We start from the raw sequence: 144179 nt of genomic DNA on the forward strand, positions 1-144179 counted from the left end.
AAGAGGAAAAGCTTTCATTATTTTCTTGAGTTTTTCCCGATAGCTTCAAAACCAATAGAGAAAGATAGGCCCTGCCTCCTAAATTGTCTCCTGAATTCAAATTATCTCTGGTCTGGGATTGAAAGGACTCTTCACGTCTTTATGAACCAGATTGAAAAATACAGACTCCCCCAATCTTAACCCTTTCTTCTCTTTTTAAAATGGCCTAAGGAAAAGCAATGAGAAGATTTCAATCACATATCCGCTAAGAAAGAGATGTCTGGTTTTTTAAAATCAGACCATCAAAATTAATAAAAAGTTCATTCTTTGATGTTGAATTGAGAAAATTTATTGGGAAAGGGTGCTGACCCTTCTGTGATGCCTAAAATCTGACTACCACCCTCACACTTTATTCAAAGATTCCCGCAGCACTTTGCTTTTCTGGACAGCACAGCATCTCCATCATGTGGGATTTTACTGAGCTGGGTGGTGGGCAAATCTCTGGTGTACATTGAACGTGTAGATCCAACTCATTCACTGTGAACTCCTCAAGATGTCATGCTCATCTTGATATTCAGGGTCTCACTCATAGTAAGCACTCAAAGGAGCCTGGCTAGCCCAATGCACAAATGAATGAATAATCATGTCTAAACCACTCGGATTTTCTCCCTCCCTCCCTCTCCCCAGCCTCTATGTCAGTATCTCCCTGAGAATCACTCCTTGCCCATTTTCTCCCCCCAAGACATTTTAGGAAAAGGAATGTACCATATTCTGAGAGTCCTACACATTCTGTTTCTTATTTCATCTGGGAAAGAATGTACTGAAGAGTCCTCCCCACCACATGTGGATTGAATTTCCATTCTCTTCTCCCCATTTCCACCTTTCTTTTATTTGTCTCCATCAGAGCACAGCACTCAATATGCTGCAGAAATAATTTTCTGCTGAATGAAGTTCGGCCATAAGTCAAGGGCAGATTTATTAAGGCCCCTGCATAGCCAGTTCCCCGGCTTACTGTCGACAAGACAGTTTAAATCTTTGATCACTCTTATGTGTAACCCCTTCCCTCCTGGACAGTCCAGACCTGAGATGAGAAGCCCCTCCTGGCACATGAACCGTGTCGAACACGGTTCAGAGCCCATGTAGACAGGGTATCTCCACCAAGACCCAGGAGCATCCCGTGTTTTCAGAGATGGCCAAGGTATTTCTCAATACACACTGCTTTTTACCACCTGCCTCTTCCCCCAGAAGACATCACTGCCATACCCTGTCCTCCGCTTCTTCCTTAGAGATGCAGAAAAACACCACTGCTCTTGGTGGCAGCAACCAGCTGTTTCATTCAGTGGGTTAGCCGGCTGTTCTGTGAGAGACTGCTATGATTTCTGTTTGGTTTTGGTTTCTGTTTTTAATGATTTTTACCTTTCTGGGACAGTTTACTAAACATCTGGCACCACACACGACAGTCTTCAGAAACCCCTCATATCAGTCTGCTAGTGGGGTTATATGGGTGCCTTGATGATGACTTTTAAATGTAGCTCAATGTCACTGCGTATTACACGTGGGCTCTTCGGTTGCTAAAACACACACTTACACACACACACACACACACACACACACACACCCCTCCCCTTCACAAAACAATGCTGGAGACTGGCACTAAGAATATTAAACTGTTGGCACAAGTTGGAAGGCTCCCGGGAAGCGTTCTTCCATTCACGTTAACAAAAATGAAATATTGTGTGTTTCAGGTCACCACGGTGCTCATTCTCTCATCGCAGATTCCTTGGTCAACATTTGGCCCATCGATTGCTCACAAATGATTGCTATTGCTAGCCCTCCTGTATGGGTAGCGCTTCACATATATCAAAGCCTTCCCCATTCATTATGTCCTTAGATTCACATAATTTCTACAAGTGGATGACATTGTCCTCATCTTACATGAGAAAACATGACTTATTCAAAGTGATGCACAAATGGAGGTAGCAGACTCAGTCTTTATACTCAGATCCTCTTTGGAGGCGCAATCATTTTACAAGTAACCCCTTAAGAATCACCACAACGCTGAATAGCTTGTGGAAAGGGCTGTTAGCAAAATACCCTACCCTTTTTTGGTGTAGGTACAAACTCACAACATACAGAATGATATAAAAAAGATAAAAATGACCCCAAATCCCCTGAAGATAACCATGCTACCATTTGGGTATATATCCTTCCAGGCATGTTCCTCTAAACCGGGAGCAGAGTACATTCCTTTAAAGTTGCAATTACTTCTAGAAAGATAGAAGATTCTTAGAAACTAGCCGTAGAGTGCCATCATCAGAGAAGAGTTTGCCGGAAGTGCTAAGAGAGGCCATACATCTTCTGTCCTTGTTTAGATAAACACAAGTTTCTGCCCACGCCCAGTTGTTGCCAGAAACACTTGAAGAGAAATAAGAATATATTTTTCTTTCAGCAGAAGGTGAACCAGGCATCGGCCGATTGGAGTGTCGGCGTGGTCCTCAGGGCCTCGCAAACTCTACTCTGAAGAAGAGAAAGAAAACAATACAGAAAGTACACAAAGAGCTGAAGAGAGCAAAATCTGCAGGAGCTGGCTCAGTGCTGTCAGGAGAAATAACGAAACATTAGTCAAATTTCCAAGAAGTTGGGTGTTTGCTAAAGACCCTAAGTGCTTCTTACTTGGGGTGACCCACATAAGGCAATGTGTTCCTGCTGGGATTTCATATTAGCCCTACAGAACAGCCAAGATCCTGCACTATCTCCCCCTACAAACACTTAGATTTGTCAAAGGGACTGCCTTTTTTTTTTCCTGGCAAGTTTTCAGTTGTCACTTAACACCTGCCAATTGTGCAAGGTCATCTACTCGGGATATTTCCATTATCTGCGAGATAACCTGGGGGAGCTCTTACTTGCAAAAAAAATAAATAAATAAATAAATATATATATATATATATATATATATATATATATATATATATAGTCCCCCCTGATAACATCCATCCATCTCCTGCTTGGATCCTTCTACTTGGGCATAGCCATGATTTCAGACAGGTATTCATCTTGGGGTTTATGAGATATTTGGCCATATCTGCTAATACTGCAAGCATTTTTTTTTAATTTACGTGCTTTAATGTGTAGTTGTAATAATATAAGTGTGCCATTCTTTAAGTATTTTTATTTTTAAGCATTTCAAAATAAATTTTGTGATCAAATGTGGTGCCCCAAATTCTTATTCATGAAAAAAAATGGCTACAAATGATATGTTTAAAAAACCACTTTCTCAACATTTGCCCCAAAACATTTTAAACACCACAGGCAGAGTATGACAGCCACATCGCAACAATGGGGATAACTGACAGGTTTTGTGCGTGTGTATTTTTTCCCTGTGCCCCAAAGTTTCTGAGCCTTTGGGAGCTTCCAGAGACAATGACTCTGGTTTAATAACTGTGAAATGCTATTGAACTAGCAATAAAATATATTCTCCACCACGGAACAATATGATACTTACAACAGCCAGCATTCCTGCCAATCACAGGACATTCACGAAAAAGTGACATGAGTTCCTTTAGCAACGGGAATGGCCCTTGTAGCATGTGTGTACACAAGCGTGAGGGTTTCCAGTGCCAGAAGAGCTCTGCGGCCACATACCACAGCTTGGATTACACTAAACTGTTGTGTTTGTGTACAAGTAGAAGAAAAACATCTCTGTTGTTTACAAAGGATAAATTCAAACATCAGGGTTGCATGCTAGTGACTACGGCCTTTCCCACACGCATTTTTACTCGGTCAGCCCACTGCACGTAAATTAGAGCCCTTGTTCTATAGGCCAGCTAAGGCATTCCCAAGTTTCTTCTGTTGATGGACAGATTTGGCAAGAGAGTAAGTTATTTCACATAAAGGTGATATTTTTTCTTTAAGTAAAAGGAGGGAGCCGGACCTAAAATAGAGAAGAGAGGAAAAGAATGCTGTTTATTCAAAGCTGAGAAGCACCCCTTCCTGGGAAGAAGTCATGGGGCCCCTGCAAGTCGGCAAAGGAAAGCTAACCACATGGCCACTCAAAGAAGGTTAAGAGCCATGTCCTTGATGGGTGATTCTTTTTCTATCAGCAGCCAGCTTGATTTAGGCAAATTGCAAGGCTCTGTTTTAAGTACATCTTACTTGTCGGAGAACTGGAGGACAAACACCCTGAAACTGGGATATTTAGAATCAGCCATCACAGCAGATTGCTGTACCACACCTAGAAATCTAAACCAAAAAATATGGACATAAACGGGCATCTCGAACACCACAGCTACACATGGGGAGTGAAAGTCATAGCAAAATTTGCATTATTCTTGAGCTCTGTCCCATTATTATTCCCCAGCCTCGGCTTGACGTAAATTGGGGATTTGATGCAGCACAGATAAGATTTGAAGTTGGTTCTCTCCCAGACAAAAGGGACAAAAGGGGAAAATTCTCAGGCCGACAGGGCAAATAGGCACAGAGATGACTGAAAAGGCGTCTTGTGTTGAGCATTTTCCTTGATCCTTGACTCTTGGGGCTGAAGTGTGACAGTTCCAAAAAGATTCAAAGAGAGAAGTTGCAAAAGGAGGGGTTCTAGGAAGTGTGGTGTCAGAGCTCTTCTTTGAATTTGACACTATCTTGATCCTTCTTAGATTGCATGAGGCACATTTCATTGATAAAGACAAAATCTTTAAAAAAAAAAAAAAAAAGAAAAGAAAGCACTGTTCTTTTTCATTAGTTTATAGAGTGAGGCCAGCACTATAGCAATGGTTTCTTAGTGAGCTGTGTGTCCTTCACTGGCTGTGGTCTCCCTGAGAACAGGGACCTTGGATTCTCCGTCTTTAATTCTCTCACGGTATCTAGAGCAAAGCCTGTGCGTAATAAGCCCTCAATAAATGTTAACTGACAATGTGGCTCTACTTTCTCAGTAAACTAGAAATGCTATTAGTTTAACCACACAAAACTGCTTCTTTTGTAGGGCAAAAATGATCAAATATTGGCCATCGCATAGGGTGAAACCCAATACCATCCATAGGGATGGATGGTTAGCTACTTTCCACCTACGTTATTCCTGTTATTCCACATACATTTCCTAAGAGGTGCTGTGTGCCCACCACTTAGCCACGCTTAACCCCACTTACAAGCGAAGAAAGAGATATGTAGGTTTGTAAGGAGATTCCCAAAGCCAAGTAGTTAGTCGACGAGTGGCCAACCATTGTTGTATTGGTTCCTAAACCCTATATGTTAGTCACCTTTCCATCATAAGTGAAAGAAACCCAGTGTAAACAACCTTAATAGAAAAGTAGATTTAGTGGCTGGTAAACTGGGAAGTTAAAAGATGGGTTTCTTCAGGCACAAGGACTCCAATAATGGCAATATTCTTTTTTGCTTTGTCTCTTTCCATCTCTTTATTCTACTTATCTCTCTTCTTTTATATCCTGGCCTCATTCTCTTATATCCCAGGCTTTCCCTACATATAAAAGCAAGAGGCCCTAAATCTGCCCCAGTGCCCTATACTGGCCTCCATGGAAGGATATGATTGACCTACTTAGGCCATATGCCCAAGCCTCGGTCCAATCCCTGTGGAGGGGAAGATTGGATTTGGCCAAGCCGAGGTCATGGGCTACCCCCATGGGCCAGCATTATGGACTGAATATCCGTGTACTCCCAAAACTCTTATCTTGAAACCCTACTTCCCAGGGTGATGGTATTAGTAGATGGAGCCTTTGGGAGATAATTAGGCCAAGATGAGGTCGTGAGGGCAGAGCCTTCAGGCATGAGGTGAGTGCCCTTATAAAAGTCATGAGAGAACTTGCTTGCTTCTGTTATCTGCCACATGAGGGTCCAAGAAACCGGCAGTCTACAAAGTAGAAGATGGTTCTCATCAGAACCCAATCATGCTGGCATCCTGATCTCAGACTTCCAGCCTCCAGTACTGTCAGAAATAAATCTCTGTTGCTTGTAAGCCATTCAGTCTATAGTACTTTGTTATAGCAGCCTGAACAAACTTAAGATAGCCAGGGATGAGGCTCTATTATCAATAATCCCGCAGAACCGTCTAGGACAGAGAAGAAGAAATTTCCCAATGGAAGGAGAAGGGAAGCAGAAAAACCACAGATGTCCAGTGTTGCCTTGCCCATCCATCTTCACGTGCCAACCATCCTACCAATACAGCAAATGTATTTGCTGATGAACTATGTCCTTACTACAAAGTTGGTATTCATGAGGCTGAAAAACCAACTCACTACTTACTCTAATGAGGACAATGCCACCCTCCCCTCCTCCACCCTTCATCCCACCCCCCACCCTCACCTCCCTAAGGACAGGAGGGTTCCACAGCTTGCTTCTTGTCAGGGCCAAGGGGCTGCAGACTATACTGCGGCCAGGTCAGACCTGGTCAAGGTTCAAAATCAAGTGCCCCTTACTTTACACTAAACCAAAGTTGTGAGTGGGCATCCATACAAACCTATCACGCCTCGGCAAACCTGCAAGAGGGGAGAACCAGAGAGCAAGCTACGTGGCATTTCTAGAAGAAGGCAAACATCATAGGCATTTCACAATTAATTTGGGGACGGCCAAGGTTATCCAGGAAATGGAGCTAAAGTAGTTTGTGCAGATTTTCTCATTTCATGACAATATGTACCTAGAGATTTATTGGTAGGAAAGAAAACAAATATTAAAGGCATGTATAAGTGTTTAATGGATATTTATTAAATTACACTGGATTAAACTAGGCATTGTCTGGTCTTTCAATCGCATAAGCAAGCATGCCATGACTGGTGGATGTAGTGGTATTCCCAGAAGGAAAGTGGCCAATCTGGGAGCAGCCAAGAAGCAGCGGGCAGGCCGTCCCACAGTTGGTGGCAGCCCAAAGGGTGTGACTTGATCCACTGGCGGAGATGGCCTGAGGACACCCCGGGTGGGCCAAGGGAGGAGGTGTTGGTTTTCAAGAATACCCTTACTAGGCAGTCCTGCTCCGCTGTGTGCCCTGTGATGAGGTCTTCTCTGGTTTCAACGTATCTTCTTACCAGAGGCTGCTGCTTCAATATCCTTCTCAGTGCGGATCAAGAGCAGCCTGGGGCAGAACCACGACAGGTTTAATGAGACGAGGGTCAAACATCTTGAAAGAATATGGGCTCCTGGGCCGGGCCAGCACTTCTGAGACTGCACGGGGACAAGAATGCACAGGGGCCTGGAGGACAAGGTGCCACCCAGTGGCCCCCTCAGGAGTTTTCAGCCACTCCTGGGGCACGCTGCCTGGCCTGGGGATTAATTCAGCATTGCTCTGGGGCGGCCAGCCCGTCGGGGTCATCTACTCACCAGGGAGCTTTCCCCAGAAGCTTCTTCATAAACCACTTCTTCCCCAGAAATTCACGGCCACCAGTGTCAGGCCATTTTATACACCAGCAGAACAACGAGTGGCTTATTGTTGTTGATAAAGAATGCTGTTTCTCATCGGTAGAAGCCACCCCTTGAATGATTGATGTGGGCTGCACACAGTGGGGGGAAATGAGAGCAAGCACTAACACTTGCAAAGCACTGATGATGCGCCAGGCACAGTGCTAAAGGCTTTCCACACATGAACTCATTTAGCCCCACAACCGCCCTGTGAAGTGCATGCTATTATCACCCCTGTTTTATAGATGAGGATCACATGCAGTAAGTGGCACTACCAGCATTTGAAAGCACACGCTTTGTTACCAGAGGCCATACTCTTAACTGCTATAAACACTGCCCCAAACCCGGGGGGTGGGGGGGGGCGGGGGGAATGTGGTTTGCCTTGTAAGTAAGATCATGTATATAGAATGGAAGCGGGCACCCATTGTTCCACCAATGATATGTAATGTCTGGTCAACATATTATAATTAATAATCATTTACTAAAATTATTGTTTCAAATAACTGACAGTAAAATTGATCTCATTTGACCAAAAATCACATAAGAAACCGGACAAAGGAACTGGACCAGCGGTGGCCAAGGTGCCGAAGTCTGTTTCCATTGCCGACGTCCCTGACGTACTGACTTACACACTTGCAGCTCCTGTCCCCAGGCCCTGCCTATACAGACAACCCCTCAGGCTCCCTGGTAATCTGGTTTGGGCATCTTTAGATGAAACTCCAAGAGTACGTTTTTGCACAATCGACACTAAAGTTGCTGAATGTTAAAATAACAAGACTTCTAAAAAAGAATTTTGAAACTAAATCAATCCCCCCAAAAAAGTGAATAGAGAGTTATCAACCACTTTCAAATGTGGCTTCTAGTTGCTTCCATGAACAACTGGAGGAAGGAAACTGTCATTATGGCATTCATCCGAGACAAGATTTAGCAGCCAACCAAATGAAAACGTAACTGGACATATGTTTAATAAGAATCATTTAAGGACAGTCCGGATGGCTCAGGGGTTCAGCGCCTGACTTCAGCCCAGGGCGTGATCCTGGAGACCCCGGATCGAGTCCCGTGTCGGGCTCCCTGCATGGAGCCTGCTTCTCCCTCTGCCTGTGTCTCTGCCTCTCTCTCTCTTTCTGTGTCTCTCGTGAATAAATAAATAAAATCTTAAAAAAAAAAAAAAAAAGAATCATTTAAGTGTGAAGACTGAGAGATGTTATGGCCAGCATGGGAATGTTCTTTCCACCAACAAACCACAGGACTCACTATACTTACAAGTGAGAGGATGGGAGGTTTTGCTCACATGTGGGCACAGCCAGACAGTGCTGAGAAGGTCAGCACTCTGCGGCAGAGCAGGACGGGTCAGCAGGCCCTGTCTGCCGCTCCCCACCGATAGCCATAGAAATGGCCCAGGAAGGATGAAAAACTGCTCCTAATTGGGCTTTGATTGAATTTGGGGACCTTCAGAGAAATGAGTAGGATATGGGTTTATTTTTGTTTGCTGGTTCCTCTGTGTGTTTATTTGAGTTTTAACCAGAGCATGGTTCTGAGTGCCACCTCCAGAGAATTTGCAGGAATGAGGGCTTTATGGAAAGATTTTTCCTTCCCACTGTCGTACACACTGCCATTTTCAGGAGCACTTCTATCAGCCATGCGTGCAAGGTTTTGTGTCACCATCAATGTTAAAAACAGAAGCCCTGGCATCCACTCGCATTTCGGGCATAAAGGAAAACTGTTCCCCTTGTTCAGAAGGCTCCTGTGTCTGCAGCAGGGCCCCAGATGCAATGTTTGTTTTAGGCGGAGGGAAAGGAAGGCAGGCGGAAAGTGAGCCGAGAAATGGCTTTTTTTTCTAAGTGTGGCAGATCATTAATAATCAGTGAAGGATGGACTCAAGAAGCCTCAGCGCACGTATTTCTAGGGCTGAAGTTGAAGCCTTCATTAATATTCTGGAGGAAGATCACTCCCGTGAAGTTTCTCTGGGCCTCCGATCTAACTCGGCTCTGTAAACAATGGAGGAGTCGTAGATTCTAGGATAGCCCCAGAACTTTCTCAGTGGAGGAAAGAGAAGCACAGTTCTCTACCCTGATGCAGGAAATCAGTGGGTCTGCTTTGTTCCTAATCAGTTCAGGTTTTGCCTACTTTGACTCTCTAGTCTGATGTAACATTGTGAAATGCTGAAAATCCATTTCATTTCTTTTTTTTTTCTAAGATTTTATTTATTTATTCATGAGAGACACACAGAGAGAGCAGAGACATAGGCAGAGGGAGAAGAAGCAGGCTCCCCGTAGGACTCGATCCTAGGACCCTGAGATCGTGACCTGAGCTCAACCACTGAGCCACCCAGGCCCCCTGAAGATCCATTTCTTTGGAAAACATTTAGCTCTAGTAACATAGAGTGTGCTGTCTTTATTTTAACCATGTCTAGAACTACTTCAGGCTGACAGAGTTTATCAGCTATGCCAGAGGCCTTTCCAACCTCATTTTTAGTCTGCCTAAAACTAGCTTAGCCCTAGAACTCTGAACACGTGGATAGAAAGAAGCCAGAATCTCCATTTTGGCCATGGAGGGATGGAAGGAGAGAAGAGAGGAGAAGTTCTCATTGCTCACTGTAGCCAAGTATCAAAAGCGGTCCCAGGGTCGGCTAGGAGATGGACACCTCCGTACCTGGATCTGGGCACAGGGTGAAAAGGAGGAAAAGAGGGGAGATGGAATCTTTTGCTCATTCTGCCTATCTGGGGTGTAGTACATTGGAAGCTGGAAGAGAGCATATCAGAGGAAAGAAAACTGGGGGTGGCTAATTCCTTTGTTTTATGCAAAATCTCTCAAGGAGAGGGAAACAAGGAAGCAAGTAATGAATCACATGCCCACATGTACCCCTGAGCCAAAACAACGCTCGCTGGATCTCCTCTCCCACCAGCCCTGCCACCGTTAGCAAGCCACCCCTTCGTGGGCAGTGAGTGCCTTTCCTGCCCCAACCCCAAGCCTTGCCCCCTGGGTAAAGACATGCTCCTTGCTACTTCATACCACTCCAATAAGAACAAGCCCTTCACCAAGGAGGGCACTTGATGGCATGAGCACTATGTCGGCAAACTGAATTTAAATAAAATATTAGGGCAGCCAGAGTGGCTCAGTGGTTTAGTGCCGCCTTCAGTCCAGGGCCTGATCCTGGAGACCCGGGATCGAGTCCCGCATCGGGCTCCCTGCATGGAGCCTGCTTCTCCCTCTGCCTGTGTCTCTGCTTCTCTCCCTCTCTGTGTGTGTGTGTCTCTCATGAATAAATGAATAAATCTTTAAAAAAAAAAAACAAAAAATAAAATATTTTTAAAAAAGAACAAACCCTGGTTGTTTCAATATTAACTTCGCTCCCCCATCCTTCTCCAATCTTTTTTTTAAGCCCTTAAAGGAAATGTCACTAAAACATAAGGAATAGATCATTAGTCTGTCCAACGGTGGACATTTTTTATTATATAAAGCTCCGAATCCATACTGAACAAAAGCAACTGTTCAAAACTCTCCCCCCACCAAAAAAAAAAAACAAAAAAAAATTGCCCAGCAATTTTAAGTTAATGGGCAAGATTAATGGATTGTCATATAATGTAAAGGGAAAGTACTAGAAAAAAAAATGAAAGTGGCTCTACAAAATTGGTTTGGAGCTGGAGTCTCCGGGAAGGCCCTTCAGCCGGAGGATTACTGTCTGCGGGGCTCGCAGCTAAGCGGTGTATTAATTTGAAAGCCATGCCTTGTACCGATACCCAGCACTTAGTGGTTGGTTTTATGTTAAAAATGCTCCGTCTGAAACCTGTGCTGAAAGTTTGCCCAAACATCTCATAGTTGATTGCAAACCCGAGTGCCTGGGGGCTCTGAGCCCACACCTCAAGAATGTTGGTGATTGGGTGACATTTTGGCTCTACACCTGGATTTGTCAAGGCCTCTTAACGGCTGCTGGGAATGTGCCCTGCCTGGGGCCCGCTGCCCTCCCCCATCACCCCTCTGACAGATGAAAACACAACAGGGTCTGTTGCCTGACTGACACATTCCTCTCCTGTCTGCCTCTGAAAGGACTTTATTTAACAGTCCTGGAGTCGGGCTTTTGACTGACAGATTGTGAAGGGTAAAAGTCATTCGGTTCCATTAAGCTCTGTAACTGCTGTGGAACAAAACACCTTTAAAAAAAAAAAAGTGTCGGGGTTGGGGGAGGGAGAAGTAGAGCTGCGGAGAGTGGGGGCATGAGCTTTAGGGAGAAAAAAAGGGGATTCTTTTCAGGTTCAAAAACAATCCTTCTCTTTGCCTTCTGTCTATCAATTAGGGCGGCATTCCCAGAGGGAATACGGGCCCGGCCTCATTGGTGTCATTCAGCTGCCAATCTCCTGACAGGGACACCAAAGGGCCTCATGTAGCGCTGCGGAAACTGTCTGTCAGGCCATCAGCAGCTGCTATGACGACATCACCTCTGTTTTTCCAGGACTATTATAGAGAAAGAGGGTTGGGGGGGGGGGGCGCTCACCCAACAGAGTCGAAGAGTCTCAGCTCCAAATCTCTGTTCGTATTTTCGTTTCACAACCCCTCACATCTCTTCAACCCCGGGGTGAATTTCTTCACAAAAACATCATTTCCTTGCCTGGCTGGGCTACGGGGTACATAATAACTCGCCAGCCAAGGACATGGTCTTGGGTGTCAGAAAGGGGTTCTGCTTCAGGGAAAACTGAAGTCCTGACTGAACACATTCAATGAGTGGTTCACACGAGCCCAGAGAAATGCTATTTATGGTGAAAGGTGGCTCAACCACCCGAAGGCCTGCAGAGGCAGAGCTGTGTGAAAAGCTGTGTGGCCCCACAAACGGCTTCCTGCCAAGCCTTAACCTTGTTTGGGTTCCTGTGGCTTTCATTCCCCCCTGAGTTTTGCTTGGAGCCCAGAGGCTCAAATGGAGCTCAAAACTCTAAGCCAAACTCAGCACCAAGCAACCACTTCCCACTTTTCTGTTTTTCTGCCTTGCCCTCTCCGTTCCCCAAGGCCAGACGCACACAGGCTAACTTGGGTTTGCCCCAGACACTCCTCGGCCTCAGTGGATCACCCCAAAAGACCCTGAAGACTCAAAACTACAAAGGAGGGGTACATTTACCTGAGCTTCCTGGCTTGGCTGGAAAATACTGCCTTACTGGGTCCTACCTCCTCCTCTTCTCTGTCTCCCCTCTCTGGACTCTGCCTGAGACAAGAGAGGTACATGGGAGCCATGATGGCAACCTGCAAAGCTACATGGTTGCCCTTCCGTGTCCTGTGATAGCTGTGTTTGTGATTGCTAGCGCTTCCCTGGTAGCCTTTTCACATTACAGGGAGCTACTTCCAAATGGCAATGACAGCACTTTGTACCAAACTGAGTGCTGGAGAGCACCACTGCCAAGCCCCATGGCCAGCCTTTGTGTTGCAATACTTCTGCTTCGCTTCAGGGAGGGGGATTACGGTGCTTCACACTTTCATATGAACTGTACAAAATGTTTAGCCAAACCCTGTAAGAACATGAACATAAAGCTCTCTCCCTGCTGCCAGGACCACGACGACGTCGATCTCTTTTGTATCGCTTATTTCTTCCCTCATTCTGAAAGCTCTGCAGGGGTCCTACACTTCCTGAACATAATCCCCATCTGGAGTGGCTGAAATCTGTCCACACAGCAATACACTGGTCTCAGGCATCCAGATGCTGGGTCTCGGATACGTACCACCTACATGAAGACTGTGCCTGGGGAAATGCGGAATTAGCCAGATTTTTGGCACTGGGGTTATATGCAGAGGAGCAAGTGGACAGCATAATTAGAATGAAAGAGGTAACTTGATTGTCAACTTCCTGCCCCACAGCCTCAGGAAGACACACTCAAGAGCCAGCCCTTTGCCATCTGCACCAACAGAAATTGTAGCAGTCATGGGACATACTAAGAGTTCGCTAACGAAGGAACGTTTCCAAATTGCTTTACATGTCTTTAGATGAGATCGCTGCACATTCTTCATTACTCAGGCCAAGAGGAAACCAACCTAAGGGATCGGGCAGGTAGGCAGGGACATGCGCAAGGAGCTCTAAGTTCCTGGGGGCCCTGCTGCAAAAGAACTGTGGTTACTGGATAAAAAAGATGCTGGGAGCATTTCACTCAGGAAGGATTACCTCAAAAACGTTACTTGGTAGGTAGCCCCATGTGAGCAGATGCTTGGAGCTCCTGGTGCTGAATGGTGACATGGGTTCCCATCCTGGGGCTCCCCATCACCCACCAAAGCCCTAGGATCCAATCCCTTCTCATCATGATTTTTCACAAGGATTTCAGATCCAGGATTGTGAGACGCTCACATGTCTGGCCTTACCATAGACAATGGCTTCCAAATGTTTCTCAGAGGAAGGCCCAGTAGTATAAGATCTGAATATTATCTGTGCGGGAAAGACAACCATCTTGGCTTCCTTGTTTGCCTGCGATATCCATGGGGTACCACCTTCTTTGAATTGTATATTTTTATAGTCTTTTCCACTGACTGGTTACAATGGGAATGACCTTAAACCAAACCTGTCACAGTTCAAATTTGATGGAATAAGTGGTTGCTACTATTTAGTCTATACATAAGTTTAGACAAGTCACTCTTACTTATGTGAGAGGATACCCCCACTGTGAAGCAGCCCACTCCTCTCAGGTTCTTATAAAAGAGCAATAAAACCTATCATAAACACCACTCTTCCATCTTTCTTTTTTTTTTTCTCTCTTCCATCTTTCATTTTCACTCCCATGCAAACCTTGAGGTTCAGTACGAGACACCCAACAAAAAAATACCTAACTTCTTCCCCACTTTCCAACTCGGGATAATGCTGAACCAGGAATATACATGCTTAGCATGTTGCCTTGTGCTAAGAGTTCTATCTTTCTATCTCTCTCCACAATGGAATAGAAAGTAGGGATTTGAATGACTGCCTCTGATCCCCACTGGGACAAATCCCATGAGAATGACTCTAAGATGTTCCTTGGAACATTGTGAATTCCTTGGAATATGTGAATCATATGTACCCATATGGAAAAGTATATAAAGTCTCCTCTTTTAAAAAATTATCCACATTTTCTATTAGCCACACTCACAGCTTTCATGAAAAAATAGCAATAACTTTAAAGGAATTGGGATACAGAATGAGTCAGGAAAAAAACAAAAATAATTGACAAATTTGGGAAAAAAATCCAATATACCAGCCTTAAATCTAAATATAAGAAGTATATTCTTGGCACCACACAGAAGCATTTTGGAAAAGCTAATTTGAAAAAATGAGTGGAATTGATCTATTAAAAGTACAGAAACAGCAGTCAGATCCTCAAACAGTAATTAGGCTAAATTTTTCCGCGTTAAGACCTAAACCTCAACAATGATCTCAGACCAGGGATTAAAGATACACAGGCACATTAATCTTAGCTTCACCTTCCTAGACCCCATGGATTATAATGACTTTACTAGAATAATCATTATATAGGAGAAGACTGGCTTTTTAAAAGGGAACTTACTAAGAAAAGTCACTCTAAAGGTAAAATTAACTCTGATTGGAAGTATTGTGTATTGAGCATTGAGTGCCCTCTTAATAGCAGTGGACTATACATTTAATCCCAATAGTTAAGACTTCTCTTGTTCCTTTTATGCAATTGACTGGCTTTGAGAAATATTGTGTCCTTTAACTTTCAAACATTTGTTTTGTTCTTAAATACAGAAAGCGAAGAAAAGGAGATAAGAGAACTAGTGAAGAGGTAAGAAAGTAATATGGCTCAGCTTGTTACGAAGGTTAATAACGATTCACCCCTGAAATGTGCATTTATTATTAGCTCAGTAGAGGGCTGAAAAAGCCACGGAGCCCAAAAGATGAATTGGAGCTGCACAAAAATGAACCAGCCACAGATGATGGTTCTCAAGAAGTCGATGTTCAATTAATGACCAAACTAAGCAATGAGAGAGGTTAACTTGTTCCAAAAGGAAGTTGAGTAACATGATGCTTTTCCATAGCCTAAAGGAGCTAATAGCCAAACAAATTCTATCCCATTACCTTTTTTTCCCCTAACTTTTAACATTTATTACGTTTTATGCATTTAGAAACTGAAGCGGTTTATATGAAAGTGCTATTTGACCTTTTGTGAAAAAACAAATTTTCACAAATCACAACACCCTGGGAAAACGTGCCTTTCGTTGGGACTGAAAGCCTAGCATTGTTTATATATTGAAAATGAGCGTGTTTCATTGAATTTCATGGTATATTTGTTATAATTTTAGAAGGAGTAATAGACATTAAGGAATCTTTGGCAGAAGACCTTTGTTTTAAAATGTTCCAAGGTCTGAGGCTCAGTTTTCTTGCCTTGTACAATTTGTTTCTCTGTCGAGTGTTGACAAGTTCACAAGACTAAATAGCCAATTCTTATTCCTTTCTGGAACCTCCTTATCTTTCTTGGGAAATAGGGAGCTTTTTGAAATCTCCAAGTTTCTTCTGAGACTGGAGATGAAAGAATCAAGAAAGAAAAAACTCTGGCTCATCTTGATTTTCATTTGTTCCATATACTCGATCAGAACATTTTAAATTCTCCGTTTTCCATAAGAATCAATCAACACCTGACCCATTTCCTAGTCATCTCTTAGGTGAATATGTGAACGTGGAACTTGAGCTGAGGTTGACAAGGGAGAATGGTGTAAGCCACACATTCATGTCACATGTGACAACGATGTCACTTTCTCTCTAACAGTCTCTCCCACGAGGACACCATGGCCAAGCCACTGGTCCCTCTCTAATTCCCAATTACATAACATGAATAGTATTTCATATGGGTCTTGCCAGGACAGTGTATACTTATGGCCTTTCTTTGCATGCCTGATTAAGATTTTCTATGAAATAAAAAAAAAAAAAAAGATTTTCTAGAAAATCTTGATCTTTCTCCCTGTTTGTTTTGTGGCCCAAGCGAAAGGGAAAATCAAAACCAAGCTGGGAGCCAAACAAACACCTAAAACAAGTCTTTTTCAAACTGATGTGTTTGTAAACAGCAAGCAAATTAAAACTTTTCTAAGGTTCTTTTAGATGCACATTCATTAAAACTGGGAGTTTACTTTAGGTACTTGAAATGTTTAGCTAATTGGATATTCTGCTAGAACAGTAACCACTCATGCACTTTCAAAAAGGTGTCAGAAAACACTATGGTGCTCTTAGTGTTGGTTTGGACATTCATGATTCGGGCTCCTCATGAGCAGGAGCGGCTTTCCTGCTCTATTGATGCGTTCTCTTTCATAGGTAAACTACACTGTGGTGTCTGCCTGCCGTAGGATGAAGCCACTGCATTCTGAGCACCAGTTCCTCAATAGTACTTTAAAAATGCTTGAAAGAGAGTAGGATCCCCAACATTAACACAGTTATGAATTTAATAAATTTCTATATAAACTAGGGCAATTCACGCTCCCACTCTCCACCCTAAATATCAACCACCACACAGAGAAAAGGCCAGAAACACTACATTTTCCTTTTAAGTTTGGATTGGAGCTTATTCTATCACCAGAATTTTTTTGTAATAGATTCCTCTTTATTACCGGTTTCTTTTTTTAAGATTTTATTTATTTATTGAGAGAGAGAGCATGTGTATGAGTGGGGGAGGGGCAGAGGGAGAGGAAGAGAGAGAATCTCAAGCAGGCCAATGCAGAGCCCAATGTGGAGCTCAATTTCACAACCCTGAGATCATGACCTGAGCCAAAATCAAGAGTCGGACAGACACTTAACCGACTAAGCCACCCAGGCCGCCCCTATTACTGGTTTTCTATAAGTATTTGAATATACTTTCAATCATTCAAAAAAAACCAACTTATTTTTAGCAAATACAACAATGGCAAGGAGTCACTTTGAAATCACTATGACATCAGAGCACAAAATACATACTTACTAATTAACCTTACCTACATGTTTATAGTACGCCTCCAGGCAAGTCTGAAATGTTTTGTTTATAATTATGACATTTCCCCTCCTGTCAAGAGTCTATTATCTTTGCTGGAACTTTATTTTTGTCTCCATTAGGTAAAAAGCAGAGAAATTTGGCCCATAATACAAAATACTTCAAGAAATGGAACCAACCGTTTAAAAAATATATACCCACCATCATCAGTAGCACTTACAACAACACAATGGCAAGGTTTGGGTAGCATGTCTTTGGCTGTTTCCAGAGATCCAGTGTGAAGTGGAGACATTGAGATCAGTTATGTAGCTATTTTAGGTTTGGTTGCCTGGCTTGAATGATTGGGATAATTCTCCCAATTATTCTCTACACTTTGTAGGTGCAGATCCAGGTTTAAATTGTGATTGAGTGCAGAACATTCAGTGGGAAGACAGGAAACTCAGATTCTGTGTTTAAGTGGCCCAAGGATTAAGCCTATAATGTTCAACAAGTTACATCCACTGTGTGTTTCAGTTTATCTTACAAATAGGGAAAGAAACAGAAACCCCATTTTATTAAAAACCAATCAAGACGATTGAACTTAAAAACGTTTTCTGCAGCCTTGAGAAAAAAAATAATAAGTTACATAAAAACAAAATAATGTGTTAGACCAGGTTTCTTAGAAAAAGGAGCCTGAAGCAAGAATTAAGTTCTGATGCTTTCTATGGCAGGTGAAATCTCAGGGCAACAAAAGTGCAAGGAAAGAGAAGCAAGGCAGGGAAGGATAAAAGCCACGCAAAGTGATACTTTACTATATTGGCCTTCGCTTCACAGTGGGCCTCAAAGACTCCACAGAGGGAGGCGGGAGGGGAAATTATCCGATTGGTTCCTACCTATCTCCTTTTTGCCATTGGCAAAGAACACACCGTCGGGAGTGAACATCCCGCCCGTATTTCTGAGTTGTACCATCCAATGCCTATGACACAGCCCATGGCCTGCAGGGCAGCATTCCATCAGAGTTGGGATGTCATGGAGATCCCAGAGAGGTGGGTGTGTGACAGGATGGCATCAGGCTGCAGCATGGAGTCAGCCCTCAAGGAGTGAAAATCCCAGCATGGAGGGAGAGGAGAGACAGCTGAGAGCCTGGAGGCAATGCTGGGAGAATCTGAGAACCCCTATGAGATGTGTCCAGTACAAATGCATTTAGCCAACTTCAATCCCTGCTGTAACTACAGGTTGTCGTACCCATAAGTTCCCAAGAACTACCAGAGCGCCAATCAATTTGCCAAAATATATTGTGTTGGCGAAAACAACGGCTATTGATGTTTCTGACTTTGAACAGCAAAGTTAGAATATTTTCTTAAGGGGTGCCTGGCTGGTTTAGTTGATTAAGCATCTGCCTTCAGCTAAGGTCATGATCCCAGAGTCCTGGAATCAAGTCCCACATCAGGCATTTTGCTTCCAGGACACCCCTTCCCCAGCTCTAGAACACATGCCCCAGGCCTGGCCACTTAGAGCTCCGTGATTTGTTCAGGAGTGTGGTTCACAGCCAATGTGAGCCAATTTAGCAAACAGAAGTATATTCTTTTTCCTTCTGGATTTGGAGTCAGGGAGATCAATTTGTAGGGTTGCTGGCAGCCATTGTCCTCCCCAGGCAAAGCATGCCTGAATAATGGAGCTAGCTGGAAGGAAGACTGAGAAATGGAGTGACTAGATCTCAAGAGCATTGTTAAAGCCTCTGGATCCAGCTGAACTCTTAGGTGACTGAGACAATAAAGTCCCCTGGTTGCTTAAAGTAGTTTGAGTTGAGTTTTCTGTTATTGCAGCTGAAAGAGTCTGAGCTGATGGAGGGAGACAGGCACGTAAGCAATCACAATGCAACGTGACAAATCCTTAGGTGAGGAGAGAAACTAAATGTTTGGGGAGCTCTGGATAGGAAGTGTTGCTTCTTTGGCTCTCTATCAGTAAAATGCCTGGGTCTGCATAGATAATCTTTACAGTCCACCCACCCTGACCTCATCCCGGACATTCCATGGTTCAGGGAAGTGTTCACTCCTAAAGGCCTCCCTTCGGTGTCTAGGGCTGCTACACAGGGCACAAGCGTGCCCCTGACCATCCATTTACTAGTAAAGCAGTGTACCTTTCTCTGCATCCTAGAAGATTCCATCAGATTATTAACACAGTAGGTCACAGCTTGTAAACGCAAGCCCATGGCCAATTAGTAGAAGAGGTGAGCCTGCCAATGGATAATCACCACACCACCACAGACACTTCCAAAACTTACCTCACAACATTCCTGGGTCCTTAGGTAAATCCTTAGACTTGAGGCTTAGCAAAATGAATCACACATGTGTCTTCCTCTCTGATGTGATGTGCATCGGTCTGGGTGAAGCATTGTAGCTGTTCCCTACAAATACAAAAAGCATTTGAATACCTAAGATGATGGGTAAGATAGGAGGGGTAATAAGAATTAGAGAAAGTTGCTGGAGTTGTCATCACTCTGGCAGTGGATAACTTTCTGGGGCTCCTTTCCTATAGAGCCTACAATTAGGTTATTACAAATAAGCACAGAGTTAATCCAGAAAATGGCTTAGTCTCCTTCCCTCAACATGCAGATCCTTCAGCCAGAGATAATGGGTCTTCCTCCACACATCAAGTGTTATCTGGACAAAGGGGGGGTTCTGACCTCCTCCCTCTCCAGGCTAACTACACATTTCAGATTGCGTGGAAATAAAAACCCATCATCCATTACTGCTGCAGCCGCCAGCACGGCTCTCAACAGAGGTGACTGTGTGTAAGGGACAGTCAGAGCTGGGTAAGGGGCTACGGGATCAGGCTCACAGAAGTCCCCAAAATGCTGAGGTGTTAGGAAACCAGAAATAAGGGAACAAACCAGACTGCCCTGCCCTAGGTGTGGGTGGCGAGAGTGTCTTTTTTATGACAGTCACCTGTAACCAGAAAAGAATAACCAGACTCTAAAAAGAAGTAAGCCATTAAAGATGTTATCACCAGTCCTTACTCAAATCAAGACATCACAAAACTGAGAAGGCCACAGGCTCCCTGATCAGTTCTAACTAAAAGACTGGGTCCTTGGAGGCCCATGTTGGCAACCCTGTCAGGACCCCTCTCATTCCTGAGAGCTTTTTCTGTATCCTTGCTTAATAAACTTCTATGGCTTTACTCATTCTCCTTTGTCCACAAGATACATTCTTTGACTCCATGAGACAAGAACCTCGCTCTCCTGCTTCAACAGGCTTCTGGCCATCCACATATTCCTGCCTGTCAGAGCATCCATCATTCTGGTCATTAGATAGTGACAGTATTAGCCAGATAACCACAATCAGAACAAAGAGAGAGCATCCTTTAATGCATTCCCTTACTGACCTGCCCAACGTGCTGGTCACCCCGAAGAAAAATCATGCAATTATTTGCACCACAGTCTGTGTGTGTGTGTGTGTGTGTGTGTGTGTGTGTTGGGGGATGACAGAGGCGGCACCTACTAGAAGCCAGGTGCTATTTTAGGTGCTCTGCATGCATTATCTTTTGTTGTTTTCACAATCAGCCTGCCACGTGAAAACTCTATTTTCTCTATTTTACAAAGAAACTGAGGCTCAGAGATATTAACTTGCCCAAGATCGCACAGCTAACAAGTAGTGGGACCTGGCCTCAAACCTGGAGGCTTCATTCTTACCCTTTATGCCCAGCTACCTCTCCTAGCTTTTGCTCTTTTCCCAGAGATGATGCGATTCAATCCCATAACACATCCAGGGTTTTTTGGCTTGAAAGAATTTTTTCCATGACCCCATTCCCAGCTCATGCTGCTCCCTAATCCCGAGAAAGAAAAGTCACCAGATAAGACAGTATACTTGTAACTAAAATAACAATATCATCCCCAGAGGGCTGCTGGGAATATACAAAAGTGCTGTGTGTGGTTAAGCAGATATTACAGACATGGACTCGCTCTGACAGTGTATGCACTTGTGTATTTGGGTAGATCCAATACGTAAGATCCTCTCAAAAAAGATCTTGAGAGAACATTTATCCATCCAACAGATTTTTATTGCACATCTCCCATGTGACACTGGAAGAATACTAAATAGTTAGGTTAAGCTTTGCATTTCTGGGGCAGATGGAAGCAGGTGCAATGAGAGGAAAAAATAATGAACTCCATAAACGTGCCATCAGCCAAATCCTTTGACTGCAGTGTGGAAGGAGTGGACATATAGGGGAAAGTTTTGAAGGAAGCAACATTTTAATTAATCCTTGAAGACTGAGAAGAATTTTGACAAGTGTAGAAGGGGAAGAAAAAAGTCCAGGGAACACCGAGGGTAAAGACATAGAAGTGTTAAGCTGAAGTCAGATTTTCACCAAAGGAAATAGTCCAATATGATTGGTAAGTAAGAGCCTACAATCCTAGGAGGGGCTGGACAGACAGAAGGGGCCCAACCATTTATAGAAATATGAGGTGTTGTCTGCCCACCACCTATAGTGGCTTTAGACAGTTGCTCCCAGTAGTGCTGTCATCACTGTGTCCAGGCACCCACAGTTGTGGGGCAGGCACATGGCCCAGGGCGAGCTAATCAGAGCCCATATTAATGAGTGCTCCAGGGCTGGACATAAGATCCAAGCACGGTTAACCAGGGCTTCCCTGGATTCATGCAACGATACCAGAAGAAATAAGTGCCTCTTCTTCCTAGGATGAAAAGATATCAGTTTGGATGTGGGTAGCCATCTCGCAGGAAAGAGCAGAGCTTGCCTGTAGAGTGAAGCCAGGATGACGTGGGACAGGAAGCCAGGAGATGCTAGAGCTCAGAAGGCATTGTTTGGGCCCCCAGGTCCACCTCTGTCTGAAGCTCTAGATCCATCCTTGGACTTCTCAGTTGCACGAGTCATTAACTGATTTCCCTTGAGCCAGTGTGAGCTAAGAGTCCTGACTCATACAGCGATGAGGGTTATGCTAAGGAGTTTGGACTTAAGAGGCAGGCTGGAAAGCCACTGGAAAGCCTCTCTTCCATGCTTAGAGAGCAGACTTCTACTGCAGACGGAAAGTCTGTGGGAAGACTAAACAACCTTTCAGGGGCAGAGGCAAAATCCACAGAACCTTCTAATTCATTATGCAAATGAAAGAAGTTAAACCCATTCTACAGCTGCTGCAGAATGACATATTTGGCCGTTGAAACCTACCCAAAGAGCCACACTAAATGATAACATGAGTTAGACCTACATGTTATTCCCAATATTGTCAGCAAAATCTGGATAGTAGAGGCCTCACCCCACAGGGTGACAATATCTCAAGAGGAGCAGGTGACTTGTAAGGTCAAGGAATAAGGCCTGAAACAGCATTACTGTAACAAATGTGAAGGGTCTGGTTACCTCCCTCTCTGAAACCTAAGATGTTTGAAGGAAAAGAGGTGCTGAAGCATCTGCAGTTGGCGGTGACACCTGAGAACATGGGTGACCACCCCCACCCCACACATGCAAAGGCAGGGACTGTGCCTTTTGCTACAAATAGCTTTGAACTTTTCTGCTCACCTCCAGCCCTCACTTCTGTCTTAGGGAGAAAAGAAAACCACTTGCTCTTAGGCCCAGGGCTAGTGCATCAGGTTACTCATCACTTTGGCAGGTCTCTCTCACAAGATGAATCCTTACCAAATAGGAGCCACTCAGGACTGGGAAAAACTTCAAGTGGGCATTTGATCCTCTAGTGCTTCTAGATAAGAGAACATATAAGCCCAGCGATGTGCCTCTTCTGAACTGGAAGGGTCTGTGGCTGAGGCAACTTCTTACCATATTGATTTAACATAGCAACAAGGGGACCGAGAAGGTGGCATTGCCTCTCCTCAACCTCTGCCCACACCAGCTCCTCCTCCCACCACAAAACAGAAAGCCTAGGAGAAGTGGGAGTTCAGCCAGTTGCAACTTACCATAGGAGTGCTTAGCAACATGAATCTGCAAAGGAGGCTGGGGTGGGGGTGGGGGGACAGGGAGATCCCAGGACCCACTATGTCTGGAGCTTAGAGGACTCAGACCAGACTCTTGTAGCAATGGTCCCACTGTATGTGACTAAATCCCAGACTCATTTTTCACATTTCAACAACTCTGGAATAGGAATGCATCTGTAATCAATGGTGTGTCATACTTGAAAATTGTTAGCTTTTCCTTTCTTGGGGATTTTTGAAATAATGGTGCATTTTACAATCGATTTTTTTTTTTAGATTCAACAAAGTACTATATTCAGGACCACTTGCTCAGTACATTAAACTGAAACTCCCTATCCATTCCCCAGAGACATCTCATACTCCAAAAGACTTATTGTAGCAGTGGGAGCAGGAGAAACAAAAACTGGACGAGATCCCGGTGCCATAAGAGTGGTAAATGGCTTACCCCACTCAGTTTCCTCAGAAGTTGCAACTTACAGAAGAAGGTATGGCCTGTGAACCATTCACATTTGGAAAATGGCAGACTGCTCCATCCTATACGAAGTCACCAGCTACAATGGCATTTCTCATCTTGATGCCTGAGTTGAGGGCACATGGTGGCAGAGGTGAAAAAATGATGGAGATGTTAGTAATATGATGATGACAATGATGAGACCTAACATTTAGATAGAACTTTATAGTTCTCAGAACTCTTTCCTGAGCATTGCATGACCTCTGGCCCAGCTGGCATCATCCCCCTTTCTACATGTGAGGACACTGAAGCACAGGCAGTGGGTGCCTCACGCAAGGTGGCAGAGTTAGTTAGTGGTGGGGAAGTGTCTAGACTCCTGAGAAATGCAACCTTTCCTTATGACCCTTCAACTGTTCCACAAAGGACAAGGGAAAGGTTTAGCCCTAAGTAGACCTTTCTTCAATCCTTTCAAGCTCACAAAGTAGAATAACAAATGGGATAAGTCTACTTTTTTACTAACATTCCAGGGGGGAAAAATGTTAGTAAATAGAGGTCAAAGGGCAAATTCATGTTTAAATGTCCTTGTTTAAAATGGTGCATACATTAATATTGATATTTGAAATTTTAGTATGAGAAATGTTAGCATGACTATCTAGTAAATAATGTGTACCTCAGAGCCCTATTTGTTAAAGTGGTACAAATTGAGAAAATAATAAGAGTTTCAAAATGTTGAAAGTAGTTACACAATCAATTAGCCCACTGCTCATGAGTGCCTTCAGCAAGCGATACACACACACACACACACACACACACACACACACGGAACCTATGACAGAATTTTTCCCTCATGGGAGCAGACAATGCAATCACCATGTGATTAGGGGGACAAGATAAACATGAAAACATATAACAATACAAAATAGTAAGGGACTAGCTCACATAGGGAGAAGGGGACTGGACTGGGATTGTCGAGGCAGGCTACTTGGAGAAAGAGGGATGGGAGATAGGCCTGAAAGCCCTGTTAGGACTTAGCTGAGCTGGGAGGAGGGAGAGGCAGCATTCCAGCAAACAGGTGAAGACACAGACGAAATGTTACCCAGAGTTTGGTATGTGGCAGGGTGCTCAGTGAGGGTCACTGGGGGGGAAACAGAGATGAACAGCTGTTTCTCTAGAAGTTAGTCCAAGTGTGGCTGGAAGAAGGGGCTTCTAAATAGAGTCCTATGAGAGAGTTCCAAGGGCAGGTGATAAAGTTCCTTGAAAACAAGACTAAGACATTTGAATTTTAACCTGTAAATGTTGAGGAGCCACGGAAAGGTTTTGAGCAGGAGAAGCAGTGGCAAGACTAGGCTTCACACAGATAATCTGCAACATGTCAGTGAGGAAGCCCATAGAAAATTCCCATGTAAAATAGTGGGAGAGGATCACTGAGATAGAGACCCTAGCTAAGGTGCATCCCGAGAAGGATACAGCTGACCTCAATGGTGGCCCATCTGCTCAGTCCTCAAGGACAAAGTACAGAGTCCAGGCTGTCGATGGGCAGACAAAGCAGGAATGTCCAACAGCAGTTGCACTACGGGTCTTCCACTCAGGAGAAAGGCACAGACTATATTTACATAGAAATAGACGGAGATAGAAATAGACTGGAGGAGGTAAACTTTTCCACACTAATAACTGTCAACAGCCAGTTTCATGTATCCTTGGGTAAATGCATCAACAGATGCCACATGGACGGATGATACACAGACAGACAGGGACCTGTGGCATTTGTGCTTCTGATTCTCTCTCCTCGGCTTCTCTACAATTTGTCTCCTCCTTCTCCTCCAATCTAGCACCTGATGTCACCGAGATAAGTTCTGACACTGACTTTTTTGGATAATGGCCATGTGCCATTCCGGCAACCAAGGACGCCTTGCTTCCGCTCTGCTAGAGTCCTGAAGATAGAAGCACCGGCTAAAACTGTGATTTACATCATTCATTCATTTATTCACTCCTCTCACAAATCTTTATTGAGTGCTTCCCATGGGCTGGCATGGTGCTTGGTGCTGGAGATACGGCTGTAGACAGAGCATTCTTCATTCATCCATTTATCAAATGTCTCTCGAACACATTCTAGTATAAAGCTCTGAGCAAAGAGCTGTGCTAGTCGTGGTTCCTGACTTCAAAGGATCACAGCCTCACAAGAAAGAAAATAAACCCCTACTGGCAGTATCAATATACATGAAGTCATCACCTTGCAGGGAGTCCGTTCACGACTCCAGTCTCAAATAAAGCGTTCCACTCCATGCACCCGGGGGGGAGGAGGGGTAGCAAAGGTCTGGGGAGGAAATGCAACCTTTATAACTGTCCTGAGCATGTGGGATTAACAAGTGCTCTTGTAAAAGTAAGTGCCAGCTGCGAAGCTGCCTATTGGCCCATTGCCTCCTCAAAGGCATTTATGTTTATTTATTTATTTGTTTATTTATTTGCTAGATTTATCACATTTGCAGGCTGTGCCATTTGGCCTCGGGGTCAAATAAATCTCTTTTAAAACTTTAACATCTTTCTTAAGCATTGTGTACCCCTGCGTGCCCCTGACAGACCTTTCTCAAGGCTTTATAAGAACAGAATTAAATCCATTTCACAAATAAATACACTGGGAACGATAGAGTTTAAATGCACCACAGAAAGCAAAAATAAATTCCAGGAAAAATTTGGAGGTAAGATGAAAGTGCCCCACATTTCTTTTAGAATCCTCAAAATTAAAAAAGAAAATATGGCAGGGGGTAGAATTATACTTCTCTTCTTCTTGGCACATGTCCCGATGGTAGAAGGTATTTGCTCCATGAGGATTTGTCACAAGGTGGAGGAAGCCGGCCAAGGCTCATAACAAAGTATGCAATGGAATGGAGTAGAATCCATTCTTGAGAAAGCTGCCCGTGTCATTTGAAAAATCAGCCGAAGCAGATTCATCTCCCAAGGCCTAAGGCTGCCTCTGGGAGACACTTAAACACAAAAGAAAAGCTGACTCTTTTGGCCACCGATTCAGGTTATTTATTCTACTAACATAACTAATATTGTGTTAAATCATCCCTTCATTCAGTCATCAAACATTTATCCAGCACTAGGTACTCAGCACAGAATTAGCTGCCACAGAATACAAAAAATAAGGCAGGGTCTCTGGTTTTTAGGAGTATTCGTGCAAATTAAACATCACAGAATAATAAATCCTGGAAAAGTTGCCATCACAGCCCAAGGAAGATACTCAATATTAGGAAGTGACTGTTTCATGCCACATACTCCCAGCCTACCATTTTCTTGGGTTTTTTTTCCTCCTGTCCTCCGGAAATGGCAAGATACATTCATTCTACTATAAACCAACTTGCTTTTTCTATTACCTTTTTCAAAGGCTGGTTTGGGATAAACAGGTTTATTTAGAAAGACACAGCAATATTTGTTATGGAAAACATGTAATTTTTTGTTCTCGTGTTTACCTTAAGCCATGATTTTGATTTTGGATTAACCAACAGACTCCCAGTCCCAACTGCATTGGATAAGGGATCTTCTACTCTACAATTTTTACCACAATAACTAATAAAGACCAGCAGCTGTGCCTTAAATACCCGTGATTCGGGATCCCTGGGTGGCGCAGCGGTTTGCACCTGCCTTTGGCCCAGGGCGTGATCCTGGAGACCCGGGATCGAATCCCACGTCGGGCTCCCGGTGCATGGAGCCTGCTTCTCCCTCTGCCTGTGTCTCTGCCTCTCTCTCTCTCTCTCTCTCTTTCTCTGTGTGTGTGTGTGTGACTATCATAAATAAATAAAAATTAAAAAAAAATACCCGTGATTCTCTACCATTCCCCCTGCCTCCTGCCAAAAAACAGAACTGATTAGTAGGGGTTCAATAAATATTTACTAGATTAGCTAGTTAAGTAGTTGCAAGCTCATATCATCTTATAACCAACATCTCCTCCAAAATCTCTAATCAAAATATGGCAAGATTTCTATGCAATTGACATTGTGAAGCTAACTCTACTTCATCATTCATTTATATTGTACCTTCATTTTCTAAAAAGAGTTTTGACAAAATTTGTATGCTCTCGGGCAAGCCAGTTTGCCTCTCTGAACTGCAATTTCCTTATCCCCACCGACCTCACCAGCTGGTTTTGAGGTTTTAATTAGATGTTTCCAAAGATGACTTGTAAACTGTCAGGGATAGGATAGACTAGCAATCCAGGAAGGCTGATATATGTTTTAAACATAATAGAAATTTAAAGTTTCTATTCAACACTACTGTCTTTCTATTTTTTCAAAACAAAAGTTGTTATTATTGCAATTGTGCTGTCGGCTTAATAAATGTTAGCTACGAGTCAGTTCCAGTTTGTGTTAACTAAGTCTGGCAAACTTGTCTGAAGACCTACCAACAAATTGTACGGTCATTTCTGTGGAACTATGCAATCTGTGGTCCAAACAACGGACTTAAAAATAAATTTTTAGAACATTGCCCATTTATAAGTAGGGGTTATGCAGTAAATAGAGTTAAATGGACAAATAGAAAAACTGATGAGAATAATTTCAAGAGCAGAATGACACTTTTTGCCAAAGTCAAAAACCACATATTCCATGGACGTATCAAATTCTAACAGTGATTTTAACAATTTAGCAGGTTTAAGAGCAAACTGAGACATTTTCTTTCTGATCCTGACAGAATCATTTTAACCAGAATGGCAAATTCCCCACTGGTGTCCAGGACAGGGCGAGGGGCTGGGGGTGGGGGGTCACCAGAGCAGCCACCAATGAGAGATCTAATGTCAACCCCAAGACAGGACTATTTAGCTATGGAATGAGCTTTCTCCAAAGCTATTTGAAATACTCTATCCAAGAAAAAACCTAGACAAGAATGATTGAATTCTGTAAAGCTCACAGAACTCCTAATTTAATGGAACAATCTTGCCTTGCCAAAATGAACAGTCCTGTCCCTGCTTGCCCCCTGTGACCTCCCAGCCTCATACCTCACCAGTCTGCCCCATAAATCCTTGGCCTCACCCCCTGGTAAATGCCCACTAATCCCTGGAGACGCTATAGGCTTGCAAGACCTGCTTTCAGGCATGCCATTCCTGACTCCTGCCTATGAGGCCTCTTGTGAATCTTTCGAGATCCAAATTCACCCTCTCTGTGAAGCCTTCCCCACATATTCCTCCAGAGACAACTGCTTCCTCCTTAGGCCTTTCACCATGTCAGAGCACTAACAGCTTGTGTGATGATTGTCTTCTGTCTGCTTGTCTACTCACTCTACGACCTGAAGAGCAGAAATCTCCTCAGGTACTCGTCTAAACGCTTTAACATGTATCAATCAACTTGACACTCACAATGGTCCTACAATGATGATAGCTACTTTCATTACTCCCACTTTAGAGGGGAGGAAACTGAGGCGTGGAAGGGTTAGATGGCTTGCTCACAGTTACACCCCTATAAATGGCAGTGCTGAGATTTGAAAGGAAGAGCGCCGACTCCAAGGTGTATGCCCTAACTCGCTATGCTCTCCCCGCCCACAGTAATTTTGCAGAGCAGAAACATAAAATCTGGAAGCTGGCTTGAAACTTGACAAGAACTGCCTTTTCCCACAAGGAAGTCCATATCCAAGGGCAGCCCAGGACTTCCTCGGGGGCAGTCTATCTTCAGCGCTGCTCCAAACAGAAGGGATAGGAAAATTCTCATTTTGTGGCTAATTGAATTAGTGCCTCCCTCTCAAACGTAATGAAATTCAAAGCCATTTTATGAGTCCTCTTGGGACTCTTTTTAAAAATTCTTCCTCTGCTGTATTAGATTAGACGCCCTGTGTAAAATAAGGTCATATTCTCCAGAATATTTCTTTGTGGCTCCCACGTACACCAGGGCACATGCTGATCACACTCTAGTCTTCCAGGATCCCTTCCGGACATCCCAGGAGGAGATCAGAGTGTCTTCTAAAAAAAAAAAAAAAAAAAAAGAGTGTCTTCTAAACACAACAACCAAACTGACCCTCATGCACCGCATGCTCTCAGAAATGCTATGCATTTCTGGATGTATCATTGAAACCATTAGCTAACACAACTCGGGGAGACAGAGGTGGCCCATTTTAAAAGAAATTACCTTTGTCCCTGACCAGTGCCACCACATGCATATGAACAGTCTTTGAAAAACTTGGCTGTGCTGTAGGGTGTCTGGGTGGCTCAGTCACTTAAGCATCCAACTCTTGGTTTTGGCTCAGGTCATGATCTCAGGGTCGTGAGATCGAGCCCCACTTAGGGCTCTGCACTTAGCAGAGAGTCTGCTTAGATTTTCTCCCTCTGTTTGTCCTCCTTCTCTCTCTCTCTCTCTCTCTTCAAATAAATAAATAAATCTTTATTTAAGAATTTCTTAAAAAACGAAAAACTGGGCTGTGCCCTAAAAGATCTTTTGAGGACTACATAGTATCCCCTTTTATTAAACATATCACTTGGATAGAAAGTCAAAGCTGCCTTCCCTCCCATAAATTGGTCTACACATCCTGAACTGGAGAGAAACCAAAGAAGGGCATTTCATAATTGTGTATTGATCTTCTCAAAACAACATTCCTCACGCTAACTACTATGGATGACGAGCTTATTCTCTGTGCCTGACCCTCCCTCCAGGGAGCGAATGCTGACTGCTGATTTTAAGTGTAGCGTAGTAAAACTGTGGGTTCTAGAACCAGGCTGCATGGGTTTGAACCTCGTTCCCCTGCTGCTACCCGTGTGACATTGTTCAAGTTACTTAACTTCTTTGCTAGTTTTCTCTTCTGGAGAATGGGTTTAATAAAGGTGCCTGACTCATATGGTTGATGCAAAAGTTACACGTGTTAATATATGAAAAGTTCTTAAATCAATGCCTGGCATTTGCTAAACCCTATAGAAGGGTTTGTGGTTTGTCTTTCTCCCCAACGTTAGTTTCTCCTGTGTCCCAGTGAGCTGGTGAAAGGAAGAGCCCCAGCCGTGGTCATTCACTCTGATGAGTCTAGGCTGATGCTCTTCAACCTTTTCCACATGCTGAGCCCATGAAAAATCTTTCTATTTAACCAAGTACATGCACAAATACATATAAAACCTAAGCAAATGTCTCATGAATCACTGCCTTTATCAGTTGCCATATGCTCTGAGATTCTCTATTCACCACCGTTCTGTTTTATTTCTTTTCTTTGTGGTTTCAGGATGGGCACAGTCCACTAAATTTATTTCATGATTTACCAGTAGGTTGCTGCATATGGTCTGGGGGGTAAAATATAGAACACTGATCTAAGATAACCATCATTCTTTAAAATCTAACACCACCCTATGGGGTGAGTACTATCAGCAAGTCCATTTGATGGGATAAGGGAATTCAGGCACGGAGGGATTGAATGACTGATGCAAGGTCTCACAACTTTCCAGCAGTTCACACAGGAGCCTATGCTGACTGTCCCTGCTTTAGAAGTGGGCACTGACCTACACTGGCCAACTGAAGTGAATATGGACGAAGTATGTGGACATTGGCATCTGTGCTATGGCGTAAGTAGAGCGGATCTGGGGAGAGCTGCCCCTGTGGGTGGCAGGCTAGATGCTGAACGAGTCTGCCCCTTGATAGGAAGTTTCCACTCGAGGCTCTCCACTCCAAAGTGCCTCTGTTCCAAGCTACGAAGTTCATTTGGCCAGTTTGCATTGGGTTTTCTGCCACTGGCGGACAAAGTTATCCGCATATCCTAACTGATATGTTGCCTGGTTGTGCCCCAATGTGAAGTAAGCAATATCATTACCATTTTGTAGAAAATGAAGCTCAAAAACTTTACCAGGGAGTTTTAGCTAGTGAAAGATGGAACCAAGATTCAAACCAAGGTCTAACTTCAAGACTCTATCAAACAGCCCACAATAGAGGGTATATTACATTATAAAGGACAAAATAGGGGGGAGGGGTCTTTGTCCAAAGAAGAGTCGTCATCACCTGCACCCCCACCACCCAAGCACACTGTCTGCACTCTGTCCAATGCTCTTACCTCCTTTTCACCTAATCTTATGGCTATTTATGCTCATGTCTTAGTCTTGTGTCCTCCACGAGACTCTAAGCTCTTTGAGGACATGGTGCATGTGACACAGCTTTATAGCTCTGTGCCTGCGTGTTGAAATCAAGCAAGGCATACACAAGGAATCTATTGTCCTTAAATCACTCTTTGTCCCAGTTAGAAGTAATAAGGAGTAGGAAGAAAATGCTACAACACTTAGTGGCAAGTTTTGCACAAATTTCACCCAGCCTGGCTCACTGTCAGATGTGTGCTGTGTGCTGGTGCTCGGAGCTGTTCCTTACAACAGTCTCTGTCAGAGGGCGAAAGGTGAAAGCAAGGTGGCACGGATCATTTTAAAAACAAATAAAATATTGGCACTGCAACTGATGCCGGGGCCAGACCAGCGAAATCTGGTCCATGTGAGTTTTCAGGACTGATTTAATCCTATCCTTAAAGCCAAACTCACATCCACTTTGAACTGTGGCCTGGCTCTGAGTTGGTTTTAAATCTTGGGACCCATGGCTTTGCCAATATTTTATGTGTTCCCTCGGAAACTCTTGGAGCACCACTGTGTTCAGGACGCAAACAGCTCTGACCATGGTCTTCACCACTTACAATCCTTTAGTGGCTTCTCTGTCTACCAAGATTTGGTGTAAACTGACAGACAGTTGCCCCAGATGTGTCCTGCACTGGTTTGCTTCCTGGTCGCTGTGTGGGTCATGTCCATGCCGGTGCCCCTGCTTACATGCTTTTGTGGCCACGATGTCTGTCATGATCACATCTTTTCTGGAAAGCCCAGTTCCAAGACCACCTCGCTCATGGAGTCTCTACTCATCCTAGATGTGCTCTCTCCCAATTCTGAACCCTGAAAGCATTTTGCTTATACCTGTCTTAGAGCAACTATAACAATTATCTGGGGACTGGCTTCTAGCAACCAATTATAATGTAATACTTATTGTTATTGCTAACATTTATTGCAGTTTGCAAATGTTAGGCATTGTCTTCAGTGCTCTAAATACATTAACTCCTTTAATCCTCGCTTTATCCTATGAAGGAAATGCAAATGGAAATAATAGCCAGCCTACTCTGTCAGGTTGTTGAGAGGACTAAATAAGGAATACGTGAAAAACTCTTATAACCCAGCTCCTCATGAGCCTGGCACCCAGTCAGTGCTCAATACATGTTTGTTACAACCATAGTCAGCATCAGCATCATCCCCACTTATCAAACCCATTACAGGAATTTGCATGTAACCGCTCCACTAGTGAAATCTGGAACTTGTGTACAGGTTAACCACTGCATTTTACTCTAAGTCCCTTTAAGGCTGACATTAGATGAATTCATCTTTTTTCCTGTTCGGGGGTTAGCACAGAACCTTACCCAGAGGCGGCCTATTAAGTATATGCTGAAATGAATCGATTACACCCCAAACCAGCAAGAATTTCACGATCTTAATAGGTGGTTTCCACTAGCAGCCGCTGAACAGCTTATTTTTCTGAATAAGGCAAAAATTCACACACCTACTGTATGCCTTCCTGAATGTGGGCCGAATTGCTCTTCTCCGATCCTTGCCAATGAAGCACTTTCCTGCAGCTATTAAAAATACCCTGTTCCAATGCGGGAAGTAAACAAATCCATCTATTTCTACAATTTCGGTGTGAGCAGAGCATGGTGCAAGTGGCCCAAGCGCCAAAGCCATCCCTCCCAGAGCCCCGCCGCATGAGGCAAAAGGACTTTAACCGCATTATCCACGCCCACGCTTCTCCCCTATCCCCCTCATCTCTGACTTTCAGTCCAGGCTGCTCAGGTTTGTTTATGTTGCCATAAATTAAAGGACACGCTTTTTACAGGCCCTCCATCCGCTTCACTCAAGATGATAGAGTCAGGGAAAGACGGTTTCCCGTAACCCTCTCAAATGTCCTGGTATGAAATTGCAGTAAGGAGCGTGCTTCCCAGCCAGGCCGTCTGATGCCTGAACGGGAGCGTGGCCACCTGCAAGTGACACGCCAGCGCCAGCAGGCCGCCCATTGGGCCAGAGCCGGAGGAGGATCGGTTTCAGCCACGCATGAGCCAAGGCCTCTCACCCCAGGCGATCCTGCGCCTCTCGGCTAACCATGAAAATCCTTCAGATGTGTCTCCTGATCTCTTACATGGCTCGATTTGACCACAATATCTCAATTTGTCTCACCGACATTTGGGAAGCCACCTAGGCTTTCACCCAAAGCCCCAGAGAGTCCCCCTGTGCAGAGCGCCCCCGCCACAAAGATCCCAAGTCCACTAGGGCTGCTGAATCTGGAGTGTCCAGGGTCCCACCCATCCTGACATGGCCCCTACTGCACTGAAACCGGGTCAGAGCCAGGGCTCTCGGCCACACTAGGCAAATGGCAGACACTGAGCTGCCTGTCTGAGAGGAGAGGCCAAAGGTTAGCACTTGAGAATGAAAAAATTTAAAAAAAAAGAGAGCCCCACCATTACTTACAGAGCCTTGTGTTTTGTTACACATGGGGATTACAAAAGTAATAGGCCTAGGACACGCACACATTCACTCTCACCCACCTTTCCATACCTCATTTCATTTGATATCCCAGCACTCTGGTGTCCCTGATAAATAAGTACACTGAGCCTCAAAAAGGTTTAGAATTAGGTGTCTAAGGTTGTTCAGCCAGTTAGTAGCAGAGTCAGGACTCAAACGACAGTGATATGTTTGGACCAGGACCTAGCTCATGTGTAAGGGGAAGAGAGTAGCCCTGACGGTAGTCCTCAACACTGGTCATGTGGGCCTCCCCAGAGATCTTTCAAAAATTACAGTCCTCTGGCCTACCACATGACAACCACAACCACAACAGAATGACCAGGGAAAGGGCTTAGATATGGATGTTATACTCATCAGTATTCTCCACAGAAACCATTAGGATGTGTTTATACAAAGAGAGATTTATTTTAAGGAATTGTTACACACATGTGATTATGGAGGCCAACAAGTTCACTTATCTGCAGGGGGAGCCATCAGGTGGGAAACCCAGAAAGCCACGGTTGCACTTGAAGTCCAAAGGTTGTCTGCTAGCAGAATTCCCTCTTACTGGAGAGAGTTCAGTCTTTTGTTTTATTCAGGCTACCACCCATCACCTGATTGGGTAAGGCCCACCCACATTATGGAGAACAGTCTGCTCTGATCAAAGTCCACCAACTTCAATGTCATACTCATCCAGAAACACCTTCACAGAAACATCTAGGATAATATTCAACCAAATACCGAGGCAGAACCAATATGACACAGAAAATTAACTATCATGGGTCATTTTACAGCCTCACAGATGCTTCTTCTGTATAGCCAGGGTGAGGAGCCACTAATTTGCCATTCCGCATACTCACAACCTCCTGCAACCTCTTCAAAACCAAAGACTGCCTAGCCATTAAAAAATTGCCCAGGACAGAGACACATGATGTATTTGTCTAAACCAGGTACTATTTTTTTTTCCCCAGGGAAAGTAGCGTGGTGGCTTCTGTAGGTACAGTTGTAGGTGTAGCCAAGAGGTGCAGTCAGACATTTTCTAGAAGGTAAGTACAACAATCACATCTTACACAGACCACTTGGCTTCAGGCTCCAAGTGGTTTCTGGTGAATGGCCAACATTTGTTCTATTTATTCTCTTCCCAAACCCCCTCAAAGCAGAATTCCCTACCTTACAGGAAAGGCTGAATCTTCAAAACTTGGGAAAACCCAGAATGAAATGGTTCATTTGCACCTGACCTATGGCTTGATGGGAGATACCAGAGGCTTGTGTTAAAAGGCAATAAGTCTCACCAAGATGGCAGGGAAATTTGTAGCCAGAGCTGGGCAAGGCATTTTCTATATTTCTAGTGAATTCAGAAAAGCTGATAGTACTGGTTGATCATATATTTGCAAAACTTAAAAGCCTGCCCGCCCCCCCTACTTCTTGGCTGAAAGATTTGAAACCATGAAGCATGATGAAGTTGAAGCATCAAGAGGCAGTGTGCCTGTCTAGTCTGACTTAGGTTTAAATATCAAAACTTCAGTATTTTTATGGCATGTTGTTTTGAAAATATTGAGATGCATTTTATGTGTTTAATTAACAAAGTCAGCAGTAGGTGAGTACTTACCTGCATAGTTCAGACCAGAAAAATCATTTGCTGGAGGTTGGGACTACAGGGTCAGGACCCTTGGGAAATACAGGAGTGTCTCCTGGGAACCTGGGCCTGCATTCTAGGTGCCATAGCCCTCTTGGCTGGTCTCCAGGAATTTGAGGGTTGCCACTAAGTCCAGGCCCTGGGATAACTGCTAAGTGGGCAAAAGCGGTCTTTGACTTGTCCCCTCCCTGCAGATTTTCTTTTCTTTCCGTTCCTCCTTCTGACTCAGTCTTCTTTTTGTTCACTTCAGCTTTTAACAAAGATGATCTTCGTTGAAATCTCGAGATCCTCTTCTTAGCTACAGGTTGACCAGTTGCCTCTGCCAATAATGGTGGTTTTCCTGCTGTGGGTCTGAGTGTTGGTTCTCTGCTGGCTAACGTAGGTCAGCTTTACCTGGGATAACTTGGCTTTCTTCACTTACCCTATTTCCCAGCAGGTAGCCCCAACATGTTCTCAAGGCAATAACAACAGTACAAGAGCACAAATGGGAATAAGCAAAAGCAAGTACCTTTTCAAGCCCTTGTTTGTATCATGTGTGCTAATATCCAATTATCTCAAAAAAGTCATATGGCTGGGCCCTTTATAGGGCATTTTAAGTTTACAGGACAAGGACAACTAATGCAATCAACCTACCATAGCACTGGTTCCAGTTTGGAAGCAGGGCATCAAAGGTCACCTGGGAAAGCCCCTATAATTTGTTCTGGTCCATTCAGAAGTCCATCTTGTTCAAACATAACCTATCCATCCATCTATTCAAACTTTTATGGGGATTGACTCTAGGCCAAGAGCTTTACAGGACACAGAAATAAGAAAGAATGGGATCCTACCAAAAGGAGCTTAGGATAAAATAGGCATGAACCTAAAATATGCCAGCATAATGGGGACCTTGAGAAAAGCCAAAAAAGAACCAATAAATGGTTACAGGGTCAAGATTATCAAATATCATGGTCTGCAGGGGTATATAAGACCACAGTGAATTTTTTAGAAATCAAAGGTGAAATGAGGCAGAAAAAAAAAAAAAAAAAAAGGACAACACAACATATTTACATGTAAGGTTAAATTTGTTGTATTTCAAAAAGCATTGTTTATTCTGGAGACATGTCCTTTTTATCTTTGAAATCAAAATGTTGACTTTTATAAAATTAAAAGAAAATAGTTTTAGGGCACCTGGTTGGCTCAGTGGGCATCTGCCTTTGGCTCCAGTCATGATCCCAGGGTCCTGGGATTGAGTCCCACATCAGGCTCCCCACAGGGAGCCTGCTTCTCCCTCTGCCTATGTCTCTGCCTCTCTCTCTGTGTCTCTCATGAATAAATAAATAAAATCTTTTTTTAAAAAATAGGAAAAAATAGTTTTGTTTATACATTTTTAAACTTCCTTACTTAGTAAACTAAAAGTTGCCAATCCAAAATCCACCTTTCCCAAATCCTCACATTGTTTCCATTTTTGTTTTTATTTTGCTTTCACCCCAGTGATCCCAGCACCACAGCTGGAGAGGAAAGAAAGCACTTTCAGTTGTGTCACTCCATGGAGAAGGAGTCATCTGAGATGGGCTCAAAGGATGGGCTGGAGTCCAACAGATGGCAATGACTGTGAGGTGGGTAGAACCTGGTGAGGGTACAAGAAGAGAAGGAAGACTGGGGCATTGTATCCCTGGCCTAGAGTAAGGTTCATCTGAGCACCCCTAAGCAGTCTGCATTGCTGGCAGACCAGGCTCCTGAAGAACAAGAGGCATCACCTTGAAGCCCACCTTTCCATTCTTCCATAGGCCTGGTCTGGGTCTAGCTGCAGCTGGCTCCTGGAGACTCTTTTCCCAGCCACACATTTTGAAGGATTTTTTTTTCCTTTGCCTGATGGTTATGGGACAATTCTCCTCTACTCCTCTTCCATCTGCCAGTAGACCAACTGAGAATCAGTCTTCTACCTCTACTTCCCAGGTGGTTCTTCTTCTCCAGGAGAGTCAAGCTAATAGGATGAGGTCAAAGCTCATTCTTCCTGTCCTAAATCATCCTCCCTCAAGCAACCTCCTGGGTTTGTCTTAATCTGAGCCAGCCAGGTAGGCATTTTTGTTGCAAAGACCACATTTTCATCTCAATGTAGCTAGGATATTATATTCATTATTAATATTAGGATTGTTAATTCAATAATTATTAAACCAAAGTCATAGGTAAAGAGCTCTTTAAACCCACGGTAATCTAACTCTAAAACAAATGCACTCCTGCACCCTCCCTACACACACACACATACACACACACACACACACACACATTGTCTCTCTCTCTCTCTCTCTCCCTCTCTAAGAACCTCCATGATGTTTTCAATACCAAAAATATGATTTAAAAAATAAAAAGGCCCCACCTTACATCCCACTTGACATCTAGCCCCCTCATAGCCCAGGCTGAAATATGACATAAGAGTCAGAATTGGATGGTTTTCTGACCTTGAATTTTGAAGTTGGGTTTAGGTGCCATCACCTCTGTCCATCTGCAATAAGGCTTTTAATACGTTGTGGTAGTTCATTCTTTGGGGTGCTGTGGCTCAGAGTTACCATCACGGGGCGCCTGTGTGAAGTCCAGAGCATCTAATGGAGCCCAGGGATAGAGAATGCCATTGTCTCCATTCCACCTGTGCTGCCTCAGGGCCCAAATTTCAGGACCGCACAGTGAATGGGAATAATGACACTAGCCAAAAATAACAGCTATACTGCACATGGGAAATTGAGTGCTAATGCATCAAACGATTTTGAACACAAATCCAGGATAAGGTTAACATAACATTCTTTTTTAAAAGTCACTCAAAGAAAGCATTTTCAGTACAAAGACTTTCATCTGCATAACATTTTACACTTCTCAGCATGCTTTCATCTCATCTGATATAAACAAAGCAATATCATCTCCATTTTACAGATGAGAAAGCCAGGGGTTGGGGAGCATTAACTGGTTTATGCTGGTATAAGGCCTGTCAGTAATGTATATGAGACTGGAATTCAAGACAAGTATTTCTGTGGCCAAGTCTACACAGACTTACACAATTAAACTCGTTTTGTTTTGTTGGAGAATCCTAATTAACTAACTAAGGTATCTGGAACTCAAGGTGTTTTCTAAATGGAACAGTTGCTGACTGCAATGTAACCATGTAGGTGGACTCACCCAGTTGACTTAATCAGTACAGAGGCCCAGGCTGAGGAAATGGAAAAGAAAACCTAACCTACTCATTCAAATATTTGGATATTCTTTCATGACCGTGAAACCTTGTGACCACATGTGTTCTGACCCCCATAAGATGGAAAAATATCCCAGCTGGTGTCATGATGAAAGCCTATTAGCAGTGGGAACTCCAGAATTCTGTACAGGATGGGCTTCGTTAGGACTGCCTCCCACTACGCTCTTACACTGTTGGTGGGAATGTGAACTGGTGCAGCCACTCTGGAAAACTGTGTGGAGGTTCCTCAAAGAGTTAAAAATAGACCTGCCCTACGACCCAGCAATTGCACTGTTGGGGATTTACCCCAAAGATACAGATGCAATGAAACGCCGGGACACCTGCACCCCGATGTTTATAGCAGCAATGTCCACAATAGCCAAACTGTGGAAGGAGCCTCGGTGTCCATCAAAAGATGAATGGATAAAGAAGATGTGGTTTATGTATACAATGGAATATTACTCAGCCATTAGAAACGACAAATACCCACCATTTGCTTCAACGTGGATGGAACTGGAGGGTATTATGCTGAGTGAAGTAAGTCAATCGGAGAAGGACAAACAGTGTATGTTCTCATTCATTTGGGGGAATATAAATAATAGTGAAAGGGAATATAAGGGAAGGGAGAAGAAATGTGTGGGAAATATCAAAAAGGGAGACAGAGCATAGAGACTCCTAACTCTGGGAGGCGAACTAGGGGTGGTGGAAGGGGAGGAAGGCGGGGGGTGGGGGTGAATGGGTGATGGGCACTGGGGGGGCACTTGACGGGATGAGCACTGGGTGTTATTCTGTATGTTGGTAAATTGAACACCAATAAAAAATAAATTTATTAAAAAAAAAAAAAGGACTTCCTCCCACTGAAAGGTGTTAGGGGATAGGCATAGGTTTTTTTTTCTTGGATTATATGTTACAGATTTAAAAAAAAAACTTTTCTAAAGTAGCTTTCAGTTACTTTTGCATAAAATCGAGACAACTTAAATTGTACATAACAGAGAGCCCTAGAAGCTACAGTAATGATGGTGGTGATCGTTGCAGTGGTTAATAGTGGTAATAAGGTGACAAACTCATCCCCATATGCCCAGGACTCTCACCAGTTTAAAAGTGAGAGTCCCAGGCTCTCCTCAAAACCCAATCCAGGGCAAGCTGGGACAGTTGATAACTCTTAAATAATAAAATTGTCATTATCATCATCATCATCATCATCATCATCATCATCATAGGAAATGGCTAGAGAGGAATCTGATGGGATTGTTGGGTATTTAAACTTTAAAGCTACCCACTTGGTGTCACCATTGACTGTCTGAAATAGGTTATACGATGCCAAGACGTTGGCACTGAAATAGTCCTCAATGTTGGCATCCATCTCCAATGGCCATGTTCCTTGTCCCCATCTGAATTTCTGGAATCAGTTTACTCAGGTGATCACCAGGCATCATCTCTAACCTTAAAAAAAGTTTCATTGGATCTAGTCTTCTCTCAGCAACATCTGGGCCCCAAGAGCCCAAGGGCTGTCCCCAAGAACTCAAGATCTCCCTGCTCTCAGATTGCCCTAACCATACCTAGAGTTCCATTGGCCCAAATAGTGCAAGGCAGACAATAAACATCACCTGTGTTAGGAAAGAAAAAAATATGAGTTGGGAACTCTGAAGAAGATGGAACTGGAAACATATCTAAAGATGGGGAAGGATTTATACTGGAATAAGCAAAAAGAAAGACATCAAGGGAGGAGGACACATGAACAAGAATCAATAGTGAACAAAGTATGTATCATGGTGACTGGAAACAAATGTACCTTAAGGAGAGGGTGAAGAGGGTGGGGATCAATCTTTTGGTGGTGAAGAAAGAAATACCTATACCCTTTACTTGATAGACTAGTGGTTTTCAGCTGGAGGCAGTTTTGCACCCCCACCCCATGGAAAAACATTTGGCAACGTCTGAAGACATTTTTGATTGTTACAACCAAGAGTGGGGATGCTACTGGCAGCTAGTGGGTAAAGGCCAGGGACACTGTTAAACATCCTACAACGCCCAGGCTAGCTACCCACCACAAAGAATTGTCCAGCCCTAGTATCAAGAATGCCAAGGCTGGGCAGCCCAGGGGGCTCAGTGGTTTAGCACCGCCTTCAGCCCAGGGCGTGATCCTGGAGACCCGGGATTGAGTCCCACATCAGGCTCCCTGCGTGGAACCTGCTTCTCCCTCTGCCTGTGTCTCTGCCTCTGTGTGTGTGTGTGTGTGCGTGTGTGTCTCTCATGAATAAATAAATAAAATCTTAAAAAAAGAAAAAAGAATGCCAAGGCTTAGGAAGCTTGCAGTAGACAAAGGGGATACACTGGAGGTTACGAGCAGGGATGTGACAAAATAATGTTGGAGCTGATACCCTTATAAATCTGAGAGGAAGTTAGTAAGCACAAGAACATCTCGCTTTATGCAGTAAAGAGAGTCCTAAAAAAAAATTCTGCCAATCAAAGGTCTAGATTAGAGGGAGATAAACCATGAGAGACTCCTAACTCTGGGAAACAAAGAGTTGCAGAAGGGGATGTGGGGAGGTGATGGATAACTGGGTAATGGGCAATGAGGAGGGCACTTGATGGGATGAGCACTGGGTATTATACTATATACATATTATACATATACATATTATACTATATGTTGGCAAATTGAATTTAAATTTTAAAAAATGTAAAAGAAAAGAAAACATAGATTTCCTTCACTCATCAAAAAAAAAATCTAGAAATTAAATCTTATTTTAAATGCACTGAAGCAATTTACTAGATAAATCTGGAGGTAAATACTCTTATGAAGTGAAGAATCCTTTCCTGATGCAAGCACCATTTCTACCCAGCATCTTTTCTGACATTTGCAAATAGTTGTGCTTTAGAGTCTCTTAACATAATGTACACCTAGTTGTCTCTTTCAGCCACAGGAGGGCAAAGCAGGCTTCTCCCAGGAATGGAAGACAAGAAGCTAGATTCTCTGACTCATGCCCACTGTCTGACCCCAGAGCAGTTCCATATTAGATCACTGATTAGTTCCAGGACCCGTTTCTTTTCCTTCATGATTCATTGACTCTTAAAAGCAACTATTTCTTCACCCTGTCATTGGGACACTTAATCCAAAAATATTGAAATCAAGAGATATTTTCCTTTCTGTTAAGTTGGGAGCAGAATATGATTCCTTTGAAAACTTCAAAAGTTCATTTTTGTTTCTTGATGACTGCTCTCAAGTCTTCAAACAATAAAGGATTTCATTTACCTCTAGATAAAGCTTGTTTTTACCCAGTCTTGGTTTTCTTTCCTTCCCTTTAAAACCCCTCAACGCATTTAAGTACACCAAATATTTATGAATGTAATTTATGAGACTTGGCTGTTTACTTCTTGCCAAAACTAAAATGTATGTCTGTGTGTGGCCTGAAAAATCTCAGCTATGACAAAAGCAAAATAGAGAAATGAGCAGCTATTTCATGTTTTAAAGGGGGAAGAAGGGTCGAACTTCAAAAAATTCCAGAAGTTACTCATTCAACATACTCAGACTGCACAAAGGAAAATGAATACATCCTTTCCCCCAAGCACCTCGTCCTATCTGTCCTTCCTCAGATGGCCATTGATAAAAGTTTATTGAGAGCATCAGGAGGGAAGCTAGGCCAGGCATCTGAAGTTGGAGAACTGGTGCTTGCTCAACAGACAGGGGTCAACATGCTGCTCACCTTGACCTGTCCCTTAAAGCCTTTTCAGCTGCCTGCCTTGAACTCTTAACTGTGAATGTGTCAGGGGGTTGGGGAGGCGAGCAATTCTCTAACTAGTTCCTGACATGCCTGCAATTTCTCCCTTGCGCACATTGCTTTGGAGAATGAAAACCCAACATCTGGAATTTGGCTTTTCACTGTCACAGGATGCCTCAAATGCTGGCTGGTGTTTCTAGAGTTACATAATTTCTCCTAAGGAGCTTTTTTCTCTCTGAAAAAAAAAACAGAGAAATTGTGGAGGAAATGCCTATGATATTAAAAAGTCCTAAGTACTCATCTGTGATAAAGAAAAAGCAGCGGCACTGGACGTACATAGATTCTGATAGTTAACTATGAACTCGGGGGAATGGAGCTTGGTAGAACTCACCAGAAATGGGCAGAAATGAAGAGTGTGAGGAAAGGAGGTAAATGCCTCGTGATGTGCAAACAACGTGGTGATGATTTAAGCATCTCAGGGAAGAATGAAAGAATCAGCAGTATGAGGTGCATCTGGTTATCTCGGACCATCTCACCAAGATAATCTTACCAACTTTCAATCAATGGTTGGCTTAACGTCTTCAAGTCTCACCACTAACAGCTCTTTCTACTGTTGGAGGGCCACCCTGGAAGCACACACTGGGCTGTTCAAGGAAGAATCTGTGTGAAGTGTGGGGCCTGTCTGCAGCAGCCAGACCCCAGGCTAGCCCACAGCGACTCGTTGGGCAGACTCTGGCTCTTCACCCAAGATTCCACTGGCCCTGCTGAGTAGAAATGAGCTCTGAAAACCACTGCTTGGCCTCTTAAAAGAGGTAATTGACCTAATGGTTGATTATTTTCTCAAAATGGTCCATTGACTTGGATTTCCATTCTCCCTATTAAAGGAGGGCAGGGATAGCTACAATCCAAGGATCATTATAAGCAAGAGTTCACTACCCTCCCCGGCTAAAACTTTTACTGAAGCTTTTAAGCATCCTAGTGCAGAAGATCCCAGGAAAAAACAGATCGATTCTTCAATTGTCAAATATTTTTAATCTTAAAAGATGTGTAGATCCTCGGGCCAATGCAGGAATCTGAGCTGACAATTGCTCTGTGTGTGTGTGTGTGTGGTGGCATTATTCTCACTAGAGTAGATGACCACTGAGGATTTCATCCTCTTCAAGGAGACCAGTAATGGGAAACAGACTGGGTTGAGCTTCTCTGTAATGCCAAGACCTCTCTCCATTCAAGGGGATCAAAAATAAGAAAGCTGTCCAAAGCTGTCAAAAAATTATAAAATTTAAAACTGAAAACTATGTGCCTGGTGCTCGGAGTTCGAGAACTAACCGATATTGCCCTTACCCTTAAGAAGTCTATGTTCTAATGGGAGATATGGAGGATGAAATAGGCAATGATAGTCCAGGACAATTAGTGTCTCAACAGGAAGTTCAAGACTCTCTGACAATATATAGGAGGGTCATCTAGCTCAGGTTTGGGAAGTCAGACAAGACATCATGGGAAAAAATCTAAGCTGAGAATGACAAGGTAAAAGTTAGCAAAGAGAAGGTATAGACCATCAAAAGAGAAACAACACCATTTACAAAACTCTAGAAATTGAAGTACATGGCATTTGTCTGAAATATGAGTGATGAGAAACAAAAATAGATTTTGTAAACCAGGATCAGCAAACTTTTCTGTAAAGGACAGATGGTAAGTATTTTAGGCTTTGCTGTTGATACAGTCTTGGTCAAAACTACTCAACTCTGCCTCTGTTTCAAGGAAATACCTACAGACAATATGTAAATGAATGCATTCAACAAAACTTTATAAGAACGGGTGGCAGACTGGATATTGATCATGGCCTTATTTAGCTGGAATCTTCACTGTTCTGAGTGTGGTTCCCAGACCAGTAGCCCTCAGCATCACCCAGGAGCTTGTTAGAAATGTAGAGTCTCAGAACCAGCCCATGACCTGCTCACATCAAATCTGCATTTTACATTCAAGAGCTGCCCAGATGGTTTATAGGCACATCAATATGGGAGAAGCACCTCTGTAAGCCTTGAGGCCTTTGGACTCCATCTTCCAGGCATTCATACTTGCATGATTGTAAGATCCCTCTAGCTGTGATATTGATATTGAAGTACCTGAGAGTGAATGTCCCCTTAAATTCTGTGCCCTAAATACTTTCCTTGCCTCCCTAGGGTCCCAGCCCTGGTAAGGACAATGGACAATAGAAAGCAAGACTACAGGATGGTTTCTGTCCTCCTAGCCTGGCCAAACCTACTTCCCACCAAAACAGGCTTATCTTCAAAAGCTTTCAGGGTTTATTTTCATTAAGTCTCCTAAAGGTTAACCCTTGGGGTGTATTTTGAAGCCATTTTTCTAGAGACTTTTTTTCATACCAGAGCTGGACATCATGTTTGTCTGCTATCCGTTATGTCATCATCTGTTCTTGTATCGGTTCCAGTCTTCCGTACCTGCTCCACCTCTAGAGGCATTTCCAATCCCACGGGTGTGATGTCAGCTTCCAGACCAGCACACAGAAAGCAGCTCTGAGCGTGAGCAGAATAAGGCCCCTTAATTAGGCAAGAAAGGGACTCTGGACCAGCTGTGCACACTCTGAGGGAAGACATCGATCAAAGAATGCATCTCCCTCCCGTTCCTTTTATTTATGCGTTGGAAAATCCAATTAAAGCAGAGCCTGGCACTCTCCTAATTTTTCAGCCACTTAACACGTACAACAGAGTTGCTGGCCATGAATTTAAATACTTGCACACACTCTCATGCATGCACACAAAATAAACACACACATCCTTTTTCTTCCTTATCAATGTCAAGGACTTGGGGACTTGGGGTGTACCTGTGGCCCCTGTAGCCAAAAAGATGATGGAAAATTGGTTAGAATATGTCTGATAGTTGGCTTCATCAACTTCTTGTGCCTTTTCCCTTGCCTCTGATGATCGTATGTCATTTACATGCCTTTCCTTGCTCATTTTGGCTTGTCCTTGGGGTTGGTTCACTCAGATTATGCTGATGTGAGCAAACTGAATATTTTTGCCTTGCTGTTTCACTGCCTTAAGGTTGGACTGATACTTTGTAGTTCAACCTTCCCTTTCTTAGCAGACCCTTGATAATGTATGGCTCCAGGAAAGACACCCATGCAAATTACTGCAATGATCCAGCTTGGACAAAAATGGAGCCTGGGCGTTTCTTGGCCTCAATCTCACTGAACTACTCATGCCTGCAAATGTCCCTTGCCAGGTCAACTGCTCTGCCACGTGGGTGAAGGTGGTGGAACTCAGCACACACTTGTGCACCAGACGCCCAAGGGTATTTCTCCACAGCTAGAGCCAAATGGATGCTTTATCAGTCCTATCAGCATACTTGATACCTGATAGAGTTCACTATTTTGTTAAAAGAATTTTTCTAATGGGGTATATCTAAGGGCATAGTGGTTAGGAATTGGGGCTCTACAACCAGCCAACTTCAGCATGAATGCCAACTGTGTGACCTCGAATACATTTCCTAACCTTCTCTATGACTTAGTTTCTTCATATTTGAAAATGAGGATAATGACAATACCTGCCTCAAAGGGCCATCCTGTGTGAAGATTATATAAGAGAGCACATGAAGGCGTCAGCAGATTGCCCAGTACATGGCAGCACGAATAAATGTCAGCCATGATACCTATTGCTTATTATGAGCAAGGCTTCACTTTTCACTTTAGCTAATCCATATATGTTCTACCCTTGCAGCTCAACTGGAAACAAGCTTTTTATGTGGATAATAATTATAATATATTGACTGTGCTAGCATAACCAATAACCAATTGACAAATAAACTATGTAAATGATACAATTATTTTTCTTAAACAGTATCCTTACATGGTATCAACTCTCTGCTTCTCCTCTGGAGAATCACCTCTTTCCTTCCATGTGGTCCTGCTGTCTATCCTGGCAACCACCCCTGTCCCCATGCTGTGCTCTCACCATCTGAGTGAGCACATGACCAAAGCAAGCCAACATGAGTCTTTTCCCTGAGCGATTTGCAGATCCTGGGAAAGAAGAGTTCCTCTTCCTCTGGTACTGAGGGCCGTGAGGAAAACACAGCTAGAGATGCTAGTTGGCTACCCTGAACATCGGAACCTTAGAAAATTGGAAGAAACTACAGAATGATGCCAAGGCATAGAGCTGAAAGACAGCAGAAGAAAGAGGAAAATCTAACAATGCTTGATTGATGAGCCCCTGGACCATGGCCTAACTAGAAACAACTCCATCTCTAGATTTCCCACATTTGTGAGCAAGTAAAATTCCTCTTTGCTTAAGCAAGTTGGTGCCATCTTTCTGTCTCTTGCAAGCAGAGGAGCCCTGAATGAGCCACTTTTAACTATGTGAGTCACATGGCTATTAAAGCAAGGCCAGCCAAAAGAAAAGAATTTACATTCAATGAGTTAGCATTATGTGAAAGTAATAAGGTTTTTTTTGAAAGATTTATTTATTTATTTATGATAGACATATTGAGAGAGAGAGGCAGAGACACAGGAGAGGGAGAAGCAGGTTCCACGCTGGGAGCCCGATGCAGGACTGATCCCAGGACTCCAGGATCGTGCCCTGGGCCAAAAGCAGGCACTAAACTGCTGAGCCACCCAGGGATACCCAGTTATTTTTTTTTTAATTCTATCATTTGGATCCTTAATTTGAATTGAGGACATTTTACTAAAAGGAATTTTTTATATTTTTTTTATTTTAGGCAGTCATAAGTAGAGATTTAAATAGAAAGGCTAGATAGTTTTTTAATAAACACAATGGTAAATATGCAAAATAAAATTGAGTTGGATTTGTTGTCCATCTATCTCTAAAAAGTCAAATATTATATTTGGAAATATATATATTTACACACACACACATATATGAGCATCTATGTGCCTATATCGAGAGACAGAGGACATGTGAATTTATTGAGTCCCTACTATGTGCTAGGTATTATTCCAGTGTGTTGTGTGTGTTGTTTTGTTGAGTCCTTACGACTTCCCTAGGACGTAAGCATTGTGATCCTTGTATCATGCATACGAAAACTGAGACACAAAGAGGTTATGTTATTTTTCCAAGGTCACATAGCTGCTAGGTGACAGAGCATGGACTTAAACCCCAGATCTCTAGTTCCAAAGCCCAGAATATCTTTCCATTACACCACACTGGCTACCTCAGAAACAATTGGCATTGTCACTGCCACTTTCCCGGTGTCCAGAATGAATGAATGTGATTATGTAAGTGCACTTTACAACACTGGTCTCCAACACTGTGTTCTCATTCACAAAGTTAAAACACAAAGCCACACATTAGCTAATCTCAGGGCACAGCTGCTTGGAATGCCAGCGTCTACAGCAAAAGCCACAGGGGAGAAGACCCCAGCTGGGAAACCATCAGGACTCACCTGCAGCCACTTTTACGCCCTTCGGTGATTTGCAGACTTATTCTAAAATAGATGGGGATCCCTATAGATGGGAGAGTACCCATGCTATCGGATTTGAAAATAAGTGGCTCAAATATAAGCATATTATTTAAAAATTGTGAGGCAAAGTATCTTTTAAAAATGATAAGATCAAAAAAAATAAGATCAGGGGTGCCCGGTGGCTCACTCAGTTAAGTGTCTGCCTTTGGCTCAGGTTATGATCCCGGGGTCCTGGGATCCAACCCCACATTGGTCTCCCTGTTCAGCGAGGAGCCTGCTTCTCCCTCTTCCTCTGCCCCTGCCCCCTGCTTGTGCTGTCACTCTCTCTCTGTCAGATAAATAAATAAAATCTTTTAAAAAATGATAAGATCATCAAATACTTTAGAACATCAGATATTTGATGATGTTAAGGCATGATGGTATATGTTTATATTAAAAACAAGATTCCTTTTTGTAGAGTCATAGTAAATTATTTAGAGATGAAATGACTCATCTGGGAGTGCAGAGAGAGAAATGAAACAAGACTGGCCATGTGATGATAACGGTTGGAGCCAAGTGATGGGACCAGGGGTTTCTCATACTATCCTCTCAACTTTCCTATTTGAATTCTTCCTTAAGAAAAGAAGAAGAAAAAAAGAAAAGAAAAGAAAAGAAGAAAAGAAATATGGACATAAGAATCTAGCTTATAGGGGACACCTGGGTGGGTCAACAGTTGAGTGTCTGCCTTCTGCTCAGAGCATGATCCCAGGGTTCTGGAATCAAGTCCCGCATCAGGCTTCCTGCAGGGAGCCTGCTTCTCCCTCTGCCTATGTCTCTATCTCTCCTCTGTGTCTCTCATGAAAAAATAAATAAAATCTTTAAAAAAAAAAAAAAGAATCTATAGCTTGTAAAAGGTAGTAGTGGTTTGCCTCTGGAGAGGGGGCTATGGGGGTAGAGGCAAGACTCAGGTATGGGGAGAGGTGAGATCATGGACCCCTGTTCTCCTGAAAGCCCTATAGTATCGTTGCCTTTTCCCATTATGTAAATATATTCCTTTGAGAAAAATTAAAATTAAATTCTAAAAAAAAAATCAATAAAGAAAGAGCCCATGGGGTCAACCAGGTTCTCCCCTGTTCCACGGCAGATATCACTAATCAGCTGCTACTTAATCTCCCACCAAGCTCCCTCCAGGAGCCTCTGGAATCTTCAAAGCAGCCTGTCCCAGGACTAAACCTTACACAACGTGTACCTGCCTCATGCTTTGCCTGTAATTTATTCTCACAATTTAGGCAGGCTCATAGCTACCCAGGATGCTTGTTCTCCATTACCCCAGGTCAACCTAGATACCCTACCAGAAACGCTAAGGCTAACAGAATCTCCCACACAAGCCCTCAAAGTGAGTCTTCGTGCCTGACTTGCCCTCCACCAGCCTGAGCCATTGCTTCCACTTCTGTTGGAGTTCCTGCTGAGCCCAAACTACCAGGCCGCCTTCAGTCGCTGGCAAGAACATTTTCCTCTGAAGTGCTTTACTGCAGCTCTCAGAACTCGATGAGTGCTAACAGATCCCAGTCCTGTGCAAAAGTAAAACAGTAGAATTATATTTGGGTCGAGTTCTTATGTGTGAGGGCCTTTTCTACATTTGGGCAGAAGTTGGAGTACCAGTCAGGTCTTTCCTGGCGGGCTCACAATTCTCCTGAGGCAAGTAACTACATTGGCATCAATGAAGGTAACGGGCTCATTCCTTCTGTGAGAAATATTGCTGTGAACCAGTCCTCATTCCTTCTGTGAGAAAACTTGGGTATGGTTTAATAGGCCTCAGTCCTGGGCACCCCAATCCTCTCAACTCCCTGCCTTATTCCAGTACTGGGCTCCTCAGCCAACCTTGTACTCTTATCTTTCACACTAAACCCCCAAAAAAATAGTCATTCTTCAGTTCTTTCACTTGAGACACTGAAAGGAGGAGGAGGAATTACTATACGCTAGTTTTCTCTACAGCCAGGCACCATGCTAGAAGCTTCCTAATTCATCCTAACCACAAATCCTATGAATCAGATTTTACAGATACAAACACTGAGGCTTGGATAGCTTGGGATTCTTGTCCTTGCCACAGAGCAAGAAAGTGCAAAACAGCATTCAATTCTAGATCTTTCTGAATTCAAAAGCCTTTGTTCTTCCCCATCCAGATGCTCCAAAGAAATCTACGCTTAAGACAGCCCCTCACCAGTACCAAGCCCAGAGCCACAGTTTGGAGTCAGCACATATGCCCACTTGGAAATGTTCACCACTTAGAAATAAGTTTAGGGGAGATGTTGGAACCCATGAACTCAGCCACTTCCCAAATCACAAATTACAAAGGAGGTAAATCTCCATAGGTAAAAAGCAATTACTTTATAGTTCCCAGGATCTGTGTTATGCTTATTCACATTCACATTCCTCAGGGTCTTCACATAGACTTTGGTCAGGACCTTCCTGTGTGCTCTGTAGCCTGGGAAAAGCTGGTGTTTTTATGGTCTTACTTAAAGAAGAAACAGCAGAGCAAAGAAATAAAAAATCCAACCAGAAGCCAATTATATAAATAACAGAGTTTGACTTGTCATTCAAATATGGCACTAAATGTTTAACCCAGGCCTCTGGCTCATCTTGACACTGCCTAGCCTATCGAGGCCCAAGACCTAAAGTTGACATCCATTTCCAGCCTAAGTCCCAACCCACACCTCCAGGTAGTGCCATTCACATATTCCATGCAGGGCTAGCCTCTGCCGCTGCACAGCCCACATTCTCCAAAGCCAGACTGGCACCAGCTTGCAACAACTCTCTAAGTAACTGATGGAGCATGCAGGTAAAAGATCAGTAAAAAACATAGACAATTTGAAACCTGATTAACCAACTTGACTTGACCTAATGGGTGTATTTAAAACCATCTGGAGAATACACATTCTTTTTAAGAGCATATGAAACATTAACAAAATAAGCCATCAAATGGACCAAAAGAAGTCTCAACAAATTTCGAAAGATTGAAATAAAAATATTTTCTTTGATCACGGTAGCATCAAGTAAGAAATAAGTATCAGACAGAGAAATAGAGAATCACCAAATACTTGGAGATTAAGCAACATACTTTTGAAGAACTCATAGATCATCAAAGAAATCAAAATGGAAATTAAAAAACATTTTGAGTCAAGTGAAAATACAGCATATCAAAACCATTGGAAAGCTGCTAGAGCAGTGCTTAAAGTAATATTTATAGACTTAAGTGCATATATTAAAACATAAATGAGTATATTAAGCATCTGCATAAATTTTAAGAGAAGAAACACTGAAAGTTGATAAATCTCCATCTTGGGGCACCTGGGTGGCTCAGCAGTTGAGCGTCTGCCTTCAGCTCAGGGCGTGATCCCGGTCCAGGAATGGAGTCCTGCATCAGGCTTCCTGAAGAGAGCCTGCTTCTCCCTCTTCCTATGTCTCTGCCTCTCTCTGTGTGTCTCTCATGAATAAATAAATAAAAATCTTTAAAAAAAAATAAGTTTCCATCTTAAGAAACTTGAAGGAAAACCAGCAAATTAAATCCAAGATAAATAGAAGGAAAGCTATGATAAAGGTAAGTGCATAAATCAATAATAAAATAAATATACAATAGAGAAAAATCAACAAACCAAAAACCTGGTATTCTGTAAAGATTAATAAAATTCATAAACACCTAGCTAGACTGATTTTTAAAAAGAGAGAAAGCACACGTAATCAGTTCCAAGGATTAAAAAGAGGATATCCCCAGAAATCCTACAGATATTTAAAAAATAATAACACAATATTATGAAGAACCTTATAACAATAAATTTGAAAATATAGTGAAATAAACAAATTTCAGGAAACACAATTTACCAAAACAGACATAAGAATAATAGAAAATTTGAATATTCTCACATCTATTCAAGACATAGATCCCTAAAGACTCTCCACAAAACAAATCACATGCTCAAAGGGCTTCAATTGTGAATTCTTCACAAAACTTTTCTGACGAAATAAAAAGGACTTTTCCCAACTTTTTGTTGAGGACCATAATATTGATATCAGAACCTGGTATAAGAAAACTACAGATGCAGAAATCCTAAGCAAGATATGAATCATATCTAACATATCTGATAAAAGATATCAGATCATGACCAAATGGGATTTACTCTAGGAATGCAAAGTTGATTTAACATTCTAAAATAAAGTAATTAATCATATGAATAGAATAAATGAGAAATAAATACGCTCATCTCAAATATACTCATAGACACAGCATTTGATAAAATTTGATAACTTCATGACTTAAAGAAAATAAAAAGCTCTCAGCAAACTAGAAATGGCAGAGAAAGTCCTTAATCTGATAAAGGATATCTGCAAAACTCTACAACCAACACTCTTATAGTCCTTCTATTCAATATTATACTAGAGCTCTTACCTAGTATAATAAGGTAAGAAAAAGAATTAAGTGGTAAAATGATTGAAAAAGAGAAAGGAAAACATCAGTATTCAGAGGACTTGATTAAGTATACAGAAAGAGTCCAAATGAAACTACAAACTGTTAATTTAGCAAGGTTGTTGGATACAAAATATAATTGTATGTTTATGTACACTAAAAACGATTAGAAATAAATTTTTAAAATGCCAGATACAAAGCACCAAAAATCATAAAATACTTAGGAATAAAATCTAACCAAAGATGTGTAAGATCTATACACCAAAAATTACAAAGCATTGATGAAACTACTGAAAGATTGAAATAGACTAAGGGATAGAACATTTTCATGGATTAGAAGACTCAGTATCATTAGAATGTTGATTTTTCCTAATGGACTTGTAAATCCAATGTGATCCCAATCAAAATCCCAGTAGGCTTTTTGTGGAAACTAACAGGTTAATTTTAAAATGTATATGAAAATTCAAAGGACAAGCCATGGAAATCTTAAAGATCAAATCTGGAAGGCTGTAATTGGATAACAAAAGCAGTAAAGATAGTAATGGAAACACAGTCATCAAGAAATGGGCCAATGGAAAAAATAGAGAACCCAAAAATAGACCTATGCATACACAGTCATCTGATTTACAAAGATGATACATTATAATTCAGTGAGGAATCTTTTTAATAAATGATGCTGGGTCAAATGGATCTGCGTATCGAAAAATGAATTCTGATCCCTTGTCTCACATTATGTACAAAAATTAATTCAATACAGATCATAGATCTAAATGTGAAGGTCAAAATAATTATGCTTCTAGAAGAAAACATGAGAGAATATTATAACTTGGGGTGGGCAAAGATTTCTTAAACAGAACACAAAAAAACATGGCTTAAAAAGTTTGAGGGGGTCCCTGGGTGGTGCAGCGGTTTGGCGCCTGCCTTTGGCCCAGGGCACGATCCTGGAGACCCGGGATCGAGTCCCACGTCGGGTTCCCGGTGCATGGAGCCTGCTTCTCCCTCTGCCTATGTCTCTGCCTCTCTCTCTCTCTCTCTGTGTGACTATCATGAATTAAAAAAAAAAAAAAAAAAAAAAAAAAGTTTGAAAAAGGAACTTTCTTAATATAAAGAAATTCTGTTTATCATAACCCAACATTAAAAAACTATATAGACTTGGGGATGTCTGGATGTCTCAGCGGTTGAGTGTCTGTCTTTGGCTCAGGGTGTGATCCCAGAGTCCTGGAATCGAGTCCCACATCAGGGCCTTGCAGGGAGCCTGCTTCTCCCTCTGCCTATGTCTTTGCCTTTGTCTCTGTGTCTCTCATGAACAAATTAATAGAATCTTATAAATAAATAAATAAATAAATAAATAAATAAATAAATAAATAAATAACTATAGACTTAAAGAAAATTATTTATAATTCACAAATCTGACAAATGACTAATACCCAGAATATATAAAGAGCTCCTACAAATCAATAAGGAAAATGACAACCCAGTGTTTTGTAAAAGTGAGCAAAAATCTTGAGCTTTACAAAAGGAAGCCAAGTGGCCAATAAGGATATAAAAGTTGCTCAACATTACTAGTCTTCAGAGAAATGCAAATGAAAACCACAATGAGATATCAGTACAAAACCATCAACAGAACTAAAATTAGAAGGGCTTACAATACCAAGTGTTGATGAAGATATGGAATATTTTTGACAGGTGTAGTGTATTTTATTTAGTACAATCGCTTTGGAAAACTGTTTAGCAGTATCTACCAAATCTAAACATATGCCTGTGCTATGACCCAACAATTCCACTCTTGGGTATATTAACAAAGAGAAAAGATACATGTGTCCACCCAAAATATATACAAGAGTGGCACCTGGCTGGCTCAGTTGCTGAAGCATATGACTCATGATCTTAGAGTTGTGGGCTCAAGCCCCACATTGATCATTGATTACATATATATATATATATATATATATATATATATATATATATATTCTTAGCACTTTAACATGTAATAGCTCCAAACGTTAAAAACCCAAATTTTCATAAGTAACAAAATCGTTAAATAAATCATGGTATACTCATAAAATGGAATATTCCACAACAAAAACAAAAACAAAACACGCACACACACACACACACACGACAAAGAAACAAACAAAAATAGGGACACCTTGGTGGCTCAGTTGGTTAAGTGACCAGTTGTCAGTTTTAGCTCAGGTCGTGGTCTCAGGTCAGGAGATCAAGCCCCACATCTCTGCTTGAGATTCTTTCTCCCTCACTCACTCCCCTCTCTGTTTCTCTCCCGGGTTCACACACGAGCACTTTCTTTGTCTCAATAGCTAATATAAATAAATAAAATATTTTTTAAAAAACAAGCCAAAAAAAACAATAATTCTGCATTCAACAACATGGATGATTCTCACAGATATATTGAGTGAGAAAAGCGAAACCTCAAAGAGTACATGGCATTTGATTCCGGGTATATGAAACTTAAGAACAGGCAAAACTAATGTGCGGTGAAGGATGCAGAATAGTGGTTATCTTTGGTGGGAATATTTATGGTGAGGGAGGTGAGGGACCATTATGGAGTGCTAGAAATATTACAAATCTTGATTTGAGTGGTGATCCCACATCAAAATTCATTAAGTAAACTGTATACTTCAGATTGAGAACTTTGCTGTTTGTAAGTTCTAAACAGTCTAAAGGATGTCTTATGTCTTGACTACTAGAAATTAAAAGGATTGACGTTTTCTTCCACAAATTTGTCTCTACTGTTGGCTTGGTTGCACAGCTATTTCCCAGAGTCAAGAAGATACTTGAAAATATACTATTTATCAAGAGTGTTACGGACTGCCTCATACAAAACTGGTGTATCAAATGGAATCTTTTTCCTTGAAATGTATAGTTTGTTTGTGAACACGGATTATATTCATTTCCAGTTTTCCACTTGGCTTTCTGTCACAGAGCTTCTGTTTCACTTTATCAGAGGAGGCCAATTATATGGTTCTAGGAATCCAAATCTCCGAGGATTCCCTTATGTAATAAAAGCACCCTTAAAAGAAATGCTCGATCCTCCTATAGTGGCTTAAACCCCTGTAGAAGTTTTATTCTTTGTTCTTTTTATTATTTATTCTTTTTTGTGAAAGGTAGCTGTGTCTCAAAACAGCAACCTTTCTTGCAGACTGAGAGAGAGGAGTAGATAGGATTGTATGTGTGTGTCCTATGAGTGTGTGCACATAAACTCATAGAGTTCTGGATACAATTATACACTTCTTCCTAAAAAGATACTGAAAGTTACCTTTCACTTCTCTTAGGAGCATAATGAGTGTCAGAGGAATATAGCAGGCACCCGTGTTGCTAAAAAGAAACAGATTTTATATGAAGATATAGATTTTATATACAACCTGACATTCGAAGACAGATACTTTTGCCAATGATATGGTTAAAAAAATAACAGGATTGTTTGGTTTGGGGTGTCAGATATTCAACTAGAAATTGGTCAAGCAAAATCAGGGCCTGGGGAGGTATTGCTGTGGTTCACAGAGCCAGGGAGGGCTGCAGGGATCAGAGCTGATCTGGGCATCGACAGAGGAAAGCCAGGCACCAGAACATTTTCTGTTATCTCTCTGGGTCTGTATGCTGTTGGCTATTTTCTCTACTGCCAAGGGGCCTTCTTTGTTATAGAGAGCATGGTCACTCTATACAAAAACACCCTCACTGCCAGAACCGTGTTCTAACTCTGTGGGGAAGACTTCCGATTGACCTGGTGGGGACATGGGACAATCCTGCCCCAGTTGCTATGGCTCACAGAACAGGCATGGGCAGACCAAAGTAATAACAGTCTCTGACAGATGAGTTCTGAACCCCAGAAAAGCTTCACAGCCTAATTCAGCTTTAACACCCCATTTATTCACTTCTTCACACATCCCAGACCATGTCATCTTCTTCACTTTCTATAAAGTGTCAGCTTTCCATTTTTTAGCCTCTGCCTGAGACCTTTCCCACAGCCTGTCAACACTCTGAGCCGGTCCCAGACCCTGATCTCCCCCAGCACGTATGCAGGAAAGCTTGGACAACCTAAGAGATTGACAGGAGAAAAGACCATATAAAAACATTACTGATTTTGAAAATAAGTAGCTTGCACATACTTCAGATTTCTTATATCTTGATTCATTTTAACGTCCATAAATAGCATTGGTCAGCTCTCCATGGGCACATCCTTACACATGCACTTGCTACTCCCACAAGGCAGAGCAATCACTGGCTGTCTAGGTTTACACAACTTCAAGAACGAAGATCCACAGGGAGTATCTAAGGGAAGCTGTCTGGGTGAGGAATCTGGCATCTGGGAGCCAGAAGTTAGAGATTCTAGCCTCACATGATTGGCTGGGTGATCCTGAGTGATTTGCTGCATCTCACTGGGTCCATTTGCTCATCAGTAAAATGAGGACATGGGACTAAATCCGGGATTGGCAACCACAGCCCCCCAGCCAAATCCAGTCCACTGCTTCTTTTTATAAATAACGTTTTATGGGGACCCCTGGGTGGCGCAGCGGTTTAGCGCCTGCCTTTGGCCCAGGGCGCGATCCTGGAGACCCAGGATCGAATCCCACGTCGGGCTCCCGGTGCATGGAGCCTGCTTCTCCCTCTGCCTATGTCTCTGCCTCTCTCTCTCTCTCTGTGACTATCATAAATAAATAAAAATTTAAAAAAATTTAAATAAAAAAAAATAACGTTTTATGGAATACAGACATGCTTAGCCCTTTTAAGTGTTCTCTGTGGCTGTTTCACCGCTGCTTCAGCAACAGTCTATTGCAATGGAGTCTATTGTGGTCTGCAAAGTCTAAAATAGTTACTATTTTGCCCTTTCCAGAAAGTTTGCTAGATTCTGATCTTAAAAAGTCCTCACAAATAAGATAAAAATTAAAAAATTTAAAAATGCCCACAAAACCATTTCCCTTTGAAAATATTTCAAGGGCAAGTAGTTTTTACCCGAATTAAGCAGGTTATTGTCACACCTCTCATTTTCTTTGCCAGAATGATTGCTGTTTACCCAAGCCACAGAGACCTATGTCTTCACAGGTAGAGACTAGCAGGAAATGTATCAGTCAACTGCATTTAGGCAAAATAATTGTCCGCCTATTTTTCCCTCGAGCGGTGGCAACTGTGATATGGAAAATTCGAACACTCGTCTCAGGGCTCTTCACCCACGTCTCTTTGGTGGCAGAAATAGACAAGGATTAGGAAGATAAGGATGTCTGTTCAGGTCAAGGTGATGCGGAGTCGTGAACACTACTGAACCCCGCGCAGGTGGCGATGGCTGGTAAAACAAACAAGGAAATCTACTGGTGAGGGGCAGGTTTGAATGTTCTATTTGCCTATTAAAATAACAACAGTTGCTGAAAATGCCATTTGATTTTATATTGGGTAGGGCTGCAAAACTGCACTCATAAAACACTACCCACATTTTTCCATTTCCCCCTTTGTTGATGCATAAAAACGTGAAAAACACCAATGTGTCCATCCTGGGAAGCCTCCACCTCTCAAAGATTGCTTTTATAACATCATGCTGATACAGCAGAAAAATCAGAAGAGAGTGAGCAGGGGACCCTCTACACACACCACACACACACACACACACATACACATGCACATGCACACACACACATGCACATGCACACGTGCACACACACACACACATACACCTCTGACAAAAAAAAAAAAAAAAGGAATCCAAAAGCAATAACCAATTCCAAAATGCCAGGAAGCAGGGTTATAAATTTAACACACACAGCTCCCTCTTCAAATTCCCAGTCCGTTTATCAAATTTTAAAAACGAAATGACAAGTTAAGATTATTAGTCAAAATATATAAATAAATCACCTTACATCTGTTATTTCCAAGGTCTGTGAATGATTTCACAGCGGTTAGTTGTAATAAGCGAACACAGAGGCAACCTGGCTGGGCCCGGGAGCAGAGCTGGCTCAGGTAGAGCTGGCCGCCCGCCAGGCCTCAGACAGCGCAATTAGCCGGAGGCAGGCCCGGGCCCGGGCTGCACAGAGAGGCCTTCCCGAAGCCGTTCGCTGAGACTTCTGCCACCGGCAGCCCTGACATCTCAGCCACCGCCCGCTCTATGGTCCGCTACACATAATTCCGTTGTTTGGAGAAAGACCTTTTTTTAGAAGTCTCTGAAAAGCGAGGATTAAGTCAACTCATCATAAATTCCTCCCGCTAAGGCACCAACTCACGGAAAACTTTTTTTTTAAAAAAAAATATATATAGTTTGTCAAATGCTTTGGGTTTGAACGAAATGCCAGGATGTGGGAGTCATAAATTATGTGGTGGAGCGGGAGGCCTCACAGAGCATGAGGGATGCTGGAGTCCTGTGTTCAGGATGAATTGCTGGACGATTCTCTGTCTTCGAGATCGGTTCTGTTCTTCGCCTGTTTAGATTTAGACAACAGCCGATGTTAACAGCCCTTCTGTGGCCGCCAAATGCCAAGTGTAAACAGAAAGACAAGGGGGGGAAAAGGTCTTTGGGCCTATTCGCCTCGGCTGGCCCAGATCCACGTCTGCCACGCAGGCCTCCCCCTGCCCTCCTGGCATCATTCCGCCACTGCTGTTAATGGTATTATTGGTGTTGGACCAAAGCCAGCTGTCTTCCTTTTCAAACCAATTTGTCCGATAGCGTGGATTACTGTGTTAGGTAATCTGTCACTTCTCAAAAAGACCAATCTTTAATGCCCCTCCTATGCACAGTACTCTCTGAGTATTTGAAGGCACCACGATAGTATCCTATGCCCTGCTTACTTGCCTCAGAGTAAACCACCCTCACGTGGCACCGTCCCAGCTAAACAACAAAAGCATTTTAAAATACAGAGCGACACAAATCTAACTCTCTTGGATTATTTATGCAGTACTCCTAGACAGTGAAAGCAGATCTACACCCGCCAAGGAAAAAAATGATCCCATAAAGTGCCTAAAAATCATCTGTGACTTGACCTCATGAGTAGTTCCTGTGATGAACCCGAGAAGTCAGTGCTCTCCAGGCAATTTCCTCAGTTCTCTACTTCACTTTGTCAGTACAGATTGGGAATAAGAGGGGTTTTATTCCTTTTTTTTTAAAGAACATTTCCAGCATGTCCTCCATAGAAAATATGGATTATTTTCAAGAAGGATATTCACTGCTTGGAAGGCTGAGTGCCTGTCTCAGGTTTCTCTGAGAAGGTTTCTCTAACTCAAGAGACGCTACCAGAAGTCATGGTCATATTTCCTATGTGCGGGTGTCCGTTTGAAATTGCATTTCTACACATGCAACAGAAACCTGACTCTACCAACTTAATCAAATGATAATTAGGGCAAATGATAATTAGCCACCTGGTGGCTTAGCGGTTTAGCACCCTCTTCAGCTCAAGGCATGATCCTGGAGTCCCAGGATCGAGTCCCACGTCAGGCTCCCTGCATGGAGCCTGCTTCTCCCTCTGCCTGTGTCTCTGCCTCTCTCTCTCTCTCTGTGTCTCTAATAAATAAATAAAATCTTTTTTAAAAATGATAATTATTTCCCAAACATAATAAGAAGTCCTGAAGTGACTGATCTGGGCAAGTGCAGGAATTCCTCAACGTGAGCCAGGTCCCCAACTTGCTCACCTCATCCTCATGCTTCTTACCATGGTCCCCAGATGGCAGTCTACCCCCAGGCTCCTGTTCTAGACAGAAAGGGGAATGGAAGAAAGTGACACCAGCCTGCAGCAGAAAAGCAAAATCTTTCCTTCCAATCTCCAGCAAATTTTACTAATCATCTCACTGGGGAGGTAGGGACACTTTGCAGCTGGGTACATCACCTCCCCAAGTAGAGTTAGGTTTCTCTCAGTGAGACAGAGGGAAGGGGGATGCTGGGAGGGTCTCCAGCAGAGTTTACCACAGTGCATTCCTAGTTACCGAACTCTATCCAGAGGAGAGGGCCACTTCCGTGAAACAGGCTGTCTTCCCCAAGACTCCTGCAAGAACCTGAGGCATTCACTCCCTAAGAGGGATCATTTTGACCTAAACTCCTAGGGGGTTAAATCCTGACTTACATCATGCCTTGAGCAGAATGAGCAACGATGGGATCCAGGTGTGAATTCTGCAAGCAAGTAGTTTCAAGGTTTCTTCATTCAAGACTGGCCATAAAACAGGAACCGAACATGTAGTTATTAAATAACAACGCCACCACAAACCTCTTGATTACACCCTTCACTGTCTCATTAGAGTTATCAGAGGACACGATCCTGTGGAGAAGGACAACCTCCTGGCCCAGCATATGGCAAAAAGTTGTCCCTATTGAATCAAAAAGGCAAAGAGGAAGGGAAGAAGGGAAGAGAGAAGACGCACACTCTGCTTACAATACAAAGTAAGGGGATGATTATTCACTTTAACAAATGGGTTTCCCTAAACGATTTTTTTTAAAGATTTTATTTATTCATGAGAGACACAGAGAGAGAGAGAGAGAGAGAGAGAGAGGCAGAGACACAGGCAGAGGGAGAAGCAGGCCCCATGCAGGGAGCCCGATGTGGGACTCAATCCCGGGTCTCCAGGATCACGCCCTGGGCCGAAGGCAGTGCCAAACCACTGAGTCACCCAGGCCGCCCTCCTTAAATGATTTTTAAGAGAAGATTCCCAATATCTTTACAGCAGCTCAATCAATATGCTTCTTCACAGGAATGCGTCTAATTGCACAAATGTCACCAGACACTTGTACTTTATAAAGACAGTGGGACAAGCTTGGTGAAACGGCAGTGACTGTTAAAGCCACGGAGTGCATACACAGCGGTTCTGAACCATCTGCTCTCTCCTATTGTTTTTTATTTGAAAATGTACGTAACTTTTAAAAGCTCTGCCACTAGGAAACTAAAATAAAAGTTCTGGTTTCCTTTTTTTTTTTTTTTTTTTAAAGTCTATTACTCCCTCTTCTGACTTAAAAGGAGAGTGTGCTGTGTAAAGAGCATATCCAGGTCGGCCGGGAAATACAGAACGGGGACTCATTAATTCATAAAGCCCATTTCCAAATGCAGCAAAAATGGTTTCTACTGTGAAAAAGGAGCACTCTTTTGAGAATATGTAAAAGCTAAAGACGTGTTACTGTGGTCAGAGATGGCATGTGATGTGAGAGAAGATTCTCTTTGGAAATTATGTCCCCAGAGACCCTCTCTCCGCCTGGCAGCAGGGCCATAGCACTTGATGTTCAAGGCACATGACAAATGCTGTGCTCTTTTCCCCAACATCACTCCTCGATAATAAGTAGAAGGAATTCCTCCTCTTGATTTTCTAGAACAAACTTCTTAGAGGAAGGCCATGACTTAGACACAGCTGACTTTGTGAAGGAACCATACTTCGTATCTATTACTATGCACAAGAGCATTCCTCATTCTTGGTTTAGTAATAAACCCAACAATTCATAAATAATTCCAACAATCTAATGCATAAATGTTATTTTATTTCCTTTCAGGTTATTATTTTTCTTCCCAGGTTATTTCCCTTCACCCTGCCATCCACACAACCAATTCTTTCTCAGTTACGCCTCTATCATTGTAGGAATTCTGGAGATGAAATCATTTCCACACCATTTGCCCAGAGATATCCCTTGTCTTGTAGGGTGCTTCTACTCACCTCCCTATCTTCCCAAACCCTCAGTATGTTTCCTCAAGTTCAGAGGCACATTAAACGTTTTCATATTCATTCACTTATTCATTTGCAATGGGAACCAACTCATCGCAGTTTCCCACATCACCAATAGAAAGATCTATTTCCAGGGTGCCTGGGTGCTCAGTCGGATAAGCATCTGCCTTCAGCCCAGGTCATGATCCCAGGGTCGTAGGATCAAGCCTTGCATTGGGCTCCCTGCTCGGCAGGGAGCCTGCTTCTCCCTCTCCCTCTGCCTCCCTCTACCTCTGCCTGCCACTCCCCCTGGTTGTGTGCTCACTCTCTCTCTCTCTCTCTCTCGAATAAATAAACAAATCATAAAAAAACATATCTCTTTCCAAAAGATGTCATAGTGCATACACAAACCATTTCTATTTTCTATTTCCAAATAATAAATGTAGGACAAAACAACTAAAACCAAATGACCCTGAGATGAAAAACAAGTTGGTAACATCAATTTAATTACTATCTTGGAACTGAAGGCCCATGATAATCCTTAACAGTTGCAATTTTTTTCCTGATAGTTCTATTTGGAGCACTACGAAAACACTTCAATTTTGTATTATTGTAAGGCCAAAATTGCATTGACAAATGAAAACAAAGCGTTAGCTTGAAAATAGAACTTTGCACATCAAGGTGGCTTGCAAAGCAAAACAGACCTATGAGCTGCTACAGCATTTGTACTGTGTATATTACCAAATTTGTGGTGAGAAATGTCAGATGGCTTAGTTCTGGTTAACTCTTCTTGTCCATGTATGTGTGAGAGGTAAATATAATACACATGGTTAGGGCCAGTTCTGCTCTTTTGAAGATAAAAGCACCAAAAAAGAAAATGTTGGCAGTTCTCCGTATACCACCAGGGCAGTTTAATTTGTACCATATTTTGCCACGACAGCGGAAATGGGGACCCCCTGGAGCTATTTGTGATGCATGATGAAGGTGATATTGGGAGAAGGGAAGTGAGCAAAATCTTGCAAAACTACAGAAGGTTCTGGTCGCCAGGCTGATGCAGTATTGTAAATCCATGAAAACCTGTTTCAAAAACAAATTTTCAGAACTATAAAGCAGAATGGTTCTTCCAGCCATGAAAGCTTCCCCCTGTACAGTACTGCCATTTGAAATACGAATCCTCCAGGGACCCTGGCAAAGGGTAGGTCTGTTTAAAGAATGCCTCCAGTATTAACAGCCTATTTTTATGCTTTAAAAAAATCATTAGATAGCCACCAAAGAGGATTTTGATGAAAATACTCTTTAAGAATGTCATACTTTATTAAAAGCTTTATGGGGAAAAAAAGGAGAGCTCCACCACAGGGCACATGTAATAGATATAAAATGCAGAAATGCCCAAGAGAAAGGGCCACACATTACAACATCCTTGGAAGGAGGGCTTGCCTTCAAGAGATGCTAACCAGGGTGATGTTAGTGCCTCGAATTTATTACCATCAGGGCACTCTGGCAGGAAAAGAAGTGCTAGGACTTGCCTCATACCCTAATGAAAGCTCAGTGTTGTTATGTGTACAAGCCAGACACGTGCAGTGTGTGCAGAGCAGCACCAAATTTGTGCCAACATGGCATCAACACCTATTTGATGTGGTGTAGTAATGCTGGGCACAGCTTGGGCTCACTGGAATGATGTGCTGAAAAACTGGAAGAACCTATTCCAAAGAATCTCTTTAGGAAACTCTAAAGAGGATGGGTACAGAAATGCAAAGAAGGAAGGATCTTATGGCAACATTTCAGGGAGGCCACATCCCTGGCAGCCCTTCGAGATGGTACAGCTAAGTCATTGATCCAACCAACGGTAAACATCCCTCAAAATCCATCAGCTGTCAGATGCACAAGACTGGAGGGGGCTGCAGGAGGTCTCATAGCCCGTGTCTGGACCCGTCAAGCAGGCTCTCAGGAGAGTTGGCAGTGTATCTTCTAGCATTATCTATTACTCACCTGGGGACTGTGGGTACGTTAGTTACTTTGCTTTGTTTTGTTTTTTAATTTCCTTCACATTTGCTTCCAGGCTCTCTGCATGAAATCTGTAAGAGATAGAGCATAGTAAGTATAGTTCTACAAGGCTATCCCAGGAAGGAGCCCTACTGAGATTTCAGAGCTTGGTCTGCAAATATTTCACTGGGATCTTGATGCTCTCGATGTTTTTGTGAGGCAAAAGAGCATCATAGAAAAGACATGGAATTTGGGGTTACGCTGGGTTTGAATACTGAATCTTCTCAAGTCCTGAAGAGCTGCAGCCCTTGAATTCTCTTGTCCAGAACCCACCTCACCTCTTCTTTATCATGTCACATTGGTAGATCTCTTTGATGTCTTTTGCAGCCCATAGACTACAGGGACAAGAGAAGGCCCTCACCTTAAGTTCTCTCAGGAGGGACAATTTGCTGTAAGTCAGTAACAGAGAATCAGTTCGTCAAAAACTAATTTGCTCAAAATCAATAGCCAAAGAGCCCAATTATCTGAATTTTTCAAATTCACTGAATTTTCCAAATTTACTAATTCATTAAAACTAGTTTCTTGCAACTATTTGTAGAGTTTACAGATACTTGTATTGAGCAAAATGATCTTCAACAGCTGTTGAAACAAGACTTTTTCAAAGTTGTAGTTAAAAGCTTCATCTTCTCTTCATAATGCGTGTTAAGGAATATTGCATTGTTCAAAAGGAAAGAATCACCAGGTTTGGTCTCCTTATGAATATATTTAATATTAACAAAATATATTTCATCATTAATAACCAAATTTCATCATTTTACAAGGTAATCTTTTGGTTTATACTGATTTCTTTGTCATGTTGTTTTACGTAATTTTGTCTTGTTCTGAGTACAAATTGAGACCCTGCCACTTAGTCTCAATAGCCCTTGCCAACTGGCTTCATCTCCCCATGCTTTATTTCCCTCAACTGGAAAATGGAAATAATTATAGCCTCTCCTTCGCAGGGTTGTTGGAAGGATTAATCTAGTTTATTCATAATATAGAGTGCTTAGAAGAGCAATTGATACATAGTAAGGCTCAAATGAATGTAAACTACTATTGTAACTTTTTAAAAAATATTGTATTAAAGCATATCTTTCAATACTTAGGTCACCTTCAATGGATTTTGAAAACTCCTTACATTGATTCATGCTACACTCACCCCCAAACCCAGGAAATGTCCTTCCTTGCCTCTCTTGTACTGTGATAGCACCTTGAACAGACCTCTATGAAAACATGTGTTCATATCTACATCCCCACTGGACTGTGTGCAGAGACCACTGCCTGTTCATCACTGTATGTCACGGTGCCACCATGCTTGCCAGCGTGGTGCTCAGTGCTTGACACTTGGTAATCTTCCCATAAACCTTTGCCAAATGAACAGGTAAATGATACAAATGGACCTAGCACCTCTTCAGGGATGGGTCCGTAGTGTCGGGGCTCGTCCCTTTTGTGTTGGCTCTTACTGCTTTCTGTTTCAAAGGGTGGCCTCTTCGTGAACTCTTGCCCTCATTCTAGAACACACTGTCTTGTGAACAAACAGTTCCCACTTAACACCAACCCCTTCCTTTGGAGCCAAGGAACAGTATTACCTTACCAGGCATTCTCATTCTCAGAGGTGCCTTCCTGAGATGAGGTGTAAATTAATGCCAGCCTGACCACTCTGGGTCATTAAAGACCAGATGGTAATTTTTGCAAGAGGAGCAACTGAACCTTACTGGCCTGGCCCAAGTCCAACCTGGATAATTGCCTCCTGCCTACACAATATCCCCCCTCTCATTTCAGGCACAGAAATGATTTTCATTTCATCCTCTGAAAGCTAGCCAGGAAGGGCTGTGCTGGCTTTTCACCCCATTGCTGTGGAGTGGGCGCAGTGCAGCAAAGCAGTCAGTGTTCCTCTGGGGGATCTGAAAAGTGCTTTAGGGTGAGAAGGGTGGGCAACAGAAATCTAAATGTTTTAATAATATATTTGGAAAAATAAGACTTAGTCATCTTAAGTGAAAACACTTCATCTCCATTGTTTTTGTTTGTTTGTTTGTTTGTTTTTTGTTGTTTTTTTTTTAAGCTGCAGGAGGGAGCAGAAAAGAGAAATTCCTAATTTGGATATGAATGATCTTTTATTGGAATTCTAGAAGTATGGCTCATCCCCAGTCTAGGTAGCCCCCTGGAGTGGGTCCACTTTTGACATTAAGGCTACCTAAAACAGTCGCAGGTGAAATTTGGCTGGAATAAATTCCTTTCCTCATTACTATCGGGGGAAGCCGAGGGGTATGGCAAGAACCTGGGATGCTTGCTCAGCATGCAACTGCGTACATACTAAAAGACCTAATTGGCAGGATGAATGGAAAAGATCAATCTGACCAGGAAACATCCAGGGCCAAGCACCAAGGTCCAGAGCACCCAGAGTTGACGGATTGGCATAAAGATAAACAGACCAAGCACTAGGCATAAACGAGCAAGAGCTGATTGGGAACACCATCCCTAGGTGCCCTGCACGTCCTTACCCTTTTGCACAATCCAGAGCATGCTGGGTTCACTTGAAGGGGGGAGGAAATGTGCTTGAAGTGTTTTACAGTTGTGTATCGGTTTGCCACTCTCAGGAAAACCTGAGGCTCAGAATTCTCTACGCTTCCTTTTGTGTCCTTGGCCCAAGATATAGTTTGTAAGGAATGGGCATATTCTTTCCACCCAGAAAAATGTCATCAGGCCTCGGAGGACCACTGCACAGCTATTGCAGGACCTTAGGGGAGCCCTGACTTGCCCACAAACACATTCTCTTCCCCCATGGCCTTGGCTCAAACCTGGCTTGGAGAAGCTATGTCTTGAGTCGAGCTAATACTTAGTAATAAAGCTTCCTGGGAAAGCAAGACTGCCAAAGTTTAAGTGGTGGGTTTTTATGACCAGGATTATGGTCCATTAAGGGACAAGGATGAAAACACAGCTCGTTTCATTTTGATCTCTTGTCTAGGCTGAACTACCATCCTATTTCCAATTAAAGTTCCACAAGAAAAATGCTGATGTTTCTCCTCCAGAAACAAGCTTTTTTGGCACTTTCCCAAAAAACTCACCATGGTCTGAAGTCACAGGCTCACAGCATTGAGATTCTGTGGCTTTGTTTTCTCCAAGAGGATAAAAGGCCTATAAATGACAGAAGTTTTCAATCGCAATTTGCTGCATTCAGAAAGAGAATATATGAAATATATTCTCTCCAACTGCGACATGGGAATAGGCCATTTAATAATAGGGACATGAAGGTTCTTCCCATTGATGATCTTCCTGGCTTTGCTTTGTGAAGGGAGACATGGACAACCAGTCATCATGGTGAAGCCACCATGACCATGAAATATAATTCAGCTTCGACCTTAAATTGTCCCATGGCTCAGGAAAGGGGCATGAACAACCTAGTTTTTCCCTTCTCCTCATGCTAGAAAATTCTAACTGCAACTGCCATACATGGCAAAGAAAAGTTCGTTCTATTCTAAACATGATGTGGTCATTTTGGGGAGCAAGGTGCACAGGCATCTTGAGGACATTCTGGACAAATCTCAATGGGTATGAACATTGGCAAGGAGAAAATTGGAATTTCTATTAAATAACTGAGGCTTGGGTCTTTCCCACCCTTCAGGGGGTGTTGATATAGTAAGCTACTCTTTAGATTTTTCCAGTAATGAGTAAAAAGTAGCTTTGTATCATATACTAAAATAAATTTCAATCTAACCAAAGAAATTTCATATCTACATAAGAAACCTCTCAATGGCTATTTGAAATGAAATAAATAAAAAACCAATAAACTTTTTATAAGAAATATTGAAGAACGATATCAAGAAAGAAATACAATCAGTTGCAAAATAAAGGTATCTTCAGATAAACACGAGAAGGTCCAACTTTTCTCAAGAAAGTTAAGCAATCTTTTTCTGAGAATATTTTGTCAAGCAACAAGATTTTAAGTAAATTTGAATTGAAAAACCAAACAAACCACAAGTCTCAACATTACCTAGCTCATTTATGTCCTGTTATGTCAATGTATATCAGAAAATACATTCACCTGTTTCTAAACGTAAGAAGAAAAATATCCCCCATGGACAACTAGAACCAATTACTTTTAATTAAAAAAAAAATAAGCACAAATACAAATCTCTGCAACAACTATGGCCTGAAGCAAATTGTTTTTCTGTCTCTCCCCTTCTGTTTCCATGGCCCATTCCAGAATACACTGTCCAAAATGATTGTTTGGTTTTTCTCCAGACAAAAGAGACAGTGAGATACACTATCCATGGGGAAGATTTTCTTTTTTTTTTTCCTACCCAAGCTTTAAGATCTTGAGGATGAGGGGAAAAAAAAGAAAGATGTCTGAACTGTGGCCTTGGCTTATCCCTTGGCTGGTAAAAATGTTGCTGAGCGGGATTTCTTTCTACCCAAGGCTATTCAGAGGAGGCAGAGGTGGCCCCTTGGATACGCAGAACCTAGAAAGTTGATGCTATTGAAATTTGAATGTGAAATCTGCTTTTATGTTATTGCTTATGGGCAGATAAACTGCCAATGGCCACCAAACACACAACACACACACACACACACATTCACTCACAATCTTCTTTCAAGCTATTATACCCTAAAGATAACTAAATGCACTGATGGAATTTCCAAGGAGAATCAATATTTGTTAGGAGGATTTTTAGTCAGCCAGGGCTGCCATAACAAAATACCACAGACCAGGTGGCTTAAATAACAGAACTTCGATTCTCACAGCTCTGGAAGGTAGAAGTTCAAGATCAAGGTGCCAAGGATCAGTGTTTGGTGAGAGCTCTTTCCATGGGTTGCAGGCAGCCACCTTCCAGCTATGTCTTTGCATGATGGAAAGAGAGAGACAGAAAGAGAAATCTCTGGTTTCTCTTCTTATAAGGACACTAATTTTATTAGATCAGGACTCCACCCCCATGACTTCATTTAACCTGAATTACTTCTATAAAGACCTGGTCTCTAAATAGAGCCACTCTAGAGAGTCAGGTCTTCAACATATAAATGGGGAGAGAAGAAACAATTCAGTCCATAGCAAGAGGGGCAATATTTAAGATATTTAAGTATTGTGCACAGGCATCAACCAATTTAACAGATGCTTGCCAAATCTGATCAGATTGCAGCTGGACTGGTGCATATCAGCAGCACATCAACCTTACCCTTCAGATCTAGAAGAAATAAAAGAAGCAAAAGTCCTCCTCTTGGCCTCCTCTGGGGGATAAATCTTCCACTGTGCTTATAAGAGATGGCTTCCCTTATATAGTACAATTCCAGAAGATGTAAGAATAGGTCTTATCCATTTATGCATGGAAATAAATGTGTTGCTTTATCAATAGAAACGTTTTCATTCATCAACCTATTTTTTTAAGATTGTATTTATTTATTCATGAAAGACAGACAGAGAGAGAGAGAAAGAGAAGAAGAAGAAGAAGAAGAAGAAGAAGAAGAAGAAGAAGAAGAAGAAGGAGGAGGAGGAGGAGGGGGAGGAGGAGGAGGGGGAGGAGGAGGAGGGGGAGGAGGAGGAGGGGGAGGAGGAGGAGGGGGAGGAGGAGGAGGGGGAGGAGGAGGAGGAGAAGGAGAAGAAAAGACACAGGCAGAGGGAGAAGCAGGCTCCATGCAGGGAGCCCAGTGTGGGACTCGATCTCAGGACCCCAGGATCACACCCTGGGCCAAAGAAAGATGCTCAGCCGCTGAGCCACCCAGGTGTCCCTCATCAACCTATTAATAGTGTTTATCTGGAAGGAAGGAAATTGTAAAGAACTTTCACTTTATTGACTGTGTTGTTTTACCAGGTGCACATATTATTTTGTAATCATAAAAATAAACAAATATTTCAACTTTTTTCCATATTTTGTAAATGTAAAAAAAATATTATATTTTACATTTATAAATATGCCCACTCTTTAGTCCTTAAAATTCTAAAGGAATGAGCTATGTTACCTACAGGGTTTAGCCTGGGGTTTCCTATTAGAATTCATCTACTACACAGAGAGTGGATCTGTTCTAAGCATAAGAACAGCCTTTAATTCACAGGGATTTTTAATTCCTTGTTCCTAGGTTGTTGTCTTTTAATGATAAGAATGACAAATTTCTGAATGAGGGCCTTGGCCTTAAACACTCAAAGTGTTTAAGAAGACAATTCTAATGATATTCGGAAGAGTGGCTGTCAGGAGGCCCCCACCTCTTACTCTTTACGCATGGTTATAGTCTCTCACTCTAAGAAATGAAATCACCTCTTCCCTCTCAATATTTGAAGAAAAGAAGCTTTCTTGTCTCTATGGGATATGCTATATCAACAAGGTAGACAATCAAGATCTAATTTCCACCCAGGTTTCCTGCTTGATGCTTGTATTCATTTCACAACCCTCACACTACCGGATAGTTAGCAACCCAACCACTAAATGCTAGAGTCACCTCCTGGACGTTGGGATATTCCCAAATTCTCCCTGGGGTTAGTCCTGCTGAGAGCCATTGCATTTAACTAAAGCTAGACTACTACTCATAGCCTCTAAAACACTCCATACAATACTGTGCCTCTGGATCACTGCATATTCTAGTCCTTATAACTGAAATGTTCATCTAACCTTTCTTCCTTACCTGATTCATCCTCCCTAACTGAAAAGGCTTCCTCCATTTTCACCCTGCCACACTCCACTTTGAATGTTGCCTTAGGTAGCCAATAGATTCATGTGCAAATAACTGAAAATCTATCTAATGGGATATTTGAGCCAAAGCCCAAATATGAAGTCTGGAAGTAAGTGAATTCAACTCTTGCAGCAGCTCAATTTCATTATTGAAAAATCATACTTATTCCTTCCTTCAGCTCAACCGTCTTCAGCATCTTGACATTTCTTGCTAATTGCTTCATGGTTGCAAGATGGCTGCTAGAGCTCTAACATTATGTTTTCACATAACTGTTGCAATTAACAAAGAAGGGGATGGTCAGAAGGCTTTTCTCCCAAACATGTTTTATGTTTTTTGTCAGGAAGTAAATCTGTCCCCAAATACATCCTCCATGTCTCATTAGCCTGAATAATATTTATATGGTTTATCATAGGTTAAGTTACTATTGTTTAAGAAATAAAATTTCTCCTTAGCATACAGAGACACTTATATAATATCTTTGTAATTAAGATTGCCTTGTGATGGGAGCAAGCAAGGGTGTTAAAACCATCAAACTCCCTGTCATTCAAAGTTGTGTGCCTATTATTTATCCCTCAAGGATGCTGGGCCACTCTATAACTACATGATGATAATAAAATAACTGTTTCCATTTTACATACCAATTTGTGAAATCATTTAGTCTGAACATCTACCCTGGAGGTAAGTAATACTATCCTTAATTCACAAGGGAGAACAGAGGTTCAAAGAGGGGAAGTCCCTTGCCTGAGTCCACACAGCTTAAGTAGCCCAAATGAGGCTGTCCCTCAGGCCTACCCCACTATATACCTGCTCCAATCTTGCCCTGTTCTCATTCCCCCTGGGGCCATTCTCAGCTAGAAATACCCAAATTTATGGTAAAACTCCATGAAATCCCCTAGTCACACCAGTCTGAAAAAGGTAAATAAGCTCCCCCACCCAAACACCCTCCCCCTCCCCCTGCACCAATCTAGATTGCAAGAAGGAGCCAGGAAATAGTCTGTCTTCCTGCTCTAAAGCTGAAGGCCTGCACTTTGCAAGAGAACATTTCAGGATTTCGTGGGGCCAAGAGGACCCCACTTCTTTTAAAAGTAGAAAAATTATAAGTATTTAGCTAGTATAATGAGATCCAGCATGTATCAAGTAAGAGTGTTCATTAAGATTCCCAAATCGGTTGGCTCCTCAACAAAACACAACGTCGGACCTAGCTGTCTACAAAAAATTTAGCCGCTTCACTGACTAGTTAATGAAATAGTACAAAAATAGACTCATATGTTCTTCCAAGTAAAGATAACAGATGCAGGTCCTTTTTAGACTTAAACTCATATGCCCTATTATTAAGAGCATTAATAGAAGTATTCCCTAAATGTTTATAGGGTGTTTACTCAGTTTCCATACTGAAAATCAGGGCATCTTGGTATTGAAAATATTTCATGCCCAACAGTTACACAAAACTACTATTTCTTCAGTTTATAGCCTCACTTAATCTCTTTGTGGAAATCTCCAGACCTCAACTACATTCCTTGAAATTTTACAGGGCACAAGAGGAACAGAAATCAGCTCAAAATGAATATGTGTATTCAGAAATGCACTGAGATTTTTCCAACTTTTCAGGTTCCTCATACAAATTAATCTTCTTAAGGGCCCTGGTGGTCTCTGAATCACTGCTTCACTTCCCCACCTTGTAGCGCCCCCATTGTATTCTCTTGATAGGAATAACTGCTAGATCATTAGGGAAGAAAAAGTTCATTGAGTCAAATCCAGGAGGACCTGCACAAGGTCAAGAGCAAGTACCACCAGCTTTACATAATTTTTGCATCTGCACCAACTTGATTTAAGTCTATAAGTGGAATTTATTGGTGAGCATCGTATTATAAAAAGTGGTTTATACCACATTGTCTCATATTTATTATGATTCAGTCAAAAGTGAATTGTACACAGGCCATCTGCAGTGAGCTGATACAATGGAAGGGAAAAACAGCTCTTGAAAAGCACATTTGTTCTCCTTTCCATTGTCTTTAATGGTTTACTTAGGTGGAAGAAAAATCACTTTAATGTCAAAGCTGTGTCTTTTCCTATGGCACTGATTACCAAATGAAAATCATTAGAACAGAAACAAAGGAAAGAAAAGAAAAAGGAAGTTGAACTTGATGCATTGGGAGGTAGTAATACAGAAGAATAGAATTGTTTGAGCAAAATATGTAAAAGAAATAAATTGTTTAGGATCTCCAAGGGGAAAAAAATGTGTAGAACTGCTGGCTATAACATTCTAGAACTTCAAGTTCCTAACAACAAAAAAGTTATTCGTTTCACATTCCTCATTTAGATGGTATCTCTATCAGGAGTAGGCAACATTTCAAAAATGATCTAAGTGGCTTGTCCCCATGCATCTGGCATGCTCAGGGAGGGAAGGGAATGGGCATCCACCACACTCCCCACCAAGATGACAATGAAAAGCAACTGAGAGGCCACTGAAATCTTCTCTGGGTTCCTTTTCGGAAATCAAATTGGGCCTTATTATTTTTTCCTATACCAATTTTGCCATTTTTCCTCAGAAGTGTAAAAGTCCCTGGTCGATATATCTGAGAATCAATAACATACTCCCTAAGTTGATAGGAATGCCAGGGTCCCCTCTCAGACTCCAACCAGGTTCTCAGATTCTAGCTTATTCCTTTATTAATATGTTCTTTGTCGTGGTGTTTTGGTCAAGTACAATCAAATGGTGAAAGCATAAAACTTACTTCTTAGTCCATTGCTGCTGTGAAAGAGTTGAAGACTCATGGCCAGATGAGTCCCTAGTAGCTGCCTTAGAGTTGGCACAGGGAGTACAGTTTGCACGTTTCTTCACCCAATTTTTTTATAGAGGCTTCCCATGAGTTCACAGGTACCCTAGATGCTTTTAGTTAGTTTTGGTTTTGTTTTCTCTGGTTCAATATCCTAAACGGTCTTCTTTTTTTTTTTTTTTTTTTTTTTAATGTGTGGGGATGAAGTGATAAGATGTCTGAGATTTGCCTCAAAATATTCCAAGGCATGGGGGGAATCAGGGAGCTGTAAATGAAAGACTAATTGCTAATTTTGGAACCCCAGTGATGGGTACAAAGGCAGTTTATTATACTTTAATCTCTACTTTTGTGTATATTCAAAATTTCTCATAATAAAAGGCATTTAATTACTATTGTTAAGAAGTGGTGTTGTCTTGGGTTTTGTTTGTCTTAGTTTCCTTTCGGAGAATTGGCATGTAGCTCTCTACTGGACAGCTAGGCTAATGGTCTGGTCCACTCTGAACGGCTGTAGCAGGTTGGCCCTTTGCAAACAGAGTCAGGGCACAGACACTCCATTTTATTATTAACAGATGCTGCTACTGATCCATGAGCCAAAGCCAACACTAAGTCCTATAAAACTCATGCTGTAGGATTCCCTTCAAGGCAGAAATCCATCTATTGCTCATAGAAGGCCACTTGGAGAGAACCCTCAGCGTCTCCACCCCACATCTGCAAGTGACTCATAAAGGATTAACTGGTGGAGGAGGAAAGGCTGTTCAGGTCCATGGGGAGAGGAAGAGAAGGGGGAGGGAGAGGAAGGGACGTGAGGGATGCCTAGCTCCTAAGGGAACTCTTCTTTTCAGCTCAAAAATGGAGAGCTAAGTTCATGCCTAGTGTCTGTCACGAGCCTGGCAAACAATGGGTTAAGTAGGGCTGTTTCAACATGAAACACTGAGAATGGAAGCACTGAGAACTGGAGATCCAAGAAAATGGAAGTATCTGGAAAATATATCTTGAATCAAAATGAATCTCACTTTCTTTCTTTGTTCTTCCCCCAACACTTCAAAAAAACATTCCTAGTTGAAGGGTCTCCAAGGTCTTCTTGATTTTCAAAACTAATCTCTCTTTGGATCTGTTGCTAAAGTATGCAATTATTCCAGAACAATGTGCCTTTACAGGGCTCTTAAGACTAGAACATCCTTATGTTCTCAAGACAGGCGTCTCTCTGTAGAGACGCCTCAGAAAGTAGATCTATAATTGGAAAGCAACCAGGTACTCTTCTGGGGCTTTGGTCCTTTATATCTCAAATGTTTTCTTTCTAGTGTTGATACAAAAGCCTGCTCCACTTTTATAAAAATATAGCCAACTAGCAAATGGTGTCCTTATAAAAGTTAATGTCACAGTTGTTAGAAAAATGGTGTTCATCATCTCAAGGAGTGATCTCCAATTTTTTTAATCGTCCACCCCACCATTGAATAAAATGTAGGACAAATACCTAATATTTTCATCTTTAGTTACTAATAAATTGTCATCTTGTAATAACAGGAAAATAGAAACAAGCTAGTATAGAACAGTATGCCATGCCCCCATCCAAGAACTTTATATACGTTCATGCTTCTGATTTTCACAACCAAAGCAGGTGGGTAATATTTTTTCATTTTGCCAATCAGGAAGCTAAAGCACCAAGAGGGTAAGAAATTTGCCCAAAGGAAAACAGTTGGGAAGCGGCAGGGCCAGGATTGGAATCCTGGTTATCTGATTCCAAAATCCATCTCTGAACTAATAAATTAGTACAAGAAGTATAGGATAAAACTCAGGAGGTAGAGTTGAGGGAACTGGCAAAGGATGAGATCTTTAAAACTGAAATTACAATTCTTACCATCTTCTTCCAGCCTCCCCGCGGAGTGTCATCTTGCACACTCTTGGGGGATTCCTACCATCGAAATAAAATAAGATGGAGACCAGGCTTGAAAATTCCTCAGGCAGACAAAACCATTCAAACCACATAAGCAAAACTAAACCGACCTTACTTACTTCATGAATGTAAGAGAAATTTAGGTTATTTCTTGTAAACGCCTCTGATAATTAAAAAAAAAAAAAACCTTAAAGTCATCTTTCTAAAATGGTATAATATGGTCACTTTTCACCAACCCCGTGCCATCTGAAAACCCTGGTTGTAGTAACTAATCCTTGTCAAGTTAAACAACTTCCTCATCTTCACTGTACAAGCCATCCTGTAATACCGTGTCTTTGAGCTTCGTATCGGTTCTGGATTTGAAGATTCCCAGTTTGTGAACTGTTCTTTGTGCACAATGAGCTCTTACGAAATAGTACTTTACTGACCTGGTTTTAATTTTTACGATTTCTGGAGTTTTGACATTACCCTTCCCACCCAATACCAGTTTGGAAACCATCGACCTAAATATTACTCCTTTGGAAGCTGGCAGGAAGCCCTCTGGGAAGGCCTGGGAGCTAAGGACTCTGCAGATGACATCTGGTGTTCGGTGCAACAGGAAGATTCAGGACCTTTGACAAAACAAATATGTTTTTATATCATAACTGGTGGCCTAGGTGTGGACCAATGTTCTCGCTAGCTTCCTAGCTACACTACTCGGTCCAGTAGCACTCTCGTTATGCTCCTATTATGGCTTGGTCTCTGAAGAGCTTTGTCATGCAGTGTCAGAAAAAAAAAAAAAAACCAACAGGTGCTGAGGGGTAAAGTGAACACTCACAACAGTGTCTTGGAATCACAGCAAGAAGCTGAAGAGATCGTAGGGCACCCAGGCCTCTTCTCTGGCTTCATGAAACACCACCTGTTTCTTCGTCCTCTGGGCACCACATACAATGACCAACTATAAATGCGGTCCCTGCCGGCTAGGCAAGGAAAGCTTGGGTCCCATGGCATACATCTTCCGTTTCCTTTCTCCACCACGATCAGAGTCAATACCCAGGAGATCTAGTGATATTCAAGAGTAGAGATAAACCAAATTTTTTAAATGCCCAATCCAAGCAAAACTAAAGGATGACACTCCTGGTGAACTGACCAAGTCTCATGACGATGCAGGAACAAATGTTCCTGTTGCCATCCTGGGAGGGGAGAACCATAACTGGCACTTCCTAAGTACCTCCTACATCCAGTGTACATCCCTCTACATCCTATGATCTCAAATGGCATAAAATAAGGAAACTGAGGCAGGGACTGGACTCACATCAGGGCTCATACTTCTGCAAGGCCCATGTGATGGAGTCCTTGGCTGCCCCGCAACTCCTCTGCTCCCCACACTGCATTTTGCCTCATGCCAGCTACATTGTACATTTTGCTGCTCCTCTAGCATGCCAAGCAAGCGCCATCCTCAGGACATTTGCACCTGCCGCCTCCTCAGCCTGGAATATAAATCCCTAGGGCAGCTCCGGGGGGCTCAGCAGTTTAGCGCCGCCTTCAGCCCAGGGCCTGATCCTGGAGACCTGGGATCGAGTCCCACGTCGGGCTTCCTGCATGGAGCCTGCTTCTCCCCCTGCCTGTGTTTCTGGCTCCCTCTTTCTGTCTCTCATGAATAAATAAATAAAATCTTTTAAATAAATAAATAAATAAATAAATAAATAAATAAATAAATAAATATCCCTAGAATTTCATCAGCTCACTCTCTGGCTCCTTTCAGATCCCTGCTAAGCATCACCTCCTTGAAAAACTCTCCCCCAACCTCTGTCTGTGATAGCACCCTCCCTCCACATTCCTTATTTGCTTTATTTTTCTTTAAAAGCCTTGTGTCTACCTGAATCATATTATACCTGCATATATGATCATCTGATTTCCACCTCCCCACCAAAAAACAAGAAAACCATAAAGATAGAAAAACGCTGTCTAATTTGTCCTGCAACCTATCTTGAATGCCCATAATGCTACCCGGTGTATAGTAAGCACTCCGGAAGTGTCTGTTGAATAAACCCCCTAAGTGCTGTGTCCCAAACGCCCCTGATAACAAAAGAGCTGCCAGCTTCCACCTTCACGGGAACCTTCCATGTGACTTATTCCCAGGGCCTGCTGCCTGAGAAAGCTAGCCCCACCCACTCTCCCAGCACACACACACACACACACACACACACACACAGCAGCCATCTGGACTGCCCTCTGGCGCCTCCAGGTGAGGCTGAGACAGATGGTCCGAAGGACTCTGCACAGCACCGCCGGCACTCTGCTCCCAGTACCCGCGGCTGTGTGGGAAGGCCAAGAGTGCCCTCAGAGGGGCGCCAGCTCCTGTCCACCTCGCTCTGGGGCACAGCTTCTACTCTCTGAACCCCTCCTGCACAACCCTAGGTTAGCAGACACCCAGGGAAAATGCCAGGGACATTTCAGACACAGAGCAGGGAGACACAGCCAGGTCAGCGTGAAATGTCACAGACGAGGGCAAGACAACGATCAACAGCACAGCCTGCCTCCATCACCCAGAAGATTCCAGAATTCAGGTCCAGCCAAAGGTGGCTTTTTTGCTGAACATTAAATCAATTCCTCTATTCAGTATCCTAAGGTCCTTGCAGGGCAGAGAGCGCACCCCCTGTCTTCCACCTGGGGATTTGCACACCTATCACTTATTTTCTCATTTAAAAGCATGAAAGGAGATGGTTTTTTTTTCAAAATATAACACTAGGGGCACCTGGGTGGCTCAGTAGTTTGGGCGCCTGCCTTCGGCTCTGTTCATGATCCCAGGATCCTGGGATCGAGCCCCACATCAGGCTCCCTGCTCAGCGGGGGGCCTGCTGCTCCCCCTGCTTGTGCTCGCTCCCCCTCTCTCTGTCAAATGGGTGAATAAAATCTTTTTTAAAAAATGATAACAGTGGGGCACCTGGGTGGCTCAGGGGTTGAGCGTCTGCCTTTGGCTCAAGGCAGGATCCTGGAGTCCCAGGATCGAGTCCCCCAACAGGCTCCTAGCATGGAGCCTGCTTCTCCCTCTGCCTATGTCTCTGCCTCTGTCTTGGAGTCTCTCATGAATAAATAAATAAAATTTTTTTAAAAATGATAACACTAACCCTAAAAGAAGCTCACATTGCAACGTAGTAGTTGGTCTTTGTGATTTTGGTGAGACCGTGAAACTTAAAAAAGCAAGTTTAAAGAACTAGAGGTAAATAAATAAATAAATAAATAAATAAATAAATAAATATTAAAAAAAAAAAAACTAGAGGTGATAAAATTCAATTGGGAGAAACGTCCTCCTGCAGAAGGGGTTTCAGCAGAAATCTTGCAGGCAGCAGAAGGTCTCCTTCCTGCCAGCTGGCTCCGGGCCGTGGGCTGCCTGCTGGCCAGGACAGGGTGTCCCAGAGAGCTCTTCCTGGGGCCCGACACACGGATGGACACATGCACTGCTCCTACCCTTGTCCCGGCTGCCCAGCCCCAGGGGAGGATCAAGGGCTTGGTGGCCCTCATTTCCAGCAGCAGCAGCCCTTGCCCACATCCCCAGCCAGGCCTCCCGACCACCGTGGGAGGACAGGAGGACACGGGCAGGCTGGCCAGTGAGGACTGCGAGCTGAGGAGGGTGCCCAGGAGGTGTTCTTACCAGTCTGGGGGGCTGGGGCTCCAGCACCCCATCTTTTCAGATGCCACCGAGTAGCTAACCCAGGGAGACCTGAACGGCAACGGTGGGCAGCCTGTGTAAAGGAGAATGAAATGCCTCCAAGGGACACACTCGACGAGGTATAACCGCATCCGCTGGAACATTATTCAGCCATAAAAAGCGATGGAGTCCTGACACAGAGACGACAGGAATGAACCTTGACAACACGACACTAAGAGATAGGAGCCGGTCACGAAAGGCCACGTGTTCTCTGACTCCGTTCGTGTGAAATGTCCACAATAGGCAAATCTAAGAGACAGAAGGGGGATCTCTGGGTGGCTCAGTGGTTTAGCGCCGCCTTCAGCCCAAGGCGTGATCCTGGAGTCCCGGGATCAAGTCCCACGTCGGGCTCCCTGCATGGAGCCTGCTTCTCCCTCCTGCTGTGTCTCTGCCTCTCTCTCTCTCTCTCTCTCTCTCTCTCTCTGTCTATCATGAATAAATTAATTAATTAATTAATTTAAGAAAAAGAGAGAGACAAAAGGTAGATGAGCGGTGGCCTGGGCTGGGAGCCGGGGAAACGAAGGCATGGGGGGTGATGGCAAAAGAATATGGGGTTCCTTTCAGAGGCAATGAAGATACTCTAAAATTGCAGAGTCAGTTGCCCTTCTCCGTGAATATGCTAAAAACCACTGAACTGCCTGCTTTAAATGTGTGAATTGTGCAGCACACAAAGTACATCTCAATAAACTATTTTTTTTTCAATCAAAATGAAACATAATACTTGATGCACACATGCCCCAAACTGTCCCACTTCAAACATAGCCTTCGGCATTGTTTGCAGATGGCGGATTTGTCATGAAATCAACGTTTAGTGCATTGCACTGAGCATTTTTATTTATTCACTTTTTTTAAAAGATCTTATTTATTTATGCATGAGAGACACACAGAGAGAGGCAGAGACATAGGCAGAGGGAGAAGCAGGCTCCCTGCAGGGAGCCTGATGCTGGACTCGATCCCCGGACCAAGATCACGCCCTGAGCTGAAGGCAGACGCTCAACCACTGAGCCACCAGGCGTCCTGCACTGAGCATTTTTAAATAATGAAATAAAAATAAAACTGAATTATCATAAAGTATCGGGGTACACTGCACAGAGTAAAAGCAAGTTTTGTCTCATAAAACTGTAATTGTCACTGGGTGAGTATGCACAGGGTCACGGTGTGCTATTTCAAAGACTTGTGACATGTTTTATAAGAGTCCTCAAGTAACCTACTTCCTCCACATGTCCGATCAAAGTGATTCTGTTGCACAACCTAGATGGTTCGAGGTTGGCCACTTGACTCATCAATATCCAGAGTCAGAGCTGTCATCCGATTTTCCTTGTATTGCCTCCAGAAGTATGACATTTGATGTGTATGTCTGTGAAATACCAAGCCAAATTTTGTCGTCAGTGCTAACGACAGAAATATTTGATTCTCCCAAATAGTCACTCTGTCCGTCTGTCTTCCAGCATGCTGGGGAGCTGCCCTCCTCTGTATGAAATTCAGGCTGGTTGATCGCATGGGGTTCCAAGCCGCAGAACTGAGCAAGCCACAGCCTCAAAATCAGATTGCTCCTAGGAACTTCCTGATTTCTATTCATCCTTTCATTTATTAAGTCAACAAATGGCTCTTGACTGCTGGCTAGGTGCCAGGCATACGGACACACAATCGTGAGCAAGATAGGCATGGTCATCGCCCTCCCAACGCCCTCAGCCTTATTGGATGTCGGAGTCTAGTTGTCAGAAAAGAGAGACAGTCGTTGCATGGCCTTTGGCAAATGATTCCACTGTGTCCCTCTATGCTTTGTTTGCTCAGAAGCTGGATTTCCTGGCCCACTGAGAATCATACGATTTCAGAGCTGGAAAGTTCCTTAAGGAACAACTCCCTCATTTCACATAAGAAAACAGGCCCCAAGAGGTGATACCCTTGCCTACTGACATATGCATGACCAACCAGAAACATGCCTTCCAGCACCCGCCCCACCCCCACCACCACCCTGTAGTGAAGCTGAATATGGCCTATTCTTGGTGAAGGACCGAGAGGCTTTCAAAAGAAGCACCTTACACCTTGGACTTTTCAGAGAAACGGTAGTGCAAGATGTTCAAGCAACAACTCAGACCAGAAGAGCCAAAGCCATATCTGGATCTTATAGGAGGGTTTTCAACAACACGCAGGCCTAAGAATGAGAACATCGGGGGTCCCAGTTACAGGAACATTCCCCTCAACCCTCCTAGTAAATCCCCCGCTTCCTTTTGAAGTTTAAGTGCTCCCTCGTTGAGTGGTCTTCTGATACTCAGGACCCCCTTTGGAAACAATGGCCATGTTCCCAGGGCCTGGGCACTCAGCTTGTTTGGTCAGTGGGCTGGTTGTTTGGATGGTTGGGGGATGGGCGGGTGATTTCCCCCTCCCTCTAGCCTCTTAAAAATCCAGCCAGCATGCTAGGAGCCCTTGGTTTAGCTTCCCCAAATCCCAGCAGTTTCCCTAGAAGTCTGTCCCATTAAAGGTGAAATCCACAGAACACACACAAAGCTACTTTTTTCTCTCCCCTAATAAATCAGGCAAATTACCTCCTTTGTTTTTAAGACCATTTCAAGTTCACTTTTAACATTCTTCGTTAAGGTATTATTTATGTTGTGATTTAATTGAGATTTAATCCACTTTTCAGCACACAATCATATCACAAGATCCCTGAATTTTTCACTCCTATTACTAAAGTTGAGGAGAAAGGTAGCTTTCCTCAGACACGACAGTGATCATTTCCAGATTGTGTATGTCTCTCTGGCATTTTAACCCACCTGAGTTTATAAGGTCCACCAAAATAAATCACAGTTTGGTCTGCAAAGGACTGAGCTGTGTTAATATATGCATAGAGAGATCTATGTTTATCTCTACTTTCTAGAAACTTAAGAGTCTTGGGCAAGTATGTTTATTCACAGCAGAAACCATGTGAATCTCCTGGTAAATGTTTGCCTTCACACTACTGGAGTATATTGTACACCAGATGGTTTGGTCAAAACAAAATTATACGCGGGCACACGCGTGCGCACACACACACACACACATGTTTGAGCACTATGCCTCCTCATTCTTTTGAAATTTTTTTCTCCTTTGATGCATGAGAAAGAATGTAGAAATACTAGGAATAATGACCAATATGTTCTGTGTTTACTGCCGCTTTCCCTCACTGGAGATTAACTCATAAAACTTTACTCCAAATTAAACAAACTCGGGCTCTCCTGACAGCCAGTCAAAAGCTACCACTTACACCGAAGGAAATGCTGACTTCCATCGCTGAGAAGTCAAATGGCCGCCCCTGTGCAAAGATAACAGGGCCTCTTTCTCTCCCTATGTTCTGCTAATCCTTGGAGATACCAAAATCCTCATCTGGACTCTGGCACCCCCAGTACTTCATCTGGAATGAGAATGGAAGCTACAAGATGGCAGATAGACTCTATTTTAAAACATTATCATCCCGCCTGCTGTTTTAAAAAAATCATTTGATTGCTCCAAGAACACTTAGTATTTGGAGAAATCAGGCAGTCAAGAATTTTCTCGACAGGTGGGCAAGAAACACCTTTGGCAGTGGCAGGAAACTTCCAGAGAAACTCATGTCTAGAATGGATCTAGGGACTCTCACCATCCCATCTTTTCAGCCATGACTTCTCTGGGGATAATTAGGTGTTGTCTTTGAAGGACCCGAAGCGTCTTGTTCCGTGCCTAGAGCACAGTAAATTCTCAATGGATACTCAATTCCACTGGGATCCCAGACTTGAGATTGTAATCCAATGATGCATGTGAAAGACCTTGAGAAAGAAAACAAAAAAATCTCAAGGTCATGTCACTCCAGTCCTGATCTCAGCAGTCTATTTGTCTTCCTCTCCACAGCGCTTGGGTTTCACAGCCTCCAGCCACCACCACCACCACCACCACCACCACCACCACCAGCCCCCACCCTCCACCCCCAGACAACATTTTTACCTGGAAGAAGCTTAGAGAGGGTTTTAATTTTAGAGGGGCATTTATAAAGATCATTTGATGCAAGCCCCCTGCTTCCTACTCCTCAAGGTCTGCTTATTTTCAAACATGCCCGCTTGGAGCCATGGGTGTGTTTTTGTGTGGTCCAGTTCCCGTTTTATGGATTGTTCCTGTACTCTGGAATCCCTGGAATACTTCAATTACGAAAATTACCATGTGCTGGGTCCTTTCGGGTTGACAAGACGGCTTTCCTTTCTCTCTAAACTGGGCTGTGTTTGTTTACATAGGAAATGTACTCTTTCTGAACATTCAGACTGTTTCAACATCCACTTAGATAGCCCCATTAAAAATAGGAGGTTAAGAAAATTAAGAAGGGAGGCAAGAGAAGGACAAAGAAAATACATCCTTAGATTCTAACCCAGAATTTGGTTCAGAGCAAAATTAGAAAATCAGAGGGTGTTTTCTTTTCATGGTTGAGACAATGCTCTGCTTGTTCTCAGAGGCGGTGAGGACTACCCCACTTTGGATCACTGGTTACTTTGTGCAAAGTGATTTTCCTGTTTAAACCCTGTGCTTTCTTATATGTTATCTTTTCAAAGGCAAATTAGATAAACCTGTGTCCCCAGACTATATCCTATTTGTTTGAATAGGAAATGCTAATATTTTCCTACATGTTTTGCTCGGTGTCAGTGGTAACTCAGATTGGTAGTTAAGACAGGCCCCTTTCAGCTCTGGGACTTTCATTGGCTGTCTTCCAGGAGCCAGAAGGTTCATGGTGATTTTGAATAACGATCTCCATAGCTGTGTGAATTATCTGCATTACTTAACAAGAGGGAAAGAAAGTCAGATTTACCTTTTTTCTGTATGTAATTAATGTGTCTTTAAATATGTCATTTCATGAGGGTTTCTCTTCTTAATTTCTCTTTATACCTCCCCCTCCCCCGTGTGACTTTTGCTTTCCACTCAGCTCACTGCCAAACCAACTTTCCAAACTCCTCCTCAACCCTTACTTAAAGACTCATGCTTAAGTAATCATTACCCCTAAGGATCCCTGCCTGGTTCATCCGTTTCTACACTCTCATTGGCCTAAGGCAATGCCTGTCACAGCATGGTCCTACCCCTTCCCATAAGTCCCTAATTGTGTTCAGGCCCCTGTATCTGACAGGGAAGGAAGCAGAAATGGCAGCAGAAACACATTTCTAAGACAATGAATTCTCCATGCAGAAAGCTCTGTACTAGGACACAACAACCATGTCCTCCACAGCCAGCACTGGCCCAATTTAACACTTTTTTCTATAGTTTTCAGAGTATAGATCTTTCACCTCCTTGGTTAAGTTTATTCCTAGACATTTTATTATTTGGGGCGAAATTGTAAATGAAAGTGTTTTCTTAACTTCTCTTTTTGCTACTTCATTATAGAAGTACAACTGGTTCTACGTATTAATTTTGTACCCTGCAACTTTATGGGATTTATCTATCAGTTCTAGCAGTTTTTTTCTGGAATCTTCAGGGTTTCCTGTATATAGTATCATGACATCTGCCAATAGTGAAAGTGTTACGTGCAACATTTTTAAGAGTGAAGCTTGTCATTAGCACCCCAAATTCTCTTTTTGAATACCTTCTTCTCAAGAAATGCTATCTCGTTTTCCCTTATGAAAACCAACTCCTAGAAAACCTAGCATAAGGCATTTATATCTTAATATAAACTTATGTTGGTGTGTTCCCTCTCTCCAGGGAACTTAGGTTCTGAGCCCCATGTCTAATTAAAGAATGAAAATTGGTTCCCTCTCAACCATGTTTCGGTCATGTGCTCAGATGGCAGAGGTCAAATACTTGATACAGTAAGACACACTCATTGTCACCCAACAAACACACTGCCTAAGTGGTTTGCTGCTCTACTGGAGCAAGTAAGGCCTCCCCTAAAAACCTTACCATGTCTTTTAAACCCAAAGCTTCAAACCTGAGAACCTTCCACACTAAATGGTAACACTCCTCTCCTGCCACTTTTTATTCAAAACCAATATCCTTAGCTGTATCCCTGGCAGATATATACAAATTTGGGGGGAATACAATTTAGTCCGTGACAGAGTGGGTCTAGGTTTAGTGGGGCCCTCTTGAAAAAGAATATAAAGTCACAAATATAAAATTGCTAGGTGCCCTTCCTGGTCTTGGAAGGACACTGAGGCTTAGGCCTTGGGCATAGCACAATTAAGCTGGCCTCTACTTGCTGTTGTTTTGCCCTACAGCTACTAGTGGACCTAAATGCACCCAAAATTTGTATGTTGAAACCCCAACCCCCAGTGCATGTGCATGTGGACACAGAGCCTTTAATGAGATCATCAGGGTTCACCGAGGTCCTAAAAGTGGGGCCTTCATCCAACATGATGTTCTTGTAAGAAAAGGAAGAGCCATCAGGAATGTACTCAAACAAAGAAAAGGCCATGCAAGGACACAGCAAGAAGGCAGCCACCTGCACATCTAGGAGAGGGGCCTCAGGAGAAACCCAGCATGCCCACATCTTGATCTTGGACTTCTAACCACTGAACTGTGAGGGAATAAATTTTTGTTGTTTAACCAGCCACTGTGTGGCATTCTGGTACAGCTGCCCCAGAAGACTAATAAACACCCATAGAAGTTAGGAACCACTTTTTAGCTTTTCACTAGCAAATTCTAATAATGATAACATTCAGGGCTAACCAAAGTGTGGCAAAACAGGTAATCTTGTGCATAATCAAACATACGTTGCTGACAGCACATGATTCAACACCACTTTTTGAAAAATGAGCTGGAAATAAGTATTCAGAGACATAAAAATGCTCATTCTCATTGACCTAGTAATTCCTCTTCTGGGAGTCGATCCTAACCAAATAACTCAAAATAGTTTTAAAAATATATACACAAAGACAGTATTAAAGTAGTATTTACAATACCTGCCCGTGGCTAGAAGATCCCCCTCCTCATAAATCACAAATGGTGTGGCCCTTGGATTTCTGCCAGACTTTTTGCAGATTCCCAAATGTGATCACACATCTACGTGTGAAACTGTGTCAGTTTACTTGCAAACAATATCTTTGCTAGTTCAGTATGTTTGCCTATTTGAAATGTTGATGTTGCTTCTCTGTCCCTCAAAGGTAAAGTCTATTAGTGGACTTCGATTTGGGCGTGGCCATATGGCTTGCTTCCTCCTATGGAACATTAGCAAATATGATGCAAGTACATTGAAAAATGATTGAGAAATGCTTGCATGTGAATTTTACTTTCTCTTTCTGCACTTGAAACTATGGGACCACCAGCAGTTCAACCTAGAGAGGTCATGTGCTGAAAAGGCCAAGCCACTCTGGCCAACAGCCCACCAACCCCAGATACGTGACTGAGTACATTCTAGGCCACCCGGCCCCTGCCGGTCATCCCAGGCCAGAATTCTCCCAGCTTTTCCAGCCAACCTTAGCATCAGGAGCTAAATAATAAATGTTTGTTGTCTTAAGCATTTAAGTTCTTAGTGGTTTATTATGCAGCAAAAACTAATACAATAATTTCCCATAAAATGCATATGGGACAAACAGAAAATACAAAAACTACGTTAATATCCTGATACCGGGCAATCAGTTCATGGACTGGCAGGCTAGTTCCTGGACTCTGATCTTATGATTCAAATTCTCCCAAATGCTTTGATAAAATTACTAATTATTACATGCCTTGGGCCTTTGGAATTGCTTGAGAAGAGCTGAAATCTTGAATGATAAATCTGCAAATGCCCTTGGTCTAGTTTACTATAAAATTGGAAGTGAGGTAAATGCTCTGCATTCCTTGCTTTCCCTCAATGAAGCCATTTAAAATTATGGCTAAGAAGACAATATAGAAACATGGGAAATGTTTCAGTGCAATATTAAATGAAAAGAATAAGATACAAATTTGTCCTTAAATTATGATGACAGATATATAAAGAAAAAAAGATAAATAGTTATGCTGAGGGAAAAGACTATAAAGAATTATACCAAAATACATTAGAGGCTGCTTAAGGGTATTGTCTTATGAGTAATTTTTTTCTTTTCTATGTTTTCTGTAAGATAATTATATTACCTTCATAATTTTTCTAAAAAATTAATATACAATCATTTTTAAAAATTGAAATCTAGTTAGGGGTAGAACTCATCTGTTTGCTTTATAATTTTTAACCTTACTAGCATACAAACTCTCTCTGCTGGTTTGTAATATCCTAGAAGATGAAAATGCCTATAGTTTTCTGATTTATTTGGATCTTACTAATATTGTACTGGAGTTTTGCATAAATCTGTGGAAACTCAATTTAAACTACCTTTGGAGACCAACATAAGCCTAACCTCACTAAATTATAAATTGTTGAAACCTCCTGGCTGAGGCCTAGTTTGATTCAGATCTAAGCTGAGTGCAGAGGCAAAAATCACGTTGCCACCTTCTGAGGCCATAGCCACTCTGAAAAATGGCTCCCCACCCAGTTATCTAGCTTAGAATGAGTAGACTTTAGGTATTCTCCAAAGAAAAGCCTAAAGCTTCTGCTAACTAATATGTATTTATACCTCCAGCCAGGAAAGCCTTGTGAAAGAAAAGATAATAAAATCAGACTATTCACATGCATTTCTGTGCCCTCCCTGCATTGGACGAGCTCTTTACAGAGCAGTCCCTTGGCCTTCGGCCTCTGCAAGTACCCATTCTTGAGCCAGTCTTCCCTCATCTCACATCCAATCATCCCACAAAGTGTCCAAATGAATGAAAACGTGGACTTAGTCTCCAAGACATTTTCTTGGGAAACTGAAACAGAAAAGACTCTGGTCAGGTTGTACTCCAGCCTCCCCCAGCCGATCACTGTGCATTTCCCACATCACTCACTCAGCGGGCTTCACATAAATTCTTCCTAGAACCGTGTCAGTCTCCATTAATAAACACAGTTCCAACATACAAATTCAATCACATTATGAAATCTCATATGTCAAATGGCAAAACTGTAACACAGAAAGTTTATGTAATTAGAATATTAAACAACTGTCACTCAGCTATAATACTTTCAATCCCACAACACCAAATGGCCCCATTAATATGGAAAGGAGTGGGATTTGGTCAGCTTTATTGCTGTGTCCATCAGCCACCCATGGAGTGGTTCTAAGAGCTGAACTTGATTCCAGGAAAAGGTCTGCCCCGAGGAAAAAAAGGGAAGAGGGCTGAGCTTATAAAACTTCAAGCCAGAACTTTAACCATTTGCCTGCTGCCAGTTGTCCTCTTCTACTTTTTAGACACCGAACCTCCCCCGCAACTGAGTGCCAGGACTTCAAGGCTGCAGAGGAGGACAAATACCCTCCAGAAGAGGCTTGCCTTGCACACCATGGATCATAACAATGTTATTCCCAATAGTCAAAAGACAGAAACAATTCAGGTGTCTGTCAACAGACGGATGAGCGAAATGTGTTATATACAGAAAATTGAATACTATTTGAACATAAAAATAAAGGAAATTATTTTTTGTGTGTATTTTTTATTGGAATTAGATTTGCCAACATATAGTATAACACCCAGTGCTCATCCCGTCAAGTGCCCCCCTCAGTGCCTGTCACCCAGTCACTTCATCCCCCCGCCCACCTCCTCTTCCACTACTCCTTGTTCGTTTCCCAGAGTTAGGACTCTTTCATGTTTTGTCCCCCTCTCTGATATTTCCCACTCATTTTCTCTCCTTTCCCCTTTAATCCCTTTCACTATTTAAAAATAAAGGAAATTCTGATGTATGTGACATGGATGAACCTCAAAGACATTATACTGAAAGAAACAGACCGACACAATAGGACAAATATCGTGTGATTCCACTCCTAGGACAGACCTAGAATATCAAATTCACAGAGACAAAAGGTAGAACAGAGGCTTAGGGGAGGGAAGATGGGGATTTTTTTGTTTAGTGGGTAGATGTGGTGTTTGGGATGATAAAAAAGTTCTGGAAGTGGAGCATGGTGATGGTAGCAACGATGTGAATGTACCTAATGCCTCTGAATTCTAAGCTTCAAATTATTAAAATGATACATTTCATGTTACATATTTTTTACCATAATGAAAACATTAGGGAAAAAAACCTTGAAAGACACATCTTGGGGATAAAAAGAAAATAAACTCCACTGACCCAGTATTGTATGGCACATTTCCACAACTCCTGCAATACCTTTCTCATCTTTTCAAGCTTTATTAACAGAATTTCTTCCAAGCCTCATGTGGTATATCTTATGTGGCACATGAGAAGACGAAAGAAGAGTAAATTGCCCAAGGTAACCACCAAGTTGGGTATGTGAATGAGGACACCCTCGTTTCCATTCTCTTTTAGCCCAATGACCTGAATCTCATCACTCCAAGGTTATGAGACACTTACCTTATGCTATAAAAAAAAAGAATATGTGTTCCTAATTTAAGTTTTATGTCTCTGTTTTCCATATAGCCAAAGCCCACAGAGCAAAGATACCCTGCCATGTGCACATCACATGCTCAGTCGGCAATTTTTCATCACTCAATGCAATTTATTATTCATATATCAGATACCATGCTAAGAGCTATAGTTAGTGAGCTCAACAATCTAGTTCTGGCTGATGTGGGAATCTGGAAAAGACACCATTCACACTGAATGACACAATAAGATGGAGACTCTTGGTTTTCTTATTTGAAGAAACACAAATGAGAATTCCTTAATAACTGATTATTTGAGGGGAAAAAAAGATCGTTGTGGGAGGGGATGGTTCCTAACAAGATCACTGATAGCCATAAGGATAAAAAAGCATGAGATCTCTAGGATTATGTTCCAAATCTACTTTTTATAGGACTTTAGGGCTAAAGAAGTGTTAGCTAATAAAGAGGCATTGGACTTGCTGACATGAGAAGGTTTTAAAGTCTGGCTCTCACTCATTGAAACATGAGTTTTGGAGCTCCGTATACTCCACTTACCCAGACTTCCAAAGAAATAACTTTTCGAAGGTTACTTCTAACACCTCAAGATGGAGCAGAGCAGCATTTCCCAAAGTATTCTCTGGGGAATTTGAGATGTACCTTAAGGAAAGGGTTCTGTGGCCAATTAATTTTGGTAAATCTATTTAATAAAATCTCCCACTTGAAGATTTACTATGCACGTGAGCATTTTAACATCCCCCTTCCCTGTAAGAGTATAATCCACTCCTCATTTTTGCTATGCTTGCATATGGGAGGAGTACACCTCCTGGCCTCACTGGGAGGGGTGGCCATGGGACCTGCCTTTGTCAATGGAATATGCACAAATGTTATATACATCATATCTAAGCAAAAGTTCCAAATGTATTTGAATAATTTGAGTCAACCTCTTTGTTCCTGCCCTCTGCTATAAAAACAATGTGGCTCAATAGGGCCCTCAATCTAGGTTCTGGAATGAAAATGCAAAACTCACCAGTGCCAAGTCAAGCCAGATCTAGAGGCAAGAAGTAATGTCAGGAGAAAATTTCAGGTCTGAAGGTAAAAGAGAAAGTCTCAGAAAGAATAAGTCCAACACTAACTGCCCAAATATTAAGCTGTGCTCCCCTGACCACTACCTGACTTGGCAGTTCAGGGAATCTGATACCGGGAAGGGACTTGAAAGTTAGCAGGCAGTGGCAGAAAAATCACTGTCTGGGGGGAAAAATCAGAAAAACAGGCAAGAAATGGTGTTGCTGGGATGTGCAGCAACAAGGGCCAAGAAGGAAGTAGGAAACTAAAAATAAGAAACCTGAAGAAACAAAAAAGTAAGACATCGTGGCCACGCTCAGTCTACCCCATCTCCATCATCATCATTACCCATTAAAGATACTGAACTTTATTAGAGTGATGGAAAATGGTGCTTTTGATTTAGAAAACTCACCTACAAAATGCCTAGGAATAAAAAAATCTAACCAATTGCATATAATTCTACTGTCAGATCAGAAGAAAATAAAAGTGTAAAAGATATTTCAACTAATAAAAACTATCCCACAAAATCCTACCATGAAGCAGAAAATGCCTACAACACAATATTATAAATTGGATTATTTTCAAACAAACATGTAATTACATATATCCAAAAACTGAGAATAAAAATGGACAAGAAAAAAAAATGGACAAGAGACAGGAAGAAACACAATGAGAGTTCATTTTACCAAAGAAAGAAATAAAAAGAAAAGACAGAACTATTTCAGAAACTGCAAGATGCCCAAGAGAGAACAAATTCAAATGGAAATTAAACGCTTTATTAAATTGTTTAAAAGCATAGATGGAATGTACTGTTTAGAGCCAGGGTTCTATGTACAAAGAAAAGAAATAAAAAAATGGAATGAGGACAGCAAGGAAGAACCTATGGGTTTAGATTGGAATTGAAAGCATCAATCTCGACTCATGGTATCATTAATAATCTTAGAAATTCTTTTAAATTCTAAAAGCAATTACACTCCAGTTAACTGTGAGCACACCTAGTACCCTGGTCTTGGTTTCTAAATATCATCCCCAACTAAAAGGAACCAAGGCTTCTTGCAGAAGTGGCCGAATCCAGGGCTGGGGCAGGGAAAGGTAAAGATGAATCTGGAACATAGTGTTGTGCAGAAAGGAAGGAAGTACATGCCAAACATTATAGAGATATGTCAAAAGAACAAAGGAACCGGCTCAAAAGGGTTCCTATTGGCCAAATCTGGGCCAATGTGAGCATGAAAACAAATGGATTATATTCATTTAATAAAATAAGAATCCATACATAAAGATAAAAAAGAGAGAAACGGAGACAGGAAATAGAATGCCGGCAAATAAATGTGAAAAGGGGCAGGGTGCACACTGGCCTTAAGCCTCCATCCTCACTCTCTGCCCAGGCAACCTTGTCCAGGTCACAGTCTGCCCACCTATAAACAGTGACCTTGGGGAGCAGAAAGAAGCACCTGATTGACAGGATGTGTCTAAAAGACACACTTCTCAAGAGAAGTTGTTATAGTCAGAGGAGCCAAGAAAAATAGATGAATATAAGAAAGGGAGAAAAGAAGCGAAGTACCCAGAGAAACAGAATATGAGGGGAGGGTAAGACCCAGGAACAGAAACATTGAGTCTCAGACCTGCTAACAGCAAAATAGAGAGCTGATAACAAAGAAACAAAATCCAACTCTGCAGTTCAGAAGCCCTCGAAGCCACAGAGCAAGAATCAGAATTCTGGAGCAGAAGATACCTAACCTCCTCTCTGGAATCATCACACGTCAATCGGGGACCATGGAGCTCTTTTCTGTGGCCCCCAAGATGCATCCTCAGAATCATTCTCAACACATCAGCCCACTGGCTTTCATTCAGGGCAAAAGATATCTTCTCTATGTATGTGAGGCTTCATGAGGCTGGAGGCAGAAAGAGGAAGAAAGCCTCCAGTGGGGGGCTCAGTCCATTGCCCATGTTGGTGACAGATCTAAACTAGGGACTTTCATACTAGGAGTATATAGTATTTTAGAGAGCTTATGACCCAAATGACTACTAAATTTTTAACAAGCATGGCAATCTGGTGACTTAGAAGTTAATTCTTTCTCAACTATGAAAAAGTATTCTTTCCCTAAGCAGTCCAGAAATTCGAATTTAACTACGGGATGCCAGAGCAATCATGCCTAACTTTTGCTGTATCAACGTGTGACACTGGAAATCTTTGTAGTCATCCAAACCAAATGCAGATCAAAGGCTTGTGTTGAGCTTTCATATTTCCGTTTCAGAAATCAGCCATTTAGACCTTGACGGCTCCACGGGCCATCCGACTCTACCAATTGTGCCACGTTCCCTACATCACGGGAGGCTATACTATTAGCTACAGATACTAGTGTCCTAGGGAACTAGAACCAGAATAACGCTGAAGAGTTTGAAAGCTTCTTAATAAGGCTAGCCTGTGGCCTCAGAGTCTCAGGTCCAGAGCTCGAGACTTCAAAGCACAATTAATTGCAAGGCTTCTCTAAGATTACAGAACCTCCTATTGAGAGCTCAGTTCAGTGACTCTGTATGAAAAATGCCATCAGGCCATGAGCAAACTTTCTCTGTAAAAGGCTAGATGGGAAAGATTTTTCAGCTTTGAGGGTCATACAATCTGTCTCTGCCCGCTCCACGCTGCTCTTACAGAGCCAAAGAGCCATAAACATTCCATAAACAAACGGGTGTGGCTGTGTTCCAGTAAGACTTTATTTACAACAAGCGTTGGGCTGCATTTGGCCCAAGGCCACAGTTTGCTGAGCCCTCATGACAGTTTGCTGAGCGTGAATCCTGACGAATTGCAAAGCAGATTTTCAGATGCGAGCTACCAACTTTCATCCCCCACCCTTGGTGTGAGACCTTTCCTTCCGATGGTCCCTAACACACCCAGGTGCTATTGGATACCACTGTCTGACCCCCCCCCCCATTTTTCTCGTTTCTGAAAAGTTAGGGGGCTACTTAAGAGTTATCTTCCCAGCAACCTCTCCGCTCGAGCAGAACCCAGAGGCTTCACTGGAAAGGCTCCTAATGCACAATTAAATGTCATCACCGGAGAAGTGGTGTTGTACCCTGAACTTCATAGAGTTTGCTGCAAAAGTTGATACTTACCTTTTCATTTTTCACCCTGCGTTTTGATGGCTTTGGGCCTTTAGCATGGGCCATAGTTAAATTGTCAAGAGATGTCAACAAGTTGTGAGGGACAGCCTCACACTGGCAGCAATTATGAGAGGGCAATGATCAATGGGGGTCTTTTGTTAGCATTGCGAGATCCCCATTGACTCAGGAAGTAAGTGTCCCAGTGGTTTAGGCGAAAGCTGAAATGGACAAGCAGTTTCACCCTGGCTGCTCACAAGCCACAAACCTACACTTACTCCATTAATTATGCCTGCCCAAAAGACAGAGGCTGTTACCATCCACCGTCTGCAGTCTCCTGAGAAGAGGGGGTGGCCAGACTCACAGAGGTTCTATTTACAGCGCCAGGAAATGCAACCTTCTTGCTTTCCGGGAAAGGGTGATTGCCCTATTCCACTGTGATTTCTTCTGTAAACAGATAAAGGCCATGTGATAGCCATTTGGAAATTGAGGACTTTGAAACCTTGGTCCTGTTTCTCAACTCAAAATTATATTTATCCGGCACGAGGACCTGACGAATTATTCCAGTGTGGAAGAGATGCTCTCTATGGTCCATAACGCTCATGTCAACTTGCTCTTTTTCTTTGCATTTTTTATTTGTACACTTGCTTGCTTTAAAGTCACACGACATGTACAAAAGAATCAAAGGTTGGGGACTGAAAGAAAGGCACCTTCTGGTCATCGTTAACCCTAATTTCCATAAAGAATATAAGTACCTGGAATTATTCTTTAAAGGAACAGAAAGTCAAAATCCCATTCCCACTTTATGTCACCTTCTCTGGATCTGCCCACAGTATTCCCCTAGTTAAATGCCACCTCCCTCGAGAAGCCTTGCCCCCACCTAAAAGCTAGAAACAATCTCTCTTGATTCTGACCTTCCATGGGAATTCTTCTGCACCTCTGCTTTGATATGCACATGCCTCATCCTCCCCTCCTTGTCTACATCCTGGGAAGCAGAATCCAGGTCCCATCCGTCGTATAAGCTCCACAGCACCCATAGCGGTGCCTTAAATGAAGTAGGGACTGAACAAGCATGTCATGAATGAAGAAAGCAGTTCTAGCCTCTGGACTCTGACATAAGCACAAATATTTGGCATTATAAGTCGTGATGTTATTGCATGGAACTTCCCTTCCAGTGAAGATTAGAGGAGCACAAAAGCCCTCTCTTCCTTTTTTTAGTATTTTTGATACTAACAAAAATTCAGACAAGATCAACGTGAGGCTTCTCTATGGGGCTAATGAAGAGCTGTGGAAACGAGGAAGTCTTGATGAACTGAATTCCAGAAAGAAACAGCTTATTGCAAATGGGGAAAGCGAATGGCATTTGCAAACTGATCCCAAATTAGCATCTTGCTTGTACACAATAGGTTGCCACATCAGAACAATGGTAGGTCCCAAAGTCAGCTAGAAGATAGAGGAAGACAAAGTAAGCTGGCTAAACAGAGATCTCTCTGGTCTCCTCCTTGGGAACTCTGGCAGAGACCTCTCCGCACACTGGGTCAGTTTCTCACCCCCTGCAACATCCTTCTCAGAGGAGGATCCCGCCAAATTCCATAGGATGGGAAGCTGGCGTGTGGCCTTGAGATGAGAACAGATAATGATGAATGAGGCCAGTTTCTAGGGAGGCTTTCATTGAGGAAGTTTGCTTCTGACCACTGACACTTTCTCCCCAATCACTGAGTGGTGCTATTCCACTGGGGCCCCAAGAAATGGAAAGAACATCCAGCCAGAGGAATGTTTCCCATTTAGAAATTGGCTTTGTGGAGAGGTAATTATGTCCTAAGGTAAATTTTAAATATAAGAAAGGACAGCCATTTCCATACACGAAATTACGCCATTTAACTTTATAACCATATCTTTCCTCAAGCAGTTAAGTTAATTTTTAGATGAAGGGCTTGACTGTCTATTTTTACTACATGTAATTTGGTATCCTGTAACTTTCACAGCTATTGGTCTTCATTTCTATGTGAAAAATCATGGAGATTATCAGGAGTGTAGTTTCAACCATTCAGCCATAGCAAAGGGTCTGCAGATTTATGACAGGAGAGAGACACTTCCTCCCCAACAGAGTTTGTGGTAACTGGATTCCTGAGGCCACTGCATTAGAGGAAGTCCCCTTTGTGATATTTTACTTGGCACATGGGTTTGGCATAACCTGAATTGAGGGTAACTATTTCTGACTCTGTACATACATAATAAATATGCTGTCCTCTGGCTCGGTTTGCAAACCTGTAAAGTGGAAATAGCCACATTTACTTATGTCACAAGAAAAGCTGCCATGTACAGTTGGAACTTTTATTTTGTAATTAGGAAATTAAATGCTAAAAGGCTCTCATTTTAATACGAGCCAAGACACCAAAAGAATGCAAGGGGAAACAGGATTTGTGTATGTGCAGAAGAGAGGGCCATGCCCTGTGGACTTTCTTCAGAAACAAACAAACCAAAAAAAAAAAAAAGTAGGAAGAGTAAGGAAAAAGAAACTTTTTTTTTAACTAATAGAAAGTAGAAGAAAAAACAGGAGTGACATAAAACTTTGCCGAGTCTTCCCGCTTCCCGGGGACCATAGGAATTTCACTAGATCGCTCAACCTCACAAATCACATGCCTTCCTCTCCCGTTTCTGACAAAGTGACTTAGACTCTGTAAAAGATTTATTCTCTGGTAGCCATATCAAAGACAAGCGGTTCTTTCCCTGTTTGGTCCAAAGCTCCCTCTGAAAATCTCATAAAAACCTATGGCTTTTTATAGCCATTTAAAATTCACATAGGCAGGTCATAATAACAACAATAGTTATAATAACAGCGTCTAATATTTAGGGAACACTTTGGGTCCAGGCATCGTGTTAAGTGTTTTCCATGTGTTTTCTTATATAGCCTCACGCGGACCCGATGAGGTGGGTACTATTTTCCCCCACCTTACAAATACCTAAAAGAGCTTGGAGAGGCTGCATAACTTAGTCTCCCATGCAAATCACGATTGAACGGATTCCCAGACCTTGCTGAGGCCCACCCATGGACCACTGAGCATACAGCCCAGGTTAGGAACCTTCACAGGCAGAACAGGAGCACACAAGGGCTCTTCAACATGTGACAGAGGATGTCCTAAATTCATCAAAACATCAAAAGGATGTGTGTGTATATACAAGCACATATATATGTATGTATATATATATATATACATATAGATATAGATGTCACTATGTATGTACACGTAGATCACCATGTCTGAGAATCAACAATTTTTTTTAAGATTTTATTTATTTTATTCATGAGAGACAGAGAGAGAGAGGTAGAGGGAGAAGCAGACTTCCTGCGGGGAGCCCAATGTGGGACTCGATCCCAGGACCCCGGGATCACAACCTGAGACCAAGGCAGACGCTCAACCACTAAGCCACCGTAACCATGATTATTCTTGATGCAGCTTTCAAAAGTTGATTAAGACCGATGAACTGTTTCATCACTCTCCAGCTCTGTTACCTGATAAGATACTAATATCCAGCGTTTACACATACACACACACCCCACACACACTCCTCAAACAAAAACTGCATTCCAGCAGCCTGGAGCTTCAGCATTGACCCTGGGGAGGTGTCAGATAAAGTGCTACCAAACAACAGACAGATTCACAGTTCCTCAGCCGACACTGATAATGAATAAAATATTACCCTGGGCCTTGAAACCCCTCTCAGACCCATTACTGATGACCCTTCCTGTCACTGGGCCGCTCTTTAAGCTGGTATTTAATCATAGGCGTGCAATGACATCAGAGGTCTGGCACAGGGCTTTGCAGCAGGTTCTGGGGGAGGGGTGCTTGATGTGAAAGTGTCACTGAGGAATCCCTTGAGCAGACACCAGGAGTCCAGCAGCCCGCCATCCCTCAGGGGTCAGCATCCAGGTGAGTAGGCCCCTTCCGAGAGAATCCCCAGCTGGCCTGAAGCCGCACCGCCACGCAGGCTGGCTGGAGACTCCTTCAGCATCTCATCTGTCCTCCATAGGAAGGTTCAACCTGAAGAAGCCAGCATGACCTCCAGGCTTCCTAGGGCATCTGCTCAATGGCAAAACAGCTTTAGGGTACTGACTCTCGGGGTGGAATTTTCCTTCCTCCGTGCTAACAGGAGACTTTGAAGTACAGGTGATAAGCCAAGACTCCTCTCTGATTATTAGAAGTTGTCCAATGGTATCCAGTCCTCCGATTGTGGGTATCAGTGACGAGCTGGCTGCAGCCCTAAAAAGATGAGTTTTCCAGCTAACAGGGAGCCGAGCTCTGTGTCATACAGGTGTGTTGATCCCCTACTAAATTTAGCAGCCGACACCCAGCCAAGAGAAAGAAGCGAACATAAAGAAAAGTCGATTTGAAAATACCAAAGAGATGTAGCATCACAGAGTCTCTTTAAACTACAGTGAATGAAAGGTGTTTTGGTGTCCACCATGCCAGGCAGCATGAAAAATAGAGTATCTACATAAAGCCAAGATCCTTTTTCAAAACACCATCCCGGAGTTATTTACCACTCTCCAACCTTCCAAACAGATCAGCTGTTGATTTGTTTATTTGTTACAGAACCAGATACATATGGCTGCTGGAAGCAATCAGACAGTGGTGGGGGTGAAGAGACAATTCAAAAACAAATTGATCTAAAGAGCACAACATACTGCAAAAAAGCTCAGGACCCAGGCACACCTTCCAACTCGTGTTATTCTATGCTATTCATACCACTTTCCTTATTTATGTAAAACAATTTTTATTTTCTTTTCCAGAAAGAATGCTGCCAATCGCCAGAGGCAGACATGTTTATCAAGCTGTGCATCTTGAAGTCTGACATAAAATCTGTGGCCTTTGGTACAGCTGAAAAACACTCTGTCAACACCATGGAGAGAGCAAGCCCGTGGCGCTGGCCTCGACCCAAGGCGTGCAGGGGAATGGACAAAAACTTGACACGGAGCCAAAAATTACAAGATGAGGGAAAGTCAAACTTGAAGCGAACAAACCTTTTCCATCGAGTCTGTTTAATATCTGGTGTAAGCATCCAAACCACAAATCGGTCAGTGCTTAGGTGAAAAGACAAGTTTTTCTCCCCTTTGCGAAGCTATTTTGCTTAAGCTCCTATGAATACATCAATTATATTAGCCCTGAAAGCGTCTGTCAGTGCAATGTTAAAAGGTCCACTATTTTACAGACTGCCCACTTTAGAAACAAAATACCCTTCAAACTCCCTGCCCTGAATTGCTTGGGCCGAAGAGAGCTCCAGAGGGGGAAGAAAAGTATAAACTCTGCTGGACCAAGAAAGAGAAGGCCCACCAGTTTTCAGTAAACTTGTATTCATATTGGCCAACTTAATAAAATCCACGGCCACCCGCTAGCACTTGTGTGCTTGCAAATTCCTCAACAAGGCAGGAAAAAATGCTCTTTTGTGATAGAAGGTACGAGACCAAAGAGAAGGTTGTCAGAGGCCCCACCCCCTCTGGCCCAACTGTGCTTAGAGCCATAATTGGGAAGAGAATAGACATGCTGCAGAAATACCCGGTCCTGGGGTTTTCCTTCAGGGCAGCTCTCTGGCCTCCCAGTTGAGAAGTCTGTAGCACCCGGACACACACCGAATCAGGTTTGCATCAAGAGAAGCAAAATATGGTTGGAGACAGCCCACAGGCCTTTGCATATATGGGGAAAAAAGTAATCATGGCAGTTCATAATGGTGCCGTTCCTAGTGGACTTTATTATTACCTGGTGATCGTCAAGTCAACTGCAGTCACCCTTGGCTAAACTTCCAGAAGTGGAGTGAGCTCAAAGCTGTTGTTGTCATATATCATATGTTCTTTCCAGAGTCCCTCTACCCCTGCCTCTTCCAGTCATCTCTGTCCCCAATCCCCACCACCCTCTATTGCTTACCTTGGCTAACCCTCCTGAAATGGGAGAGTTTGAAGCCTTCATGCTATGTGCATAGCCAACATTCCACAAGATTTATGTCACAAAAGCCTGCGGAAAGGACAAATGGTGGGAAAGAGGGCCAAAAGGGGAAGCAAAAATAAATCCAACTATGATTCAACCAAAGGTGGTCCAGTACCTGTTACCTGGGGAGCATCCTGTGATACCTTAGGGGACATGGATTCAACAAGACAGAAAGAAAATGCAAATAAGTATCTTTATAACATTCTTGTTTTCAATTCAAAATCTCTTCCGAAAAACTGACTTTTTACCCTTAGATCATAATCCAAATGTGTCAAATTTGGGTGGGTGACTAGGCACAAGAAAGGGTGATTCTTTTCTAAGATGTTTACATCCATTCTCTAAAAAATAAGCACGGAGGGGGGAGTGCCTGGGTGGTGCAGTCACTTAAGTGACTGACTCTTGGGTTCTTGAAGTCATGATCTCAGGGTCATGAGATCGAGCCCCATGTCAGGCTCCATGCTCAGTGGCAAGCCTGCTTAAGATTCTCTTTGCTCCTCCCCCTGCTTGTTTTCTCTCTCTCTCTCTCTCTCTCTCTCAAATAAGTAAGTCTTGGGATGCCTGGGTGGCGTAGTGGTTGGGTGCCTGCCTTCCGCTCAGGTCGTGATCCCGGGATCCAGGATCAAGTCCTGCATCGGGCTCCCTGTGAGGAGCCTGCTTCTCTCTCTGCCTATGTCTCTGCCTCTCTCTCAGTCTGTGCCTCTCATGAATAAATAAATAAATCTTTAAAAAAAAGAAAATAAAGAAAATAAAATAAGTAAGTCTTATAAAAAATAAACATGGGTATAGAAGGCATTCGGTTGTTTGTGGTGAGACAGTCATGGAAGGCAAGCCCCCTGTATGAGGGATGAGGACTGCTACCCTAGGGTAACTTTTCCATAAAGTAGTCTGTTTGTCCTGCTCATTATATAATGAGCACACTGCAACCTTTACTCTGCCAAAAGGCACAGCTTTAGTGAACTATAGCCCACCCACCCTGACTAAAAATTATTCTTATAAAGAGCTTTTAACAACACATGGAGATGCCTCTGATATAACAGTAAATGAATCAAAGTAAGACCGATAAGTACATTTTCAGTATAATCACAGCTAGGGAAACAATCGGCATATAAGGACACCAATATTTCAAAACTTTGAATGATAGTTATCTATAGCTGATAGCTGGTAAGATTACAGATGATTTTTATTATTTTTCTCTATTTTATATTGTCTAGGTATTCTACAACAGGTAGGGACTTATTTTTTTTTTAAGTTTTTTTTTTTAATTTATTCATGATAGAGAGAGAGAGAGAGAGAGAGGCAGAGACACAGACAGAGGGAGAAGCAGGCTCCATGCAGGGAGCCCAAAGCAGGACACGATCCCGGGTCTCCAGGATAACGCCCTGGGGTGAAGGCCGCGCTAAACCGCTGAGCCACCGGGCTGCCCGGGACTTATTTTATAATTAAAAATAAACATTTTTAAATAGAATAAAGTCCCTGAAAGACATCACCTACTTCTTTGAAACACTTCTTTGATTAAAGTCAGTTCTTTAATTCATGGATTGGGGCTTAGGACCCTCCTTTTCAAACCTAAAAGGACATTGTTAGAAGTTTCCAAACCTATTTTCTTAATGTGTTTTCTCTGATACTTAAAAGCTCTGTTGACTCTAACAGAACTGTGAGAGGAAATCCGCTATTAACTTTGTCTATGTATCCAGACTTTCTAGAGCTAGAATTCTCTAGAACTACATTGTCCAATACTATAACCACTGGCCACACATGGCTCCTGAGCACCTAAAATGTGAATTGAGATGTGCTCTGAGTCTAAAGTACCTACCAGATACTGAAGACACGGGGGAAGGAAGAGAATGTAAAAATTTCATCACTAACTTCATATTGATTATACATTGAAAAAGTACTTTGGAGATATCGAGTTAAATAAAAAACATTACAATAATTTTACCTGGGTTTTTTTTTTTTTTTTCAGATGTGGCCTCTAGAAAATGTAAAATTACCTATGTGGCCACATCATATTTCTCTTTGAACTAAAATGGACTAGAATAAAGTTCTGCAGGACTGGATCCAATTATCCATCTACCATTTTTTAGAAAGACACAGGATCCCAAGATGCATAGACTGCTTGCATCAGCCGTGTCTACAGCCCCCATAAAACAAACTCGCCTACCCCCGCTCTCAGTTTTATCACACTTTCAGCGGTCAGGTAACTTCAGTCATTGGCCAGTGTGGATGAACTGAGGCCAATTCTAGGGCAGCAACACTTACCAGCTGCACCTAAAGGGAGCCTCTCTTCTTCAGACTCACACAGCCTACATGGCTCAGAGTTCTCTCACTCCCCAGCATCTGCCATGGGCAGCCCCTGTTCCCATGGATTCGCACTCGCACTTCCATGTGACACTTCATTCGAAGGGTGCGGTCCCCACTGGGGACAGCCTCAGCTATTGCCAGCTACCAAAAGACCACGCCTAAGGGACTCCCTTGATGTAGTTCTAGGCCATCTCTTAAAGTGCCCCCAGTGCAAAGCAAACTGGAAACCATTGCTCTTCAAAAGAGCAGGGAAAATATGAAAGGAAGGATTAGATGTGCCCGAACTGCCAAACCAAACTCTGAGAAGCAGGTCCTCCAGAGAGTGACTCAGATCCACATGATGTTTTCCAGGGACGATGTGTGCATGGGAGGGGGCGGTGTACATTCTGCTTTCTGGACAAAGCTACTTCAACTTTAACAGCCAGCCCACCCCACTGTGATCGAGTACCTGTGGGTCCCTTTTCCTCCCCACTTAGCACTGCTTTCTTTCCCTGCAGCAGTCACTGGAATAAATATTAGATCAACAGGAGGAGCAGAGGACACATTATCTTTGTAATACAGGGTGGGGAGATGTGGGGCGTGAGTAAAGGGATGATGGAAAGAAAAAAAGAAAAGCCTGCCCGGTGCTCAGTTCCCATCACTCAGAAGCAATGAGTTATAGTCTCTCAGAAAAGGCAAATCTGGGATCCCAGTCCCCTCTAGGACAGAAGGAGACTGCTTAACTCTGGATTTGCCACTCAGCATAGCCTTCTCCCTTTAGTGTTTATTGTTTAAAAGAAGGAAAGGAAGAAAGGAGAGAATGTCTCTAGAAATAGGGCAGACCTGGGCTCCCACAGGAGCCAGCCTACTTCCACCCAGCCCCAGCCCATGGAGACACCCAGAAGCCACAGATGGCAGCTACCGTGTCAAGGCTCATCAGGCTGCACTGAGTTAATGACTCCCGATTCGCCCCTCAAAGATGACTAACACACAGCCCTAGTCTAGCAGTTTTCATACTTTAAAATAATTTTCCATAGCGTTCTCTTTAATCAACCTCAGCGGACTCCATGTCCCTTTCATGACGGAGGAGTAGCTTCAATCCAAATTTTCCTTTGGGGATGAGGATCCAAAATCCTAACTCTGTGTGTGCCATATTTCTGAACTGTCTTCATTGTTCTCTCTGAAATTTTTTGGCATGGCTTACAAATCAAAACATTAAAAGAAGTGAAAGCATAAACATAAGGAGAACAATGAAGATCCCGATTTGTTTGATTTTTACATTCTTGTTCTCAGGATAGAATTTAGGAAGCAAAACCTACACTCAACTACTTTAAATATACCTCCGAAATCAAGCACATTAAGGGGTGTTATAAAGGGTGACATTGTAAGAACATTTAATTGACGTGATTTGGGGGAGAGGGCTGACAGCATACAAGAAAGAATCGAATTTGAAAGAGAATTTGTTAATTTTTAAATGTCATCCAAGTAATTACGGTCATTATACCTCCCCATGTGCAGCAAAGAAGTAAAAATACCAAGCTGTACCGCACATTTTCACATATATATAATATATATATGCTGTTATAACACACACATGTGAACACAAACACATACAGTGAAAACAGATTTTAGACTTTAGCTCTTGCTTGCCAAGGTTCAGCCTAGAACAAATATTTACTGCGAGTTACAAAGTTTTCCTAAAGGAGGACCAAAATGGAAGCGTTTACATATGCTGTGAGTACTTTATATGTGCAGGGGCCACAAGAAAGATATAGTTTAATAAAAACATTTATGGACTTTGAAAGCAAACACAGTCCAAGAGGCTTGCACATGTGGGAAAAGATGATATTTCAGTCTAACACGTTTTCTCCTGAAGATCCTTTGGCTGTTGGCAGAGAACAAGCCCCAGTTTCCACTGAGGCCCTGCTAATCCTTATTGTAAAACATTCGCAGGAAACAAATAAAAAGAACAATGTGACGCTGCCATTGGAGACAGGGGCAGGGATGTGGTTCTTCTCTCTCAGGCACAGATAGAATCTTTCTAGAACTTATAAAGGTCGAAGGTCGTTGTATTGTGGCTCCCCAAACTAAACCATCCCCATCTCGGGACACCTGGGTGGCACACTGGTTGAGCGTCTGCCTTGGGCCCAGGGCGCGATCCTGGGGTCCTGAGATCGAGTCCCACATCAGGCTCCCCATAGGGAGCCTACTTCTCCCTCTGCCTATGTCTCTGCCTTTCTCTGTGTCTCTCATGAATAAATGAATAAAATCTTAAAAAAATAAAACAAACCATCCCCATCTCCTCCCCCACCCTGAGAGTATCTTTCTGTTTTCCTCTGCCTTCTCCCACCCCTCAGCCTACCCCCCTCCATTCGTGATGGCGAAATAAACCCAATATTTGCAAAGGATCAGATTTTTAAAACACATTGGTGTGCATCCTCGCTGTTTCGATGCCTTTGGCCCTTGTCTCCACTTCTTGCTCCGAGCCGGAGAGCCCACTTCGTGTGCGTGGCTTCAGAACCAAAGTTTTGCACATCAAGTTAGCATTTTGCACTCACTCCACTTGGCTTGGTCTTGGGGGGGGGGGGGGGGGGGTGCTAGCCCGTGCATCATTAATGCTTCCGTACTCCATGCCCCATGAACCCCAGGCTGCATCCATCCACCTCAGCGCTGACCAACTGAGATCTTAAAAGAAAAACTCTGAGCCATTCACAAGTCACACAACAGAAAAAGGAAGCAAAGAGGAGTTGGACCAACTTTTGTGAACATCTCGCGGCTCTATCCTTGGCCTCTATCGCCCCCCGGTGGCTTCTCCGAAACGAACACGGCCAAGGGCTCGGCTCAAAGGTGCAAGGGTCCTGCCCCTGCGGGGACCGGGGCCCGCGCCCTGAGACGCCCAGAGGCCAGCCCGGGTGCGGGGGTGCGGAGGGGTGCGGGGGGCGGGGGGGCTGGAAAGAACACTGTAAACGTGGACGAAAAGGGAACTTCTGGAAACTCCACCGGCAAAACCCATCCCAACGAAAGAGCGTTAGATCTGAACAAAACCCCAAAGGCAGAGATCCTAAAGGCGGGAAACTGAGGCCCAGGGAGATCATGTGACTTGCTCGGGGTCTCTGGTTGCTAGGGCCTACTCTCCCCCACCCTCCCGCAGCCCCCGAGTCGCGCCGCACTTTCTGGGGCGTGGGGCGTGGGGCGTGGGGCGTGGGGGTCCGAGGGAGGAGGTGGCCTGGTTCTGCCGCAGGGGGCGAGGAGTGAGCGGTGCGGGGGCGTCGACCTCCAGGACCCCGGCCACGGCGGGAGCGGGGCTGCGGGGGCTCCTGGCCTCGGCCCCGCGTGGGAACGCGCCGCGCCCCGGACCCCGCAGCGGCCGCGCCAGCCCCCCAGGCCCCGGGCCGGGCGGGCGAGACACAAAGCGGGCCCCGGGGCGGGCGGCGGGGCCTTGATGGATGGATTCACGCCGTCTAACCCCCGCCGCGTCGCCCGAGGCGGCCCGTCCAGCTGCGCCCGCGGGCCTCGGGTGGCCGCCGCCCGGGCCCCGCGCCCCCGGCGTCCCCGCGCCCCCGCCCGGCTCCGGAGGGCCCCCGGGGCCGGGTGCGGGGGGTGATTTACAGCCGCGCCGGACCGACTGGGGCGCAATCACTTCAACCGGGAAACGGACTCCCGAGGCTCAGCCCGGAAGAGGCCCTGAAAGGGGAGAGGAGGGGGGCGGGGGCGCGGGGGCGCGGGGGGCGCGGGCGAACCTCAGCTCCCCGCGCGGGCCGGGCTTCGGGGGGAGGCGGCCGCGGCCGCTCGGGCCTGGTGCCCACGTTTCCGCGGGGAGCTGAGCTCCCGGGGGGGCTGCGGGCCACAGCGCCCCCCCATCCCCGGCCTGCTGCCCCGCGCTGCCGCCGCTCGGTCCCCGCTGCACGGCCGAGCCCCCAGTGCGGCCTTCCCTCCGCACCCTGGGGCCCACGTTACTGGGGGGAAGCAAAAGACACTCAGGCTCCGTGATGAGGAAGGGAAGCTGCCAGCTCCCTGGGGTCCGGGGCCAAACCCTGGAGGGCCCCCAGGCCGCACGTCTGTCTGTTTAAACACAATTTGCACCCCCACCCCCCCCCCCCCCCCCCCGCCCTTCTTGCAGCGCAGAAAACGAACTTGAGAGCAGCGAGACTGTGCTTAGAAACCTCAGGTTCTCCTTCCCATCGCCCAAGAGTTGAGGTTGCTGCGTTCTCTGCGCCTCCTCATTACTCTTCCTACTACCTAAGAGAAATACGCGCTCCCTAAAATGTTTGCCGTTAGCCTGTCTACAATGCTCTCCGATCCTAATTTTGCTTCGAAAGGAGTGGGGAAGGGGGGCGGTGGGGGCAGAGTGCAGATAGTGAATAAAATAAACGTATGTTTCAACTTGAATTAACAAATCCGAAGTGGTAGCTCTAAAGTAAAAAATAATTGTATTCGATTTTGTATGTATATGTGACTGGGTGTGATGAGTTTTCCTACCTACAGTTTGTGATGTTCATCACTAGAAACCGGGGTTGGTCAAATGTGCAGATCCCCCTGCTGCAGACACTAGGGATAGGATGTTGGGCAGGACAATTAGGCACACTTAGGGTGTCAGGGGGGAGACGTGAGTCCCCGTGGGCACTGTGACCATTACTTTCTGGCGAAACAGAAGTCAACAGACAAAGCACAAGTAACAAACCCGGTGAATCTTTTTTGCAAGAGGAGGGCTTAATGACTAGTTTAAGAAACTTTCTTTTTAAGTAATAAAGATGCCCATTTAAGATCTATTTTTAACTCCTGACTGCAGGCTTAAAATGCATAATTATGGAGCAGAGTGATCACAGGTAAATGTACAATGATTCTGCTTGTAAAAATGAGTGGAGAAATCACGAAGTTTCCCAAGAAGAGAGCGGTCAACCCTGTAAATAGCCTTCCTTGCTACTTTTCTTGGGTACTTGCTTCTCCCTTCCCTTCTGCCCTGTGCAAATACCATTAGCTCTTAGTCTGGCCTCGAGGTAGGGGCGGCACGAATCCCTCTCTTCCTGACAAATTTAAGCAGAAAAACAGATATATTCATGAAAAGAAAGGCAGATGAGAAGTGGAAGTCAATCCTTTCCAGGCTCCCATTCCCCACAGCCGCCGCCCGGGTTGGCGAAACAAAGGCACTGCTTCCAATTACAGGGATTTGCGAATGGCAGGAACGTCTTCTCTATCTGTAATCGGGGTCCCCAAATAGGCCCCTAAAAGAGCTTCCCAGCTCTAACAGCAGCTCCACCGAACCTCGGACCCATGCGTCCAGCCAAGCTCTGCTCCCGGGAAGACCTCTCGCTGGGAGGTTTAGCTGCACCCTACAAGGCATTTTAATGCTTAAGAGGCCCTGAAAAAAACACCCTCAGAAACCCAACAGCTTCCCATCCTTATCTTTTTAACTTGCTCGGAGTTGTGCTTAAGGTGAACACTTTGCTTTAAGGAAATGTGTTTGCAAACACTTTCACTGGATGAGTGTTTTATTCGCAAACTTTTCCCGGGCAAAATCTCAAGAGTTAAGTGTTTCGCACTAAAAGCAACAACCAACAAAGTTTATTTTCGCATAATATGTAGCTCCTTAACAGTGCGAGTACGTTCTCACTTCATTTAGCTGTAAAATATAAAAGTGTTGGTTTTCCATTTTTCTAAATTACTGACGGGGCACGGGGAGGGTGGCGGGGGAGGTCGGGGAGGTACAGGGTCTAGGAGGAGATCCTTAATGCCATCTGGCGGTGCCATGCGGAATTTCGCTGAAGAAGCCAAATTTACTGACCATATGTGCCTAGAGTGGGCTTCTCCAGGGAAAGGCTTTGTAAATCTCCTCCTTTTGAAATCAAGGGGGGGAAACAGCCTCCTTCTCGAAGATTAAATTTAAAAACAGATTCCCTGTCTTGGTGGGAATGGAGAGGGAAATTCGGTGCGTTGGAAGCCCACAGTTACACAGATTTCTGGCTTAAACTATCATACGTGTGCACGGCATAGCTCTTATATTTAGGGGGGAAAAGGATGCATTTATATTTCGGTGACATAGAAGTTTGGGAACGGCCAAGACGAGCTGTAGAGTTGAACATTTTGCTGCATTTATTCAGAGCCGGCAACTGTGCAATACCCACCACTGAACACGTGAGGGCGTGCTCAAGCATCGCTGGCCCCTGGTAATTCGACACCTTCCTTTATTTGCATGAACTGCTTTGATTGGACGTTAGGCTTTTAAAACATCAATTCTACGTCAAATCGTTGTCAACCAATCAGCAACCGACTCCAGCGTGATTGGTTTCTCTGGTAGGTGTCAATCATCTGAAATTTGCATACTAGTCCTTGGGTCGCTAGGAGCCTGTCAGTCGGCTGTGGCAGCTGGACAGGAAAGAATCCGACGGAGAAGAATGAAAAATCACTTTGTTCTAACGATACGAAAGAAAAGTATTCTTTTGCTCCTTACTTTAAAATAAATTTAAGTGCGTATTTACCTAATAAAATAAAGACATCCAATTAAACAAAAACAATTATCCAAGCCTTGTTTACCAATTTTATTTGATGCTTGCTGCTTTGAAATATTGATAAGTAGTAGTCAAAGGCAAAATAAAAAGCAAAGAGAATATTAATACTAATAATTATGTATCGTAAATGATTATTTCAAAATTTCAGGAGAGCATGAGGCCTCGGAATAAAAGTACTGTGATAGTGTTTTTAAGAACACTGCTTTCAATACTTAGGCAAGCTGAAAGCACTGCTTCAAAAGAAAAAAAAAATGCACCAACGGGAAAATTTTAAAAGAACATTATTTTGCTTTTAACAGTCATATATCTCTCACACTCTGCTTTTTATCTATTTTACCGTGCACTCAACAGACAGGACGGTAGTTGAATGGAGCATCTGTAATACTTGTATTTGTACTTTCCTTCCCCCACACACACACACACACTCCAGAATGAAAACAAAGGGGAAAAAAAAAATCTCAGGGCCTACTAAGAGCTCACTGCCCATTTTCAATCTCAGAATTCGTAAAACCGAAGCTTTAATTTGCTAGCGACAAAACTCACCCTGGGCGACTGTCATTTTAAAAAAAAAAAAATGTTCACCGCTATAAAACCTTTACTATCTCCCTAAAATATATGCAAACACGAAGCATCGAACTAACAGGTTGTGATAGGAAAACACCCTCCAGCCTTTCCGCCCAGCTCCAACACACCGAAGAAACTTGTCCGAGAGGAGAATTTGGATGCAACAGGGCAACGGAGCCACGTTTCTCCTAACCCGCGGAGCCAGCCCTCGGCTCTCAAGAATTTTGTACGAGGCGTTAACAACCACAGTGCAATAGGCTGCAGTCGTTTCTATGACACGAGCCAGGTTGGGAAATTAATTTTAAACTTCACATTCAATCACTAGCGAATTTTGCCCCCCCTCCCCGGTCGGTATTTTATTTATTTTTGACACTCGTGTCTTACGGGTTGCTACGTATTTCCAGTTTTGTTTTTCTTTCCTCTTTCATTTTTTTTTTTTTTTTACTTCTTTCTCCCTTTCTTTTTGACTTTTTGCTTTTTTCCCGTTTTTTGTTTTTTTTTTTTTTTTCCTTTCTTTCTTTCTTTCAGTTAGGGATTACCACCGAATTTCCGGCGTCTCTGGCAAGTTGGTCCTGATTTGCATGACTACGAGGGACTCAGATGTGCTCGCGCCCGCGTGTACCCGAGCCTGCAGGGGACCGGGCTGGGTGGGAGCTGAGCAAAGGTGGGCAAGAGGTGTGTGGGCTGTGATTTAGTGCGCGCTTCGCAGGAAATGCACACACCGACACAGCGGCAAAATCACATCTCTTCCCGGGTATTTTTAAGTATCTTCTTCAAACACAGTGGAGCATGCCTTCTACTTCTCCTTGCTCCCTTTCCAATTAGCCTACTGCTGGAGACCCTCCCTAAATCGCTTCCAGGCCGTCTCCCAAGCCCGGGGAGTCTAGGTCTGTAACTGTCAGCCCTTCTGACTCAGCGGAAAATGCCCGCGAAGAGGACTGCACCCACAGAGCGGGCAGAGGCAGCCTCAATTCGAGCACTCTTCGCCACCACTATCACCACCAGCACCCCCGCGCCCCCAGCACCCCGCCGCCACCCACTCTCACGCACGCGCAGGCGCGCACAGCTGTCAATCACACGCTCACGCCACAGGGAGCATGCGCACTGCTAGACTCCTGCCCCCGCCGACGCCACGCCCCCTCCGCGCGTCACCTAGCCTGACAGACCAATAAGAGGGCGGACTGGGGGGGCCGGGCTACAGGGAAGCAGCCAATGAGGACGCGGTTGGGAGTCAAGGTTTGAGAGGAGTAAATCCTCCCGTGCTCCACGTTCAGTCGCGCCCGCGATGATTTATGCGTCCCTTTTATTATTTGTAACACTTTGGGAAGTTATTAAAAGGAAGATCTACTGCTTCCTCTTTTTTCGGGTGGAACTGGATGGCAATTTTGTCACTGGCCCCTATTAGGGAAGAGCGAGGCGCGGTGGAAGGCGGTTGGATGCTGGGTTTGTTTGTGTGAGTCCTGTTTTTTATTACAAGACAGATTATCCTTTTCATTACAAGCTGTAGACAGGGCCAACTTAGAAGGTCCTCGTGGCCGAATGATCTTCGATCTCAGGGAGCTGAAACCTGATGCCTTTCGACTTTCTTGTCTGTACTCTTGGCGTTGGGAAGAGCCCCTTAGGAAGGTGTTGCAACCTTTGGTTGCAAGAAAAAGAAATAAGCAACCCCCCCCCACCCCACCCCCCCCCCACCACCACCTCTGCCTTAACACCGAGTAAACCTCGGCCTTTTTCCGCTTGGATGCTCATTAAGAGTTAGTTGACTTTGTAGCGGATGCAATAAAACTTGGATGGTTTCAGGCCCCAAACAATCCTGGTTTCTGTTTTTCTCTCGCCCCAACCACACCCCCAAGGAAATTGCCTTTTCAGCAGGCGCCTGCGGGAAAAAACCGCAGGAGACAGATTCCCCCTGGAGACCTGCAGTTTGGGGGCTAGGGGGAGGCGAGTGCGGGCGGCGGGGCGGGGGGAGGCGGGTGGCGGGAGAGGAGTCTAAAGGTATGGAAATAAAGGGGGGCCAAGGTAAGAGCGCCAGGCGGCAAGGGAGATCTTTCCCGTCCGAGTTTGAATACTCTGGTCAACTAGGAGAGGAATCCACAAACCTGCTGTACCTGGAGGACGCGCTGAGAAGTTAATGGTCACCCACAGAGCCACTGATCACCCCAACCCTGGCTGGGCTTCTGCTCTGCGAAGGAAGATCCATCCCTGAGAGTGGAACAAACGAGAAGGAGCCAAAAGAAAAAGGAAAAAAAAGGGGGGGGGGGGACTTAAATTTACTACTCCCCACCTCCAAATATAAATAACAGATTCTAGCGTAAAACACGATTCCAAGAAGTCAGAGGGGACAGACACTATGTTGCCTCCGTTCACTAGGTCACAGTCAGGAACTTCAGTCTCTGGTCTGGAAGGGTTTTTTTTTTTTTTTTTTTTCATTTTCCTTTTCTCTTTCTTTTTTTTTTTTTAATTATGAAAATCCATATAGGGAAAGTTGCTGGGGGATAGGAGTGGGGTGATGAGAGACCTAGGGAGGAGTTGGAGGAGGCGGGCAGAAAGAATCAAGAACCGTTTGATCGCAGGGCTGAGTTGAAGGAAAACAAAACCGTGAACTTCAAAGCTCGAGCCTAATCCCCTTCAGGTTAATTTCTGCTTCCTAAAAAGTTGATCAGGGTCATAAATCACCTGCCCCGCCCCTGCCGCTCCCGGCTAAGCTCCCGAGGGGTTCTCCCGCTGCCGCCCGCCACTGGGGCGCAGCGGGATTCTCCAGCAGGAGGTCGACTGAGACCCAGGCCTCCCGGGACCGGAGGGCTCCTGGGGCTGGGTGGGCGGACGGAGGCGTGGGAACCCGCTTAACCGGAGGAGATAAGGGTCTCAAGAAGAGCTGGAAAGGGTACAGACCCGACTGTGGAGGTGGCCTCTGCAGATGCAGCTTCCCTGCCACCCGGTCCTAAAGTAAAACCCCACCCTCAAGTGTGTCTGGAACACTGTTTGAAGACGGTTACAGCGTGTTTAGAGATTTGCAAAGCTCTGCCGAGCAGTAAAGATTAGAAGAAAGGCCTGCCTGAGATCTGTCAAATGACTTCCGGTAGCAAGGCTCCCTTTAAACTCGGGCGAGCCCTGCAGCCTCTGATCTTGGCTCGGTCCCGGCCTGTAACTCCACGCTAGACACCGCGCTAGGGGCACCGCGGGACCAGGCGAGCGCTCTGGAGGGGGCCCTGCTTTGGGGATGTGATGGTAAAAGTCAAGTCGAGCCTTTTCCACAGGCTTTTCCGCGCTAAAAGCCCCAAATGTGAACTAAACAACTTGCAGTTGACTGTTAGATTAGGGGGAAATGTCACCTGAAGGCCGGCCCTCCCTAAATGAAAGCCATCCGAGTGGCGGTCAGGGAGACGACCTGCGCTGGAAGGCCAGGAAGGTCTTCATCAGAAAGGCCCACATTCCCAGCAGCAACAACAACTAAACAGAATTTTAAAATCAAGCCCAACACCGTTTGTCAAAAGTCTAAGAGGCAGTGATCCTTGTAGTCCTTGGTCGCTTAGTGGGCTGCAGCTCGTAGGAATTCTCGGCTTTCCGGGATTCTTCCCAGGCGGGCATTAACGTGGGATGTCTTTCCTCTGAGAATGACAGCTAGTGTGCTTCTGCATGTCCCCCAGAGCTGCACTCAGATCGCGCATGGGATGCGACTGTCGCAGAACCAACCCAAACATGGAGTTTACAGCTGGTGCTCACCCAGGCCAAAATAACTAAAGGAGCTGTGGACCAAGGGGAGGGAGAAGAAAAGTTAAGGAAAGAAAACAAACAAACAAAAAGTAAAGAAAAGGCATCTGTTGTTGGACGTCAGTGGACCTCCCTCCACAACACTGGAAGAGGTGTTTTGTTTTGAGTTTGAATGTTGTTAATACTCTGAATATGAGATGCAAAGAAGTATCTGAAAAAAAAAATCAAGCTTAGCAGACATCGTTGCTCTAGATGAACAAATACTCAAATTCACACGTGCAAGTATTCTTTTTTCCACGGAAAGGAGAGTAACATGATCTGTCAATAACAAGACACGCACATATACACACCAAGATAACATTTCCAATTTTAAAAGTAGATCATAATTCTAAAGTTGATCAGTCATGGACGTGTTAAATGGTTTAAATGTTTCATGATCCAGGAGTAAATGCAGGATTAAGTTCCAGGAAAAGAGGAGTTGGAGATTTGATCATTGGCCCCACTTCCAAGGAGAAAATTCTTCTTTTCCAAAATAAAGCTACACTACTGATAAAAAAAAAATAGAAAGCATAGAGAACCCCAAGAGACAAACAAATTCGGGGGGGGGTGTAAAAAAAGATTATGTGATGCATTGAGGCATATTTAAAGATCAGGCACCAAAATAATGAAATTTAAGGGCAAATTAAAAAAAAAAAAAGCAATGAGCATTTATTTGAGAGACAGCCCCGGGTCATAGGAGGAGCAGCAGAAGTGACTGACCTCCGACTCCCCTGCAACTTGCTCCGCGTTTTAACGTCGGTTTCTGAACCCCGCCCCTGAGTGCTGGGCAAGGCGTGCATCTGCAGCCCCCAGGGCAAAGAGGGGTTCACCTCCACCTGCGCGTGTGAACTCAGCCCAGAGACTGTGGAAGGAGAGCCCAGGACTCAGTGACCCTGCTTCCCAGCCCGCGAGGAAAGGATGACAAGGACAGAGTTTTCCCTCTAGAACTCCTAACTCCGTGCGGCCAAGTGAATGCAAATATTCTCGACAGCTTCGGAATTAAAATGATTTGCTAATAAGCATTTTCCGGGGTGGGCGGAGGGGGGCCTGGACCTGTGTAAACTCGTGGTATTTACATTCCTGGAGGCCCCCGACGAGGAACTAGCACGGCGCTGGTGCCCTCAGCGCCTAGAGTCCAGCCTCCCAGCACCGGGCAAAAGATTTTCAAGACCAGCCCCCCACCTCTGTGAAAGACTTGGGGGCATTCATCAGGTCTGCAGTGCGTTTATTCATGGCCGTAGTTCAGAGCTTTCTAAACGAATATGAACCTATTATTTACATCCGCTCCTTGCACAGATATTTATTATCTGTAGGAATATTTAAGGGTCTGTACTCGGCCAGCCACCTTTGACAGGCGCCGTCACCTCACACTCCGGAGTAATGGACCACACTGTGGCTGCATTTAATTTATTGGGGTGAGAAGTTACTGCGGGAGGTTTCCAGAGGGTGCCTTTGCCACGAAGAGAGAGGCCGCGGCCCAACCCCGTAGGTACTTAGAAGATTATATATAAAACACTCAAACACAACAAAATATGAGAAACATTGCCTTAAGGTGTGTGTTGTTAACTAGGGCCCAGGATGCTTAGGGCTCTGAACTGGCGTTAGAACTCCCTGAAAATGAGAAAGCTAACCTTGGGCGGTGGTGATGGGGCTCTTTAACTCTGCAAATAAAAAATAATAAATAATAAATAATTTAAAGTTGATGACCACCACCCACATATAAAGAAAAAAATCATTAAGGAGCCCTAAATGGAAATTTACACAAAGAGCTTGATGCTTGCATTGGGCCCGAATAGACGAAATCTGAGAAGCCGGTATAATTAGGAGCGAAGTAGGCAGGATTTTTCGCTTGCTTGAAGGCCATAGATCAAAACAAGCAACACTGAAATCCTTTAATAGCCATGCCATTGTGATAAACTCAAGAGAGCTCAGGGAACTGGCAGCCGGCTACCTGGTGTTAATATTAATGCGTTTTTAAGCCCGAATATTTCAGTGACTCCATTTTCCCTCTAAACTTCAAGGCAACCAAGATCTCTTAATATTGTCATTACCACAGCCGACAGAGGGAACCCGATCCGATGTGGTTCTAAAACAAAATGGGATATTAACCGTGTTTGTTTTCACTTTGATCCATAGGAAATAGGTCCTGCGCCCTGTGACCCATTAAACTAATAAGATTATACACATCAGCAGAGCGGAGGTTCTAATTGTTTCCATCTGTCTCCGATCTTTGCATTTTAAAAACTGATGAAAATGGGACTTGAGCTACAAAAAAAGAAAATATATTGAGAGCGAAAGAGTAACAAAGCTGAGCCGGTCGGAACACACGTGAAATCAATTACTGAGGGAAAAAAACATAGGTGTATATGGTGTGGCGCTTTTGAGGAAGAAAAAAAAAAAAAATGCGGGGAAGCCATCCTTTAAGGTGAGGCGTTCACAGGTTCCCTAAAGCTGACACACGCTGGAGAAAGCCAGCCAATCAGAAGCGCTTCCGGAAGACACTGGACACCTCCCCGCCTCCTCATGAATATTTAAACAGCTGGGTTCCAGGATTTCTTATTTAAATGTTCAAAGAAAGGAGACGGGCAGGCTCTTCTCTCATTGGCTTGCTCACTCCGAGGTGGGGCAAGAGGAGGAGATTCGTAAGGAGAAGGGTTCGCCCGGAGCTCTCATTTGCTTCCATGGCCCTCTTTTACGTCATCGTCCAGCTAAGCCAATCCGTGAAGCTCGCTTTTGACAAGCTCCTCCGCCCCGCCTTCCTGCGCGTTTAGCCAGCCTTAGCCAATCGAATGGCAGCATGTAAATGAGAGAACCCGAGAGTTTCTCGCCCCGCCCATTTCCCCGCCCCTTCCGGGGGCGTGGAGAAGCGGAGTGGGAGGGGCCGAGGGAGGGCGGGCTGGGAGGGAGGGAGGTGGCGGGGCAGCCGGGCGCGATTAGGGAAGGGGCGGAGAGAGCCTGACACGTGGGACTGGGTTTACCTCTGAGCTTCCTCCTCCTGGCTCCACCTCCTGCCGGGCGAGATGCCGTTTGGTCATTGGCTGGATTCAGGAAAACGGAGGCGATTTTTTTTGCGTTTTTGCATAATGAGTGGGCGGGAGTCCCGCGCCTGTAACCCGAGATCCGGTGCTCGCCCGGCTCCGCGGGGGTGTGGGCGGGCCGGGGTGGGTCCCTAACCAGCCTCGCTCAGCTTTCGCGGTGGGCTTAGTTAAAGAAACAAAACGATTTTCTGAAAACCGTTTTAATTTCGTTTTAATTCACCCTTTAGAGGGAATTCTATATTTCCAAGCGTATCTTTTCGTTTATTTTTACCAGTCACCCGAGGTGGTGCCGTGAAATAAGAGGAGATTTCCAATACTTCCAAAAAGAAAATTTCCTTCCAATCTGCGTAGGGTCCGCTGCTCTCGCTGGCCCTTTTTGAGGCGGAAAAAAACAACAACAAAAATTTATCATAAGTGACTTTTGCATTAGAATTCATTGTTGTTTTTACTATGAATTCCTTGTCTCCCTAATTTTCTGCTAGCGGATGTAGGGAAAACCGAGTTGAAGTGTGTAAAAAGCTGAGAAAGGATGGAAATTTCTTGCGGGCTAAGCGTTTGTGAATTGCTTGTGAATGAGGCAAGTGTTAAAATCGTTTCCAACAGTACTATGCCCCAGGGATAGGAGGTTGACATTTTTTAAAGAAGAGAATTATTTTTGTGATTCATTTGGGGTTTTTTTTTTTTTTCTTACGAAAATTTCCCTTCTGTTTTCTGTCCAATTGAACATAAAGTTACAAGTTTTCGGGACTTGTGACATAAGCTGTCAGGTGACAAATAATTGGAAAATGAAAGGACAAACATGGATTCCAAGAAACTGAATTTTAAAACACCAACTGTGCCTTTACATTGAAAAATATTTCTTAACAGCTTTCACGGTTCCAAACTAAAATTTGGGAGTGTTTGTTCATTAATTTAGATTACTCTGTAAAATCTGAATAGTCAATAACACCTTTTGATGGAATAAAGATGGAGAAGGGGTGTCTGGGGGAGAGGGCAGGCTTGCAGGGCTTATTTAAACTGAAATTAAATTAAAATTCATAGCAAAAAAAAACCCCGAATATATTGAATTCCGCCCCCCAAATCCTGTCTTTATCTATCTTCCTCTTGGAAGACAAATGACACCTTTCCAATTCTCCAATTCCTATAATCCTCTGGCACAGAAATGAAGGGATTTCCAAATGATTTCTACAATAATAAAAACCTGAATGTTCTCTCAACAGAGTATAATGGTTCCAGGAAAGTTAAGATCAAGGGTAAAGGAAACGTTTGATAGGTCTGTGTGGTCTGACTTCTTTCTTTAAAATACTTTCTCACCTGTAATAGAGGTAGAGATTTTGCTTAATTACTGGCTTCCTGGAGTGGTATCAATGTGTTCAGTACATTTAACTCAACTCATATTTAATTTTGTAGTCTTAAAAGTAAATGGCTTGAAACATTTTATACCTACTCAATGAAATTATATTCAAAAATATTATTCCATTGCTAACAAGTAATTTAACTTCAGAAATACATGTCAATGCCTATGATATTCCAAGCAATTAAAATAATACAAATCTACTGTTAAGCCCAGAAGTATGTCAGTTGATAATTTGTCAAAATTAGTTTTTGAAACTGAACCATAACTAAGATAAATAAAACATTAGCACTTTTATACACTTGATTCTTAATAATTATAAGTGGCTGATTTTACAACCTGATGGCAAAAAAAATTATATGTTCAGATTAATCAGTTTTAGGAGTTAGCTCTATAAGTTTTAATAAGCTGTGTGTGATGAATAAAATACCAACTTAAGATACCTAAATGAAAATGTATTTAATCCAAGCTATCACAATAGGTTTTGGGGGGTGTGGAGCTTTTTTCTTTTCTTTATGAATAAGGTTTTTTCTAATTCTGAAGTAACATATATTCCTTAAAAAAAAAAAACCTGAGAAATATTTAAAGGCATAAGGGAAAAATGAAAATAAAAAAATAAAGGCATAGGGAAAAAACTGAAATGTATTCCCACAACCAAGAATTAAATTAACATTTTCCTATATTTTCTTCCTACCTTTTTCTATGCATAAGTGCTAGGATTGTTCTTTTGTTTTGTTACAAAATTCAAATTAGGCTTTATATTAATAACTCACTGTTCAAAGTTCAGATTTACATTGCTTTTATTTTCTGCTTGAACTACAATTTAAACTTGTAAGAATTCATAGTTTTGTAACATCCATACTTTTTAAAAACTTCATTTTATTATAAAAAGTACATAATCATAAAATAATCATTTGTAATTACCAAAAAGTAGAACTAAAATACATATAAAATATATAACAATCTGTTCATAAATAATTCCCATGTCACTTTTTTGCATTTTTTAAAAAAATACAATATTATCACTTTTAAACATAATAGGACCTTTGGGTTAAAAGCAAAACAGTACACCCCAAATTAATTTACCTTTTATCATACTTCAAAAAATGAATTGTTAAAAGTTGCATTTTCATATTCTAATGTAGCAAAAGCTGATTTAAGAGTTTCCCTTCTGCAGCATATGCCAGCAATTCAAATATTGTCCACACAAACATTTTCTCTGAGTTTACAAAAATTCTCCTTCTCTATATTTTCTATTTCTCTTAAGATGTATTTGTTGATTATTCCTGTTTCAAATCCTGCATGAATGCATAATCACAGCAAACCAACACATTAAAGACATTGGTCTGTTTTCAAATTGCAAAATTTTTCCTTTAGCCCAATTATGTTTTACAAACAGCATCTGCTTCCAATCTACTTGCACTTTTAGGAATACTGATTTTTATTAATAGCACCTGAAAATACCAGCAAGCCACAAAGGACATGTAATTAAGAATATCATCAAGCAAGTATTTACCCAAATGCATGATTAGCTATGTTTGAGGTGTCTAAATTTAAGCAAAAATACATATCTCACCATTTCATTTTAGTGTGTAGTGCTGTTTACATCTTCTCCCATCTTGATATTATGGTTCCAGTAACAAAGCAAATAGAACTGTTAATCATTAATTCATAAACTCATAGCAATACAGCCTTTATAATGTATCACATATCCTGTAAATTTCTACGCCAAATTATTTCATTGTGGTGGCAGACGGTTATGGAAAGAAATCTGCTTTTAAATTTTGTTCCTTTTAGTTTTCTGTAATATCCAATTCTAACATACTCAAACTAAGAATATGTTAAATTCAAGTTTAATAGAAATTAAACTTGTTCCAAATATATAGACCAAATTGCCAACTGTGAGAAAGTCAAAGTCTGTGTTCTATACTACTTTGTTTTATTTAAAATTGTGGGTTATGTGACATGGATAATTTCATCAGACTTTCCAGGGTAGTTTTACAAGAAAAAGACATGGAAATTGATATGCCCCATAGAAGAGCAACAGTCTAGGCCATTCTTTTTGTGGATGCAAGAATCCAGAATTGAGTAAGAATTTACAGTGGGATTTTAAAATCTCTTTGAATAAGAACTGACTGACCAATTACATGTTCTCAGCTGGAAGGTGCTTGTTCTATATACATTTTAAAAGACTGCATTTGCCTTTGTGGATAAATACCATCCACAAGAAAGGAAATTAAGAACATGATAGGGAGTGTGTGTCTTGCTTGTTGCAGGTTTCTTTCATCATGAATATATATATTTTAAAATCTTAACAGCACAAATTCACCATTGGAGGTGAATAAGTATATTTTTTCATGTAAACAAGAAGTGTTTTGTGCCAGAGTGTCATAATTAAGTAATGGAAACAGACTCTTGAAGAAAATGAGTTGCTTTATGTATTTAAGGATCCCATAGTCCATTACTGCTTCCAAAAGGTGGTGAAGCAGTTGTGAAATACTTGAACTTTCATTTACTATAAGCATGCAAGATACGAAGTATAAAACAGAAATGGTGTCAGAATACCAACCTCCCATGCAAAGAGAAAATATATCTAAAGAGATAAACAGTCTCTTTTCAAAATGTAAAATAAACGTTTTTCTCTTAAACTTGGATTATGTTGAAAGTTACCCCAATTTTCTCTCTTTGCATCATAGATACAGATAGTTCAAGTGAGATTCAAAGTAATATTCGGCCCCAAAAGACTAAGCAATCTATTGCTTTAAACTTGATCATAAAATGAATTTGTATAGAAAAAAAAATCCAGAATCCCTGGTAGAGCAACTTTTCAGTTACAGTGTTATTTGCAGTCTCATGATGGTGAATAACAGTATGCCAGGCAACGTTATATTTCTTTTTAAAATTGTGAAATAGTACTTTGGCTTCTAGAGGTGGTAATAGTACATATTTTGGGGGTGGGGGAATTCCTCCTGGGAAAATAAATTTATTTCATTACTATATGTAGTCTTTTCCCTCCCTATTTAGCTTACCTTGTTCAGTAAATGCAAAATGTCAGTATTATTCATAAGAATATTTGAAGGAATATTTGAAGCAAGTGGACATCTTAATGACCAAATTAAAGTATGAAATAGGCAGAACTCTTAGTATATCTAAGATCCTGATTGTCCAGGTTGTCCTGATTTTAAAGAGTCATAATCCCTGGTTGAAAATTACCATGTATGGGCTAATGCATTTTCAAAACTATATATAGAGAGAGCAACTATATTTCAAAACTATATATATATATATAGTTTTGAAATATATATATATATATATATAAAACATATGTGCCTTGTAGAAAACTTTAAAGGCACAAAGAAAGGAGTAAAATTCACCCATAATCAAAGAATGCCACTGCTCAGATTTGGGATGTGTTGTTGAAATCTTTTTCTGCGCATACACTTGCATCTCAAAAAAACCTGAATAATATTGCACATGCTGTTTTGTAAACTGTAGAGGGTTTTTGTTTTTTGTTTTTTATTTTTTGGTTTTTGGTTTTTTGCTACATTTAACAAATAATGGGAATCTTCCCATGGTCCAGGATTCGTCCACAAATTATTTGGACTGGCTGACAGATCTACTTTCAATGATCACAACTGGTTTTATTTCACACATTTTACATCATGAGCTATTTAAGTTGTGTTGACTTATCCGACATTATAAACACCACCTAAACACCACCACTGCAGTACATGACATTGTATCTTTGTCAGCAGCTGACTATTTTCATAGGATAAATTCCTATGAAAGGCATCGCATATTTTCCAAGCTTTTTGTTCATTTCTTTTTCAATTTTAGTATACGTGCTGCCAAAGCGAGCACTGTTCATTTTTTTCATTTTTTCTTTTCTTTTCCATTTTTTCTTTCTTCTTTTTTTTTCTGCCTGTGGTGCGTGCACATACATGTATCCGCGTGTGAGGTGTGTGTGTTTAGGGTTGTTTTGTTTGTTTTTGTTTGTTTGTTTTTGTCTTCAGACTGGTTGCTTGGGGGTTTTTTTATTGCTTGTTTTTTTAGTTTTTTTATTGCTTGTTTTTTAAGTGACCCATAAATACTCTCTTCTTGTTTTTCGAAATCAAGACGTTAAATTTTTCAAAAAGCTGAAGTTTCCACAGACCAGGTTCCTCCTCCCCAGTTTGGTGCGTTGCTTTTTAATCACATCTCTATGGATTTAGAGATAACCTATGTGTACCTAGAGAAAATACGCTATTCTGCTGCTGCATAGCCTTAAACACGCGGATAATAATTCAAACATCCATTTGATGTTTGAATCCACTGCATCCATTCTCAGTGATGATCATACATCACTTAAGAGGAATAGGAGAAAGCGAAGGAGAAAGAAGTAGCGATTAAAGGCAAGGTTTAAAAGAAAAGAAAAACGATTTCACAGAAAGGAAAGAAATATGAAAACAGCTCAAGAAATACACTAACAAGCAAAAATATATGGGGAAAGGGGAACGCATAGTTTGACTTAACTGAAGAAACTGAAATTAAAGGCAAGGTAATCCGGTAAAATGAAGATATAAGCTGAGCAAAAGAAGCTAATGACTTCTTATTTTCTTTCCACAACTGGAGGGAGACTGCTTAGATTTAAAAAAAAAAAAAAAAAAATCGTGAGCCCTTCTTTAGCTCAAAATAAGCCCGCGCACAGCGGGGTCAGTCCGCGGAGGTGCCGAGCGGGCCCTCGGGCTGCGCCTCGAGTCGCACCCAGCAGTCCCTGTGCTCCTGTTCGTGCTGATTAGCACCATCAGAAATCACCTTAGAAAATGTCCAAAAATGCCTAGAAAGTGCACACCACGCGTGCACTCGTTTTCCTTGATAAGCCACCCTAGAACTAAGTAGAGGGGAATCCCTTCGGCAAGCCCCAGAGCGCCCCGAGGGTGTGGGTTAGTGCCCTGTCTTTCCCCGCCTTCGCCGAGGGCAGAGGGAGGTCGGAGAGCGCGGGTCCCGGCGGGGGGCGGGGGCGGTCACAGTCGCGGCGCCCCGAGGCCCCCCGGGAGGTGGCCGGGGGAGCGCGCGCAGCGGCCCTCGCGGGTACCGGGCGGGCCCCCAGCGCCCCCCGCGCCCCCCGCGCCCCCCGCGCTCCCCGGGCCGGGCCGGGCCGGGCCGGACGCTGCAGGATGCAGCTGTGTCATCGCCGGGCCACCGCGTCCTCCCTCCTCCCGACCTTTACGGGGAGATGAGCCTCCAGCTTCCTTCCTTCCATTGTGACATCCACCATTCCCCTTCTCCCCAGTGCGGTCACCCCTTCCTAATGAGGGGGCCCGGGGGGGGGGGCGGGGGCGCACGGAGCCGCAACGGGTGGGGAGCAGATGATAAGCACCGTAAGCGATCGGAATCATCTGTAACTCCACTCGCGTTTGCTTCTTCTCGAATTTTCTCCCCGTGTAGAAGTCAACAAACCGGAACTGCCTCAAACGCGGGGGTGCTTAGAAATTGGCCAATTACTCCCTTTCTCCTTTCTGAGTGTCGAACTGATGCCAAAGCGCCCTTGAAAACAAACTTCCTGTCAGTAAAAAAGCACAAGCTTGCAGCTTATGGAAAATACTTTAGAGGCAAACGAGACATCAAATAACTGCCATGAAACATTCTGATACTTCAAGCCTGGAAGAAGTATCAGAAACAGATGGGCTCGCTTCCTCTCAGTATTTCACACAAACTCCAAAAAATAAAGGAAGAGACTAGGGGAAAAAAGAAAGCTTTTCCATTTGCTCATCCCATGTTTGAAAGGTTTTAGAACACCCAACCCGTTCTAATTATATGGTTTTTATCGCACTGAAAAATTAATTATTATTGCTCCATTAGAGGTGCTGACAAACATTTGATCTTCCGAAAAAAACCGTCTGGCTCTTCTTTATGGTAAGTCTCTTTTACAAAGGCATGAAATCTTTTGAAAAAAAAAAAAATCCCATAGAACTTCTAGGTTCTGGCATCAGAGTTGATTCCATATTGTCTACAGGCAAACTAAATCTCTGCACATGCATCCCTCTTGCAGTCCACCTCCACCGCCCGGAAGAGGGGGGATATTTGTTATCTTCCTGATTAATATAAGCAAAAGTTTTCCTAAGCAGAGGAATCCTTCCTCCCAAGAAAAAGGTCACCTGATATTTCTAATTTTTCCCCAATTTTTTGCATTAACTAAATATTATCTAAAACCCACTTCTTTCTGAGCTATAGAAAAATCAAGGAGCTGTGACTATATCTCCACTTATGTCTAGCTATTTAAATGTTTGTAAATGTGTCAGAGTGTATGGGTTGCTATTATGCAAGAGCTTGGTGTGGTAAAGTACTCCCCACTTCCATATGCAAATATGGTGAGATTCCAGACCTCGTAGGTTTGTGAGCAATATTTATTCTTACAGATCTTGCTCTATCATTGCCTGCTGTCCTCATTAATCGGTCATTCTGTTCCTTTTTCTGGTAAAATCCATCAAGACTCAGGATCAAAGATGGAGATCCAAAACTTAAACCAGCTCCTTTCCTCCATCTTCTGTTTATGACATCAAGAGTTAAGACCGGGTGAATTCAATTACTCCTTTGAAGAACACATCTTTGTTTTGAAAGGCAGATCTCTAAAGGCAGCATAACTCAAGCATCTGTTCATCTGAACGGCTCAGAAATGTGCCAGGATTGTGCCAACTTCCTATTTTAAGCACAGTCTGGAATGTAAGCCCTGGAGCCAGGGTGCTTGATATGCTGGCTTGATTTGTTGGCTCAGCCACTGGCCACCTTGTGGACCTAGGCCAGTTTTGTCACCTTTCTATGGTTCTTTTTCTCTCATCAGTACATTGAGAATGATTATAATATCCACAACCTCATAAGAACAAGGTGAAAATTTCATTAATACTCATAAAGCTCTCCATGCCTGACAGTGGTAATCATAAGATTTTTTCCTTAGCTAAATGTGCAAGTGACAAGTAGCCTACTTGACTAAGTAACTAGAAATTCCCTTTGCCGGGGATCCCTGGATGGCTCAGCGGTTTAGCGCCTGCCTTCGGTCCAGAGTGTGATCCTGGAGTCCCGGGATCAAGTCCCACATCAGGTTCCCTGCGTAGAGCCTGCTTCTCCCTCTGCCTGTGTCTCTGCCTCTCTTTCTCTCTCTGTGTGTGTCTCTCATGAATAAATAAAATCTTAAAAAAAAAAAAAAAGGAAGAAAAATTCCCTTTGCCAAGAAAACAGGATATTTAGGCCTCTTTAGGAGTTTTCACAAAGGCCATTTGGCCCATATGTGGAATTGATGTCTCAGGTATTTCTGTGGGGCAATGAGTACCCAGAACTTCCTTTGCCATCCTCTTGCTGATGTCACTTGCTATAAGCCCCTTCTCCTCCTCCTCCTCCTCCTTCTTCTTCTTCCTCTTCTTCATTTTTTTTATGACATTACTGCCATGCCCATGATAGGCACCCACTGAACAATTCTGAATGAATGAATGAGTAAAGAGTGGACTGCGACTTCATTTTTCAATAATGGGGGTGGCGGAGCAGGAGGCATGAGGTTGTAATGAGGCATATGTACCTCCCTTACCACTTGCTGAAAGTTTGGGTTATCACCAAAGACAGGAGCTGAGAATTCTGAGTCCAAACAAGAAAGGAGGTCCTAACAACAGAGCCGGTCACAGCAGATAGAAGCAGAGGTAACCGTCCTGTAGGAGAAACAGCCCCCGAGAGCCAAGCTGTTCCTAAGCATTGGCTCCCCACAAAATTGTGGAGTGTATGCCATGTCCAGTATCTGCCTCTGGCAACAGTGGGGATTATAGGGCAGAACTTTCCTTTCAGGCTCCTGGCCCCACCATCTACTACCCTGAACAAATCTTGTACCACTTAAACCTCAGTTGCTTCTTTCTAGAAGGAGGCAGCAGGTTCTGAGTATGCAGCGGGCAAGCAATTATGTCTTGAAAGTCCTGCATAAAATAGGATGAAAAAGGAAGTCAAGGGCATTGTCAAATCTGAATTAGGAGAGAAATTAAATTAGGGTTCGGCTGAAGGGAGATTTCCTGAGAATGTTGATGACATAAGACCAGACCAGGTTTTCAAAGGAGATTGTGAAATCTCCATTTGGGGAAGGAACTTGCAGGAAAGGAGAAGAGGGAATGTCTTTTGAGAGAGGGAGTGTGTAAAGGGCCTCTGGAGGTAATTTTCAGATCTTGGATTTCATAATTATATGACCTCTAAGAACAGGTACCATGGTACCTGAGAGGTGCTCATGACTGAGTAGGTATCTCCTTTCCTGTTTTCTCAACAGACACAGGCCAACATGGCCTACAGGCATGCTGGGACGTGAGAGAGGATGGTGTCTGGAAGAAATAGAAAAACTGCAGACTGGACTGACTCCACAAGATTTTGTTTGATGGGTTATCTCGTTAGAGGGAATAGTCTATCTGGGTGCCATCTTGTTTTTAAATACTGCCACCAGATTTGGGGGGTCTGAAGCTTATACAATTTAGAGGCCCCTCTTTGAGGAAAAGATCATGAAATTATATATACATTTTTAAAAGCCAAAATGAAGCAAGGGGTTTTCAAAGGGGCCAATGAAAATGAGGGGCCCTGAAACCTGAGTTTCATTAGTTTCCTGGTAAACCAGCCTTGCCTTCCACCACATTATTATCTGTGCTTCACAGTTTGAAGAGCTGAGGTTAAATTAAAGAAGAAGGAGGAGGAGGAGGGGAAGAGCTGAGGTTCAGAGAAGTGAAAGAAGTTGCCCAAGGTGATGGAGCTGATGAGTGGAAGAGCTGGAAGCAACTCCCTCTCATCTGGTCTCCACGACACTGTGGCTGTACTTCCTACTAAGGTGGAGCCTGGGTCCTCATCTGTGTAAATATGGGATTGCCACAGCCTCTGCTTCATGAGCAGTGTTTGCTCCTGGCTTGGAAACAGCAGCTAAATGCTGCACATCCTTGGGTGTGAGGGTTCCAGAAAACCTAGAGGTTTGCTAGGTCTCAAACGATTGGAGGTTTGATGACGGAAGCCTTCAGTGAGGGCAACCAATAACACTGATCATTTGTGAGTGTTGAAAGAAACAGTGGTTAGGGCTATGAGAAAGTAGGTAACTCTGGCGTCTCCAGCAGGGGTTGGCAACATGGTCGCAGAAGTGACCCGAGAATGATGAGGATGTCCAGGACCCAGCCTGGCACCATTTTCTCCAACAGTAGAAACTGAGGCCCAGGGAGGGTAAGCCTTTTTCATAGGGAATGATCTTTTACAAGTTAATAAAAAGGACATGAGAAGCTGCCCTTCACTGACACCAAAGCAAAAGGGGGCATGGTAACTTTCTGAAGCAAGCAAGCGAGTGACTGAGCCCCTTCGTGAAGGTCACACAGCAGCCAGTGGCAGAGCTGGAAGTAAGAATGTGCTTCTGGAGGGGGGCACCTGGGTGGCTCAGTAGTTCAGCGTCTGCCTTAGGCTCAGATCGAGATCTCAGGGTCCCGGGATCGAGTTCCGCATCAGGCTCCCCACAGGGAGTCTGCTTCTCCCTCTGCCTATGTCTCTACCTCTCCCTCTGCATCTGTCATGAATAAATAAATAAAATCTTAAAAAAAGAAGGAAGAGAGAGAGAGAGAGAGAGACAGAGAGAGAGAATGTGTTTCTGTGGTTCCAGTTCTTCATCACCAACATCATCACTGAGGTTTCCGTTCCACAAAGCAACTTTATTTATTACCAAAACAAGGATGGTGATGCTACATTCGGGAGTTGAACACTTAACCTTGCATTTTGATTTTTGTCTAATCTCAATGATAAACAAAGCAATCTCCATGTATTTTTTCATCCTGCAAGATGCTTGGGAAAACCTTCAATCACGATCCTTGCAAAGAGAGAATCTTTGACAACTTTCACATGTAGCTATTTAATTTGATTTCCTGATGCTTTCTATAGTTGACCAAAAAGTTAACCCAGTCATGGATATGGGTGGGGAAAAAAAGTTATCGTGGCCTTTTTCTTTGGTTCAGTGAAGCACATATTTTCATGTCCTTTTCACTAACTTTTAAAAGACCATTGCCTGGGACGTTCAACATTGAGCATCTGCCTTTGGCTCAGGGAGGGATCCTGGAGTAGCAGGATCAAGTCCCACATCAGGCTCCCTGCAAGGAGCCTGCTTCTCCCTCTGCCTGTGTCTCTGCCTCTCTGTGTGTCTCTCATGAATAAATAAATAAAATCCTTTTTTAAAAAAAGAATAAAAAATAAAAGACCATTGCCTGTGACAAGACTTAAAAAGGTCTGTCTCCAGTAAGCTGGATACATCATTCCCATGATTCCACCCATACATAAAGGTTACTGATGATGAAAGAGATTATTGCTCCCATTTCCTACCTTCCTCTGCTACAGAGAAAATGCTCAAGGTGGCTCTCTAAAGCTGTGCTGTCCAATAGAACTTTTTCCTATGAGGGAAATGTCCTAGATAGGTACTGCTCAATATGGTAGCCACTAGCCACTTGTGGTTACTTGAGGACTTGAAATGTGGTTATTAGGATTCAGGAGCTAAATTTTAAAATTCATTTTATTTTAATTAAATTTAAATTTACATAGTCACACGTGGCTGGCTATAATGTTGAACAGTAGATATAGAGCACATGTGTCATCACAGAAAATTTTGTGAGGCAGCCTTGATCTAAAGGGTTTACCCTCAAACGAGAACCTTGACTCTGCCCCATGTCCGACCTCGAGCTGGACTTTATCTTTTGGGCTGAGCTCAAAGAGAATCATCCAAGAGGGCTTGGCTGCAGCATCAGGATGAAAAGAGTCAAGACAGGGCAACCCCGGTGGCTCAGCCATTTCTCCTCCAAGAACATTCTTCAGTCCAGGGCATGATCCTGGGATCCTGCCATCAAGGCCCACATCGGGCTCCCTGCATGGAGCCTGCTTCTCCCTCTGCCTGTGTCTCTGCCTCTCTCTCTCTCTGTGTGTGTGTCTCTCATGAATAAATCAATAAAATCTTTTTTTTTTTTTAAAGAGTCAAGACAAGGTTGAATCACCTCGTTGGTCCCTATACAATAAAACCCTAGAATATATAACAGAGAAGGGACCTTAGAGACCCTACTCCCTGCCCCTGTTTGCAAATGAGAAAACTGAGGAGCAATCAGTTAATGACTTGGCAAAAGTTAATATAACCACTTAGTAACTGAGTCAGTCTCCTAATTCCCAAGCTGGTCCTCTTTCCTGGTCAGGGGCACAGCAGTTCAGAGAGGCCAGGGGAAGTCATTCTTTTTTTGTTGTTGTTGTTCTTTCAAAATATGCATATTGTGTCTTTTCTCTGTGGAAAGGTCCTTATGTGTAGGACCAACAGGGTGGGAGACATGAGTTGGTGCCTCTAGGTGGAGGACGAGGGGTTGGCTGTTCATCAGCTGATCTCAAAGGGCTATACAGGAGACCAGTTAGAAGGAGGGCATCTTGGTTTGCCTGGACTCGTTTTTTAAAAGTGTTTGCCAGTGTTGGCACTGAATGTCCCACAGCCCAAGAAGCACCTCCGTCCGGGGCAAATCAGGATAGCTGTTCACCTTAAGACCAATACTAACATTACTGATATTCCAGAATCCAGAAGAAGCAGGGAATCAAAGCAAATACTACACTTGTGTGGGTGGCCCGTGCTTTTGTTTTATAGATTTGGAGAAAAAGGAGTTTCTTAGGATAATATCCCCGCATTTTTCCTCTCGTCTGCATTCAGTTGTTCTCAATCAAAAACCTGCAAGCAGCCCTGCTTTTAAATGGACCATGGCTCCTCGAAGAACATTACATCTCAAAACTTACCTTTAAAATATCGTAACACGGGATCCCTAGGTGGCGCAGCGGTTTGGCGCCTGCCTTTGGCCCAGGGCGCGATTCTGGAGACCCGGGATCGAATCCCACATCGGGCTCCCGGTGCATGGAGCCTGCTTCTCCCTCTGCCTGTGTCTCTGCCTCTCTCTCTCTCTCTCTGTGACTATCATAAATAAATAAAAATTAAAAAAAAAAGAATTTATAAAATATCGTAACACAATTTTGAAACAGAGATATGGGCTGATTCATCCGCGCTGTAGTACTCTGCTCTGGAGGCTGAGGCTGGCTGTTACAATGTGAAAGCCTTTATCCAGGCATCAATCATCGGCGCCAAACCCTGCTTTGGTGCAGGTCTGGGGATTCCTCAGGCTTCTTTAAGAATGTCCTGCCTCCATTCAGTCCCAGACAGAAGCATTATTCAGGTCCTGTTAAACACCTGGACATGACATCAGTCTTCCAGACAGAAGCATTATTCAGGTCCTGTTAAACACCTGGACATGACATCAGTCTTCCAAAGCTTAGGATGAGGGAGATAGCAGAGTATATCAGAAAGAGTCCAAGGTGAGGAGACTAGAATCTGAGTTCCAGTTTTAAATTTTTTTTTTTTTTTATGATAGGCACACAGTGAGAGAGAGAGAGAGAGGCAGAGACACAGGCAGAGGGAGAAGCAGGCTCCATGCACCGGGAGCCCGACGTGGGATTCGATCCCGGATCTCCAGGATCGCGCCCTGGGCCAAAGGCAGGCGCTAAACCGCTGCGCCACCCAGGGATCCCTGGGTTCCAGTTTTAAATCTGCCACGAGCTAGGTTGTGTGCCCTTGGGAAAGTCACATGGAGTCCGGGAGCCTCAGTTTCCTCATCTGCAAAAGAGAGATTCTAATGCCCATCCCAACTGCTTTCACAGAGGGAGGCTAATTAGTGTGAATGGGCTTTGAAAAGTACAAAAAACAAAGACAAGGCATATAACTCAGGCCTCTGACTGGTGGAGCTGACCTTTGAAAAAATGTAACCTCGAGTGGAGATCAAGCACAATTACTGGGCCCCGAGATGAACCTGTACTTACATTGCCTGCCTCTTTGTTTTTGTTTTTTTTTTTTTTTTTACCGCCATAAATTAATTTTATTTTTACAAAATCCAGTTAAATATAAGAGACACATTCTAATAATGTGGGGTCTTAATAATTAAGATTTGTCAACTAATAGCAGGAACTAAGGTGTAGACTTATTTAAGGTCTGAGGTCCTGATTTTGGTTTTTTTTTTTTTTTTTTTTTTACTTTCATTTTTTTTATTGGTGTTCAATTTACTAACATACAGAATAACACCCAGTGCCCGTCACCCATTCACTCCCCCCCCCCGCCCTCCTCCCCTTCTACCGCCCCTAGTTCGTTTCCCAGAGTTAGCAGTCTTTACGTTCTGTCTCCCTTTCTGATATTTCCCACACATTTCTTCTCCCTTCCCTTATTTTCCCTTTCACTATTATTTATATTCCCCAAATGAATGAGAACATATAATGTTTGTCCTTCTCCGACTGACTTACTTCACTCAGCATAGTACCCTCCAGTTCCATCCACGTTGAAGCAAATGGTGGGTATTTGTCATTTCTAATAGCTGAGTAATATTCCATTGTATACATAAACCACATCTTCTTTATCCATTCATCTTTCGTTGGACACCGAGGCTCCTTCCACAGTTTGGCTATCGTGGCCATTGCTGCTAGAAACATCGGGGTGCAGGTGTCCCGGCGTTTCATTGCATTTGTATCTTTGGGGTAAATCCCCAACAGTGCAATTGCTGGGTCGTAGGGCAGGTCTATTTTTAACTGTTTGAGGAACCTCCACACAGTTTTCCAGAGTGGCTGCACCAGTTCACATTCCCACCAACAGTGTAAGAGAGTTCCCTTTTCTCCGCATCCTCTCCAACATTTGTGGTTTCCTGCCTTGTTAATTTTCCCCATTCTCACTGGTGTGAGGTGGTATCTCATTGTAGTTTTGATTTGTATTTCCCTGATGGCAAGTGATGCAGAGCATTTTCTCATATGCGTGTTGGCCATGTCTATGTCTTCCTCTTTGAAAGACAAGTAAGGAGACACATGAAGGTAGGGTAAGGAAGAGAACAAATAAGCACTAGGCCAGAGAATATATCAAAAGTCTAGGGAAGTTAAAAAAAAAAAAAAAAAGAAAAGCACCACATTTTGGCAAGTTCTTCTATAACAAAGACATAACTGCAAAGTGGGTCATTTAAAATAAAACACCAGAATGAAGGCAAGACCCCAAAAGGCAGAAATATGCATAAGACTCATATTCTATTAATATGTATTTATGTATGGAATCTCTAGCGTCGGAATGTATGTCAAGATGTTTCTTTCTTGCTATTTCTGCTTGCATACAGAACATTACAACAATTAGATTGTCCTCATCTGAAGCCCAAATCAAATTCCTTTTCCTAGAATGTTTTTTTTACTGGATAGTCCCTAAGTTAGTTAGCTTCTCCCACAATAATGCCACAGAACAAACAATCGCCAAACCTCAGTGTCATGCACCAGTAAGTATTTATTTTTTGCTCACAAATCTAAGGGGCACTTCTGCTGGTCCTGGTTGGGCTCACTTATGTACCTGTGGTCAGCCATGGGTTGGGCAGATAGATCTGCTGATCTTGGCTGGGCTCTCATAGACGTTTAGGAGTTGGCGGACTGATACAGAATAGTATCAGCTGGGATCTTCTCTCATCCTCGCAAATAAAATACAGGACACCGAGTTCAATTAGAATTTCAGATAAATAAAAAAAGGATTTTTAAAAGATTTTATTTATTTGAAATAGAGAGAGAGGGAGAGAGAGTACAAGTAGGCAAAGCAGGAAGCAGAGAGAGAGGGAGAAGCAGGCTCCCCTACTGAGTAGGGAGCCGGATGTGGGGCTCCATCTCAGGACCCTGGGGTCATGGCCTGAGTTGAAGACAGATGCTTCATCGACCAAGCCACCTAGGTGCCCCTAAAAAAAGAATGTTTCAATATAAGTCTGTTCCCAAATTTTTGCTGCACACCCAGCCATATCTCTCTCATTCCTCTAGCAGGTGAGCCCTGGGCTTGTCCTTTTTAAGTAGGGAAAGAGCAGTGGAAACATGCACAGCATCTTGGGGTCTGGACTCAGAACAGGCACATCACTGTTCTATTGGCCAAAGCAAGTCACAAGCCCAGCCCAGATTCAAGGACTGTAAAGTCACATCGAGAAAGACAGATACAAGGAAGGTGAAAATTGGGGCCATTTTGGCCATCAATCTACCACAACCCCCAATGGCAAAATTCCCACCAAAATATGTCAGTACAAAACCCTACAAGAAAAATCCTACTCAAATGTCACTTTTCCATTCTATTAAAATATAGAAGAGGAGTGGCTTGATGATGTGTTTAGGTCATTAAGTACAGGGGACAAGGACCAGGTTCTGGTTTGACCTTGGTTAAATCATTTCCTTTGTTTTCTTGGACAGATCACTTTTTTCTCTGGCACTCAGTTTCTTTATCTATAAAATGGTAAGTTTGAACTCTTAAGGCCATGCAGCTCTAAGATTCGATATTCTTGAATATTTTAACTCAAGCGACTTGCCTTTTTCCATCATTTCCCTACAGCAAACTCTTCTAGCCTAATCGACTTTATGACTGTATTAGCAATACTATAACTTAAAACCACCCATTATGGCCCTCATTGACTGCTCCTGTATTCAAAGTAAATTCAATCACCAAAACATATCCAATAAAAAAATGGAAATCTCCAGGCCAAGGGGACATCAGCTCCTGGCAAGGAATAAGCCTCTTGAATAAATAAATCTGCTTTGCTCAATATTTCCCCCTCTTGATTTGAAGAGAGACAGTAACCCTTTTTCTGTCATTGAATTAATTTGCTAGAAGTGGCTGTAATTTCTATATAAATCCTGAGATTGTTTCTAATTTACATGTTATATATGAATGTTTATGCATGTGGTGCCGGCCTAATGTTCTCCAGGGATCCTCTTAGAAACTGTATGAATCATGTAAACAAAATTAGACGGAAATAAAAAGAATGTATGATATTTTCTTCACTAGCACTAATTTTTTTCTAAGTTTGGTTTTCTCCATAATGGTCTTCCTGCTGACTTTAATTATATTTATGGCACAATTATCCTGTGCTGGGCACATCCTCCTGTGCCTGCTGCTCATTTGGCGTCTGTCTGGTTTGGGGAATGCCCTGCAGACAGGGGCGGTGTGGCTTTTCAGCATTTGTCCTCTTTGGGGCTGGTGAGGAGGGAGGGGAATAGAAGGTGCTCCAGTGGCATCTACATGGGTTTTTCTCCCCACCTCATCCCACCTCCTTTCTTTTTTTATGAGGATGAATTCAGGTCATAGACAAAACTGAAGCCAGGTCCTGGAAACTTCCTCTCTCTGTGGCTTCCCCAGAGTGCTATTTGAAGACCATTACCGCTGTTAATTAATGATTTGCCAGCTGTCTACACTAATTTTATGGCATTTATGTATGCACATGCATTGTCTTTTAGTCCATTTTCACAGACTAAACCAAACACAATGAGCGTGACATATAAATTCAAGTCTCTGGTCCCTGTTTTCAGCAAGAGCCTGGCTTAGTTGAGGTGGTCCTAGCTCATGGAATCACAGGGAGGCTATGCTCGCCTGCAGCTCTGCTTTGCTGGGAGGTCCCTTCAGGAGGAAAGGAGCAGCCTGCCTGTTCGGAATAATCACCAGCTTGATAATCAGGATGCAAATGTCACAGCTCTTTTCAGAAAATTCAGCTGTTTCAGGTTTCCTGTGTCAACACCTCCTGAGAGTCCTTCCTTGTCATAATCTCATTTCTCTAAATAGCAAATACTGTATTTGTGATTATCTTGGTGGACTGCTGGGGCCGACCCCTGCCACAGTTCATCCTAGAGACTGCAGTACTGAGGAATATGAGATGTTTGCATTGGCTCATCTTCAAAGCCCCTCAAACCCAAAGATTCAGAATTTTGTTTTGCTGTGAATAGTCTGCTGTCTCTCACTCCTCTAGGCTAACCCACATCAGAGCAGGTCATCCCGTCCAAGCATTTGACCATCCCCTTCCCAAAAAATCAAGGAAAAGTGTAATTCTGCCTAAAGTAGGATACAGCACAGTGGTTCAGTTTTTGCTTAACAGTCCAACCACAACCACAACACACAATAACACTTTAATTTCTGTGAGGGGTTCATTTTTTTGGAAAGATTGTATTTATTTATTCATGACAGGCACACAGAGAGAGAGGCAGAGACATAGGCAGAGGGAGAAGCAGGCTCCACGCAGGGAACCCAATGCGGGACTCGATCCCAGGACCCCGGGATCTTGACCTGTGCTAAAGGCAGATGCTCAACCACTGAGCCACCAGGTGCCCAATGCTCTGAGGTTTAGAGGAAGGCACAGCAGAAACGTAATATGGTCCTTAAGCGGAAGGGAGGACCACAGGTGTTCACTGAGCACCTACTAGGAGCCAAGCCCTGTGCTCCGTCCAGTTTCACCTTTACAACAGCTCTGCATGTATTAGCATTTGGCAGATGGTGAATTGGAAACTCAAGGAAGTTATCTCCAGGGGAGAAGAAACACAACTGAAGAGAGGATCTCACTGTGTAGTGCTAAGGCAGGCCGTCCCTGCCAGAGATGCAGCGGAGGCTGGGGAGAGAGAAAGCTGAGAAAAAGCTGGAGGAGGTGGTTAAGGGAAGCACACAGAAGGTTTGGTGAGAGCTGGATGGCTGCACAAGTAGGAGAAAACGTTCCATAAGAGGATCTGAGTAAGGAATAAACACGTGTTCTCAAGGAGTGGTGAGGCTGTTGGCCCGATTAAAGGCCCAGGTTGGGGTGGGAGAGAACCGGTGGGCTCTAGAGTCCACACTCCAGACTGTGTTTAAAATTGGAAGTTGGCCCATGTCTGAGCTGTTCAGCATGGTCAGAAAAAGTAGGATGGTGACCCAGGGGCACATACAGTCAAGAGGGTCCTTTTACCTCTTGGGTGGGGCTCTGAATCTATCCAGAGGACCCTTTTAGACTCAGTGGGGCAATTGCATTCAGCACATAAGAGTACATGTAAACACCACTACTTCCCCCCAAAATTAGGAAGGTGAGTGTCCACCATGTGAGTATAAAAGCTGGACACCTTACTACCCTGGTTGTCTGAGAGGAAGCGTGTCAATGATGGCATCAAACGTATCTGACATAGCATCATTACCTTATAGCAGTTTTCCCTATTTCTAGGTTTCTTTAGGACATTGCAATTAATTCTGATATGTTTATGTTCTATTCCAATACCGTGCGCGTACTGCCCTGTTTATTTAACTGTCTGTATGAACCTGAAGGTTTGGGAAAAGGTGGGAAAGAACCAAAGTAAATTTGGGGAGATTATAAGGCAGAAACATGTTTTTTTTTTTTTTTAAGTTTTCCTTTCCAATATTGAATCAATTTAAGAATTCAATCAACAAGGTCAAGACTAGGTCACACATCCTGACTTCCTTACACCCACAGCTTAATAATCTAAAAATAAAAATCAATTCTTGTCTGAGAGTTGTGAAGAGATCATAATTGCTTTAGAGTGAAGCTCAAAATGACTGTACCTTCTCCCGTCTTCCATTTCTCAGAGATGAGAACATCATTTTTCAAGTCCAAGGCACTGTCAGTATTAGATTGCATGGTAACCAAGTAGAAAAATCTGTTCAAGATGAAATAATTCTCATCATTATACTCTTTAGGCAGAAAGGAGGGCCCTTCTCTAAAGCTGCCTATAAAGACAGCAGAGGAGTAATATGAACCAATTGTTGGTTAGAAATGTTTTCCCTTGGAAAAAAAAAAAAAGATCTACAATCATTTTTCTTCCTGCTATCGTGGTAATAGTTTGAATCGAGAACTTGCTTTGATTTTTATAGAAAACTGGTTGCCTCTTTTCCAGCTACTGCATGTTTCTCTTTCTCTTTAATCTCAAGATCCAGATGTGTTCCGAGCTCTGTTACAGCACACGCTTTAGCTGTGAGCCTGGCTGGGTCGAATTTCTGATTTGTTTGCATTATTAGGTTTTGTGCCATTAAATAAAACCTTGGAATTCTAGAACGCTAATGAATTTCTCATCATGGCTACACAGCCATTTGCATAGGTGGGCATTTGTAATGGGGACGGCTTTCCATTTTTATTAGCACCTTCTTATAGGAGTATTTAGCCTCCCAACTATCCACAGTTTTTCAAAACCAATTACCGGGGTTTTCATGAAATTTTAAAGTACCTATCAAGAGTCTTTTAACAGTAAAGATCAGCCATAAGATGGAAATGAAAGAGTCCATTAAATTCTCATTATAGGAAGAGAAATTCTCTGCCACCTTTTCTGAGTTCTAACCCAGAGGAATGTAACTACCCTTCCTCCCCTAGCTATCTCTAGGGATGGCTCCCTATTAAAATCCAAAGGCTGGCATGGGAGGTGTCAATGGAGACATGGGCATGCCGTCCTCATCCTCAGTCTCGGCCACAGGTATATATGCATGCCACGGTCTGCTGCCCCCGATCCTTGCACGCCACCCCACCCTGCTTCATCCAGTCTCCATCTGCCACCATCACAACATAATGATCTCCACAGGCTTGGAGAAGCAGAACATTCCTCCTGAGTCTCTCAAACACTATTTTTAATCAAAATTTAGACATTTCCACAACCTGATTTCTTTTAGACCAAGCCAACTTTCTTTTAAGCCCCGTCTGTTCTGTGAGGCCAGCTAATTAGCCTGCCTGTACCAGAAGTACTCACTTTTTATTACCTTTAGAAAACAAAGCCAGGTTTGAGGAAGTGTTGGATGTAAGCTGTCTCCAAAACCTCAGGAAGGGAACCCCCACCTTCCAAGCCCCCTCCTCCTCCCCAGCAAGATTTGTGGTCTGGTTAGAAGGACCATTTAGATGATGAAAGGAAGCAGTGGACAGCCCCTGATTTATAACCAGTGTGATTTTTTTTAATATCCACCAAATTAATATTTTTATGTCTGTTCCCCCATCAAGTTGCTTCGGTTTGAATTTCAACGAGGGGAGCCTGCCAAGATCATGTAGTAAAATACGAACTGGATCATAAATCCCAGCAGGGGTGGGAGAACGTAAGACAGATTGCTAACACCTTTAAAAAAATTTTAAAAACAACCAAAAAAAAAAAAAAAAAAGGCAGGAATTTGCTTTAAAGCATATCAGGCCCAGGAGGGACTGGGAGAGACAGGGCCGCCCAATGTGGGAGCTGGTCTGTCCTCCCAGGGCTGCTTCTCCCAGGACCTTAACCCATGGAAAGTCACTCTGGCAGGTAAACCAGGCCTCGTGGGCTCTTCATCCAGAGCCAGTGGTGTTTCTCTGGGGTGTGCGTCAGAGATGCGGCGGAAACACTCTCCAAGGAGCACCTTCCAGAAAGGGGAGTCTTTCTGCATCCCTCCCTCCCTCGAGCGGCCACTCACCCGGCTCATCAAAGTCTCCTTTCATTAGTGCCAGGCCAAGGGAAAGAAATGCAGCTGGCAAGACGGGGTTTGAAGCTGTAAGAAGAGAGCCATGTGTTTCCTTCCTGAGACCAAAATCATTTCCCTACGAGGAATAAAGAGCTTTTACAAACTCTCTGGATGGACGCGTCCTGGAGGGGAACGTGGTGGCTACTCTCACACCCTCACCATGTACCAGTGGGAGAAACAGAAGCCCTTATTTGCTTGGTTTTTATGACAGGTTTACTCTGAGCATATATGGAAAAAGTAAACGCCCTCATAACCCAGCTTATTATGACACCGATTCGGATAAACCACAGGTCAAATCACGTTGGCTGCAACAGAACTGCTACCCACAGGCGAGGCCTGATGGAACTCAGTCGATAGCCTATAAAATAGATGCTAGTCCTGTCTGTCAACACCGGCATTAGAAAGGCGTTTCACTAATCCTCCCCGTGGACAGCACTAAATCCTTGAGTGATGTTGGCTTTTCATCCCGTCACTTGCCTATCTCTGGGTCTTAGGACACACCATTTGATCACGGGAGCCAGACGACCTACCCGTCGCAGCTACGATGAGTGACACCCCCTGCGTCACAACTTCACCAGAGAGCCGTTTCCAGACCAAATTGCCCTTTCTCATAACACTTTGCCAGAAAAACCCTCTGGACCTTTGTTTTGCCCACTCTGGGTTCAGAGCCAGAGTCATTGCTGAGACTTTCAGGAGCTTCAAGAAAGCAAAGGTGCAGGTTCCCAGGGGCACCAGGTGGATATATAGACTTAACACTGAACAGGAATGCACAGAGGAACCCAGCATCTGGCTCTGGTTTTTGGTGCAAGGATATAAACATTTTTAATTTGTCAGTTATGGACATTTAATTATGACATAAGGGAGAATTGTGTGTGTGTGTGTGTGTGTATGTTTGTTTATATTTATATACATATATGTATGTATATGTGTATAACCTTACCTAAATATTACCATATTGTGTGTATATATGTATATATAATATACATATTATAATAATATTATATATTTATTATTTATATTTATTATTACATTATATATTATATATTATTTATATTTATTATTATATTTATTATTTAATATTATATATTTATATATTATTATATATTATATATAAATAAAATTATTTAGTTTTCAGTTTAATAGCCTAAAACTTTAGCAAACTCACACATTCCCCACAAATGGGACACAAGCTTCACACAAACTCAAAGTAACACAAATTTTTTCTAGAAAAACATTAGTAGGACAATTCCTGAAATTGGAATAACATCTGTAAGTTAGGTAATAATATTGTAGTAATGTTGATTCCTGGATTTCATAACCGTATTTTGGTTACATAAATGAATTTACTAAAGTATTCAGGAATAAAGGGGCAGCATGTCCACAACTTAGTCCCAAACCAATTAGAAAAGTGTTAACACACATACACAGAGATACACACACGTAATTCACATGGACACAAAATGACACAGCAAACATGGTATAATATCAACACTGGAGGCATCTGAACAAAGCATATACAGGTACGCTGTATACACTTGGTACTATTTTTGCAACTTCCATGTAGATCTAAAATTATTTCAAAATGAAAAGTTTTAAAAAAAGAAAGTCTTCTTATGTAGGCCCCCAAGATACTCTTTCTTTTTTATTTTATTTAAAGATTTTATTTATTTATTCATGAGAGACACAGAAAGAGAGAGAGAGGCAGAGACACAGGCAGAGGGAGAAGCAGGCTCCATGCAGGGAGCCCGATGGTGGACTCGATCCCAGGACCCCAGGATCATGACCTGAGCCGATGCTCAACCACTGAGTCACCCAGGTGTCCCTTAATTTTATTTTTTAAATGGAGATATAGCTCCCATATAACATTATGTTAGTTTCAGATGTAGAGCATAATGATTCAATATTTGTCTGGATTGCAAAGTGATCACCACTGTGAGTCTAGTTAACATCCAACATCATACATAGTTATAGAAATGTTTTTTCTTGTGATGAGAACTCTACCTTTAGGAACTCTCAAATATGTAATACAGTATTGGTAACTATGGTTGCTATGCTGTATATGACATTTCCAGGACTAATTTATTTTAAAGGAAGTTTGTACCTCTAGACCCCCTTCACCCATTTCACCATCCCCCCCACCTTCACCACTGTCTCTTATTTAAAATAAAAGCCCAGGGATCCCTGGGTGGCGCAGCGGTTTGGCGCCTGCCTTTGGCCCAGGGCGCGATCCTGGAGACCCGGGATCGGATCCCACATCAGGCTCCCGGTGCATGGAGCCTGCTTCTCCCTCTGCCTGTGTCTCTGCCTCTCTCTCTCTCTCTGTGACTATCATAAATAAATAAAAAAAATAAAAAAAAATAAAAAAATAAAATAAAATAAAATAAAAGCCCAGTAGAGTATATTTATAAGTTCCTTTATTTGTTTCCTCACATCAATCAAAAAGATCTGATGAAAAGTTCTTAGTATTTTGGATATCATTTAGAACCCTTAATCTTAAAGGAAACTAGAGGATGAGAGAGCTAGAGACAAGACTGGCAAAACCAGTCTTGGTAACCAGTTGCTACCAGTTAAGGAAATGTCCAGGGAAGAGGAATTCTGGAAGCAAAGGCCCTGGATTCTCTAGAATTCCAAATTATGGGAAATTTACCTCTGTGGCCCTTGGTTTCCTCATCTAAAATGGGCATAAAGGCAGGGCTGGTTTAAGGATCAGCATAGGATGGTCTGTCTCGTTAGGGCCTGTCACCTACAAGGTGTTCAACAAACAGTGGTGTCTGGTCTATCTCTGCCACCTCTTCCAACCTCGAGTCTCCTCTTCTGGAGTGATGGGATGGCACCCCATGGCATGCCGTAGGGGTCATGATCCACCCCATGTTTACGGAATGTAAGTGCACGCCCACTGAGAAAGGAGGCAATCCCCACGGCTCTGCACCCCCCTTAACACAAGCCCTTCCCTGCATTTCTTTCTTTGGTAATGGAAACATCCCGACCATACTCCTTCCTGCTAATCAAATCCCATTTGGGTTGAAGGCTTGCTGACATTCATTAGCCCAAACCTGCTTTTCAGAGATTTCCACTCACTTTGAGCTAAACATGTGGGCCCCAGCCCTGAGCTGAAATGAAAACTGCACTTTCTTCTTTCTCTCTTTGACCAGAAACACCATTCTGCTGCCATTGGAAATCAATGCATCTGAGTACAAAGTGTGTGTTCCCTGCACGCTTCAAATGAACGTGGCCCAGGCTCAACACAAGCACACATGCATCCTCGGCCCATAAAAGTCAACTAACACCACTGAATGTCTAAAACCCACCACTCAGGAAACACTGCCTCCTTTCTGGAACTTTTGGAGATGTAGACAATGTCCTGTCATGGAGCATGTATGTAGCTGGAACCGGCGATAAATCGAGGTGCTAATCCTGATGCACAGCAGCACCTGCACTAACGGGGAAGCGCGTCTCAGCACACGACACACATATAAATCACATTTATTTTCATAGCACATTTAAATAACGTTTTGGCCCTGGGGATTTTCCACCAAGTAATGAAGCATCACCCAATGAGAGTCCGCAACGTCGCTCGGATCCGTAATGCCCCTCGCAGCAGAGGAATAAAACCTGTGATTTATACGGATGCCATCGGGGCGGTGGAGGGCCTTCCTTTCCTTTGCACGAGACATTGCTCTGCATCCGGATTAGAGACGAGATTTATCTGCAAAATAAACAAAGAACAGGCACCCCTTCCCCCCGGCTTTTCTCCCTTAATCACATCAGATGAGATAGTGAACACACACGGGCACATAACGTGCGTTCACTCAACAACACACTGCTACACACACACACACACACACCACAGACAGGTTTATTATGAGATAGGAGAGTGAACAATCTTGCTAAAAGATGATAATTTGCGCAGTGATGAAGATGTGTTTTTGTCAACAGTTCCTTACAGTAGGTGTCTAGTTTAGGGATTTTGCTGTTCCTCTGCAGTGATGCCCTGCCCTGTGAGTCTGGGTGCCTGTCACACAGGGGACAGAAATCAGATCTCCCCCAAACGCTGCAAGGTGAGAGCACAATCCCGATTCACCTGCCACTTTCTATCTTCTTGTTTTTGAAGGAAAATATGACCTCATTCTAACAAGATTTTCCTTTGGATGGTCATATGGGTGGTTGCCTCTGGCCACTTAAGATGAATTGCAAACTGTTTTGTTGAAATCATCACAAATTCTTTCTTTCTTTCTTTCTTTCTTTCTTTCTTTCTTTCTTTCTTTCTTTCTTCCTTCCTTCCTTCCTTCCTTCCTTCCTTCCTTCCTTCCTACTTTTTTCTTTATCTCTCTCTCTTCTTCTTCCTTTTATTCTCTTCCCTTTCTTCTTTCTTTCTTTCTTTCTTTCTTTCTTTCTTTCTTTCTTTCTTTCTTTCTTTCTTTCTTTCTCTCTTTCCTTGGCAGTCATTTTTTTTCTCTAGAGCTCAATGGGATTCCATATATGTCTTCACTTAAGGCTACTACCTACCTTGCTAAGTGCAGGTTGCTCCTGACAGAGAAGTATGTAAACTACATTTCAGTGGAGCAGAACCCTGTGAAAGCATGATTTATCGTACATGGATTTGGATATGCTACAGTTCATTCTACAACTGCCAAAATATTTCAACTTCATCCAGAAAACACTGAAATGAGAATAATAACTCATGTTGTTATGGTGCTTTACAGTTAGCAAAGTCCATCTATACGCTATGTATTATTATCACAGTTGGGCTTCACACAAGCCCGGGAGACAGGTAGGGCAGTGGGCAGGGCATAAGCTTAGATGTGGTTCTTGTGCTTGGTAAAATCACTGCTGCTTTGAGGGTCCAAAGGTACTTTATTTTTTTTTCCTCAGGTTCATGTGTTTCAGGATCACTAGAGAAACCAAAAGCAGAAAGGCTCATACTTTAATATGGAAAACCATACCTTGGCTAGCCAAGGGTGGATAATGGATGACTGGTGGCAACCTTGAAGGCAGGGATACTAAATAGTCAGTTTCACTTGAATCAACCTGGAGTTGAGGTCAGAATTTCCGGATGCCACCTGGCTATTTCTAAATGAGGGCTGTTACCCAGAAAAACACATTCTCCTATTTACTGATGCATATTCCATTTTCAAGCCAAAGGGTGAGCTTTTCATTTGCTCGAATCTGACTTTTGTGAAATGGAGAGAGACTCTAATATTACTTTGTGAAAAGTTTCCCCTGCCTCAAGTGGAGGTCAGTACACTTCCACACTTTGGTCCAGGTCACAAGCCTGGAGCAAAGGAAGGCCAGCCCAGATTTCCCCACACCTTTTGCAGCCGTCACGTTAAACCAAGTCCAGAGTGATCTCATACATCTGCATGTAAATATGCTCTTTGCTTCTTGTCTTTTTAATTTCTCAAATTGCTCTGAAATTGTACAGTAGCCACCCATATAGCATGAGCATTTTTAGTTTATAAAGGTGATTGCCCCCAAATTAACATTAAAAAAAAGATAATTAGGAAAACATCATTGCCTGGCAAGACTCATTCATGAACTATTGGAGAGGGTGGCTTGCCCCTATGAAACCACCCATGGCAGTTTGCCTAGAGGAGTTCTGGCTTCCGTTATCATCCTGGCCTAATTATTAATGGGCTCTCTTTCAGCTTCATGATTGTCCCAGTTTGGATGCTAAATTACATAGTCTAAGAACTGTAGGAAAATCCAGTCAATGTAGGTCTTATTTTTTTAAGGGCTTGGAAACAACCTGAAAAGGAAGCTGGAGGAGTGAAAAAAAAGAGCAATCTGTGCCGTCAGTTCAATTGTTGGGCCATAGAAGACTTGGTGAGATTGTATCTGTTTTCCTCATGTAATTCTAATTATGAACCAATAATGTGGAATAGAACTAATTTCATTATAACCACGAGTCTGCAATAAAGCAAATGCACAGAATAATTTGTTGAGTCATGAGGCTCAGCTATAGATTAACTCCAGTGCTTGTGCGGCTGCCAAGAGGAAGGCCGCCCCGCACCATCTCATGTCACGGCAGCCTGGGCGGCGGGTACAGAGAGCTTGTCTCTGCTGCCTTTGGTCAGTGAATTGCAAGGAGATGGAAATGCCACCCTAATTAGATTCCGGGCAGTGTGAAAGCCAGGCCCACGGGAATGAGAGAGCAGTGGCCACAGCACGCCTCCCTGCCTGGGCCACATGTGGCACATGCAAGGACGAGTGACCCATATGCCCCCAGCGACGGATAAGCGCTGGCTTTAGCAGAAGGAACAGTGGTATTTTTTAATTATGGGAGTTTGGTCTCCCTTGAGCAAAACAAAGCTGTGTCTTTTCATTCCTGGGGGCATTTGCTGCCCTATTCAAGGCATAGGTTTTCATCCATCCCCGTTGTAACCACATGTGGAACCAAACGCTTTCATCCTCCAGGCATGAAGTCAGATGCATCGTTCCAGATGCATCATTTCTGCCTGGTCAGCTCCATTTTGGTCTCCAAGACCAAGTCCTTGAACCTTCCAGGAGGCTTCTCCGACCCTTCCTGTCCTTTCTTTGCATTCCCACCAAGGATCTACCCACAATAAGCACTCAGAGAGTGTAAAGCTGCTCCTCAGAGTTTCCACATCCTGCCATTCACATTCAGGCCACATAGCACATTATACCTTCAGTGACAGCCATTTACTCCTCTGT

At 43.1% G+C, this 144179-nt stretch overlaps 1 long non-coding RNA gene across 1 annotated transcript; it reads right to left on the bottom strand.

The window, feature by feature from the left end:
- Positions 1-6665: 6665 nt before the first annotated feature.
- Positions 6666-65737, bottom strand: LOC119876966. The gene is made up of 5 exons (XR_005369208.1): positions 65640-65737; positions 64200-64285; positions 23681-23781; positions 19549-19671; positions 6666-7051 (listed from the first exon to the last, which is right to left on the bottom strand). It is a non-coding gene; the product is annotated as an uncharacterized LOC119876966 (long non-coding RNA).
- Between the last annotated feature and the right edge of the window lie 78442 nt (positions 65738-144179).

Source organism: Canis lupus, chromosome 14 (genome assembly GCF_011100685.1).
Source record: "Canis lupus familiaris isolate Mischka breed German Shepherd chromosome 14, alternate assembly UU_Cfam_GSD_1.0, whole genome shotgun sequence".
In the NCBI taxonomy this organism is placed as follows: domain Eukaryota; kingdom Metazoa; phylum Chordata; class Mammalia; order Carnivora; family Canidae; genus Canis; species Canis lupus.